The sequence below is a fragment of the Xenopus laevis genome, chromosome 9_10S (assembly GCF_017654675.1).
Source record: "Xenopus laevis strain J_2021 chromosome 9_10S, Xenopus_laevis_v10.1, whole genome shotgun sequence".
In the NCBI taxonomy this organism is placed as follows: Eukaryota; Metazoa; Chordata; class Amphibia; order Anura; family Pipidae; genus Xenopus; species Xenopus laevis.
The window spans coordinates 99,716,220-99,860,398 of record NC_054388.1 but is presented as its reverse complement, the minus strand read 5'-3'; the positions used below and the strand labels follow the sequence as shown (position 1 = coordinate 99,860,398).

At 41.3% G+C, this 144,179-nt stretch overlaps 1 protein-coding gene across 2 annotated transcripts; it reads right to left on the bottom strand.

Moving 5' to 3' along the window:
- Positions 1–23,445: 23,445 nt before the first annotated feature.
- On the bottom strand, positions 23,446–105,562 carry ntn3.S (netrin 3 S homeolog). 2 transcript variants are annotated; one of them, XR_001933440.2, is made up of 10 exons: positions 105,110–105,562; positions 84,737–85,710; positions 61,124–61,312; positions 55,192–55,341; positions 54,074–54,127; positions 40,752–40,826; positions 35,667–36,626; positions 27,786–27,791; positions 26,278–26,281; positions 23,446–23,459 (listed from the first exon to the last, which is right to left on the bottom strand). XR_001933440.2 is itself a non-coding variant. In XM_018239222.2 (7 exons), the coding sequence occupies exons 2-7, from the start codon at positions 85,704–85,706 to the stop codon at positions 36,298–36,300; spliced, it is 1,767 nt and encodes a 588-aa protein (XP_018094711.1). In that variant the 5' UTR covers positions 85,707–85,710; positions 105,110–105,562; the 3' UTR covers positions 34,376–36,297. The 2 variants fall into 2 exon arrangements, 1 of the variants encoding a protein (XP_018094711.1); XM_018239222.2 differs by lacking the exons at positions 23,446–23,459; positions 26,278–26,281; positions 27,786–27,791 and having other exon boundaries at positions 34,376–36,626.
- Positions 105,563–144,179: the final 38,617 nt, after the last annotated feature.

The following is a 144,179-nucleotide window of genomic DNA, read 5'->3' as shown; positions in this document are numbered from 1 at the left end:
TCAGAAAGGACTAATTGCAGCAATTCCTCCTGTCTGTTTTTGAGCACATCCAGCACTACTCTTTGATAAAGGAAATTGCTGCAGTGCCTCCTGTCTGCCTCACCTGAAAACTAGAGAACTGCTCAGAAATAACTATTTGCAGCAATGCATCCTGGCTGTCATTCCTGAACACATCCAGCAGGTAGAAGGAATTGCAGCGGTGTCTCTTGTCTGGCAACACAAGAACAACATTGCTCAGAAAGAAGGAATATCACCAGTTCCTCCTGTTTGTCATCCCTAAACACATCCAGTGCTCTGCTCAAATGAATTGCAGCAGTGTGTCCTGTCTGCTAGATTCTTGCATGAGTCCAATTGGAAGGACACGTGTCCGACCCAGACACGCTGACCCCTAACCTGACCCGCACCCGTCACCCAACATATCCCCATACCCAGAGTCACTACCTGACCCAGATCCTATAAATAAAACTTATCTTTCGTCACCATAAACCGGAAGTGACGTCACTCAGCAGCCTATTCATCTGGAAAGGTCCCTCACGTTTACTGGGTACCCAGATAGGTTACCTGCAGACTATCCCTCATGGTCAGGGAATCAGGGTTTTTCTACATAGGACACAACCGGTTTGCATGGATTCTGCGGGTACCCGACCCGGTGCAAGACTCTACTCTCTGCTACAGATGAACACAGTCAGAGCAGCTCAGAAAGAACTAATTGCAGCAATAGTTTGTCTGCACACCTGAGCACCGCCAGAGCACTACTCAGAAAGAAGGAATTGCAGCAGTGCCTCCAGTCTGTCAACCATGAAAACAGGCTGAACATTGCTTGGAAGAAGGAATTGCAGCAGTGCCTTCGGTATGTCAACCACGAACACAGGCCGAACATTGCTCAGATAAAAGGAATTGCATCAGTGCCTCCTGTCTGTCAACCATGAATACAGGCCGAACATTGCTCCTGTCTGTACACAACAGAAAACCACACCCTTTGACACTCTGGAGAACATATGATATTGAATCATGCTCAGTGAGTCCTACCTAAAGGCATTGGCTCCATTACTCAAGTGTCCCAGGCCAGGCCAAAGAACAGCATGAGCGGATGGGTCCACCTTCGCTGAAGCTACGGTGAGCCTAGGGTGGCTAGACCGTCTACCCTGGGTTCTGCCGTAGCTTCCCCCAGGGTGCAAGTCTTGGCCTGGAGACAAGCCCAGAGGACTATGACACCAATCCAGTGAAAAGAATGCATGAAAAAAGACACACAAGCACAAAAAAAGGTGCTGAAGTGTCAGAGTGTAAAGTACAATGGCATTGAGTGCCTCGCTCTCCCGCTCTCCTAATGGCTGGAGCAAAGGAAGTGAAGCAAGTTTAAGCAAGACGCACAAGTGTATTGTGCAAGACTCAAAAAGCGCCTCCGCTTTCATCAAGCTTAGCTTGAGGGCCTTGACCAGAGGACCAAGTGTTTCTCCATTCTTCACAAAAGATCATGATAACGGATACTTGATCTTAGCCGAAAAGGCCCTGATCTACACTTGATCTTAGTCAAAAGGCCGAGAGGGTATTGCCACACACATAAGAGCAGGCTGAGAAACAGCCCCTCCACTTGAATCCGCTCTCTCTTGTATCTGCACCCTCAGGAGAACAGCAGCCATTAGTGTTAGATCAGCGTTAAGCAAATTTTGGTGTTTTGGTGTCACTTTTTCACCCATGGGAAAATCATGCTACCGGTGATTTTTTACTGTTACATTATTTTAAGGTGCATTTTAATATGCAAACTATTTCCTAAATTTTCATATTAAAATTTGAGAAATATTCTAAATGTTTTTATGTGAATAAAAAGATGAACACCGTGCCCCTTTAACAAAAAATACAGATTTTTCAAGACATTGGGGCAAATTCACTAAGATGCGAAGTTGCGCACAGGGGTAGCGTAAGGTTGCGGAGTTGCGCTAGCGTTGTTTCGCTATATAAAGCGAAGTTGCGCTATCGAAGGCTAATTTGCATACGGCGCGAAATTCAAATTTCAATGGAGGAACACATATCTGCACTACAAATGCCTAGAAAACCTTCAAATCTGCAAATAAAAATTTTATTTTGCCCTACACATGTGCCCACTGTCTAGGTAAGTTGCCATGAGTCAGGAAATGTAGGGGGGAGGAAGGGGAGCCTATCAGCCATCATCTAGAAAACACGCCAGAGTTTTTTGGGACTTAGAAAAAATTTTGACTTTTTTTTAAACAATCCCTATCTACTCTATTGTGCTTCGCCAGGTCTGAGGTGGCGAAGGAAGTCTAGCGTAAAAGGTAGCGTTCGCTACACTGCGCAAGTTAATGAATTTGCGTAGTTTCGTCACTAGCGAAGATTCGCCTGGCGTAAGGTTGCGAAGTAACACTAGCGAAACTACGCCAGCGTTCGTTAGTGAATTTGCGCAGTAGCGAAAATGCCAAATGCTAGCGAATTAACGCTAGCGTTCGGCGCTTCGCGCGTTAGTGAATTTGCCCCATTGGGTCCTGAGGATCTAAAAAGCTCAATCTTCCGAAAGGCGGTATTCACGAACATTTTACTTGGTTTCTGCTGTCTGAAAATTTGCATGCCAATATTCCCCCATTAATTATCAGGCTAATATTAGCTACAGATCATCGCATATGGAAACCATTATGACGTTTAATGTATCAAGGATGTATATGCTATGGCTTAGGCTCTGTTGAGCTGTGGTAATAGCTGCATATATCAAAATAAACTGCACTTCTGTCCACAGATTATACTTTCGTGGTCAGTCCTCAGTGTGAAACAAAATCTGAATGGTTGGCACTTAATCCTGAAGTGAAAAGGGAATGTAAACTCAAAGGTAACACTGAGAGAATATGGAATTCAAAACAACTTTCCAATATATATTCATGAAAATATGTCTGTGGCTTGAAAGGAATTGCTATTGAAAGCAATATCTATCTGACTGTTGTATTCTCTGCACTTTTTGCTCTGACTCCTGAGACAGTTTACCAACTGATTAGCAGCCTGGGGGAGCACTGACGTTTGCTAGACATGAGTGACATGAGTCAAAACTAGGGATGTAGCGAACTGTTCGCGGCGAACTAGTTCGCGCGAACTTCGACTGTTCGCGTCCGCCGAATGTTCGCGAACGTCGCGCGACGTTCGCCAATAGGCGTTCGCGTCAAAAATCGTTCGACCATTCGACCATTCGATCGCTAAAATCGAAGGATTTTCGTTCGAATCGAACGAAAATCGTTCGATCGAACGATTAAAATCCTTCGATCGTTCGAATCGAACGATTTTCGGATGTTCGAAGTTCGCGAACAGTTCGCGAACTGTTCGCATTTTTTGCCGGTGTTCGCGAACACATAAACGGCAGTTCGCTACATCCCTAGTCAAAACCAGAGAACAGCATGGGGTTTTTCTTTTTTACAGACGTTTAGGGGGTTATTTATTAATAACCAAAAACTCGAAAAAATGTACGTTTTTCTGACTATAAAATCAGAATTTTTATGAAAAAAAAAAAAAACCTAGAATTTTTCGTGATTTATTATACCCGAGGATGGAAAAAGTCAGATTCTGAAAATACAACATCTCGGACCTGCCGAGGTTGTATATAAGTCAATGGGCGAAGTACTGAAGATATCCTGATCTGCGCTGAGTATTCATACAACTCAAATTTTCTTAAGATTTTCACGATTTTTTCGAGTTTTTTCCCACAATGGAATTTTTCAGGAAAATGTATTCACAAATAAGGGGAAATAACCTGTGCGGATTTGGTCGAAGTATATTTCAGAAAATAAATTCGGATTTTGATAAATAACCCCTTGGAATTTGTAATAAATGTATGTTGTAAAGTTGCTTAGAATTACATTTTTTTTTCTCATTCAGCAAAATGTTCCGTTTGGTTTTACATTTCTTTTAATGTAACATTCTGCAGGCAATGAAGACATAAAATGCCCTGTACACCAAAAAAAAAAGAGAGGGAACAAATGAACACAAACTCCTTTGGTTGTTTCCATGGATTCTCTACTCTTTTCTCTTATTTTGCAGATATATTCTCCATACTTTCTGCTTTTCTCTTTCCCATGTCTTTTGCTTTCGGCTTGAGCATGTCTCCATTTTGTCATTCTTTTATTTCTTAGCCTTTCTTCCTTTGACACTTGCTTTCCTCTTTAGTCCTTCCCTCTATTTCCCAGAACCCCCCTTGTCTTTTCATTCCCTGCTGACATTTGGTAACAGAGCTGGGTGACAGTCACATTGACATGCTAATACACCCATGAATAGAATGGGAGGGTGTAGGGGAGTGGGATGGTGGCAGCCCCCCCAGTGTGTGGCATGGGGAGTAATATAGCCTGGCAGCACCCCCGTCTCACAAGAGATGCCATTGTGCAAGCCTGGCAGTGAGGAGATGAGTGGCTCAGGGGTGGGCAGCACCTCTGTATCTCTTAGAGACTGAGAAATGAAGATACAAAAAAATGGAACAATTCAGTGCAGGAAGGTCACAGCACCAGCATAAAACATCAGCTCCCATTCATCTTACAAACCCTTCATTAACCTTGTGGCCAACTGCAGTGCTCCCTTGACACGTGAACCTCAGGGGGAACTTGTTATTTGGGAAATCAGTCAGATTTGAATTCTTATGTGACACAAACAAACCATAAAGATAGAACCTGGAGCATCAACACTGTGTTCAGCTTACCCTCCTGGGCTAAATATAATTTTGTGTCCGTGTAGAAATTTGTTGACTTGCCGGCAACTGCTCAGAGATTGATCACTACTAGATACTGTATATTAGTGATCCCCAACAGCGCCGGATTTCTTTTCCGGCTGCCCCTAGGCCGCACGGTCCGACCAGGCGGCCGCGCGGTCCTAGCACCCGCCTTCCCAGCGCGCCGGCGAAAAAACGCCATCACAGCTGGTGTAGTTGAACGGGGACGCGAACATCCCCATAATGCGGCTGGGCGGCATGCCGCCCCTATTTTTTGCCGCCCTAGGCCCGGGCCTATGTGGCCTTGCCGCAAATCCGGGCCTGATCCCCAACCAGTGGCTCACAAGCAACATGTTGCTCATCAACTCCTTGAATTTTGCATCAGAGGCCTCAAAGCAGGAGCTTATTTTTGAATTCCAGGATTGGAGGCAAATTTTGGTTGCATAAAAACAAGGTATACTGCCAAATAGAACCTCCTCTTGGCTGTCAGTCCACATAAGGGCTACCAAATAGCCAATCACAGCCCATATTTAGCATCCCCAGGAACGTTTCATGCTTATGCTGCTCCCAAACTCTTTTTACATTTGAATGTGGCTCACAAATAAAAAAAAAAAGATTAGGGACCCCTGCAGTATATCACGAATGATTGGAACACTTCACAATTAGGAGTGGAGATATGAGCAACATTTGCCATTTGGTGATCTTGTTGGAACAGCAAAAGAAATGTGGCTCCATAGAAACTGCTCCCTGTTATGATAGGCCTCTGCATAATTTGAGGCATAATCATCATATATAATTTATGTGAAAGTATGGAGGTTTGTATTTATGGATGCTGGGTTTTCATTTGGAAGGAATGGAACTTGATGGACTTTGTCTTTTTTTAACCCAATTTAACTATGTAACTATGTTATATCCATCTTTGTAAATTTTCTAAACAAGCACAGAAAACCAGAAAACAATTTACCAACTGCTGTAGGTAACCGCTCTATTGAGCTGTCTTTATCCAGAAATAAGTTATTGGAGATGTATACAGCGGTGTTATAAGAAAGATTATGTTTTAATGAATGCGGTTACTTTATTGCATATTTGAAATGAAAACTGATGTTAAACAAGGAGACTGTGATAATTAAGGGATATGTAATGGTTGCTACACAGTATTTGCTGTCACAACTAGGACAAGTTGTCAGCAGAGTAGATTAAGGCACCATGCGTTTGGGGAAGAGGGTGAAATTATTATTTGGGGAGACAGAACAACAAAAAGATTTCCATTGGAAAACATATATATTAGTATATAGCAATTGTTTTCTTCTTAAACCTTTTTTTATTCTCTTTATGTTTAGGACCACATTGAGCCTAGATGAAAGAAGAAAAAGGGTATGTGGGCAGCTGCCAATCGAAATTGGAGCGGGGGATTTTATACAGAAGTTTTATAGGGTTTCAATATGGTCAGTGACCAAAAGACCCTTCGGAAGAGCAGTTGTAGGTAGACAAAGTGAGAAACAGCAGCTATAACAGCAAGATGATGATCGTAGGGCATGATGGTGACAGCACGGACGAAGTTGCTAGAACATAAAGGTAACAATGACGTCTTATATTTGTGTTGCAAAACCTAAGTGACTGTGAACAATTACTCAGCACAATTCATTGAGGTCTGGGTGGGCGCATGCTGCTAAACACTGAACATGTAGAGGAGTAGTGGCCAGCTAAGATATACAAGCACCCAAAGAATCCTACTAGGCAAAACACAGGATTAGATTATTATAAAGTATAATGTTAAACACAGAATAATGTCAGATGGTAATGCTCTGAATTTTCTTGGCATTTTGTTTTTTGTGCTGGGTCAAAGTTTTGCCATGGCCCAAGAATCCATACCCACCAAGAAGAAACTTCCAGGTCTAGTTAACCGACTGAAAATAAACATCTCATTGGTTGCTGTTATTCACTTGACTGTGGCAAAAGGTTGCCTCTGTTCTTATACAGTATAACCCTCTGGACACCGCTCCACTTGTAATGTGAAAGATCTGCATTCCCGGGCTATTTGTGCATCCATTCACAGGCAGGAGGGAAGGGATAGTAGCCCAGTGGCTACCCTTGAGTGGGCCAGGAGAGATGAGCTTTATGTTTAATCCTGTGTGACCAATCTGTCCTTGTTGCCTCTGCTCTCCGAGGGTACTTTGTTATGTTAATGACAGCTTGCTGAGTGAGAAGTGTGTGTCTAGCTGTGTGCAAGTGTTTTAGTATGTCCTTTTTCCCTTTGTGTATGTTTATGGTACTGGACGTGTCTTGCTGTGTGTGTATATGATTATGTTTGTCCCCTTGTGTCTGTGCGTGTTTGTGCTGCTGTGTGTATCCTGCTGTGTACATAGCATTGCTTTATGTCCTTTACTGCTGAGTGTGTCCTACTGTGTGTTAATGTGTTTGTATGCAGTGGGTGTATACCTAGATTTGTCATTCTCTTACGGTAATGGTACAGGGTACATTTTGTCATATACACTTGATTGATTGAATCCTGTAAGTGTCAGAAAATGCAAGAGAAGGCAATTTCCAGCACTTATGTGATTTATATTTTTTATACCAATTAGGGTTGCAACCTTTTTAAAAAAAAATTACCGGCCACTGATGAGGGTGGTAACGCCGCAACGTAAAAAGGGACGGCACCACGGGTAAATGGGCGGAGTGTGACGTAAAAGGGGCGGGTCCAAGTGCAGCATGATGCAAAAGGGGGCGGGCCCCATCTCGAGAGGGGCAGAAGATGAAGGAGAGGTAAGTTTCTGCCGGAGGGTCAAGGGCTTTTGTTATAGGTATTACAAATTACCGCCAGCTACATTGCCGGTAAATTTGTAATACCGGTAAAATACCGGCCGGGTGGCAACTCTAATACCAATGGAGATTCAAATTTAATTGGCCATACAGGGGCCGATAAAAGCTGCCAACAGACCGAGTCAGCAGCTTATTGGCCCGTGTATGGGGCCCTCTGACGGGCTTCCCCGATCGATATCTGTCCGAAAGTCGGCCAGAAGTCGATTGGACGGGACTAAAAATCCCGTCGGATCTCAGCCGCATCTGTTCGTTGATGCGGTCCTGCGATCCGACCACCCGTTACCCATCATTAGGATCCGATAGTTGGGCCCTAGGGCCCACGATCGGATCAGCCCGATATTGCACACCTCAAGGTGGGCATATCGGTGAGAGATCTGCTCATTTGGCGACATCGGCAAACGAGCGTATCTCTCCTTGTACACTGCAAATAATTCACTCTACTATGTAAAATTGATTTCCTATCCCAACAAGTGTATTTTTTTATACTTTAATATTGGTGTGTTGGTGCAATCTCAGGTCAATATGCCTGGTCATGTGCTTTCAGAAAGAGCCAGTGCTGCACTATCGGGGAATTGCTTTCAGGTAGGCTGTTGTTTCTCTTATGCAATGTAACTGAAGGAGTCAAAGTGGGACATGGATTTTTACTATTGATTGCTGTTCTTACTAGCAATCAATAGTTTTTACTATTGATTGCTGATTGCTGATCTATCCGGCAGCTGTTATCTTGTATTAGGGATCTGCTATTGGATTACTTTCCCATTTTTCTGTTGTTTGGCTGCTGGGGGGGAGGAGGTGATATCACACCAATAATATCGTACAAAACAGCGCTTTGTTCGATATTTGGTGCGTCTGTGGCAGGAGAAGAGCTGAACTAATATCGGCCGAAGACTTGAATATCAGTTGGCTTGTCAATCGGAGGCCTTTGAAGGCACCCGAACATCGGCCACTGTTTGTGCTGAATCGTCAGATACATGTAGAATTCTATTGTTTCTACCTGTATATCTGATAATTCAGCTCTAACCATTAGAAAATGAATAACCTTTCCTGCGACCTATGGTTGTCTGTTGCCACCCTAATTCTTATTCCACATGTTGCCATGTACCATGCATTGTCCAACACGGACAATGTACGGACATCCGATGATATCTTGGTCGGGATACTGAAAATTGTATGAAAATAATAATAAGGTGCTGTTTGGTGAACTTTTCAAAATCTTGAAATGTTCTTGCTTATCCTTGTTTCATCTCACGTCTCAGAAACAATTTGCCTGTGTCGTTTCTAACATTTATTATTGTTCGCGTCAGTTTTCTTGATTCACAAGACATTCCCATAAGCTTTTATTAAATGGATGAACACATTCTCATGAATACTTTAACTTCAATAGATATTACAGTACTATGTAAATGCCTACCATTACTGAGTGATAATTGCTGCAGAAACTCCCCAGATGCTTCTTTTAAAAGTTCCCATAAGCATTGCCTGTCAAAGACTTTCTCAGATGATGGATAATAATAATAAAGATAATTATGTCATACATAGAGATTTTCTTTTTTGGCTCAGTTCTGTGTCCAGGCTACAGGTGCTCCTTGTGGGTGGCAGAATAGCTGGGGACAGGGTGACAAGGCTGGACAGAACGACAGACGTGAAGGGAACCTTCCCATGATTTTCAGCACCGCTTGGAGAGAGACAAGAGGATTTCCTTGATATTAGCTGGTACTGACAGATAGGCGGCTGGTGTAAGTCTGCAGGTGTCTCTCTCTATCCCGCTATGTGTAATTGTGCTGCAGGGGCATACCAACTATTTACCCTTTAGTATATGCAGTTTAGAACAGCTGAATGCAATATTCTGGATACTGGCTCACTCGCCAGATTAAAGATGCTGTTCTTATTTGCTTTAAATTTTGCTATACAAGGGACAATTGTCATTGTTGCTGTTTTGTGGTAGTTAAGCAATTTTAAACGGGTTTCTTTCGTGTTATTTCTTCCCACAGTAGTGTCCAGCTTCTTGATGAGTGAGTAAGTGTGTCATGCAAACGGAAAACTGCTTCCCACAAGCATCTCTGTGTGTTATTAAAGTATAAATTGTATTACTCATGTATCTTAGGCCTGGAATTATAATTAAGCATGCACATTCATTTCCAAACCTCTTATATTAAAACAAACTGTATACACGGTTGTTTGATACTTAACTCTATATTTCCTGATGGGTCAGCAATAAAGTGTGTTTATTTTGGCTAGATCCCTGCTGACGTCAGGGTGACAGCAAAATCAACACCAGTTTTTCAGCTTATAGAGGGTTAAGAGCTCACAGAGGGAGGGTGGGTGGAAGATTTTCATTAGTCTCAATGACCTGCAAATAACTGACAAGCACTAACCCATGACACATGAAATGAAAAACCTGATAGCCTCCCTACCTAAGCAAAATCCACTTGCATCCGGATCGTCTTTGGGCACTGGTATAGGAGATATCTTAAAAGAGTTAACGGAGAGCTGAATAGTGTTGGGTGAATAATAAGGGGATCGCCCAACTCTGCATTATTTTAATTAGGAACTTTGCCTTGTTACGGCCCCAGTGGCACCTGACTGTACGTCTTTATAATTCCATTGGCACTCAGCCATACATTGTTACACTCCTATTGGCTCTTCCTGCATTACTACAGTCCCACTGGCACCAATCTCTACATTTTATATGGTCTCATCTCACCCATTTTGGCATATTCATTTCTAGGTCTGGAGAACCAATAAATTAAATCTAAACCATGTAAAGACTTCAGCCAAGTAGGTCCCAAAATGAAAGAGACAATGAGCAAGGCAAGCTAAGATGGTTCTGAAAAAAACCCCAGAAAGATTCAAAGACACCACTGGAGCAGACAAAATTGTTGTATGAAATATTAAGATAGATCCACACATATCTTATACATATCTCCAGACCCAAGGTCACCAGAAAGAGACACTCTGTGGGACATTCACTAAGATTCGTAGTTGCGCCAGGCGTAACTTCGCTGCACTCCGCCAGGCGTAGTTTCGCCAGCACTCTGCAAATTCACTAAAATCCGAAGTTGCACTCAGGGGTAGCGTAAGGTTGCGAAGTTGCGAGCGAAGTTACGCTAGCGATGGTTAATTTGCAAACGGCGCGAAATTCAAATTTCAATGGAGGAATATGTAGCAGCACTACAAATGGTTGGGAAACCTTCAAAACATCAAATAAAATTTTCATTTTGCCCTACACATGTGCCCACTGTATAGTTAAGTTGCCATGATTCAGGAAATGTAGGGGGGAAGGAGGGGAGCCCCAAAAAATGTTTCGATCGTTTTCAGCCTATCACCCATAATACAGAAAAAACGCGTTTTTTGGGACTTAGAAAAAATTTTAACTTTTTTTTGAAGAAATCCCTATCTACTCTATTGCACTTTGCCTGGTCTGAGGTGGCGAAGGAAGTCTGGCGTAAAAGGTAGCGTTCAGAACAATGCGCGCGTTAGTGAATTTGCGTAGTTACGTCCGTAGCGAATTTACGCCAGCGTTCGTTAGTGAATTTGCGAAGTAACGAAAATGCCTGACGCTAGCGAATTGAAGCTAGCGTTAGGCGCTTCGGCGCTTAGTGAATTTGCCCCTAAAGGTATTGGAAATACCATTCATTAGTATGCACAGTCCATAAGAGTTTTACCCAGTCATCTTGAGCAGTGCCAAGACGCCATTTCTATTTCTAGTGAGACCTTATTTTCTTTTGTCATATTACAAGATGAGCTCCAATCAGATTATAGCCATTTTGTCCAAACATAAAGCTTTATTTCCCTTCTAATCCATTAGTGATTGTGTGAATGGCCAAATTATACACTATCAGTCCACTGGCCTGTAGGCTGATGGGTCTTGATTGGGTTTTGCATGGCTACTTTCACTCTCTCTGAAAACTGCTATGCAACTTGCTGACACATTATGAACTGACGAATTGTCCAGGAGAAGCAGATCTGAGATCTTACTAGACATGCATCAATGAATTTAATTGACGGTACATCCTTCTGCAATCACCAAACATATTATCAAGAAGTTCTGAAATCTTCAAGGTGCCATCTGATAGTTTCCTTTCGAAATTCCAGTTACAAGAACAGAAAATGCATAAAGAAATGAGGAGACACAGCCCCACTGTTGGAATGGAAGAGCTTTGTTAGGGATATCAGATTCGCTGCGTGTAAAAGACCAGCACACTTTCTATACTTAAACTTATTATAAAAGGGATAGTTTAGTCTTTGGTATAACCAGTGAAGTCCAGGTTTCATGCCTGTTGAAGTTTATTGTAACCAGAGAAGGGCCTCCTTCCTTCTCTTAAAAGGTTATTGAACCCTCTTAAACGACAATTAGGACAATTGGGATTCTAATGTTTCTTAGAAGACTGCAAATGTGATGTACTGGGGTGACCAATCCAAAAGACCACTTTCCGATCCACCTTTCATCCATACAATATTAAAAATAATACTTCTTGCTCTTGTACAAATAAATATTTGTCTAGTTTAGCATGGATATCTTTATCACTGATAGTCTCTGTAGAACTATCCTGTTTTTGTGCATTCAATTTAATGCAGAAAGAAAGTGCCAGAAACAAGAGTTGTGGAACATATTATTGATGAGACCCCACAACTAAACAGGTATAGAAGATTCTTATTTCCTACTTTATGTTATAAACACACTATTTTTTAATTTGCCTTGCCAGTGCAGGAGAAACCAGATTTTATGTTGAATTAAAAGATTGAGTTCCTAAATTGTAATTAGGGATGCAACGAATCCACTATTTTGGATTCGGCCGAACCCCCGAATCCTTTGAAAAAGATTCGGCCGAATACCGAACCAAATCCGAATCCTTCACTGGTTATACCAAAGACTGAACTATCACTTTTATAATAAGTTTAAGTATAGAAAGTGTGCTGGTCTTTTACACGCAGCGAATCAGATATCCCTAACAAAGCTCTTCCATTCCAACAGTGGGGCTGTGTCTCCTCATTTCTTTAGCATTTTCTGTTCTTGTAACTGGAATTTCGAAAGGAAGGGGAAAACTATTTTTACTTCCTTGTTTTGTGACAAAAAGTCACGCAATTTCCCTCCCCACCCCTAATTTGCATATGCAAATTAGGGGTTGGATTTGGTTCGGCCAGGCAGAAGGATTCGGCCGAATCCAAATCCTACTGAAGAAGGCCGAATCCTGGCCGAATCCGGAACCGAATTCTGGATTCGGTGCATCCCTAGTAGTAATCAACAAAAACTTGCTCCTGAAATCTTTGTCAAATAAGTTATTGTTTTTTTGGGGCCAAAGAAGTGTTGCATGTGTGTAGAAAGGGAGACAATAATGAACTGACCATTAATCAGATGAAGGTTACCTGTTACAGAAGGTCATGTCCCATATAGTGCATCATTGTACATTACTGGGTAATTAAAGAAACAGTAACAACAAAAAAAACTGTTTTAAAGTAGTTATTTTATTTGCTTTAGAAAGGCTACTATAGTTAATATAAACAAACTGCTGTGTAGCCATGGGGGCAGTCATTCAAGCACAGGATACACAGTAGATAACAGATAAGTACTACTATAGTTAATATAAACAAACTGCTGTGTAACATGGGGGCAGCCATTCAAGCTGAAAAAGGAGAAAAGGCACAGGTTAAGTGGTTTTCAGATGTAATGGAATTCAATGATATTCTGCAGAGTGCATCTGTTATCTGCTATATAACCTGTACTTTGAATGGCTGCCCCCATGGCTACACAGCAGCTTGTTTATATAAACTATAGTACTACTTATCTGTTATCTACTGTGTATCCTGTGCTTGAATGGCTGCCCCCATGGCTACACAGCAGCTTGTTTATATAAACTATAGTAGTACTTATCTGCTATCTACTGTGTATCCTGTGCTTGAATGGCTGCCCCCATGGCTACACAGCAGCTTGTTTATATAAACTATAGTAGTCTTTCTGAAGCAAACACACCAGTTTTATCAGTGCAGGGCAACACAAATTTATATTTTCATTACTTTAAATGAGAACTTAACCCCCTAATGTGAAAAGCCCCATCCACTAGCCTCCATAGTGACCCTTCCCTGCTTCCTCCCCACATAGTGCATTAGTGATTGTGAATGTCACATATCTGAGAAGCGCAGTGGAGCTCAAGGGCACTTTGTTTTTTTTTCACTGAGCTATTTGGTCCTGCATTTGTGCGGAAAAGCTCCGTAAATGGCCAAAGGGAAGGAGGAAAGAAGGAGAAAACCAAAGATGCTGAAGATGGCACCCTTGAGCTCCACTGCGCTAATCTGCACGGATATGTGACATTCACAATTAGGGACACATTTTCACTAATGCACTATGCAGGGAGGGGGCACTATGGATGTTAGTGGATAGGGCTTTTCACAATGGGGGGGTTTCGTTTTCCTTTAAACCGTTTTCATTTGTTGGTGTTACTGTTCCTTTAAACTAATTCTTCTTCTAGATACCTTGTCTCAATGCAAGGGCCTACATTGTTGACTCCATCTCTGCTATTAACATTTATTTTATCTCCACGAAGGGTCTGCTCTGTGGCACTATTTCTGCTGGCTTACACAGGCTTGTCCAGAATATGAGAAGAAACCAGGTGTAGGTTACTTCAACCAATCAGGCCATACTTTGCAGCCTAGCTTGTATGTATATTTTAGGTGATGACTTTTCCTGGCTATGTCTCAGTAGCAGTAAAGGTGGCCATAGACGTAACAATTACAATCTTTCTTGGAAAAGATCTTTTCAAGAAAGATTGTTCTTTTCAAAACATACGTGTAGAGCTGAATCGTCAGATATACAGGTAGATATATAGGTAGAAACAATAGAATTCTACCTGTATCTGATGATTCAGCACTAACAATGGCCGATGTTTAAGTACCTTCAAAGGCATATAATCAAAATTTACCGTCCAGCCCGATCGACGAGCCGACCGATATTCAAGTCTTCTGCCGATATCGGTCAGCTCTTTTCCCACCATACACGCACCAAATATCGAACTAAAATTAGTTTCATACAATATTATCTGTGCGTCTATGGCCACCTTTAGTCATACAAACAGGAGCTGTACTTATTGATTAGGGTACTTAACACATTTCTATAGCATTACCATATCATCATTTCTCTGGGTTTCCATTCATCATGAAACCAAGGGTGCTAAAATTTCCTTAATTCTAATAAATTAGGAAAGGAAGGTCCATTTCTGAACCCACTGTGCAGACATAGGTGCATTGCATATATATATATATATATATATATATATATATATATATATATATATATATATATATATATATCACTGTTCCCTAAATGTCAACAGTATCCCAAGTCTATACAATCGCTAATATTAAATGAACAGGGGACAACAGGTATTAAACTGGCCTCCACTGGGCCCCACAGGTCCTGTAAATCGTGACTATTGGCATTTTACAACAGCCCCTCTGGCATTTGCCAGATTCTACTGCTTGTCAGTCAAGGCAACAAATAACACTATAATTCTATAATACTATAATAGTTAACAATACATAATTCTTTAGCAGCTGAGGGATGGACTCACGGTTTTCTTGGGCATCACTAAAGCACCAGCGTTTCCTTCTGCCCTTAATGGTAGTCATATTGAGCTGTTCAACAAAATGAACTTTGTGGAATACAGCAGAGATGCCAGTAACAACCAAGCCTTTATGCCACACAGCTGCAGAGGTCTATATGTGACCCCTAGTGCATGTTATTGGAGGTCACCTGTGCAATGTATTCTTCTAGACCTTAATATAGATGGCTGCACAATTCTTAGCTCATTTTTACCTTTAATAGTACATGCCAAATATCATGCAATGTATTTGTACACTGTAGGTATGTGGCCATATCACCAAGCTGCCTGCAATATGGTATAGCCAACCCATGTACTTTAAAAACAATAAAAGTCTGCCAATCACGTTAATTCTCTTTTTAACTGTGAGTCCATGTAATAGATGTGGGTTCTACGGAAGAGCACTGGGGCCAGCAAAAAAAAAAAAATTATGGTGAATTATGACTTTTAAAAGTCATAATTATGACTTTAAATCTCATAATTATGACTTTTAAACTCATAATTATGACTTTAAAAAGTCAAAATTATGACTTTTAATCTCATAATTATGACTTTTAAACTCATAATTATGACTTTAAAAAGTCGAAATTATGATTTTTATTCTCATAATTATGACTTTTAAATCTCATAATTATGACTTTAAATCTCATAATTATGACTTTAAAAAGTCGAATTTTTGACATTTAATCTCATAATTATGACTTTTAAACTCATAATTATGACTTTAAAAAGTCGAAATTATGACTTTAAATCTCATAATTATGACTTTTAAATCTCATAATTATGACTTTAAAAAGTCAAAATTATGACTTTAAATCTCATAATTATGACTTTTAAATCTCATAATTATGACTTTAAATCTCATAATTATGACTTTTAAATCTCATAATTATGACTTTTATTCTCATAATTATGACTTTTGCAGTCCTGCTTGCAGCCAAATGCCCTGCCTGTAATGTCCTGTGTAGATGAAAGCTCAGCTGCAAGCAGGACTGCAAAAGTCATAATTATGAGAATAAAAGTCATAATTTCGACTTTTTAAAGTCATAATTATGAGAATAAAAATCATAATTATGAGATTAAAAGTCATAATTTCGACTTTTTAAAGTCATAATTATGAGAATAAAAGTCATAATTATGAGTTTAAAAGTCATAATTATGAGATTTAAAGTCATAATTTCGACTTTTTAAAGTCATAATTATGAGTTTAAAAGTCATAATTATGAGATTTAAAAGTCATAATTATGAGATTTAAAAGTCATAATTATGAGTTTAAAAGTCATAATTATGAGATTTAAAAGTCATAATTATGAGTTTAAAAGTCATAATTATGAGATTAAAAATCATAATTTCGGCTTTTTAAAGACATAATTATGAGTTTAAAAGTCATAATTATGAGATTTAAAGTCATAATTATGACTTTTAAAAGTCATAATTCACCATAATTTTTTTTTTTTGCTGGCCCCAGTGCTCTTCCGTAGGGTTCTGCATCCTCTCTCCCAGCCTTTTCTCTCTCTGGCTCCAGAATCAGCTCATCCATCACTTGCTTCTCTAAATATTATACAGACTTTTCAAACAGCACCAGAGCACTTCCCTGACAATTCTGGCAACAGAAGGGTTAACACCTTAACCCCCAGGCCTTTTGCTGTCTAAAGAGAAATCTTTCGGCAGGGACTTTGTCCCAAACTGCAGACCCCCTCTGGTGCCCAGGGTATCACCCAACCAAAGTGCAGAGGTCAATATTTCCCTGGTGAAAGGTCCTATAGCTTCTATTATGCTGAGTATGGGTGGTATTTTGTTTCTAATCGCCATAAATAATACTATAAAAAATCCCATACACTGTAGAGAAAGATGCAAGGATCAGGGTCTTGCACAACTGCAGAAGCAATCTGCCAGATTTCTACCTTGTAATGTTATTTGGGGGAGGCCTTATTTTCCCATTGGTTCTATAAGGGTATGTAATACAGTTCAATAAAAGGTAAAGAGACCTCTTTGGCTCAGTAATATACTTTCATATGTGTAATACAGGGATCGGATTTGCAAAGTTTGGGAAAATTAACACATGTAATAAAGAGACCAGGGAGCTTTGTATTTCTGTATACGTCCTATGAGACATATATTGCTGGGAATGCTTAGTGCTTGCGAAGGAGAGGCTGTTCAGCGCTGAGGAGCTTTGATAAATATAGATCTGTACTTATCATGGAAGTGCTTTAATATGTCTTTATACGGGGACCTTAGAGAGGGAGAGGTATGGAGCAATGCAGAAAACGTAGGAATTCAAGGAAATGTTTACATTTCATTTTTTAAAAAGGGAACTGAAGCCCTAATGTAAATTTGCAAAGTTATGCTTCTCCAGAGTATAGTTCACAGGACCCCATACTTCAATATTAGCAGGGTCCTTCCCCTCCAAGGGGCCCCCAACAAGTAGAATCCCCCCCCCAAAAAAAACAACTGTAGATATATGACCATTGCAGACAGGGGCGGATTTACATAGCGGGCGCAATTACTTACAAAAGCAGAACTATAGGCGAAAAATTTTCAACATGACTTTTGATGCAGATTAATATTTTGAAAAGAAAATTGTTAGTGTCAGTATCACTTTACGGTTAAACCACAGTAAATATTACGTAGTAGATGGAGGTGAAAAAAAACACTATTTGACCCAGAGGAAGGAAAAACTGTTTATATTGTGCTGAGGGCTCAGGGTAAATGCCCTCTCTGCTCTGCCCTAAGCCCAGCCTTGCCAGCTTGGCATCTGCTCCGTGGGTTTAGGGAGGGTTAAAGGGAATCTGGCTTTGGTGAGTGTTCCGCTGTGTAATGTTTTGATCAGCTAAATGAATGCGTCTCGCCTTGTATAAATATTTCTCCAACGCCTCTGGATCTGTTTCTATATATATAAATGTCTTGTCTCGCACTCTTTTTATCTGTCGTGTTTTCACCCTGACAACTCTCTGTGTCTCTGCTCGCACCTTTCTTGTCTCCCACTTATAAGGAAGCTGTTCTACCGGCCTTATATTCTCATATTCAGCTGCCGAAGGTCATAGCAGATGGTCCGCATTACTAGTTTCTGCCTAATCTTGAGCATATATATATATATATATATATATATATATATATATATATATATATATATATATATATATATATATATATATATATATATATATATATATATATATATATATATATAAAATACACAAAAGCTATGAATATCCTGTAAATTATATCCTTATAAACGGTGAGTTCTGATGTCATCAGTTATAAACGGTGAGTAGTGATGTCATTTCTGTCACATGACTCACTGAAACTTGTGTATTATAATAAATAAAGTACCCCCAGTTGTAAAATATGAGGATATTAGAAGTTACCTCGGAGTTCCATGACCTGTATAAAATCACTCGGCCTTCGGCCTCATGTTTTTATATGGTCATGAAACTCCTCGGTAACTTATAATATCCTTATATTTTACAAGAGGGGGTACTTTATTCACTATAAACAAGATGTGAAGAACTGTTCAAACGCAGTGGGTTGCTGCAAACTTCAGTGCTTTATTTCACACGACATGTTTCGAGCATAGCTCTTTTTCAAGTGTAACATGAGAGAACCCAACTACCACAATTTAAACATGGAGCTCCACCCCTCATTAACAGAAATTGCAACTGGTGATACTACCCAGTGATTCTAACCATTCACATAACCAGTGTGCAACTACACCTCACTCACAACGGTACAAAATGTAAAAACAAGTCTTTTTAAAAACTTTTTTGAAACCAATGTGCAAGTCCCCATCCATTGGTGAATGTAGAATCTGAAATATAAAACCACAAAATTTTTTATAAAAACAAAATGCTGGTACTACTCATAAAGAGTCTACCCTGAGCTAGCAATAGTACTTCTTAGTACATCAAACGATGTCTCAATATCTTAATTATTAAAAGAAAACATTCTTACCCTTAAGTAGAATTTCACATTCATATATATGTAAAAGTATCCATTTTATCTATAAAAGGAGAAAGGTCAGAAAGGTAAGGCTGTATGCATTATTTAAAACACATTATTGCCATTAAAGGAAACTACTGATGTTCCAGTGTTCATTTAACCCTTCTGGATGTAGACTATTCAGTTTTTTGATCCATTTTGCTTCTTCTTGCAGAAGTAATTTAGAAACGTTACCTCCTCTCTGTGGTCTACTACTTTACTCACTATATATATTCACTATATATATATATATATATATATATATATATATATATATATATATATATATATATATATATATATATATATATATATATATATATATATATATAAAATATATATCTCATGGGCTTCTGTGTCATCTGTGCTATGATGAACGACTTCTTTATTACTGCTAACCCACCTACCTTTTACACCCCTGTGTTCCGCGGTAACTGAAGAAATCAAAAATGATCACCCACTTAACCGTCTAAACTCTCTAGTTCTTTGGGCTGGGCCACTATTTACCCCATACTATTTATTAGGACCCTTCCACCAGGGTTGTTAGGTCACTGCCTGTCTTGGCCCTCTGGCTGGTGGCCCTGCCAACTAAAAGTGGTTAGTTATGTATTTATTCAATTAGTAGGTGGCCCCAATTTAAAAAAAAGAAAATTGACATAGAGCATGCTCAATGGTGCCATGTTCCAACCTAGCCATGTCCTGTTCTACCCTAGCCATGCCCCGTTACACCTTAAAATGCCCATGACCAACCCCTGCCCATTCTTAAAACTTAAAAGCCCATCCCATACCAAGTCCTCAAATTTTGCATCAGTCTGGGCCCATGCTGCCATGGAACATCTGACAGCATACCGCCCAACTGTCCCGTTTTTTCACGGGACAGTCAAGATTTTGACATCTCCGCAGTCCCGGATTATTACTGAAATACTTTATTTGGATCTCCTGCACTGAACAGCCAGAAAAAGATACAACGTTTCTAAAACTTAATTAAATAAGAGCCCAGAATACACTTCGATATATTTGTAACAATTTAAGATAAGCAAAGAAACAATTGTAACTATTTAAGATAAACAGGTCTCTTGGCTTGCAGCTTAAAGGGCAATTCACTTTCATTAGCAAACTGTAATAACTATACTATAAACCACAGACATGTGTTCAAACTTACATAACCTGGCAAATTTTGTAAAATGAACATGGTAATTAGGGGGTGTGGCCATAAAATGGGCATGGTCTGAAAAATTCTGCCACACTACACAAGCAAATCTTTTTGTCCCTCTTTCTATTTTCAAAATGTTGGGAGGTATGTGACAGGACTCAAGGGCAAAGCTACTATTATTCCAGCAGGAGCCCAGTCACTTTTAGAATGACTAGAGCTAAAATTATTTAAATATTTTTCAGTCATTTTCTGCTAAATAGTAAAGTCAACTTTCAGCCCTCCAGATTTCTTGAATTAGAGCTCTCAGCAGCCTTTTAACATCTGAAGGGTGTCTGGGTGCTGGTAGCTCTAGATCAGAGACATCCCTAGCTGTACACAACTGCCTTCCCATACTTCTTTAGAAATGCAAGGGAATGCTCCAATGAGTATCATTCTTATCTGCAATTGAAAAGTGCTCAGAAGAGAAGTAGGAACAGACGTTGTTTCTGTGTGTGCATTCGGATATGTGTACTTTAAAGGAGAACTAAAGCTTAACTAAAGAAGTAGCAATAGTTGCTGTACATTATGTTGTGTGCTTCTGTACCAGCCCAAGCAAAGATCTTTGTCTCCAAAGATGCCCCAGTAGCTCCCCATCTTCTTTTCTACTGATTCACTGCAGATGCTCTGTGCTGCTGTCACTTACTGAGCTTAGGGACCGATTCAAAATATACAGTAATTATTACATCACAAAAGCCAGTGCAATTAGCATCAGAATTTAATAATCAGCCCTGTAGCATCAGCTTATATTACAGACCAACCTCATTTTCTGCGGAATAATTAGTGACAAGCCCTAAGCTTAGCTTCTCAACAGCTGTTCAGAGCCCACTGAGCATGTGAGTGTCACAGACACTTTCCAAGATGGTGACCCCCTGTGACAAGTTTGAAGTCCTGGATCATTGCTGCTATTGACAAGTTTTAGGCTGGTGCAATAAAATCAGTATATAAAATATGGCATTTTTGTCTTTATAAAGTTTATAAAGCTTTGAGGCTGGAATTGCAGTGGAAGAGTTTAGGGTAAGGGCACACGGGGAGATTAGTTGCCCCATGGACAAATCGCCTCTTCTTCAGGGCAACAATCTCCCCGAACTGCCTTCCCCTAACTTCCCGCCGGCTATAAAGAAAAATTGCCAGCGTTATGGCGCGGTGCTTCGTTTTCTGAAGTTGCCTCGAGGAAACTTCGGAAAATGAAGTGCCGTGAGTGTCATACCGCTGGCGATTTTTCATTATAGCCAGTGGGAAGGTAGGGGAAGGCAGATTGGGGAGATTGTTGCCCAGAAGAAGAGGCGATTTGTCCATGGGGCGACTAATTCTCTCCAAATCTCCCCGTGTGCCCTTACCCTTACATCCCCTTTAATGTTTGAGATCCATTAGACAGAATTGTTTTCCATCAGGCCCAATTGTTACTTCATAATTGTACATTATTATACCTACTGTAGTTTTACTCATTAGTTCCTCTCATCCATGCCTTTATAGATATTCCTCTGTCTGCTTATCTGTCTGGCTACGTCTAAATTCTTCAGTCATGTCATAGTCTGAACTTTTCACTTCTTCCTTTGCTGATCGTGTTCCAAGACAGTTGTATCCGCATGGGGGTGGATGCAGGGCCAGCCAATCAAAACAGGACATTTAAACGTGGCCAAAGAGAGAGATGAAAAGAGTAACCAATCCCACTGGAGGATACTGAGTAAGGAAAAAAGTCTGTAGGTGAAATAAAAATGGTGTCTACATTATTAACCCTTTGCACTTACGGTAATGTTCTGTATTAGTGATCTGTGCTGACTGTGTAGACTGGAAGGGAACATTTTTTGCTTCTGTGTATTCTGGTGGGGAAAGGTATGTGTGCATATCTATGGATTTGGAGGAGAGTGGGGGGAGTAATGTGTAAATGTGTGTTTAGAAGGGCTAAGAGATACGTGCTGTGATATCTGTATATTAGAAATGGGTGGACTGTAGATATTATTAAAGGGGTTAAGTATTCTTATGCTATAGAATGGCTAATTCTAAGCAACTTTTAAATTGGTCTTCATTATTTTTTTTATAGTTTTTCTAATGAATTGCCTTTTTCTTCTGACTTTTTCAAGTTTTCAAATGGGGGTCACTGACCCCATCTAAAACAAATGCTATGTCAAGCGACTCATGTTGCACTGTTAATACTTTTTATTACTCATCCTTTAATTCAGTCCCTCTCTTCTTCATATTGCAGCCTCTTATTTAAATCAGTGCATGGTTGCTAGGGTAATTTAGACCCTAGCAACCAGATTGCTAAAACTGCAAAATCGGAGATCTGCTGAAGAAAAAGCTAAATAACTCAGAAACCACAAATAATAAAAAAAAGGAAAACCAATTGCAAATTGTCTCATATTATCACTCTCTACATCATTGCAAACTCAAAGGTGAGCAACCCCTTTAATAGGGGAAAGGGTCCTTGATATCTATAAACTGTAACCCCTTTTTGGCCACCCCCCTGTGCCAAAGGTTATACATCATACCATTTCTAGTGATGGGCGAATTTGCGCCGTTTCGCTTCGCCGAAAAATTCGCGAATTTCGCGCGAAATTCGCGAAACGGCGAAAAATTCGCGAAACGGCGCCGGCGTCTCGTTTTTGACGCCGGCGCCCGTTTTTGACACCGGCGCCCGTTTTTCCGACGCCGGCGCCCGTTTTTTGCGCCGGCGTCCGTTTTTCGAAAAAAATTTTTTGACGCCGGCGAATTTTTTGACGCGAATTTTCGCGGGCGATTCGCGAATTAATTCGCTGGCGGCGAAACGCGCAAATTCGCTGCGAATTCGCGCCTGGCGAATAAATTCGCCCATCACTAACCATTTCTTATCAATTACAGGTCCTAAGTTCCCTTTGCTAGGTGAAAGGGTACTGGGAAGACTCTTCTCTGGCAGTGCCTCCACCTAATGGGATCCGGGAATACACCTGCGGGTGGCCCCATTAGGAAAACATTCAATACACACACTTGCTTTATAAAAATATCAACTTTATACAAGGAAGTGCAGATTAAAGGAACAGTAACACCAAAAAATGTAAATGTTTTAAAGTAATGAAAATATCATGTACTGTTGCCCTGCACTGGTAAAACTGATCTTTTTGCTTCAGAAACACTACTATAGTTCATATAAACAAGCTCCTGTCTAGCAATGGTGGAAATTGAAAAACGGCTATATGGCACAGGTTAACTAATGGATAACAGATAACACCATTAGACAGACAGAGCTTATCTGCTATCTGCTGTGTAACTTGAGCTTTTTCTCCTTGGAATGGCTGCCCCCATTGCTACACAGCAGCTTATTTAAATAAACAATAGTAGTTTTTCTTAAGCAAACACAGCAGTTTTACCAGTACAGGGCAACACTGTATTATATTTTCATTATTTTAAAACACTTTTATTTTTTGACATTACTGTTCCTTTAAAGGGGAAATAAACTGTAAAAGTACACATATGCATGTAAAAGTATGACCCACTACCCTGGTGAACCTGTGCCAGACTTATCCTGGTAACTCCCTACCAGGCAAAGTCCCACACTACTCCTTTGGTGACAAAGAGTCTCTGTCCCTTTTCCCAACAAGAGCACAAATGGTCCCAGGTAGTGCTATTTTCCCAAGTACCTTTTTCTCCGGACAAGGTACTGGCTCCCACGTGGCAGGCACACAAACAGCCCGTGACACAATAGAAACTTGCTGGATCATTTCCTCTACTCTCCCCAGGCAGACTCACCCGAGGGCTCACACACAGAGCTGGCAGGCTCACACAAAGCGGAAACAGGTATTCACAGTGATGAGAATCTTTATCTAAGAAAAGCAGCTTTGATGAATCCATAGCTGAACTGTAGCTCCCAGCACTGTCTATTGCGCGAGCATTTCCACATTCAGTTTTGGAACTCAGGAGCTTCAGACCCTCCTGATCGAGCTCCCAGGCATGGGGTCGCCTACCCAAGCCTCTATGTCTTGGCTGCTGAATTCACTCTCTCCTCCAAGAAGTGACATCCAGCAGTAAGACAACAGAAATCTGTAATGGCTGTCTGAGCACATGGCTCTCCCTTTTATAGTAAAGTGCTCTGGCCCCAGCCCTTGGGAACCCCCATAGCTCAGCCATGTGGCTCTTTGTAGGAAATTAACCATTCAGGTCCCTACAATACTGTAGTAGGAGAAGTGTGTGGCTTTATGTGTATTAGGAGGAGAAGGGAAATGGAGGTGAATTGATAGCAATATACAGGTATTGGGAGAAGATAAGAAGTAGATGGTCTGAGTTGTCTGTAAAATAAGAGGATGGATAATGCAGGTGCCTTGATATTGACATGTTGGGAGAAGAGAATTAGGTGAACTAATGTCTCTGTGTATTAGGAGGAAAAGGGTACCTTGACAGAAGTACACACACACAAACACACATATAATTTTTTTTTAGAAAACAAAGAGAAATAGGTGGTCTCTATGTATTAGGAGGAGGGATAAAGCAGGTGCCATGATATCTATAAATTGGGGGAAATTAAGTTTGTAGATTGAGGAACCTGTGTATTAGAAGGAGGGGAGGTGTAAGTGCCACGAAATCCATGTATTGGGAAGAAGAGAGGTAGGTGGTCTGGTATCCTCATGTCTATGTAGTAAAAGGATATGACTAGGTGCTCAGACGGCTGCATATTAGGAGATGATTGCCCTAATGACGTTTAATAGGAGGAGTTAAGTGACTAATGCCGTTGCACATGTGTTGTAACAGAGACCAAGGTGATAATTCTCTAATATCTGTGGCTTTCTTGTGTAATAACCAGAAACTCTACAGTTTCTATCTCTCTGTGCTAATGAAGGACTGTGAACAGTGTCGGACTGGGACACCATGGGCCCACCCATAAACCTTGGACAAGGGGCCCACCAAAAAACCTTAGACCAGGGGCCCACTCTAAGTACTATTATTCTTCCTCTCCTCACTCAACCTCTATTCTTCTAGTCTCTTTTCTTTACATACTATAATTGATTATTCAATCTATTTAGCCTCTTTTTCTCATAGAAATAGGAAATGACCATGAAAAATGTTTAGCAGCATGAGGGCCCACTGACACCTGGGCCCACCGGGACTTTTCCTGGTATCCCGGTGGGCCAGTCCGACACTGACTGTGAATGTTTGGGTTTAGCAGATACATTTGTGCATGCAGTGTTCATGGAAAGAATGGGTTGCATGTTCCACCCCCGGCATCCAATACATGACATGTCGGTGGTGTATTGGCAGCGCGTTAAGAATCCCAGAAATAGAAGGCAAAAAGGATGTAGCTGGATGACTGTGGATTAGCAGAGGATGAGATGTTTGTGTCATGTGCTTGAGTAGAAGGTGAGAGTTATGGAGCCCAAGGAATGAGTGGTACGTGTCAATGATGTCTGGCTGGTATTAAGCAGGAGAGTTATGGGTTGTTTATGCCTGAGAAGAATTAAAATTGAGAGTTTGGTGTCATTAGGGGAAAGGAGAAGTCCCGTCCCTCTCTGGTTTCTGTATAGGATATTTTGTGTATGATAATGAGCGAGACCTCAGTCTGTATTTGGCATAATTTTGAACTGGATCCGGCACCATACCTGCATCTTACTACCTGCCCAATACCAGACTCAAAGCTCTGGGCAAAAACTTATTGCACCTTTAACTTACTGTGTGCAGAAGTGAATTTAATTAACAAAGTGCTAAGTGTATGTTTTATATAATTATATGAAAGGACATATGACCCCCCCCCCCCACGTATATGGTTTCCATACAGAGATATAACGGCTCTGTATATAAAGGAGGGAAGGCAGGCGGGCAGTGGTGAGAGTGGAATATGTTCTCTGTTAATCACCGCTTGGCTTAATTGAAATATAAAATGAAGTGCGGTTCTCCTGTTTCCAGGGAGCTGTCAGACATGCAGGTGTGAGTCCAGGCAGCCTGGGGTTGGCTTGAGGGGGGAGAGAGGGCGGCTCTTTTAACTGGAGTTGGGTTACTGGCAGCAATGAGAAGAACGGGAGGAATCCTGCCTCGGCTACAAGGCTCAATTCTTCCTCTCGGAATGAAAGGCAAGAAAACAGACCGCCCCTGTGCACCTGTCCCTTTGCAATGCTGGCCAGCACAGGAAAGAAACAGGCCAACATTAACCCAGCAGGTGCCAGCACCTCAAGCACAGATCCCACTCTGTACTCTGCATCCTATATATCTCATGCATCTAGGGTTGCCATCTGGCCGGTATTTTACCCGCCTGGCCGGTAAAAACTATGGTTGATCCCAATTTTATTAATAGGAAAAAAGGCTAATTATATCGGAAGCCCAGTATTTTTTTCCAGAAAATGTGGCAACCCTCCGTGCATCCCATGTGCTACAGTGCTACACAATATGTTGGAGCTATATAAATACATGTTAATAATAATAATATGGTCACTTCTACTTCTGACTCCCACAAAGTATTATTGTGACAGTACTTAGAACAAACACTGACATGATGTGCCTAATTAGGGCATTGGACGCCTGCAAGCCAACCCAAAACAACTCTCAGCCTTGGCGTAGATGACAAGTGTATCAGGATTACAACAACATTTAGAGGAGTAAAACCCTAATTGACGTTTTGTTGGTATTGCCCTTTGTGGTCCATCATTTGTTTAGGTTAGCGCCCCATCCCAACTGTGCCTGCCATGATACTAAACCCTAAAGACATTGCTAGTTGTTCTCTTACCTTCAACACTGCAGTGCCCCTGCTAACACAACAACTCAACCCTGGGCTGGGCATTAATACAAACTAAATCAATTTAATTTATATAATACCATAAAAGATATGCCAAAATACCAGCTAAAATAAAGCCCAAATTATTGCACCAGGTTGTAGTTTTCTGACTTTTTGTTCTACCCACCCCCTTTGATGTCCATTATCTCCCCCAACTCATAAATATGAATATATTGTTGTATCAACCATGCTGCCAAAATATACAACTATCGGACCTATGATCCAGATTGCTTCAGATGTTATCTTTCTGTAATTTGGATCCTCATACCTTAAAAAATCATTTAAACATTGATTAAACCCAGGATTGTTTTGCAAGCAATACAAATTAAATATATTTTAGTTAGGACCAAGTACAAGGTACTGTTTTATTATTACAGAGAGAAAAAAAGAATTCATTTTTTTAAAAATGTTAATTATTTGATTAAAATGAAGTCTATAGGAGATGGTCTTTATGTAATATTGGAGCTTTCTGGATAATGGGTTTTCAGATAAACCTGTATAAGCAAATATGTTTTCACCCCAAATCTCACCCTACCTGACCTCCAGGCTAGGCTTTGGGGCAGGGGTCCCTAACCCTTTTTACTCATTAGCAAAAAGAGCTGCAGAGAAACACAAGCAAGCATTTGGCAGACCCTATGGGGACTGACAGCCTACAAGAGACTCTGTTTGGCAGTACATCTGCTTTTTATGCAACCAAAACTTGCCTTCGAGCCTGGAATTCAAAAATAAGCACCTGCTTTGAGGCCACTGGAAGCAACATACAGGGGTTTGGTGAGCAACATGTTACTCACGAGCCACAGCCACACATTGCTTTAGGATATATCTTAGGAGGACAAACATGCATTCAAGTTAAATATCACCCTAGCTGGTCTTCTCATGGTGTATCTAGGAGGAAAAAAAATACTTTGTGCTCAAATCTTACCCTAACTGGCTTTCAAGTTGGTCTTTATGGTGTATCCAGGAGGAAAAAATGCATTCTGCTCAACCATTACTGGCCTTCCAATACCACTGGTCTGGTGAAACCTAGGGGATTTACAATTACAGTTTGTGAAATACTAAGGCTACTGCCAAAAGGTATAAGCACATGGAGTGGATTTTAGCAAAGAGCAGAGTGCACCTGCATTAAAATTAGGGATGTTTTGGGTCCCTTCTCGATTATTTCCTAGTGGATCATGTGCCTCCAATAGAGCTTCCAAGAGGTATGTTTTTAATTGTGCTTGCCATGACCCTAACTGTCCTGCTGACCTCACAGCAAAATCATTTTAGGTAGGGCACCCGTGGGCCACCGTCACCAGCTTTAGAGGGGGGCACAATAGGTGCATTAGCAGCACACACACACTACAACCCTGGTTGTAGCCTCCCCCCTAAAAAGCCAGTCCTCCTTCTGTTAATGATCAAATTAGCAGAACAATTTGACTGTTCCCCATTCCCAATTAATACAGAATATGAACACTCACCAAAGTAAGCAAATGATTTACTTGCAGTAAGAGTCTGTGTTCCCTGATTTTTATGAAGACTTTCGACCTAAGACCTTGAGCTTACAAATTTGTCTTTAGAATAAAAGATTTTTTTTATACAGTGAGAAGTGCCACATATGTTCCCCCCTCCCACTGATCGATAATAATACCTGCATTCCATTCTCCCCCTTCCACCTTGGGTGCCAAAACTGTTCAATAAACAGGTGTGTAGCTGATGATAACGTGATGAATTGTCATCTCATTCCATTTAAATCTGTCCTGGCACCCCGTTTCTTTCTAGTCTTTCTTTCTGCACTCTCTCTCTCTCTCTCTCTCTCTCTCTCTCTCTCTCTCTCTCTCTCTCTCCTCTTTCTCTCTCTCTCACACACATCCAGGTGCCTCTCTCCCTTCACCCCCAGGTTCCCACATGGGAATGTGTAGATCAGAAGCCTGGGAAGCAGTCAATCAAACTCATGAACATGGTAAAGCAGTGACACAGTCAGGTTCCTAACTACAGACCACAGAAGGTGCTGCACACCAGATGCCCTCAATAAATCCTGCAAACATTTAAGCAAGTGGCAAAAACAAATAAACCTATCAGGAGGATTAATAACGCTGATTGCCGAGCATTAAATAGCTCTGCATTGTATAATGGAACACTGCTGCTATAATTCCGCACAGTGTGGCTGGCATTTTTAAGGATTTTATCTGGTTTATAACCCTAGAACAGTCTTTGAGAACATGTAGTTCATTCTCAGGATTCCTGAATTTGTTATGTCTGTGTTTGGCTGCATTTGGAGCCACCAACTCACAGTTCTGATTGGTTGGCAGTTGGTTATTGTTTTATGCAGGATGCTGTTGCCATCATATCTTCGTTTGATGCTATGTCTTTTTCATTTATTTCAATTTTTACTTTTTGATACTTTTTTGAGGATTAAAGGATTAAAGGGCAATGGAAACCAAAAGCCTCAGGAGTGATAATTTTCAGGGGTAAACATGAAGACTATCACTATGTTGTAGGGAGAGTTGCAACCCACTGCCCCTCATATCCTTACCCTCATATCCTTATAAATGACCGCTACAGTCTGAAGCCAACTGGGTGCCAGCAGTGTAAAGCCTCCACTATGTTGGTTGATCTTGGGATGTTATATTAACAAATACCAAACAGGTCAAGCTGGGAGTTTCACCAAGTACAGATTGGGACTGAGGAAGTGTTGGCTGATGCACCTCCTTGACCAATGAAGCCTACTGTGATCTCATGAATTACACGGATGGTCATACAGTTGGGTGTGATATTCATCTATGTGTATTAAAAATTGGTCTAGTTTTGCAGTACTTGACAGTCCTTCTTCTATACTTTGTAGAACAGTTGCAGTCAACAGCTCTTATTTGGCAGAACCTTATATTTCTAACACCGTGGGAGTCAGCGATATCTAAATGCTGGACTTTTGCTTCTCTTTTTTGTTTTGTATATTTTTTTATGAACTTGCCTGACATCAGACACACCTTTGCAATCCAACCCAGGCTTTTATTTATGTGGTGCATTGGATCCAAGTAATGATTAGTGAAGAGCAGTTGTTGTAGAACTTTGGACCTGCTTTGCTTCAGAGCTCTTCTTATCTTAGAAGACGGGAGGACATTCGTGTATCTTCTATTCATCAATAGTTCCAAGAATATATAGAAAGAAAATAAGATATTCACTTCAACTGACACCCTACAAGGGATTTCCGTGGTGTAGAAAAGCATTTTGTGGGCAGAAACACAGTTTGCAAACCAGTGGTTTAGGCAGTCATAAAAAAATAGATATTCTGCTCTTAAACATAGAGGTTGGTTTTTACCACTCCTAATACAGTGGCTTCCAAGACAAGACTCTCACGTCCCTGACCTATGTTATGTAAATAATGTGCACCGAATTGTTTGATGATCCCTATCATTGTTCATTATTGTAACCTTACTCCTCTTTTTACTTGGGTTGTAGTTAGAAAATGCTAGGCATGAAGACCAACCTGTGACTCTCCAGATGTTGTTAAAGTTCAGGATCCAACACCCTTACACAATTTTGGCTTGGAAAGGCTTCTGTTAATTATTTATTGGAAGTGCTGTGTGCATCTCACTTCCAGCAGCCTTGTGAGGTCATAACTTACCTTCCCGATTCTTGGTCATATCTTTCTATCACCTATTCTTCCAGGGTAAAGACTTTCAGTTGTCATCAGACTGCATTTTAAGGATCTACCAGCAGGCCCCCGCCAAGCACAATTCACATGAACTATTCTTATTTCATATCATATCATAGTTCTATATGGTACCTATTACAATTAGCACTTAAATCTTAGACCTTGATGTCTGGTTCTCCATTTGGTCCACAGGAGGCTAGTTTGACACTAGCATGGGGTTCAGGGTAAAGGGGAAAACATGAAAATTGCATTTGACTATTGCATGTGTGATGCATCAAAGCAGCCTTTTGCCTTAAAAGTATTTATTTTAGCCAAGTGAATTAAGGGATTAAATTTAAAATATGAAGGCACAGCTTGTTGTTGGTTTCCTTCTCTGTAATATGGTTCCTACTCTATGCCTTAGATTCAAGATGGGTTCGACAAGGGAACATCACCGTCTCCAGAGGTCATAATCATCATAAATATATTATTTTGTCTTTTATTGCCCAAGTAGAGGCAAACATACTCTTTGGGGCACATTTACTTAGCTCGAGTGAAGGAATGGAATAGAAAATACTTAAAATTATTTTTTTGGCTACTTCGACCATCGAATTGGCTACTTCGACCTTCAACTACGACTTTGACTTCGAATCGAACGATTCAAACTAAAAATCGTTCAACTATTCGACCATTCGATAGTCGAAGTACTGTCTCTTTAAAAAAAACTTCGACCCCCTACTTCGCCACCTTAAACCTACCGAGTATCAATGTTAGCCTATGGGGAAGGTCCCCATAGGCTTTCCTAGGTTTTTTTGATTGAAGGAAAATCGTTCGATCGATGGATTAAAATCCTTCGAATCGCTTGAAACGATTTTTCCGTCGATCCTACGAACGAAGGAAATGCGGTAAATCCTTTGACTACAATATTTGAAGTCGAAGGATTTTACTTCGATGGTCGAATATCGAGGGTTAATTAACCCTCGATATTCGACCCTAAGTAAATGTGCCCCTTTGTCTTATTCCTCTGAATGAATGCAACTATGTATAGAGGGAATGTTTTGTGCATATAGTAATGTCTGCCCTCCTCCTACATATTTTAGGAAAAATCAACAGGATTAAAAAGAAAGGAAAAATAAGCTGTATCCCCCTTTAAACATGCTGGCACTTTGCATAAACATCTGGAAGGCGGTCGTTGTGACATTATTTTCCATGATCAATTACAAAATAATATCTGATGCAGATGGGAAAAAATGAACACAGTGCAACAAACACGTTATTTCAACTTGGCTTGTGGATACTCTGTACAAAAGGAAAAACACACAGTTACGAGGTCAGATAAATCATTTTATTGAAAGTGTTTCCATGTTGGAAAGATGTTTACAAGGCGGGAGCCTGCTCCATCGCCACAAGGAGAAAGGGAAATACAGACAGTGTAAACACAAGGAAAACATCCATTGACTGAAGGACTGAAAGTGGGGCAAAGCTGGCCAGTGTCATGGCTAGGGTTGCCACCTTTTCTGGAAAAGAATACCAGCCTTCCTATATATTTATCTTTTTTCCCTATTAATAACATTGGGATCAACCATCATTTTTACCGGCCAGGCCGGTAAAATACTGGCCAGGTGGCAACCCTAGTCATGGCCTAGAGTAGTGGTGGGAAACGGGCAGTGCCCTAATGGTTGTTGAAGATGCAATAGCATCTAGAAGCCACGTTGTGCTTTCTCTGCACACACGGTGTACTGAATGTGCATGAGAGCAGGGGAACCCACTAAGGCACCTGAGGAAGATGAGGTGGCAATCACATGGAAGCAAGTCATTTTATATTATACACAGGTGTAATACAGAGAGAAGCAAGAGTTTGTGTAGGATCTTCCCACTAAATGGTTGGATATTTTGAGTGGTTCCATAATGCTGAGAGTTAGGGCACAGAAACGATCGGTGTATTTTTATTTGAAGGGGTGTAAAAGCAGACAGCAACCTCTGCACCTAGTGGGTGTCCCAGGAGTATAATGTGGCCCTGTAAGGCGCTTACAAATATTAGAAGAAACAAGGTGCCCCAGAATAAATTGTAAATGACTCACCAAAGAGTAAATGTGGTCTGGGTGCACCAGCCCCCAGACCCCCAGCTTTAGGGAGTGGTACGGCAAAGGTATGAAGAAGAAGCAGGGCCATCCAGCACTTAGACGGATCCACAGGACCAGAGAAAATTAGTTTAAAAGTATATATTTTATTTGTACAAAGTTAAAAAATTTATAATTTGTATCTCCATCTGCCCTACGCATTTCACACCAACTCAGGGCACTTAGTCATGAGAGCCCATGACAAAGTGCCCTGAGTGGGTGCGAAACGCGTAGGTCGGATGGCCCTGCTTCTTCTTCATACCTGTGAGACTCTTGCCATAAGGAGTGTTGGCTAATGAATGATTTGAGTAGCCTGCCCTCTACACTGTTCCGTAAAACAATAGGCACAACAGTACTAGCGGCTTCCAAGTGAGGAAAAAGTATTTAGATGGGCAATGGGGTTCCTGAAAAAGTGCCATTTTAATGTACGTAAACAAATCTTCCTTGAAAAATCTTCCTTGAGGTTTAGGGAGTAGAGCCCTTTAATATTTTTTTGTTGGACCAATAACTGTAGTGTAGAGTTATATATAAACAGGCTGCTCATTTCTGTCTTGCACTGGCTGGCCATATAGAGCCAAGTGAATCAATAACAACATTTTTTTTCCAGTGCTTGAAAATGAGAAAAAGAGAGAGATTTTAATGAGAAACAATTTTTATCCATTGAGATCATAGCACAAAATTCATTGCCAGAATCTTTCCTGCCCAAAACCTGGAGATTAATGAAAAGAAGACTGTGCCCCCTTTAAACTTTTCACGAGCCTCTATCTGCAGTTAAACTACAAGACTCCTGGCTGGTCCGTTCAATAACAACATTTTGGTGGAACAATCCTAAATTCTGCACCCCCAAATGTACAGGGCTTACCAGGAAGTGATGAGAGCATCAGTGGTATCTTAGTAGACTGAGATGTGGCATAAATGTTGGGAGGTATAGGGAATTAAACACAGGGTTTAGTGGGTGAGAAAGCATTCCACAAATGGAGTTAAATCAAAGAAGATTTTTGTATAAATGCCAGAGAGAGGCATGAAATGCGTCAGGTTACCACATGTCATAGAGCAGGATATACATCTGTAACTGATGACTGTTTGTTATTTTATACAACAATAAAGTCTCTTCTTTGATTTTAACTCCCATTTGAGGAATGCTTTTCTCACCCACTAAACGCTGTGAATATGACATTGACTGTAATGGAGACCAATAAGAGGAAATGTCTGTGCAATGTGGAGTAGGTACAATGGAAGAGTGACCGTTTGGACGGGGACATGAGTTTTTATTTTTCATTGATTATAGGGAATTATCCCCTGATGCTGCCAAGAACAGACCTGATAGCATACATACGGGGGAATGTAATAAAAATCGCTAACGGAAAAACTATTCGCAATGCGAAAAGTTATGCCTTTGCGCGAACAAATTTTGCTTTGTGCGAATTTAATATAGCTTTTGCGAGCCCGGAAACTGTTTAGCGACCACTTCCGACAGTGAAAGACCGTTTGCGAATTTTATAGTTTGCGCCAATGCGCAGTCAATGTAATAAAACTTCTTACTGAAAAAGTCGTTATGTTTGCTCCAAAAGATTACGACACCTTCAAGCACTTCTTATGAGTGCGCAATTAAAATTCGCAATGCGCAATTAAAATTCGCAATGCAATAACAGTTTAAGGAACAATATTACATTGCGAGATGTGGATTTTTAGTCTTATTGGTGCAAATTGTTTTGCTCTTTGCAAATTTTATTACATTCCCCTGATAGAGTTTGAGTGGGGCAACTTTCTTTTGCAGAGCCGGAGTGGCCCACCAACAAACCCAATAGGTCCTGTTGGGCCCGACCACCCTGAATCTTTTGGTGGGCATTGCATTGTAGTATGCAGTGGAGGGGTGGCCAGATTGGCAGCAGGGGGCAGGGTGACGTAGTGTGACAGAATTTGACTCTGTAAACTCCAGTCTGACGCTGGTCTCCCAAAAGACCTATACAATTAAAACATCCTGAACAACTGACAGTGTCACTAAGGGGAACAAACTCCACAAAAAGAGGGGCTCCAGTAAGAAACTCCTCTGCCTGCCCCCCCCCCCTTAATGCTTCCTGTGGTTACCCCATGTGTTTATGTCATACATCTCAGTGATTCTGATTTAGAAGGTGTTGTATCAAATGGCAGAGCTCAGAAAAAAAGAAGCCTTTCTGGAAAGTGTCAGGGCTCCAGGTGGTTTGAGGGCATGGTGAGGAGGAGCAGGGATATGGACTAAATTGTTCCTCTTTTTAGTATTCAAATGCTGGGTGGTATGTTATATGCCAGTATCACATGGGACCTAGAGATGGTACTGATGTCATATTGAGCATCATCACCCCATTCTGGACCTGTGTGTGTATTTCAGGTGACATTGATAGGGAACTGAAGAGGGCATAAGTGTAGATATTTTACAAACCAGACATACAGCCCTTCCATGTTCCAAGGCTACTTAATACAAAAAATACTACACAAACCACAAATAATGTTAGTCTCTCCTTCTGCGGCCTAAACTTGCACTACAGAGCACCGCCGCTAAGGACAGTCTTTACTGAAGCAGGTAAAACACCAAAAATGTACATTCTCACGCTATTTCGCATATCTGAACAAATATACACCGTTTCCCTCCTATGGTCCTTTTATTCGTAACTCTGGGGAAAGAGTCATCAAACGCTGTGTTCTTTGGCAGAGATTCCAATTGCTATACAGTACTCTGCAGGTCTTCATAACTAGGGAAAACAAATTGCATCGTTGGGCCGAAGGGCCAGCACAACTCATCGGACGCCCGTGGCAGTCTGTGTGTGATCACATAAAGAACAGAAAATTTTGGGCGTCAAGTGTCCAGATGTATTTTTAAGATGGAATAACACAGGAACAGCTTTTGTACTGAGCTCAACTAAAAATGGCACCGGGTTAGCCTTAGCCTTACACATAGCCTTATGTGTAAAGCTACGTCATATTATTTTCTGTTTCACTAGGAATCCACCGGTAAAGTCATGTAAATATTGCCCTTTAAGGCAGAACAGAAGAGACCTTCTGGCAAAAATCATTGTCTGAGAGAACATGGCTAACGCTTGGCCCTTCCCGTTATGCTCTATTCACATTTCATGTAAAATTTCCAATAAATGTTTATCAAGAGAGCTGCAGACCGCCAAGTCTCGCAAATTCCTGTTATCAGTGCCTAAGAATATAGCACTCTAGCCTTGGTAACTCCAGAAAAACAGAATTCAACCCAAGACATTCTTGAGCTGTTATTGCAGGCTATGGAAGCTGTTCATGTTCAGCAATGTAGGGTCTGGAGTGGTTCTGCAATAAATGAAAACTGGAAAGTAGGAACTGCAATGATCTCACTCTACATTCAATGGGTGAGATTACAGGAGTCATAATCCTTCAAGAAGAAGCCTCATTCCACATGTGTGGATCTCGTCTGGGCTGCAATCTCAGCACCATGGTTATTATAACACCTCTAAAATTGGGTGGTATTAGAAAGTCCACAATCCCAAGAGCAATGACTTATATATATATATACAGAGTTCTGAATGTCTTTAACATAAGTCTTTTTTCATGCTTTGAGACATTTGCCTTTCTTTTCCTTTCGTTGAAGTTTCCTAAGCCGCCTGGTCCAAGCATCCCTCCACTGGATAACCATGCTGTTCTTGTCGGCTGTGAGTCCTGGTCTCTCGCCAGGCCCTTCGCTGCTGCCCATCACTAGGTATCGGCGGCTCAGCATGATTTTGGGACACTTGCAGGACAGGTCTTTCATATGAATCCATAGGAAGTTGTCCCCCCGTTTTATTCTGTCATCTCGGCACTTGTAGACAGACAATATGTTGACCGTGAACTTCGCCCATGAACCAACCATCTCCATCTCCAGCACATTCACCTGGACCACTGTAGGAAAAGAGTAAGTTCATGGAATAAGAAATTAATCACTTGGATGTTTGCACCCACATTTACTCAAGTTCTCTGATTTTGTAATGCAATACAGAAGGCACATTACTATCATACTATAGTGAGGCCTTTTCTGTGAATTTATCCTAAGCTTCATATATTAGCAAACATATGATGGAGACATTAGAGACATTACCTATTTATGGGGTCTTGTTTTCAAGGTCAACCCTGTTTATGCTTAAAGGAGAGGAAAGGCTAAAACTAAGTAAGCTTTATCAGAAAGGTCTATATACAGTAAATACACGAGTAAACCCTCAAAGTAATGCTGCTCTGAGTCCTCTGTCAAAAGAAACACTGCATTTCTTTCCTTCTATTGTGTACACATGGACTTCTCTATCGAACTTCCTGTTTTCAGCATAAACCTCCAGGGTAGGGCTTGAGCATGCTCAGTTTGCTCCTCTCCCTCCCTTTTCTCCCCTCCCTCCTCCCCTCCCTGCTGTAATCTGAGCCCACAGCTACAAGTGAGCAGGGAGTGACTCAGGCAGGAAGTTATATCACACCAAGCTAATATGGCAGCTGCTATCCTAAACAAGCATAAAGAGCTTCTAGAGCTGTTACTCATGTATGCTAAAGCATTCTGCAGAATAAATATAGTGTTATTGCTTGCACTATTTTGGCTAATCTATTGGCAATATACTGCTTTGAAAGCTTTCCTTCTCCTTTAAGGGAAAGTTGAGTTTATCTGTATATCTGAATGTTCACTTGTGTGAGAGAACAGCCTCACCATTCATTGGCTGATCCTACACAGTATGTGACCCATGGGCCAAATGATGGACTGCATATGAGAGGCTATACCTTTGTGCTGCTCTGTTCATTAATGCCAACAACTTGAACAAGGTTTGGACTGGGATTAAAGATAGGCCCTGGTATTACACAGAGGCCAAACCTGCCCTCCTACAGGCAAATAAATAGACTGTTTATGGCATCTTACAGAATCCCTTCTGCCTATGGCTGATCTTCACTTTTACATGCACTGGCCAACATGGTGCATCAGCATATTACATCTGCTATCCACTGAACATAGATATTGCTTGGGATCATGTGGCCAACACACGTGTACTAATTTCTAGGTTGCCTCTGGAAGCTGTTTCATGCATGCTACTGGTAAGAGATACATGTATAGTCGTTGGCACACTTGTATTCGGCAAAAGGAATGTCTAAATAACAAAATGAGCATTTTAATAAGCTAAACATTCTAATTTACTGTTATATGCAGCGAATGTTGTATAAATGCAAATTATTATTCCCAGTCCTGAAATTATATCATTAATAGGGCATTCACCTTACCTAAAACTTCACATCCCCAAAATGAAAACCATCCCTAGTGTGTCTAGACTAAAACTCACAGCTTTAACACTTGCAGTGTGCTGGAAGTTTCACTTGTTTAACATTCTAGTTATTTTCACATTTTCCCTTAGCCCTAGGTGCATATGGAGTAAATAATCCTCTCTCTATTGGTTGTTGGCCACAGAGTCTACTGCAGTGGTCCCCAACCAGTTGCTCGCGAGCAACATGTTGCTCTCCAACCCCTTGGATGTTGCTCCCAGTGGCCTCAAAGCAGGAGCTTATTTTTGAATTCCAGGCTTGGAGGCAAGTTTTGGTTGTAGAAAAACCAGGTGTACCAAACAGAGCCTCCTGTAGGCTACCAGTTCACATAGGGGCTACCAACCAGCCAATCACAGCCCTTATTTGACATCCCCATGGACTTTCTCATGCTTGTGTTGCTCTCCAACTTTTTTTACATTTAAATGTGGCTCACGAGTAAAAAAAGGTTGGGGACCCCTGGTCTACTGCTTTGGCTACCGGAGGTAGAGAGTGAGGTTGTGATATGAGACTGCTACCTCCCACTTCTATTTATCAGCAGGGTTTTTTTTGTCTGGCTGACAGGGACAGCTTGGGGAGGCCTGTTGGAGCCTCTAGTCTCACAGACCATAACGCCCCCTCTATTCTCCACATGCCAAGATTCCCCGCAATACATCACTGAGTTGCTTCCCCTCTGTGCTCAGGATGAATGGTCACCGTGTCACACTGATTAGAGACCATCAGTCTCTGTCCAATGGCAGCACAGCCAGGTGATTATTAGCATTTCATTAGCATACCGTACCCTCCCATAGATATTGGATTTTTTTTTTTAAGGCAATATCCTTTTTAACATTCTTGGCAGAGAGAGAAAAGGAGTGGAATGAAAAGCGAGAGGGAAGAGAGAGAGATACTGTCCCATGAATAAATAGGCAGGAGACTTTTCTCTCAGGACGGAATCCTTTTATAACCAAGAGTCATCTCCCCTCTTGGAGCCTCTTCCAACATCTGAGTTGATGGAGGGTCTATTATGTGGCAATCAATGGCACAGTGTTGGAAAGGGCATGCACAGTCCACATTACGCTATGATCTCTGTGCACTCATGGTGATCGCTGATATGGTGTGACCTTGGCTGTTCTACGTGCGAATATTATTCACTCAAACTCACCTGTGGCCTTAAAGCTTTGTGAAGCTACAGACTGGCAAGTAGCTTAACTGACATATAGGGGCAAATTCATCAAGGGTCGAATATCGACGGTTAATTAACAATATTTGACTGGGAATGAAAATCCTTCGACTTTGAATATCGAAGTTGAAGGATTTTGCGCAAATACTGCGATCGAACGATCGAAGGAATAATCGTTCGATCGAACGATTAAATCCTTCGAATCGAACGATTCGAAGGATTTCAATCCAACGATCGAAGGATTATCCTTCGAATAAAAAAACCTAGCCAAGCCTATGGGGACCTTCCCCATAGGCTAACGTTGGGTTCGGTAGCTTTTAGGTGGCGAACTAGGGGGTCGAAGTTTTTTCTTAAAGAGACAGTACTTTGACTATCGAATGGTTGAATAGTCGAACGATTTTTAGTTCGAATCATTCGATTCGAAGTCGAAGTCGTAGTCGAAGGTCAAAGTAGCCCATTCGACGGTCGAAGTAGCCAAAAAAACACTTCGAAATTCGAAGTTTTTTTACTTCGAATCCTTCACTCGAAGTAAATGAATTGGCCCCCTACTGTAAACCTTCTATTTATGTCACCTTTAAATCAGGTAGCACTCCAACTTTCAATGCTTGCTAGTGAGTTAGCAAGTGGAATGTTTTGGACACTATCCCCTGGAAATCAGGTCCTGGAGATGACATCCCTTTAACCTTGCACTTCCTCGCATCCCCAGTATCAAATATGCAGTAACCTGTGAGCCACATTCAAATGTACAAAGAGCAGGGGAGCAATACAAGCCTGAAAAAAATCCTGGTGGGGCCAAGTAAAGGTTATCATATGTGGATTGGCAACCTACAGGAGGCTCTGTTTGGCCATAAACCTGGTTTTTGCAACCAAAACTTGCCTCCAAGTCAGGAATTGAAAAATAAGCACCTGCTTTGAGGCCACTGGGAGCAACATCCAAGGGGTTGGTGAGCAACATTTTTCTAATGAGCCACTACTTGAAGACCACTGGGCTAGTGCATGCTCATGCCATGGGCTGCGACGGTATAGGGCAGAGTCAGGCAATTGCTAGAAATATGTTGTACTATGAGCCACTGGTTGAAGACCACTGTGCTAGTGAATGCTTAGGTCATGGGCTGCGATGGCATTGAGTGAGGCCAGCCAATTGCTAGAAATATGTTATGCGTCCAACCATAATCCGCCCACTCCCAACTCGTGCCCGACCCGGCAAGATTCCTCTATTTATAGACACGCACCCATCGTGTTTTATCTTTGATATCACAAAGGTGGTGGACGTAACAAACATGCCTATAAAAGCTGACAGAGGAGTAAACAGGTCACAATAAGATTGTGAGCGTGGAGGGTGGAAGTAAGAACTTGACCCAAACCTGCTTGCAACCCACAAACCTTGTTCAGAAGTCAGCCTGACCCGTGGGTTTCGGGCCGGCCTGCACATCACTAGTACCCGTTCATCCCATGATTTTTGACCTGGCCCGAGCAACACAAGCCCTGTCCAGAGGGTGGACCATCTAAAGTACTTGAACTGAAAATGTTTAACAAGCACTACCTTAGATAACCCACTGAAGCACAATTATAATGCTTACCAAAATCTTTCTTGCAGTATTTCTTCAAATTGATCTTGTAGTTTCCCTTGGGAGGCTTACAGTACTGCTCACAATCTAACAAAAGACAACAACAGACATATCAGTGACCATCAAAGAGTGAAGCTTTTCTGAAAAAAAAAATACCGGGCTTCCTATATTCTTGCAGTTTTTCCCTATTAATAACATTGGCATGAAGCATAATTTTTACCAGCCAGACCTCTGCCATTATTGTGTGAGCCTATAAGCACAGTGCATCATACCCTATAACTGTGTTCAACACTAGATCAATATAGCTGTATAAATACTACAGGGCACATGTACATCCAAATTCTGGTTTTAGTTGTGGTCGCGAAAATAAAACATGGAAAGCAATTGAAAAAGGTTTTTTTATTTCTGATGAACAATCTGAAAACAACTGAAAATGTTTGGAAGGTGAACTACCCCTTTAATGAATGTGGTGGTGACTGCAGCTACTGCAACTGCATCTGCAGATGTAGATGTGCACTAACGTGTGCTCGGTCCTTCTTTTCGTTAATTCAAAATAATTGCAAGGTTAATTTAACAGCTGAAATGGAAAATAGGTTTTTCCACTTACTGCTTCTTTCTGGAATCTGCACTAATTGCAAGGAAACATAATGAGCTCCGTATCATTTGTACCACCCCCACAGTCATGTCTGCTTAACAGGAGAAATTACCATTGAGCGTATCACTATACTGGAATGGGAAGTTGGAATGGGTAACTGAGAGGGAGAGTCTGACAAAATATCTTCCTCCCATACTGACATGGAAAAGTCCAGGTAGGGAATGTACATTATACAATAAAATCTTGCCTAATGAAAGAAAAGTTTCCAATTTGCATTCATTACGTGTTTTCAGCGATTTTAAATTCATCCATAAATGAAAACTGCTACACGGATAGCAGAATCTGTCCTATTCTATTGCTAAAGTCGTTCTTTTGAAACAATGTAGCAGAAGCCAGCTTGCTGATGAACAGACTAATGTAGTAGGCAGTCTTCCATGAATGGAGTAGGGTTCATTGATGAGTTCAGCTTGCAAAGTACAATTTCACATTCAAATCGCTATTTTTATAACTTAAAATGCATTCCTAGAGTTGATTGCAGCATTGCTTTGAGGTGAGTCTGCCGCAGTTGCTTCCAGTGTGACAAATAGGAGACAATTTCACTTGCATTTTTCCACAAATCGGGTGCAAGCAGCGCCGGATTTCTTTGCCAGCCACCCCTAGGTCCTAGCGCCCGCCTACACTTCCCCTTCCGAAAGAACGCCGGCGCAGCTGGTGTAATTGAATGGGGACGCACACGTCCCCATAATGCGGCTGGGCGGCATGCCGTCCCTATTTTTTGCCGCCCTAGGCCCGGGCCTATGCGACCGTGCCTGGGTGCAAGTATCTACTTCTAGCATTTGTATTTGGGGGGTTGCAACCTTTCTGTTTCAAAAAAGCTTTTGCCTCACAAGGAAACTTCGGGTGACTTCGGAATACGAAGCTCCGCGCGTGCCATGCCGCAGGCGATTTTTCATTATAGCTGGCGGAAGACATGGGGAAGCCGTTCAGGGAGATTAGTTGCCCCAAAGAAGAGCCAAGGTGACTAAATCTCCCCGAATCGCCAGGTGTGCCCTTACCCTAACTGGGCGCATATCTTTTCTTCAATTGCCTTGGAGCTGCCGCCAGGTCTAGGGTGATGGTACCCCTACAACGTAACTTGAGAGAGCCGGGCCCTCCTACAAAAAAAAATCTTCAGGGGGCCCCATCTCAGAAGCTTAGTCACCAGTGATCTCTCTCCTTTCATTTCCCCTGGTATGGTATCCCCCCTTGCTATCAGGGGCATAACTGCAGGGGTAGCAGAGGGTGCAAATTGGCCAGGGCCCGCACCCCCGCAGGGCCCCCCCGGAAGATCGTGCGCGCTGCAGCCGGCTGGAGTCGGCTGCAGCGGCACAGAAAAATCGCGCACACGAGGATGGGGGCGGGCCCGTCTGCATGGCTCGCACCAGGGCCCGCCCCCACCAAGTTACGTTACTGCTTGCTATACTATCTTTCCTGTGTTTGTATGGCTAGTTACCAGTTCCCACTCCGTTTTCTATTTCTCCATGATATGCAAATAATAGTCCATTTATTTGCTGTCTCCACGCTATAACAAATGATGCCGTAATGAATACCCAGTGGTACGGGGTCCCTGGAAATGTTCTGTAATGCTGGCAGTTATGCATGGAGCGACTGTGTACATTAAGGCTAGATACCTGGAATTCGGCCTCTAGGCAGAATGATCAATTTTTTTGCTTTTTGACATCTCATATACATTTCTGGCTAAACAGAAGGGGTTTTTATAGCTGGCCCAGTTTCACAGTGTGTATATCAGGGTGTGAAGTGCACAGGGAGCAGGAAGCTAAAAGGATGTTCTCCCCCAGCAGCTTCTGGCCACGAGCCAGGGTGAAAAGGCCATCTGTTCTGGGGTGGAGGGTGCTAAGCGTGCCAGGGACCCATGCCAGGGTGACACTGGAAATCCTGTCACATGCCAAGTGAGTGCTGGGCACAGACAGGTAAATCCCGAGGGCCCAGTTCCCTGCTTTGTAAGAAGCTGTGGCTGGATCCCTTAGTATAATGCTGATTAGAATGACCTCACTGAGCGACACAACAGGTTTTAACAGTTGCACTGCCGGAGACGACTGCCGCTGCATAAATATGAATGAGCACTCACTCTCTGTCCTCTAACACTATGGGGCAAATTTACTGACCTCCGAAAATTCACCCTGAAAAAGGAAAAGTTTAGGACTTAGAAAAAAGAAGCACTATCTACTCTATTGCACTTCGCCTGGTCTGAGGTGGCAAAGGCAAGTCTGGCGCAAGAGGTAACGTTCAGTAAAATCCGCATCTTAGTGAATTTGCGTAGTTATGTCCATTCCCCAGAGTGCAAGTTCGCCAGGCGTTAGGGAGCGAAGTACCACTAGAGTCTATCTCCTTCGCTAGCGAACTTACATCGACCATTAGTAAATCGGCAAAGTACCGAAATGACGTCACGCTGGTGAATCTTCGCCCGCGTTAGTCACTTCGCCCTTTAGTAAATTTGCCCCTATATTACTTGGGAATGCACAGCACTGTAACATCATGTCCCATAAGTACAATATCGCTGTATTATCTGGCTATACACAGTAGTATATAAAGTGTACAGTAGTGTATAAGCTGTCTATACATGTCAAGGTTTTGTCTTTCTAATTTCATGACAGTATCTGACCACCTGGCCCTGGGGTAAGGCATAATAGGAGGGGGCAGTTTTCAGTTAACATCTTGCAATCCTATCAGATCACAGTTTTTTCTGTAGATTTTTTTTTTAATAATATAGGAGTGTTCCAGTGTGCCAAATTTTCTCTGCACGGTATTAGAGGATTTTGGGTGTTTAGACCAGTGTATCAGTGTTTTGCCACTGAAAGCAAATCTCGGCTACTGTTACCGTAAACTGTTCTGCGCTCACTTGTGGTTTTATTCACAAGTAGTTACCATTGTAATCACGCACAGTTAACGGCCCATGTAAGCCATTCCTTATGGTGTGTGTATGTATATCTCCCCCAGATGCACCTATGGACAACGCTTCGATGCACAAGTGATTCACATACAAAAGAATACTGATATTTTCAGTAGCATAACTACTATACAGCAGACCCCTGAAGTGGGTTTAAATGAGAACTCACCCCACAATTAAGAAAATCCCCTACCTACTTACTTAGATAGTCCGAAAAATTGCCAAAGAGGACCCAAAGAAATCTGAAGATCCGTAATATGGTGCCCACGAGCTCCGCTGCACTTACTCTGCACTGATAGGTGAGAAATATTTTAGGGACATTTTTCAAGGCTATTTAAGTATGCGTGGGGGACGGGACTATCTAGATGAGTAGGAAGGTGCTTTTCTTAATTGGGGAGTTGAGTTCTCCTTTAAGGGGACACAAATTGCAGGGTCTACTGTATCATAGTTTGCCCTCTCCAGCCAGTTGCTGCCCAATCACATGTTTGCTGTGGACCCTGGCATAGTTGGGGTTAGGAGGCCTGTGAGTGTACCCACCAAAGATTGTATGCCACTGGATGTTGCTATTAGTTGTGTGTGATTATTGCTCTATTAAATAATATATTTATTTTTCCAGTTATACAGTATATCATGAAAGGGCAACTGAACAGTTCTGAAAAGGTCACGCAAGTCAGAGTAGATGCATCTTACTAAGCCTAGTAACAATGACGATTGTGCCAAGTTAAAGGTATGGTCAGGGTCGGAGCTAGGGTAGGTAGCAGAGACACGTGCCTTGGGCACAACTGTGGGGCAAGCAATAGGCAGGGATGGAGGCAAGGGGCCATGTGGAGTGAGTGGCAGGGGAGGGTGGTGTGTGTTCTCAGCAGTGTGGGGGGTAATATGGATTAGTGAGTGGGAGTGAGGTGGGTTTGCCAATCAAGCAAAGAGGCCTTAAGCACTACTTGTGTCAAAAAATTAAAGAAATTGGTGCGCAATGCCAATAATTGTACCATTATTAATCAAAGGAAAAAGTATCCAAAAATAATCAATAAATGGAGAGAGTACTCACAGTCCACCCCAATCCATGGGTGCAAGAATCCAAAACAGCAAAAAGTTGTGAGTTCTCTCCAAAAGTAAAGACCAAAATCATGATAAAAAATCAAATAATTTATTAGGACATACAGATGACCACCTAACGCGTTTTGTGCCTACTGGGGCACTTTTTCATAGACTGAGTAACACTACTTGGCCGGGTTCTGGGTGTAGATGTGTACATGAGCCAGATGAGATGAAAGGACTCATTTATTTGTGTACCACCACAAATGCTGGAACACGATGGGCAGTAATGGGATCCTGTTGAAAGGATGTTGTCCTGCTGTAATTACTTTGCGCCCCCATCTATTCAAGAGCTCCATAGACCTCTTTGTATGACATCATGAGCACAAGGGAACCCTGTACTTACTGTAACGTTCCCTAAGAAGAAAGCTTTGAATCCACCGGCATTCATGCACAAGGAAGTGTTGTGCCAGGGGTTGCCCACATCCTGCCCATGTCAACTCTCTTTGTTCATTCTACGAGTAAAAAACATTGCACCTGGGAGGCCCATCTACACTGAATGGTTTGGAACTTTATTCACAGTGACTAATGCAGTAAAAGTAGCTCAAGCTATGTTTCTGTGCATAGCATGACTATGCCTTATATCTTGCCTTTGTGCTCTCAAAGATTCACCCACTTAATACATTCAACAAGTGTAGCTGCTTTTTAACACCCTTATACTTGATAGTAAAAATGCAAATTAAGTAGGTATTACATGGTAAAGAGACCCACTGTATCAACAGTAATGATGTTTAGAACCTATTCTGCTTTGCCTTCCTAGTAACCTATTTGCCCACAACAATGCTTTATGGTAGAGCTAAAAAGCTTTGCAACAAAACGCTCTCCCATGTCCTACAAGAGTAGTTTATAGGTAATGGTTCTATGCAGAGCAGTCCTGAGGACTTATGTATCAAAGCTTTCATTCACATGGAAATCAAATCGGCTTACAATCCTGTTTCTGTTCTAATATACAGGATCTAAGTATTAACCCACTTCTACTGTACTTCATATACTGTTACTTTTCTAAAATAAAGTCAATCTCTTATTTCCCCCTCTTCGGCGATGCCCTTTTTTGTCTGGGCCCAGATAGGCCCAATGACCTCAATAGTCTACATTGTAACAATAAGGCATATGTGTTTTTTTGGACAGATTTTGGTTGGGCAGGCCCAATGATGGGACTCATACACAGATCCAGTAGGCTACTGACTTGATCTGGAACAGGTCTGGACTGAGATTCAAAATAGGCCCTGTCATTTACTGTAGGCACATAGAGGCTCCAACAGCCCAATAAATAGCGGCAATCTACAGTATATGGAAACTTACAGCAGCCCCTCTGGCATTTGCCAGAATTCACAGATTGCTAGACCAGGCCTGGTCTGAAAGCACTGAGTCCGCAGCTTTACTGGCCTGTGAATGGCCCCTTTAAGCCCTTACCATGACTATGTTGTCCCAAAAAGCTTAAGATAATACCATATTTTGCATATCATGAATTCACTATGGATATTATTCTAGCACTGAGAGTGTTTTTATATCTTTGCGAATGTGGTTATATCCTTGTGCATGCACAGCGTTCTCGCCTCTCCCTGTCCATCTGCTTGTTATTTTACTTTCTGTATGTTATTACATCTTTCTGCTTGTTATTCTATCCTTCTGTGTGTTATTTTACACTCTTTGGGGTAGATTCACGAAAGGACTAATTGTCACCAGCTACCCATTCGCACACACATCGCATCACTTCGCCAGGTGCAAATTCGCTACCACCAAGCTAATTCACTAATATGCGAAGTTGCGCAACGGGCGCCGAACACTGGCGACTTTTCGCTAGCATTACTTCAGCAGTGCGAGAATTTCATAGCGAAGATGCGATAGCGTTCGTTTGTGCCTAGTGAAAATTTGCTAGTGATTGTATATGGCGGGTAATCTAAAGTTCCATCGACGTCTTTATTATAAAGTGCAAATGCTTGAAGTTACCACTTTTTATTACAAATGTCCAGGGAACCTTAATAAAGACAAGAGAGTTAATATAAAGCCCTAAACATGAGCCCACTGTAAAATGAATGTTCCATATGTTAGGAAATGTCTGGAGAAAACCGGTTACCCAAAAAAAGTTTAAGTCAGCCAAAAAAGTTTAAGTCTGGACTTTTGCAGGCAATTCCGCTTCAAAAAAGGAAAAATCGCCAGCGTTTTTGGAACTTTAAAGGAAAACTATACCCCCCAAACAATGTAGGTCTCTATTAAAAGATACTGAGTAAAACAGCTCATGTGTAAAACCTGCTTCATGTAAATGAACCATTATCATAATAATATACTTTTTTAGTAGTATGTGCCATTGGGTAATCATAAATAGAAAATTGCCATTTTAAAAAATAAGGGCCACCCCCTGAGATCGTAGGATTCACTGTGCACACATACAAACCACATGTAAGGTCACATGAGCCAATTAACAGACAGAGTTCTGCCTTTTGCTTCCTCACTTCTTCCTGTTACAGTGAGGGGCCGATTCACTAAGCTCGAGTGAAGGATTCGAATGAAAAATACTTCGAATTTCGAAGTATTTTTTGGGTACTTCGACCATCGAATTGGTTAAATTCGTTCGAATTCGAACGATTCGAAGTAAAAATCGTTCGACTATTCGACCATTCGATAGTCGGAGTACTTTCCCTTTAAAAAAAACTTCGACCCCCTACTTCGGCAGATAAAACCTACCGAAGTCAATGTTAGCCTATGGGGAAGGTCCCCATAGGCTTGCTAAACTTTTTTTGATCGAAGGATTTTCCTTCGATCGTTGGATTAAAATCCTTCGAATCGTTCGATTCGAAGGATTTAATCGTTCGATCGAACGAAAAATCCTTCGATCGATCGAACGAACGTTTAGCGCTAAATCCTTCGACTTCGATATTCGAAGTCGAAGGATTTCAATTCGAGGGTCGAATTTCGAAGTATTTTTAACTTCGAAATTCGACCCTTAGTGAATCTGCCCCTTAGTGTTGTAGTATTTCTGGTCAGGTGATCTCTGAGGCAGCACAGATAGAGTCACGAAATGGTGGTTCAAGGCAAGAGATGTAAAAGGGCAATATTTATGTAAATATATATTCCAGTTTGGTAAGATTCTTTAATATGTCATTCAATTTGATATAAACTATCTGTTGCTTAAGTGTTCATTTTGGGGGTATAGTTTTCCTTTAATGTATTTTCGGCACACAGGATATGATGTAAGTGACAGAAGATTGAGGAAGATGTAGCTTATTTTAAGCAATTCACCTGGTCTGAGGTGGCAAAGTCAACTCTGGGGAAAGAGGTAACGTTCATTAAAATCCGCACTTTACAGAATTTGCAGACCTTTCGCCAGATCGAAAATCCGTCTGATGATAGAGTGCGAACGAACGTTAGCAGCGGTCTCTTTCCCTAGTAAAATGGCAATGGCGCTGTGGATGGTAACGCTGGCGAAAAGTCACTAGCGTTAGCCGCTTCGCTTCATGTGTATACCTCACTGTGTTCCTTCTCTACGACTCAGACTGGCAATGATGACCTCGCTGGCAGCAAATGGGGGCAAATTTTTATGTAACGAAGATATTTGGACCATCAGCAATCTTCACTGTGATCTTTGTTCTGCCAACAGACTGGTGAAAGTGGCTGGATAATATATAAAGCACAACTATAAGGTGCAAAATGTATTCCGGGTGCCAGTCTTTCTTTTCATTCGTTACACTATTTACCCTGGTAAACATTTCCACACAAGCTGAGCAGTTCAAGGCAGGCAATGTCAGGTTGCCTGGTACCTAAGGGGTTACGAGTCTTATTATTTCCGCGGGCAGATTCAGTTTCAGAAAATGAGGGGAGAGTCTTGCAAAAAATGTCAGTGCAAACAGAGCTGAACGGGCCTCCACCCTGACTGCAGGACAGAGAGAGAGGGGGACTGTTTACAAGGGAAGCTTGCAAGCTGTCATTCCACTACAGCACCTGGATTTACAGCAGAGTTTTATACAATCTTTGTGCAAATCCTAAAAGCCTCATATGTTCCCTTTCTCTTTCTGTGTATACATAGAAATATATAATCTATATTACGCTATACAAAGGTAAGTGCTATTAATCAAAGCCGACGTATTCCTCAGTGTTTTAAACTGATTAAAGGGCATGTAAAGGCAAAAAAATAAAATCCCATTTTTACTTTCTTTAATGAAAAAGAAACCTATCTCCAATATACTGTAATTAAAAAATGTGTACAGTTTTTATAAGAAACCTGACTGTATGCAGTGAAATTCTCCCTTCATTTACTGCTGTGGATAGGAATTGTCAGACAGTCCCTAACTGCTTAGCAGGGAAACAATCATACTTATGAACAGCAGGGGGAGCCCCAGCCTTACTTCCCAGCCATGCAGAACTCAAGCAGCTTTGTTTATGATGATCCCTAAGCAGCCCAGACCACACTGAGCATGTGCACAGTCTTAGTCTTGCAAAGATGTTTAACAAAGTTACAAGATGGAGACCCCCTGTAGCCAACTTTGAAAGCATAAATTATTTGTTTAATTAGCCTTGTGGTGCAGTAAGTTCATGTTTATATTTAGTATACAAAATACAGCATTTCTAGCCTTATTCTATTTTAGACTTTACATGCCCTTTAATCAGCAGTCTCTGCTCCAGTGAAGCTAACAATCTAAGGTCCCTTTTCCATTTACACACACTAAGGTCAGTTTTATTAGGAGCCAATTAACCTGCCTGCATGTAAGGGAACCTACACAAGGAGGTCATTTACTTCACCCCAAGGCACAAGTGTTAGAGTGCTAAGGGGCACAAATGCGCTCCTCTTTGCTCTCACTTAAGAAGCCCTTGCATCCTAGGGTAAGCTATGCTCTTATCCTTGACCCTGGATAAAAACAAGCAGGGCAGGCAGTAAGAACAGAGCCACAAAGCTGGCTGCTCCTCCTGCTCCTCCATAACATACTGTATGTGTCTGAATGACACGCAAGTTAGTGGTCTGGAACGGGGAAGGGGATGCCTACATGCTGTACTAACACAGTCAGCACTGTAAATGTGGGGGGCAACCTGCTGGTGTGCAGAAGCCTGCGGCCATTCTTCACCACTTCCTATACAAAATCCAAAAAATGTCCATCTCCCCATTGCAAATGACCCCTACAAACACGTAGTGCCCTGTCTATCCTTTTGTAAATCAGAGCATAGCTGACAACAGTGATATTAAACTGTGTAAGGATTATCGACTGCACTTGAACTCTGCCTACCTTGACCCTGGCCTGCTTATTGACTATGCTTGAACTCCTCTGCCTACCTTGACCCCGGCCTGCCCATCGACTACGCTTGAACTCTGCCTGCCTTGACCCCGGCCTGCTTATCGACTACGCTTGAACGGTTAGTCTTACTGCGGCTAGTTTGCATCTCCTCACATATAGGCTTTAAGAGACGGTAGAAGCCTGACAAACTGGCAGCTCTGCAGCCATTGTGGAAATCCAACTACCAACCAATCTGAACAATGCAACATTTGATTGGCCACTGACTATCACTCTGGTAGGGGAAGGAGGTTATGGGACAACCTGAAGTATCTTCTTTCTGGTGATGAGATTATTTAGGACATGTATCAGACCACCTGACACTCTCATCTCATACTCAACCAAGGCTGGCAGCATGGAGTTCTATCATTTCATCCATTTTTGATCCAAATGTATGATCGTTGGACCATTTTTGGGCATCTTATTATGCAATTTGGCTCAGTGCTGAAAGGAAAACCAAGGCCCATTGACAACCCAGTAGATGTTCTTATGTGTATCCTGGCCGAATTGAGACTAAACCTCTGTGTAAAGTTTATCCAATCAGCCTATGATCTGGATATTGGTTATGGGCACACGGTATCCAGGAAGTTTGGAAACCATCATATTGCTTGACAACCTGTGACTGTAAATGTTGAGATTTTATGAAGGGTTAAGGAAAATAAGGAGTGGTATTGTCCTTAAGAGCCTTGCCAGTAAGGAAATCTGGGTTAATTATCTTGTCAATTACTTGTGACCTTAGGCAAGACTCTTCCCGGGCCCCAGGCAGTGGAAAATATGAATGTGAGTTGAATAAAATGTGTACAGTGCACAATAAAGTCTATATAAAATAGGGGCAAGGAAATGGAAGTTGCAAAACATTTTTACCATTCAAATATAAAATATGGGATTTGGCTTATTTTTCCTCCTATTCATCCCAAGGCTTTTAGTGCAGTTTCCACTATCACCATCAGTTGCTCACAGATCCCAATAAAAGTCCTTTTCTTTCCTTAAAGTGATACCGACACTAAACATTTTCTACATTAAAAGTTACCTATAGGTCATGTTGATCGTTTTTCACTGATAGTTTTGCTTTTGTAAGTAATTGTCAGTTGAAGTTCTTCAACCTGACTGTTTTGCCAACCTGACTGTCCCTTCTTAACCTGTCAGTTAGAGTTTCTAATGCTAACGGGCTACTGTTGCACAAATATGGCAGCCTTCTCATAGAGGAACATGGGGGTAAGAAATGTAATGTAAAAGCATCAGGCAAATACTTTTACGTCAAAATTATAAACAGCAAGATAATGCTATGATAGATAATAAAAAAGGTTATTTTCTGATGTTAGTATCTCTTTAACGCCTTCCCAGTGCACTAACAGTCCCAGAATGCACAGCTAGAAACAGGGGCATTTAAGTTATCGGTCAAGGTAAGAACCCTGCAGGGATGGCATATAGCCTTCTGCAATAAAGCACAGGTAGATTTAAGACCAGAGGGTCTCCCCGTTAATCCCCTAGCCTGGCTGCGGAGCAGAACTAGAGCTACAAAGGGGGTAAGGGGCTGGTTATGGCACATTCTATCCTTTTCTTTTAGAAATTGCAATTGAAGCCACCCACACCACTAATGATGGCCATACACTGAGAGATCCGCTCGTTTAGGGATGTCACCATCTCTCCCCAATATGCCCACCTTGAGGGCACAACAATTGGATCATAATGAAGGGTAACGTGCGGTCGGATCGCGGGACCGTATCAATGAACATATGTGGCCGCGATCCGATGGGATTTTAAGTCCTGTCCGATCAACATCTGGCCGACTTTCGAACAGATATCGATCAGGGAAGCCCGTCGGAGGGCCCCATACATGGGCCAATAAGCTGCCAATTTGGTCTGTCAGCAGCTTTTATTGGCCCATGTATGGTAACATTAACTCAGCTATTTAAATTCTGTAGATTATACCATCCCCTACCACTTTATGTTCCAGCTTGGAATTGCGGTAGTTTCTTCTGGGTGCTACAGCTTTTCAGTAGACTTCCAACATATTATAGCCTTTGACAAGCACAGCCATGGCTTTCTGGTCTTACTATCTTTCCTCCTGGGTGATGTCTCATTTGATCAGGTGCTTCTTCCTGTGCCCAAACATAGGCAATATTTTTGAGACCCTCTGTTCTGTTTTTCCGAACCAGTCATGCATGGTAGTCTAGGTGCCCGATGAATTCAGCACCAGATTTTGTGGGTGGGCGCCCGAGGCCGCGCGGTCCTGTCCCCCGCCCACATACCCCCTTCCATACGAGCGCGCCCCTAATTCTTTGCTGCCCTAGGCCTGGGCCTATGTGGCCTTGCCACAAATCCAGGCCTGGATGAATTAGCACCCAAGGGAGACCTTCATTGCAGTGGGCTTTAGCAGGGGTACTACCTTGCTCATAAGAACGATGCTTAATGCCAATGATATTCATAGGGAAGAAAACTAAAAAGATAAGAAAGCCAGTATCCTTTTGCAGATGGCAACCCAAATAACAGGATAAACCTGCTGTGAAACCAGTTATATAATAGTAAATACATCAGAAGTTTAGTATACTGGCTAGTAAGTAATTTCATTGGCTTCTAGACAGACCGACCCTTTAAATGAAAACTATACCCCCAAAATGAATAGCCAACTGATAGTGTACATCATATTTAGTGGCTTATTAAGGATTCTTACTAAACTGGAATGTATATTTGAGTAAATATTGCACTTTTACATCTCTTATCTTGAGCCCCCATTTTCTGCTGGTCTGTGTGCTGCCTCAGAGATCACCTGACCAGAAATACTGCAGCTCTAACTGTAACAGGAAGAAGTGTGGCAGAAAAAGACAGAGCTTTGTCTGTTAATTGGCTCATATGATCTAACATTTTTGTGTGCACCGTGAATTGTACAATCCCTTAGTACTTCAAATGGCAATTTTCTATTTAGGATTGCCCAATGGCACATACTGCTAGAAGAATATATATTATTGTGAAAATGGTTTGTTTAAATGAAGCAGAGTTTTACATATGAGCTGTTTTATGTGATATACTTGTATAGAGGGTATAGTTTCCTTTTAAATGGCAGTTTCGTTATACAGTGCATTTTGTCCTTTCCTTGGTTTGATGCCCCCTGTTCATAATTACGATGCTAACATTTTTTTTATTTTTAACATTTCTGAAACAAGACAGCTGCCAGTTAACCCCTACTGTCCCAGAACTCTGTCCCCTGCGGCCTGGCATATCCTCTGGCTGGCAGCCTGGAAAGCTCCATGAGCAGCTTCTTTCAGAATGCAAGAATAGGAAAAAAAAACTCCCAGTGTTTTGATGCACACTTTAAACATTTGGCATCCCACATCTTCCTCCCGACACAGTGAACTGGCAGCAAGGGTAATTTTGTTTACATTGGGGTTGATTTCTTGTAGACAGCCCCCCACCCTTAGCATATGGTATAACTTACCAGCTGGCTCCTCTGTGCTAGTGAGAGCAGGGGTAGGGACCATGGCTGGGATTTCTGAGGGTGATAGAAAAGTAAAGAGATTATGTTAAATGCTGAACTTTCCTCCTCAACCAAGCGTGACATGAAATACATTGATGTAGGGGCCGGCACAGACAAGAACGCAGGGTTAAGCAGCAGAGGAAAAGGGTGGGTTGGGAGATGTAGTGTGGTGTGGGGCTGAGTTACACAGAATGGAAAAGGAAAATCAGTCAAACTATAATAAGGGATGGGTAGTAGCATTGTACCAGGCAGTGTGGGATTATCAGGGAATTTTATGCCCCAATTCTTAATAGCTACACTATGATTTCATTCTCTTCATGACACAGTATGCACAAGCTCTATGTTATACGGAGAATAAACAGTGGCAGAAGCATGAGGCACAAGTACAATTTTCAGCAAGGAGTCCATATAAGGGACATCCAACCTTTTGCTCTGCAGTCGTTGCTGACTACAACTCCCACCATCTACCTACAATCAGAAAGACATAGGTTGGTCACTCTTTGAAGCTGGTGGCCCAGGACAAATGCCATGTTTGTCATCCTCCAAAACCTGCATTTTTGCTGAAGATGTCTAGCAGAAGCCATGACCAGTGTAACATGGTATTAGATAGAACTGGGTTTGCCTAGTATAGCATAGTGTTGGGAATGAGGTGGGAATATCCACAATGATGTAGTCCAGAAGAGAGGTGTTGTTCTGTGCAGCAGGGTGATAGAAAAGAGGCCACTTCATATAGTATGGTATTGGATAGTAGAGAGGAAGACTGGGATAGCATGTATTTGGATAGGAAGCCTGGTATAAGTTATTTTAAAGAGACGCAACCCAATATAGCATGGTGTTGGATAGAAGAGAGTCTGTCTGGCATAGCATGGTGTTGGATAGAAGAAAGGAAGTGAAAAATGTTATACAGGGGTAGAAATATTTTACTCTGGAGGGGAGTGTTACATCATACATAACACTAATGGTGATAGAATTAAATAGTGATAACCTTCTAAGGCACAAGGGAGATTATGTGAGCAGAAGACAGTACATAATTACATTAAATAGGTTAAAACAATTTTGAATTAAAAAAAAAAACTTACTGATACAGGGAGCAATAGGAGAACGGCTCTGCTGGTATCCCTTGGAGCATCTATTGCATGTTAGGCCCGTTACTCCATCTTTACAAGGGCACTGACCAGTGGTCTGGTTGCAGGTCTTTCCTGCTGCTCCCACAGGATGGCAGTCACAGGCTAGAAGAAATATTGAATCCATTAGTACAGTTTAATGCTAATCATAAACCACGTTGGCCAACATGAGTTCACAGTGTAACCAAGCTTTCAGCTAAGCCACCAGTGAATCTGACATTGTGTACAAGTTCCAAACGGTTCCCACCTGGGCAACACATGGGACTCGCTAAACGTGATTTCGATATGCTTTATAACTATATAGTCTGTATTGACAGTCTTATAGGTGCTTCCTTTCCTAGCAGATAAATAAAAATAACGGATTCCAGTAGAAATAAAGTCTAACGAAATAACTGCCTTTTGCACAAATCCTGCATGTAGAGAGACATGATGTCTGGTGATTTTAATAGAGTGAGCTCTGATACATCTTCTAGGTCAGGGTTCCCCAACCTTTGTTAGCCGTGAGCCACATTCAAGAATAAAAAACATTTGGGGAGCAACACAAGCATGCAAAAACCTCCTGGCGAGCCAAACAAGGGCTGTGATTGGCTATTTGGTAGCCCCTATGTGGACTGGCAGCCTTCAGGAGGTTCTCTTTTGCAGGTCTCTTGGTTTTTATGCAACCAAAACTTGCCTCCAAACCTGGAATTCAAAAATAAGCTCCTGCCTTGAGGCCACTGGGAGCAACATCCAAAGGGTTGGTGAGCAACATGTTGCTCACGAGCTACTGGTTGGGGATCACTGTTCTAGGTAAAAGGAGCCCCTCTATAAGATATATTGGATCTAACTGTCAATTAATATCTGACACCCAACTGCTGCATGAAGAGAGAATGAAAAGAAACAGATGCTGAGAGAGGAATAGTGATTATTTCAGAAATGCTACAGAATTTTTAATTCATTGTATTTAGAAAACTTTTTATTTCAGTATGCTGAAGGTTATATTAAATTTTCATTTTCGCCATAGTTCCCCTTTAAGGCAAAAATGCATTTACAGGTTGGTAGATAGGCATAGGAAGGCTCATTTTGATAGACTGACATAAAGCAGTCTGACTTGCAGCCTATCGTTCATCTGAGAGCACTGTATCATTGGCCTATATTGACAAATAGGACTGGGAATAGGGTATTCGCTCAATCGCAGGCCAGTTTCACTTATGGAAACACCCTGAGGTTTTCACAAATGAGTGCCATAGCCAATATTGATTCATATCGCTGCCCCTATAGGGCCCCAAAGAACTTGTTCTCTTGTGACAATCACACAAACAATGAAAAGCTACATGAAAGTTGCACATCTGGAATGGTTATGTGTTCGAAACGCCTGTGAACGTGGAAAAAAAGGTACATTAAAGTGTAATTGACAGGGAATCTAAATGAGGCACATGAGGAAGATTTGTACAGACACACATTGTCGGTTAGGTTAATGAAATTACAGGTTATCGTATGCAAAACTATAATTTTGTGTTAGATACAGTAAATAAAGCTGAGGTTCTTAATGGATACCTTTCTCTCACATTGTGCAAGGCTTAACCTATAATTGGGTGATAAGAAAACTATTGTTTGCTCTATCTTTAATGTAAAAGGGAAAGTTTATTTATCATTGATTTCCTTTAATAATCTATGAATAATAAACCGTTTATTTTAACTTGGATTAGCACGGTAAACTCAATGTAAACCCTACTTTTAGTTCTAAGTCCCTTTGTGCTACAATAATTCAATCAACCTCCCCATCTTCAACAAACAATATTATATGAATCATCTAATCATCCTTTTATAGTTTCAACAATATCTAGAAAAGCTCCCAAACTCACTATTATTGGCCCATCTCTTACTCGTTTCTTGACCTAATAAATAACAAATTGTTTCCCATCAAGTTAAGTTACATTGTCTTGTTTTCATTGGTGTTTCAGGACCCCCTGCAATCACAAGGTCTTCTGCAGAGAAATTAGACCAATGGATAGCACATTTGTCTTGCAGCAGTGGGGTCCTGAGTTCAGTTGCAGCCCTGCCACTAACTGCAAGGAGTTTGTACAATGCAAAAAAGAAAGTGCAAAAAAGTCGCTCTCTTAAATACGGCGATGAAAGGGGACGCAAGTCGGGGCTGGAGTGGGTGGAGTCAGGGCACTGAGTGGGTGGGGCAGGAAGTTTGTGGGAGGATGGGGATCGGAGTGAGCTAGGCCCCTCTAGTTATGCCACTGAGGAGGCATGTAGGCATCCACCCACTTACCACCTAAATTGCACGTTATTTTGACGCACAAGTGGTGCCTGAGCAACAGGTGGTGCCTCCTGATGTCCCACATGGTTCCTTGTGGCAGATTTTCAATCCAGTATGAGAAGCAGAGAGCTAAATGAACACTATGGGGTGTGCTGTTGCGCTCTTTAGTGCTCTAGCCCTTGGATGATGTAAACAACCCCTTTTATATTCTATTCATGTCTGTGTTTCCCCACTCCAAAAAACAAAAGGCTATTGGTTAAATGGATTGTGTCATGGTATTTATGGTGTAGTTTATTTCTAAATTACACTGTTTACACTGCAAATAATTCACTCTACAATATAAAATGTAATTCCTGAACCAGCAAGTGTATTTTTTGTTGTTGTTGTAATATTGGTGTGTAGGCGCCATCTCAGGTCATTTTGCCTGGTCATGTGCTTTCAGAAAGAGCCTGCACTTTAGGATGGAACTGCTTTCTGGCAGGCTGTTGTTTCTCCTACTCCCAGTCCCAATGTAACTGCATGTGTCTCAGTGGGACCTGGATTTTACTATTGAGTGCTGTTCTTAGATCTCACCAGGCAGCTGTTATCTTGTGTTAGGGAGCTGTTATCTGGTTACCTTCCCATTGTTCTTTTGTTTGGCTGCTGGGGGGAAAGTGAGGGGGTGATATCACTCCAACTTGGAGTACAGCAGTAAAGAGTGACTGAAGTTTATCAGAGCTTATGTTTATGATTGGGGGCAGCTGGGAAATTGACAATATATTTAGCCCCATGACAGATTTCAAAATTAAATATAAAAAAATCTGTTTGCTCTTTTAAGAAATGGATTTCAGTGCAGAATTCTGCTGGAGTAGCACTATTAACTGATGCGTTTTGACAGTATCCCTTTTAGGGATGCACCGAATCCAGGATTCGGTTCGGGATTCGGCCAGGATTCGGCCTTTTTCAGCAGGATTCGGATTCGGCCGAATCCTTCTACCCGGCCGAACCGAATCTGACTCCTAATTTGCATATGCAAATTAGGGGCGGGGAGGGAAATTGCGTGACTTTTTGTCAGAGAACAAGGAAGTAAAAAATGTTTTCCCCTTCCCGCCCCTAATTTGCATATGCAAATTAGGGTTCGGATTCGGTTCGGTATTCGGCCGAATCTTTCATGAAGGATTCGGGGGTTCGGCCGAATCCAAAAAAGCGGATTCGGTGCATCCCTAATCCCTTTAAGGTCAATTGGCTCCTGATAAACTGACTCTACTTTTTAATTTCAATTGTAAGCTCCATTGGGCCAGAGCTCCTGCGATGTTGCATAATTGTGTTGGTACTATATAAATAAGAGATAATAAATAAATAATAAAAGAGTTGATGTCTACACAGTGGTGTGGTTCCCTTTCTTGGCACCCTGCGTGCTTGTGTGCGTTGTTGTAGTTTCACACTAGGAGAAGCTCAACAGCGAGGTGAGCACCAGCAACAAATGAGAGAGTGCTAAGGGCACACTTTGTAAAAGAAAGTTTTGCAATGCAGTAAATGTCCCTCTAAACAGCTGTTCATAAACCCTCTCACACCAGCTACCTCAGCTGCAGCTGTTTATAAGGCAGAGTTGTATTTTCCGTGTGAAAAATGGGAGGAATTTAACCCAAATGGGGAAACTCACAGCTGGTAGAGTCATTTAGCCAATGGCAAACTGGAAAAGGATTGGCGGAGCGGGGGGAGGGGTACCCGTTAGGGCTCATTAGGAGAAACTAATTGCCACCTTGATATTGGACTGCAAAAAAAAAAAAAACTGAGAAAGCTATGAACAAGGGGAAATTCTTTCCAGGATTTATTTTAATGGTAACGGTGGAAAAATAATGTGTTAGGAAGTGAAGGGAAAATGTAAAGGAGCAGGAGGTGGGAGAAGAGCAGTCAGAGCTCTCTTGGGGTTCAGGATTGTATTGGGGGGATATAAATTTTGTAAGCACTAATATATCCAAGAATTAACTATTTATAAGGTAGATATTTTTGGGTTAAAAGAAGAAATAGAAGTAGGACGGCAGTTGGGACTGCATTTCTGCGGGTAGGTCTCTCTCCACCAGAGAACCTAAAACCCAGGATCCACTCTCAACAAATCAAGAGTATGTGTTAATTAACTGACACGGGTCACTGCTCGAGAGGAAAAAAAAGTAGGACAATTTTGGGCACAAAAAGAAATACAGGACATTTTTGTTTCTTCTTAAAGAGGTGGTTCACTTTCAAGTTAACTTTTAGTATGTTGTATAATGGCTTATTCTCAGCAAATTTTCAATTGGCCTTCATTTATTCTTTTTTTATAGCTTTTGAATTGCTTCTTTTCTTGCAACTCTTTCTTGCTTTCAAATGGGGCTAAAAATGTATCGTTATTGCAATTTTTATTTCTCACATTTCTATTCAGGACTTCTGTTAATATTCCAGTTTCTTATTTAAATAAGTGATTGGTTGCTAGAGTATTTGGGCCCTAGCAACCATATATACTGGAGAGCTGCTGAATAAAAAGCTAAAAAAAAACACACAATAAAAAATTAAAACCGACTGTGCATTGTTTTGCATATAGCTCTCCGCATCATACTTAGGGCTCTTACACACGGCCATTTTTGCCTGCGCTCCCCTGCATTGCACTTTCTTTCATTCAGCCGCAGGGGAGCGCAGGAGTAGACACACGCAATTATTCTGAAGGATGCTTTACTCACATAGACGTATGTATGCGCCGAACGCAGGTGAAATGCAACATGCTGCGTCCCACCTGCATTTGCCGCTTACATGCGTCTGTAAGAGTACAGCCCCCTTCATATGCTGAACAGAAGAAAGCGCAATGCAGGGGAGCACAGGCAAAAACGCCCGTGAGCTCTAAAAGTTAATTTAAAGGTGAGCCACCCCTTTTAGCAAGTAATGCTTTATGATGGCAATACACTGGCTGAGCCCATACCGTATCTGACTAGTGATGGGCGAATCTGTCCCGTTTCGCTGAAAAATTAGCTAAAATGAGAAAAAAATAGTGAAACGGAGCATAATTCTCAAAGCGCATTGAAGTCAATGGGTGTCAGGGCCGGAACTAGGGGTAGACAGAGTAGGCACGTGCCTAGGGCCGACTCTATGTAGTTCTCGTGCTTTGTGCGCTTCTGCGTATGCGAGCACAAATTCGCGCATGCGCACACGCACACTAAATAGGCGCTGCGACTGTCGGGCCTGCCTAGGGCGCCTGCCCAGCATGGCCCAGCACTGATGGGTGACAACATTTTTTTTAACGCGTGACAATTTTTCTCACTCCAAATGCATTAAAGGCAATGAACGTTTATTCTTATGGCGACTTTTTGGTCCTAATGCAAAGTCAATGGGTGTTTTTTACTTATGGCGACTTTTTTTGCCATAATGCATTAAAGTCAATGTAAAGGAGTTCCTTATTCCAAGCTGACATGCACGTTATCCTTATCTGCGGATGCACCATGCACAGGCCAATATGGTGCTCCAGCAGATTACATTTTGGAACATGTCTGACAAATAGGCCAAAATCCATGGTACATACAAATAGTGTGGGAATCATACACGTACCTGAAAATCATTAGTAACAATTTTATCAGTACATTGATAGCCAACATTGATCTTTATGTTTTTTTGGCTAGCTAAACACCGTCTCACCTTTGCAAACCCTGCGGTCAGTGATGGCCCGGCTAACATCTCTATAGAAGCCCTCTTTGCAGTAATGGCAGTGGCGCCCGGCTGTGTTATGGCGACAGTTCAAGCAGACGCCTCCGCTCTTCCTCCCGGATAACTTGTAGAGTTCCATGTTGAAGCGGCAGCGCCGGGCATGCAGATTGCAGGTGCAGGCTGTAGAGAGAAGGACAGAATATAGTCAGAAAGAGACCTGAGATCCTCCACACACATCAGATCCGTGCATTATTTAGCCCTATCACTAGAAGGCTTTATAACATCACAATCGATTTCTTTTCTTATACAATCTTTTCTTCATTTTTTTCTCTTTAAGTTGATTTGTCTGAGAGCCAACCCTGTCAAAATTGTCCTCGGCAAAAAAACGTTATTTAAGTAATGTGCTTTGACTTTGGCAGAGGCATAAAAAAAAGCCAAGGTTACAGAAACACATGCTAAAAAACACAAGATGTTCTTATATAAAGGACCTATTGTAACATGTGCAGAGATTTATGGGAAATGTTCCAGATCCCGATAAAATATAAGATCTATGTGTTTCAGGAGCCAAATGGATGATTTTGCCACCTACTCTGCCCTAGACTGAGCGGCCATTGAATTCCAGCTCTCGGTTTGGAGCTGAAGTTCACCCAGCAGGCCTGGACAGGGTGGTGAATAGGGCATCTTCTAAATGGTAGATGGGCTTTAGAATATAGTAGGGTGATTACAACGTTATCCACAGGCTATGTATGCTTACCTCTCAACATTTTAGAAATAGAACAAAGGACAACAAAGGGCACAATTCCTAATTACCATGTCCATTTTACAAAATTGGGCATTGAAAGTTTGAACACATTGCTGTAGTTTTTATGTATTATAACAGTTTTGCTAATGAAGGTGAGCTTTGAGTCTAAAGGTGGCCATGGACGTAGAGATCCGCTTGTTTGGCAATATCAGCAAATGAGCAGATCTCTCCCCAATATGCCCACATTGAAGGGCCCAATGTTTGGATCCGATATGGGCGGTCAGATCGCTGGGCTGCATAGAGGCACAGATGCGGCCGCGATCCGACAGGATTTTTTAACCTGCCCGATCCAGATCGATTGGGGAAGCCCATCGGATGGCCCCACACAGGGGCTAATAAGCTGCCGACTCTGAGGCAAATTCACTAACCGGGCGAAAATTCGCCAGCGATGGCTTTGCAACACTTCGTCAGGAGTAAATTTGCCTGGACAAAGCTAATTCACGGAGATCCGAAGTTGCGCACAGGGTACCGAAAACTGGCAAAATCACGCCAGCGAAATTAAACTCAGCAGTTCGAAGTTATGCTAGCGTTGGCTAATTAGCATACGGCGTGCAGTTAAAGTACAATGGCTGTATATGCTGCAGCAAATACATTACACTACACAAGGCCAGGGAACTTTATAGAGTTGTTATAATGCCCTACACATGTGCCCACAGTATAGTTTAGGTGCCATATGTTATCAAATGTAGGGGGGAAGGAGGGTACCCCCAAAAAAATTTACGATCTTTTCAGTCTATCACCCTTGGGACTTTTTTTTTGAGGAACTCCTATCTACTCTATTGCACTTCGCCTGGTCTGAGGTGGCGAAGGCAAGTCTGGCGCAAGAGGTAACGGTCAGTAAAATCAAAAACATAGTGAATTTGCATAGTAACGCTCTTTCCCCAGACCGAAAATTTGCCTGGTGTTAGAGTGCGAAGTTGCGTCAGAGTCTATCTACTTGGCAAAATTACGCCAGCAGAATTATGCCAGCTACCGGTAGTAAATCGGAGAAGTGCCGAAATGACATCACGCTGGCGAATTTTTGCCAGCGTTAGCCATTTGGCCTTTAGTAAATTTCCCCCTCTGTCTGTCTGCACCTTTATCAGCTTATGTATGGGGGCCTTTAGTTCTCCCAAGATACCTGCTTATATTAAATTGTTACAAAAAAATCTAAGTATCTATTCTGGGCTCTCTGCCAAAAACCAATTAAGTTAGCAGGTTGAACTATCAAAATTGGGAATGTCCCGCAAAAAACGGGACAGTTTGACAATATGTATGCCTTTAAGGGTAGGACTCCACGGGCGATTTCCGTGCGATCCGAAGCGCAGGTGTCACTACGGATGCGACAGAAATAAGGTAAGTAATAGCATTGTCACAGCGTTGATCCAACACGACTGTTGGATGCAGACACAGCGTGCAGCACGGCAACACCATCCGACAATGCTATTATTACTCACCTTATACAGATCTCATCCGATGTGACGCCTGCGTTTTTGCAAACTGGGGTGCAGTAAGTAAACAACCCCTTATGTCTTCAGAGCCGAACCCTAGTTTCGGGAATGAACTCCTATTACTACAGTACACAAAAAAGGCCAAAATTAGCCAAAAAAACCCCAAACTTTTCTGTTTGACAACAGGTTTATTGGATACAAGATCCTTGATTATTTTTATACAGTTTCCATGTAAGAAGGCCCCTGGTTATAGACTCTATTACAGCCAATTAGTCAGTATATTGTTCTACACATACAACCTTAGAGACTGTATATTTATATTTCAGACTGTGCTTGACAATGGAGTCAGCTCAGTTACACTTGCAACAGCTGTGACCCTTGTTGCTATACGTTTCCAAAGAGAAGGGGAGTCAGAAGCCTCATTCTATCCACTGCGTATATATATAAAAATGTATATATATATATGTGTTTGTCTGTCAGTGTATATGTGTCAGTGTGTTTGGCACAATCCACCTGTGTTTGTGTGTACTTGTCTATGTCTGTCTGTTTGAATATCTGTTCTGCCTGTGTGACTGTGGAGAGAGGAATGTGTGCATACATATACATGTTTCCCTTTATGTGTTTATACACTGACAGAGCTGAACAAGCTGTGTGTCTGCACTAAAGTGTGTATATACTGTATACAGAGTGAGTGTGTGCCTGGAACATTCCCAGTGGCTGTGCCATGAACATTTCGGTCTTTCTGCCTTCGTTTATTTATACGATTCAGCTATTCATTTGGGAACTGATCTTGCCCCTTTTACATGCGGGATTTGTTCCTCTCTCTGTCTTAAGATGAATCACCTTTTCATTTTGGCAGTTTCAGCGTGAACAATGTGTTTTTGGGTGGGACTGAACATTCGCTTATTGAACAAAAAAAAAAAAACCCCAGAAATGACAGCCCTAATCTAAGTACGATGCTTCAGCCAAGGTGACAACATGGAAACTAGAGCACAACATTCTGCTACACAATAAGCACTGCTACAATACAACACACACACATATTTGTTTCATGTTACATTTAGGTGGAGTCCAGTTGGAGAACCGAATGGGGGGGTCAATATAATTCTTAGGTTTTGCATGTGATACCAAGCAGAACCTGTTTAACTACACTTTGCCTTCCCATTGCGTTAAAAGTGGATATGTATCCAATTACACCTGTCCAAACAGATTCTTGCTTTCTTCCCATGAATAGGATAATGTTACTACCCCTATCTTTTTTTTTTTCTCAGCCCATGTTACTGGACAGTTTCATTAAATGTATACAGGTATGGCATCCATTATCCAGAAAGTTCCAGATTATGGAAAAGCCATGTCTCATAGACTCCATTTTATCCAAATAATCCAAATATTTAAAAATGTATTTAAATATTAATTTATAAATGTTTTTAATATTAATAATAAATGTTTTTTTATGTAATAATAAAACAGTACTTTGTACTTGATCCAAACTATTAAATTAAATGAATCCTTTTCGGTAGCTGTACCAGCCTATTGGGTTTGTTTAATCTTTGTATGATTTTCTAGTAGACTTAAGGTATGAAGATCCAGATTACAGAAATATCTGTTATCCGGAAAGCCAAAGGTCCTGAGCATTCTGGATATTAATGTAATGTATCATTTAATGATGTACATATTATTTACACCAGGACATCTTTCCAGATCCAGATCTTTTATCTTTTATCATTATGTGTAACCTTGCGCTTATAGTGCACACTATAAACCATGAGCAGGAAATGTTGTATGCAAACTCATAAATGAAGGGATGTAAAATGGGGGTTCTACTGTAAATATATATATATATATATATATATATCTATCTATCTATCTATCTATCTATCTATCTATCTATATATCTATATATATATATATATATATATATATATATATATATATATACACATAGATATATATATAGATATATATACTGTATACAGAGATGTCAACCCACCATTTTTTGGGGATGTGAGGGTTCTAGTCAGGCTTCATTACAAACTGTCATACCAATAGTTATGCCCACAACTCTGCCCAGGGAGAGTGGGCTTATTCTGCAGGACACTGGGAACTGGGAGTCAAAAAAATAGGTAACGTTTGGGAGAGTAGACCAGGGCTATCATCAGGAATCATGGGGCCCCATACTATTAGCAGGGCCTTCCCCTCAGAGTCTTTAATATATCATCCCATTAGTCAGTTTGTCCCTTTCAACTAGTAGAATGGAGTCCCATTAATGTAGGTTCATGTCCCTGATCCACTCCAGCCACACCTATTATGCTGAAACCAATTTAAAAAACTCCCCATCAAGCCCACTCCTTCTGTACACTCTTGCTTTTCTTAGGGGCCCACCCTACACAGGCCCTGACTGGAGTACCCCCTGATAGCTGCCTTTAAGTTGACATGTCTACACGCTACAAAAGCACCAGAGAATCTCCGTAGTGGGACTAGGCTTTTCTCATTCCCATCATAAGGCTATACAACCAATGTCGAACTGGGGTATTCAGGGCCCAACATGGTCATCGCTTCAAAGCCCCAACTCTCCATATGCTGAGGCCCTCCATCCCCATAAAGATCCTCTGCCTCCCCACCGTGGCCTCTGCAAACTGATCTCCCACAGCCCCAATGTTTTCTCCCATTGCTCAGCTGGCATAGCTTGACCCTGTATTATACTTACTACAACTAAAGTCAGATGGGCCCTCAATATCAGAAGTTCTAGTGGCCCCTAAGGGGGCCAGTTTGACAATGGAGTCAGTCAGCTCAGTTACACTTGCAACAGCTGTGACCCTTGTCCAAAAAGAAAGGGAGTTGGCAAGAAAGCATAAGGGTTAAATAATTCTTGCCCTTTACATGAAGATTACTGGCTTATTTGCAAAATCTGGGCATGTGTATAAAAATGCAATTAGCAGGGCTGCACTAATTTAAAACTTCAATACCATTAAATGAAACAGGATCAATGTGCAATTACCATAGCCCTAATGATTGCATATTTCTGATGGTCTGTTCTCCCTAACTCTGCATAGGGGACCCATTAGTATCCGTTAAAAATAGCTTTTCCCTACAATTATAGAATAAAGAGCGCAGGCGAAACCTTTTTCTAATTCCTTAATGTGCTTTTTAGAAACATGGGTCTCGCAAACGCTCGCTGTGATTTATGCTTTTCATAACAACAGGGGAGAGCGCTCTTCCTGGCCAGAGAATTGAAAATATAGAAGTGCACGTTGGGATTGCAGAACTGATTTAAGACTTTGACTTAAGTCATAAGAAAGAAAATGAATGAACTATTTTTTCCGGATAATAAATCACAGTGGCTTCACTCGCTAGGGGTAAAAAAAAAAAAAAAATATATATATATATATATATATATATAAATATATATATATATATATATATATATATATATATATATATATATATATATATATATATATATATATCTGTGTGAATAAAACCTTGGTTTTAAAAAAAAGTGAATTAAATAGCATCATTGAATGTAATGTTGGTGTTAGAATACAAATGAATTTACTGATATCATCAAAGTGGGATTTTTTCCACCAAACTCCGGAATATTTTATGTGCCTGCAATAAGTGTTAGGCCTATGTCCTGACTTTTCCTTGGAAAAGTGACTTTGACAAATTGCTGGGCGTCACAACCCATTAAAATAAATGGAAATCACAAGTTTCTTATACTGTGTTGTGACTATCTCGCCCCTACAAAAGACAAGTAGTCTTTTTATGAGACTGCAGAATACTAGAAATATGAATTTCATTGCCTTCCCTGGGTGTTTCATCACATTGTTATATTATGTAAGTTTGAATAGTTTTGTTTAACCCCTTACAAGTCAAGTGCCACACTGCAGATTATTTTTGAAAATATTGTGTTCAATTTAGGGATGCACCAAATCCACTATTTTGGATTCAGCGAACCCCTGAATCCTTCACAAAAGATTCGGCTGAATCCTAATTTTTTACTTCCTTTTTTTGTGACCAAAAGTCACGCGATTTCCCTCCCCGCCCCTAATTTTCATATGTAAATTTGGTTCGGCTGGGCAGAAGGATTTGGCCGAATCAGCATCATGCCAAATCCCGAACTGAATCCTGGATTCGGTGAATCCCTAGTTTAATTTCCTTTTCAGTTACTGGACAAGCAGTCGGCCGGCGGTTTTTAAATCTGACCTTTTGTGCAATCCTGCATCTGTAACAAGGATTTATTAATTTGAGATAGTGTTTATTCCATGATTGGAGTTTTATGTTGTGTAAAAAAATTGATCACAATTATTTTCGGATCTCTCGTTTTTCTAGATTCATCAATTAAAAATAACCCTTAAAACCTGAATTTAAAAACTGGGCAACTTCTGTAAAAGTCGATAGAACGGTATTTTCGAATTTCAAGCTATTTTTGAGTTTTTCAAAAAATGTTTACGTTTTGCGGATTCATTGAAAATGAATAGTAGAATGCTGTTCATGTGATCACGTTTTTACGATTTAAGTTAAATGGGTTGTGTACCTTTGAGTTAACTTTTAGGGACTGATTCACTAAGGGTCGAATATCGAGGGTTAATTAACCCTCGATATTCGACTGTTAATTGAAATCCTTCGACTTCGAATATCGAAGTCGAAGGATTTAGCGCAGATATTACGATCGTACGATCGAAGGATTATTCCTTCGATCAAACGATAAAATCCTTCGATTCGAAGGATTTAAATCCAACGATCGAAGGAATATCCTTCAATCAAAAAAAGTTATCCAAGCCTATGGGGACCTTCCCCATAGGCTAACATTGACTTTGGTAGCTTTTAGATGGCGAACTAGGGGGTCGAAGTTTTTTTTAAAGAGACAGTACTTCGACTAACGAATGGTCGAATAGTCGAACGATTTTTACTTCGAATCCTTCGATTCGAAGTCGTAGTCGAAGGTCGAAGTAGCCCATTCGATGGTCGAAGTAGCCCAAACAAAACATCGAAATTCGAAGTTTATTTACTTCGAATCCTTCACTCGAAGTTAATGAATCGGCCCCTTAGTATGATGTAGAGAGAGATATTCTGAGATTATCTGCAATTGGTTTTCATTTTTTATTATTTGTGTTTTTTGAGTTATTTTGCTTTTTATTCAGCGGCTCTCCAGTTTGCAATTTCAGCAATATGGTTGCTGGGGTCCAAATCACCCTAGAAACCATGCATTGATTTGAATTAGGGACTGGAACATGAATAGTTGAGGGTCTGAATAGAAAGGTGAGTAATAAAAAGTACCCGGAGACTGTTTAGCGACCAATATCGACAGTGGAAGACCGTTTGCGAATTTTATCGTTTGCGCCAATGCGCAGTGAATGTAATAAAACTTCTCACTGAAAAAGTCGTTATGTTTGCTCCAAACGATTACGACACCTTCCAGCACTTCTTAAGAGTGCGCAATTAAAATTCGCAATGCGCAATTAAAATTCGCAGGGCAATAACAGTTTAAGGAACAATATTACATTTTGAGATGTGGATTTTTATTCTTATTGGTGCGAATAGCTTTTTTCTTTGCGACTTTAATTACATTCCCCCCTTAATGTTAACTTACAGGTGAACCAGCCCTTTAATTCATTTTTTTCTAATGTCACAGTAGTAAAATGTTGAAATATACAAACACTAGAATGTAAGGTAAAAAATCACCCACCAATAACAATAAGTTTATTCCTGAATACCATGACATTTTGAAAAAGTATTAGTGATGAACGAATCTTCCCCATTTCACGGATAAAAAATTGTTGAGATGTCAAAGCTTAGTTTAAAAATTGCATTGAAGTCAATGGATCTTTTTTTCTCATGACAAATGTCATGAAAAAAAACACATGAGGACATTTTTTCCTTTTGCGAAACATAAATCAGGCATAAAAATGCGCTCATATCTGATAAATATCTTTCTATCAAAGCTGGGATAAGGCAAAACTTTTTATCTGAAAGACTGAAACATAGCTTAAGGGGCACATTTACTTAGCTCGAGTGAAGGAATAGAATAAAAAATACTTCGAATTTCGAAGTATTTTTTTGGCTACTTCGACCATCGAATTGGCTACTTTGACCTTCGACTACGACTTTGAATCGAGCGATTCGAACTAAAAATCGTTCGACTATTCGACCATTCGATAGTCGAAGTACTGTCTCTTTAAAAAAAATTCGACCACCTACTTCGCCACCTAAAACCTACCGAGCATCAATTTTAGCCTATGGGGAAGGTCCCCTAGGCTTTCTAGCCAATTTTTGATAGAAGGAAAATCGTTTGATCGATGGATTAAAATCCTTCGATTCGTTCGAATAGCGCTAAATCCTTCAACTTCGATATTCGAAGTTGAAGGATTTAACTTCGACGGTCGAATATCGAAGGTTAATTAACCCTCGATATTCGACCCTAAGTAAATGTGCCCCTACGCGTTGTGAAGGTGATACCTTAAGGGTGGTGACACACGCTAAGATTCCGGGGAGATTAGTCGCCCAGCGACAAATCTCCTCTTCTTCAGGTGTATAACATCCCCGAAATGCTAGAATTTAAATCGCCTCATAAGGAAACTTTGGGCGTCAACGGAAAACAAAGCAATCGGAGTGCCATCCCGCCGGCGATTTACATTCTAGCCAACGGGAAGGCATTTCTGGGAGATCAGTCGCCCGAAGAAGTGGAGATTTGTCGCTGGGCGACTAATCTCCCCGGAATCTTACCATGTCACCACCCTTATTGGCTAAAAAAGATGATAATCACTGCAAACTTTCAAAACATTTCAGTTGCTTTTTCAAACCTGATTATCACATCACTAGTCTTAAGTGCCCGTAACAGTAAGCTGACCCCCCAAAATCCGTCTTTTTTTTGAAAGTACTCAAATCTAAACTGGCTAAAGATGTTTTTCTACTTCAAAGTGCCAAACTGCAAATCTAATGTGAATTTGTGTTTGACCCCCATGGCTTTAGACAGAAAGCCATAGACGTCATAAAAATACATTTCATGAACAGTTTTTTTTACCCAATATGTATATGATTACCAAAGAATGTGGACCCATTGGGAGGCCCACAGAGCAGAGTAAACCATCAGGAATTCTCAGATGGTTTTTTTTTGCCAGTCCAGTTGCATTACGGTTTTTTTTGTCAATAGGGTATTTTTAAACAATATTCAGATAAAAACCCAGATTAAAGTGATACAAACATATTCTAGATTTATGCAGTAGGGTGTCTGTACGACTTTAGAAACCTCTTTACTACTAATTATACTTTTAAGATGAAACCCAAGCCTTCTCCTAGACTCCCTGGAACATCCATGTACACAGTAGGGGGCATTTATCGATTCCCCAGATGCAGGTTGAAGACAACTAACGGGAAGATTTATCAAAGCTCGAATTTATGTGAATTTTTTCTTTTTTACTGCAATAAATTTGAATATAACTCACAACTCGAATGGGAGGTTATTTAAAAAACATTTTTTGGGGCCCATTTACTTAGCTCAGGTGAAGGAATAGAATAAAAAAAACTTGTTTTTGTTGGCTACTTTGACCACCGAATTGGCTACTTTGACCTTCTACTACGACTTCGACTTCGAATCGAATGATTCGAACTTAAAATCGTTCGACTATTTGACCATTCGATAGTCGAAGTACTGTCTCTTTAAAAAAAACCTTGACCCCCTACTTCGCCACCTAAAACCTACCAAAGTGCAATGTTAGCTAATGGGGAAGGTCCCCATAGGCTTTCTAATGTTTTTTAGGTCGTAGAAAAATCGTTCAATCTATTTGCAGTAAATCCTTCGACTTCGATATTTGAAGTCGAAGGATCTACATTCGGCAGTCGAATATCAAGGGTTAATTAACCCTTGAAATTCGACCATAAGTAAATTTGCCCCTTGTCTAACATTCAATCAAAAAGTTTCGACCTGAAAATTCAAATCAAATTCGTATTGAATTCAAACTGAGTTTTCCCAATGAAAAACATGACGGTCAGAATTTCAATTAACGTAATCAAACGGTTCAACGGACCTCTGCCATTGACTTGTAAATGAACTCGGCAGGTTTTAGGTGGCGAATATTCAAATTAGAACTGTTTCCATGGTCGAGGTGTGATGAGTCTCACATTCAAATTGATATTCGAAATTTGAATGTGTGAATTTTGACACCAAAAAAAAATCGAATTTACTATTTGACCCTTAATAAATCTGCCCCTAAGTGTGGAAAATCGCTTCCCAAATCACTTGTGTTGGGTGTCTGGCTTTGCTCTGCATCTTGTGATGGATAAAAAAAATTGAGCATGAGATGCAGAGTGCAACACTGGCGGACACAAGACGGGCAGATGCCTTTCCCTGCCTGCCCACATGAATTACAGCACTGCCCAATGCAGGTATAATATCAAAGTCCGCATTTATCTCAATATTTTCTGAAAAAACGCTGCACAGGTTTTTTTTGCCTTATTTATTATAAAATGTATTATTTTTATGATATATTTCTATTATATTTATTATATTATTTATTATATTTATTATTATTACACTTTCCCGAAAAAAAATTTTATAGGGAAAAAAATGAAAAAATCTTTAAAAATGTGAATTTTTCAGATTTTTCACCCAAAAACTCAGATTTTTGCCCAAAAACCCCTAAATCTTCAGATTGCACGAAACCCAGTGCAGATCAAAAAAACTCCCACTGATTTATATGCAACCTCGGCAGGTCTAAAATGCCGGATTTTCGGATTCAGACTTTTTCCATCCTCTGGGTATAATAAATTCTGAAAAATTTGTGTTTTTTTTTACTATCAGTTCAAACAGGCTTTATGAACCATAAAAAGAACACACCATTACCCTGCAGAGCCATGAGTTGTGAATTCATCTGTGGATATACTATTCATTTGCATTTGAATTCAAGGGCAAGTAAAGTCCCAAGTCCCTTAGCAATTTTGTTCCACGTAGAACCTCTTCCAGGTGCCTCTCACCAGGTGGACACATACTGATAAGCCATTGTGCTTATTTTCTGAAACAATGCTGCACAGTTTTTTTCGCCTTATTTATTAAAAAATGTATTATTTTTATTATATAATTATATATTTATATTTTATTTATTATTTATTATATTTATTATTATTACACTTTTCCGAACATTTTGTTTATGGGGAAAAAAAATGAAAAAATCGTGAAAAATACCAATCGTACACATTTTTCAGATTTTCGCCCAAAAACCCCAAAATCTTCAGATTATTGCACGAAACCCAGCGCAGATCTTTGGAACATCTCCCACTGACTTGCAACCTCGGCAGGTCTAAGCTGCTGGATTTTTGTATTCTGACTTTTTACATCCTCGGGGTATAATAAATTCTGAAAAATTTGTGTTTTTTTTTACTATAAATATAGATTTTATACTAAAAAACATACATTTTTGGATTTTTGGCATTTGCAGTTTAGTAAATAACTCCCTAAATGTATAATAGAATAGAATAGCTATTTTTAAACTAAAATTGATGTTTATAACGTATTAGTAATCACTATAAGGGGCAGATTTATCAAGGGTCGAATTTCGAAGCTGAAAATACTTCGAAATTCGACCATCGAATTTAAATACTTCGAATTCGAATATCGAATTCAAAGTTTTTTCAACAAATTTGGCAATCGATTGATCAAATTAAAATCGAACGATTCGAAGGATTTCAGCGATCGATCGAAGGATTTTAATTCGATGTGTAAAGACTTTTGTAGAAAGTCCCCATAGGCTAACATAGCACTTTGGCAGGTTTAATTTGGCCTACTATTGAAGTCGAAGTTTTTTTAAAGAGACAGTACTTTGATTATCGAATATTCGAATATTCAAACTATTTTACTTCAAATCAAATTTGAAGTAAATTCGAAGTCGTAGTATCCTATTCGATGGTCGAAGTATCCAAAAAATGACTTTGAATTTCGAATTTTTTTACTTCGAAAATTCCCTCTAATTCACTGACCCTTGATAAATCTGCTCCTAAGTATTGGAATCAAATTTACAGTCCAGTAATTGATTCTGTTCAATGTTGCCCTCGTTAGTTACTATTTTGTATAAATAGATTTATTTCTGGAATCTAAGATTTAATTTTCAGTGGAATCAAAAGCATCACTGTGACGAAGCCTAAACAAGCCAGCAGCCCACTTACTGGTCCTGACCCGTAAGTTTGGAAGCCCTTTATCTAAATATAATGGTGAGGAGGCAGGATAAACAGACACATGTGCACAAGTAGAAAGAAGTCTGGCAGCAGGTTTGTAAAATCTGTATTCCAGATGCTGGGTGTTCTCACTACCCCACAGAGCCAGGTGCAGGGAGGTCAGAATGCAAACAAAATTAAAGCCGTCGGAAGAATGGAAAAAAGGCATATTTTAGTGGGAAGGAGGGGTTATGTGGGGAAAAACATGGCTGAAGAATAGATTGTCAGCTCTAGAGTAAAGTTGTGATACAACACTGCATTATAAACCATTGTGATACAGCCCTTATTGTAACTGCCCAACCCTGTTTAAGTCATTTCCAATTTTTTTTACAGCTGCTGGGGGCCTGATGGATTCATACGCCACATGTGCATTATTAAATTCAGCAGCAAGAGCCCGAGCCTCCCCCCTCAACCGAACCTCCACCTACACAGGCCATCTCCACCTCTTACTTTTTTTAAAGGGTATAATGAAAACAAGATTTTCTTTCGGCTGATTCCCCCCCCCCCTCCGCCCCTTTTTTTTGTTTTTTCTTTTTGAACCCCCTCGACTAAGGTGCGAGTTTTTCCAGACATGCTGTGAAATTCATTAACGTGTCAGAGAAATAATTTAGCATCGCGAGCAAGGATCACGTTATTAAGGGGAGAGAGAGGCGGAGAGGGCATCCTGTCCATTTCTGAAGTCCATGGAGGACACAGGAAAATTGCGATGATGCCCAGGCGCCCGTGACTAAATGAAGTGGAAGCACATTCACAGGCATGCATACACCCGGGCCCAAAGAGACATGCTAAAGTAATTACTACTGCATATTGCTGGTACTGGGTGGTCTCCTTGTTCCCGAAATACACGGGGGCATGAGTTTTAAGGCACAAACGGAGCAGATCATGAGCAAAGCATTTTCACTGCAAGTATCAAAGTAAAAAAAAAAAATACGCATCCTTTTGAAATCTATAGGATTTTTACTTGACACATGTTGCAGGTGGTTTGCCCACATTTTTTTAATTTTAAATTCCCCCCACATTCCCAGAAAGCGAGGGGGGGGGTGTCAAACTCATCTGGTGGGACAAAGTCGTTACAGAGCAATTTCAAACAGGCTTTATGAACCATAAAACGCACACACCATTACCAGGCAGAGCCAGACAGAACAGCTGTGAATTCATCTGTGGATATACTAGTAATTTGCATTTGAATTCAAGGGCAAGTTAAGACCCAAGTCCCTTAGAATTTTTGTTCCAGGTAGAACCCAGGGGCGTAACTCCCGGGGCAGCAGGGGTGCAAATGGGCCAGGGCCCGCACCCCCACAGGGCCCCCCCGGAACATTGTGCACGCTGCAGCCGGCTGGAGTCGGCTGCAGGCGCAGAGAAAAATCGCGCAGACGAGGGTGGGGGCGGGCCCGTCTGCACGGCCCGCACCAGGGCCCACCCCCACCAAGTTACGTTACTGGTAGAACCTCTTCCATGTTCCTCTCACCAGGTGGACATGTATTGATAAGTGCTTGTGCGCTGGGCTGCAATGATCTGGGTAATTTTTACTTCTAAGACGCTAGAGCAGAGGTCCCCAACCTTTTTTTTAACCTATGAGCCACATTCAAATGTAAAAAGAGTTGGGGAGCAACACAAGCATGAAACAATTCCATGGAGTTGCCAAATAAGGGCTGTGATTGGCTATTTGGTTGCCCTTATTTGGGCTGGCAGCCTATAGGAGGCTCTTCTTGGCAATACACCTTGTTTTTATGCAACTAAGAATTGTTTCCAAGCCTGGAATTCAAAAATAAGCAACTGCTTTGAGGCCACTGAAAGCAACATCCAAGGGGTTGGTGAGCAACATGTTGCTCATGAGCCACTGGTTGGGGATCACTGCACTAGAGCTTGGTCACTTTGGTCCCCCTCTCACCTCCTCTCTTGGATGAGTGGGGTCCACCAATCCATTAAGGTGAAAAGTTTCATATTGCTGTGCTAGCCTAGTAAATCAGTAGTTGAGGTTTTAATAAAATAAAAAGACTTTATTAGGACATACAAGAAGCCTAACGTGGTTCGTGTCTAAATGGGCACTTACTCATAGGCTGCCCATTTAGGCACGAAACGCGTTAGGCTACTTGTATGTCTTAATAAAATCTTTTTATTTTATTAAAACCTGAGCTACTGATTTACTAGCAAATGGACCTCACCCCACTTAAAATTCTACAGATTGAAAAATTGCCAGACAGGGGCTGTCCCGGTGAGGAACCATTTATTATGATTTTTCTTTTTCCTTCTTATTTTTGATTGATAACTTTTTCGTTCAAGCACAGAGGCATACACCACTACTTGTATATTTACCTGCTGTTCTCTCCTACTCTCGCAAATATATGTGCCCTACTGAGTGCTATTGTACTACCCCTGCACTAGTGCTCTCAGAGTCAAGGTTCTCATCTTGCCTTACGGTACAAATGGTCCTGGTACTAGGAACACTCACCCTTGGGAAGAAAAAAGAAAAAGAGTCAAACAGTGAGAATGAACCTTGAAGATAAGCTTTAGGAGAACCTGACATGCATCTTTCAACGCATAGGGTTGCTATCCATGTGCACATCTTGTGGTCTGGCCCCCTAACAGAAACTCACATTTTCCTATTGGGCCCAATATAAGGGGACTATTTAAGACCCCTTGCATTCAGTGATTGAGGATCCCGGCAAATGACAGGATCCCCTACAGTTATATAGACTCTATCCCGAAGGCTGCCCAAGTACTGAAATCAGAAATTTTAGATTCAGTCAAATCACAAACACAATACAAGTTATTTTATGAAGTGGTCCTGTCGGTGATGTTCAAGAGAAGGACCGGGGAGTTGGATAACACTGGGACATTGGGAACACTTTGCTTTATGATTTAGGCACAAGTGCTCATAAACTCCTAAGAGGCCATGAATTATTCTATTATTTGTGGGATGTTTCTTCCTCTTTCTATATTTCCTGCACAAGTTTGAGAGAAATGATGAATTTTAAGCGACTGTGCTGAACCACCAACACTGCTTCAATTGAACGTTCCTCTAGTCTAAAGGGGTGACCTCTGGTGCTGTGATCCTTTTTATGGCAAACAAGGTCCACTGCTATTTCTCTATGATGTCCTCTAATGTACTTGTAAAGTCAGGTTCGGACTGGGGGGCCCGGGGCCCACAAGGACTACTGTCCAGGGCCCCCGTCTGACCCCCCGCCCTCCTACTGTTACGCGCCTGTGTGAAGGCACCTCTCTGCACTCCTGTGTGGTGGTGTCTGTATGAATGGTGCCACGCACATGCGCAGATGGCGATGCGCAGCGCCTAAAAGAACTTTTATTTTTAGAATGCGATCAGGAGAGGGGTCTGACCCATTAAGGGTCGGGCCCACCGGGTTTTTTCGGGTGTCCTGCCGGGCCAGTCCGACCCTGTGCAAAGTGTAATCCTGACCCCTCGCAAGTGTTTTTTTTCCAGAGAAAACAACCCCAACCTTGACAGTCTACCCTCATAATTTAAGTCTTCCCTCCCTCTAACCAATTTAGTTGCACTTAGTCTCTGCACTCTCTCCAGCTCATTTATATCCCTCTTAAGGACTGGAGTCCAAAACTGTTCTATTCAAGGTAAGAACAACAGTAAGGGTAAGACTACATGGACGATTTTGGAGCGATCCGACTCACTGCGCAAAAACAATTGGATGCGATGGAAATAAGGTAAGTGAATGCATTGTCGGATGGTGTTGCAGCGTTGATCCGACGCAACACGACTGCTTGAACGCTCCAAAATCGTCCTATAGTCCTACCCTTAAATAGACAAATGCTAAAGATATAAAAACTCTGTAATTATGGAACACAAATTTAATCAAAAGTTCTTGACACTGCCACCAAAATAAAACACAGACCATGACCATAAGGCTAATTTTGAATGCAAGTCCAAAGTGCTATAATGGATGCAAAATTGAGCAAGCACTTGCATATATAAATGCTCCTTTGCATTTGTAGATAAGGTTATTCCCGTGTCATACCTCCCAACTGTCCCGTTTTTAGAGGGACAGTCCCTCTTTTGACAGCTCAACCTGCAGTCCCTCGTTTGTACTGGAAAGTCCCGTTTTTCTTTGCACTGAACAGCCAGAAAAAGAAACAAAGTTTCTTACTTAATTGGCTTTTGGCAGAGAGCCCAGAACAGCCACAGCAGAAGATAAGATCATTTTGTAACAATTTCGAGATAAGCAAATAAGTAATTGTAACAATATAAGATAACAGGTCTCTTGGGAAAAGTTAGACTCACACCTTAAAGGGCAATTCACCTTCATTAGCAAAACTGTAATAACTAGAGAAAAAAACCACAGAAATATGTTCAAACTTTCATAACCTGACAAATTTTGTAAAATGAACATGGTAAATAGGGGGTGTGGTCACAAAAATGAGCGTGGTCAAAAAAATTTCAACGCATGGCAACTTTTTTTCACTCTTTTTATTTCCAAAATGTTGGGAGGTATGCTGTGTAACAGATCCCAGATTAATTCTAAGTGCAGTCACCATCGTCAGCTTTGTCCTTGTCATGATTTGCTACTGTCTGTCACACTTGCCTGGGCTAGAAGCTGCAAAGGCCAATTAACTGTACCTCCCCATGCAGACAATTATGTTTTTGAACCATGTTACACTTGCCAGAAGGTGGCCAGTCAATTGCAGAGGTTTAACCCAGTCACTGGCCGTAGTGTGGGATGTGGGAAGCAGAAGGTTATTATTATTTTTATCCCAAGCTACTAATTATGCTACTTACTGTATTATAACCAGCCAGCATTCTACACAGAGTTTAACCTGCACAAAGTCCTTTCCCTGTAGAGCTTGCCATCTACATTTGTTGACTGAAGTGCATTGAGTCTAAACAAATTGGCGCACTACTGGCAAAAATTATACTCAAAATTATATACAGTACATACTGTTTACTATATATATAGTTAAACATTTACAGTATATCTATAACTGTCAAGTTTTAAAGGGATACTGTCATTCCTTGACTTTATTGATCAGTGCTCTGTGTGTTAATGTAAAGTAGAGGCAGCAATTAGCTGTGGCCCCAGTTGGTGTTGGGTATGAATAAGTATTCCCAACAGCTAATTAAACTTTCTGAAAGTCAGGGCTATAATGCATGGCACTATTTGCTGACTTCTTTTGTGTGTCGCCTTCACCTTTTAGTTTTTGCTTGTGGATTTGAGCTATTAATTGTAAGGGCTCCCAGATAGCATAATAGGTTATTACTTCATAATAAGGTATTGCTTTTGATAGGGTATTGCTTGTGATAGGGTATTGCTTGTGATAGGGTATTGATTGTGCCACCTACATTAGAGAGCTGGGGGCTCAGCAGTGCAGCTTTTTGCAATGTTACAGAACAACTAAATAGCTTAGCTGCGGCTTAAAAGCTCTTTGCTTTTTCACTATAGCTCCTGAGTTAAGGGAAAGTGCACCATGGTCTTATTACGCAGTCTACTGGGGGACTTGATTTTAAATGCACTACAAACTTAAAATGCTAATAGTGTCGGAAGGTAATTTTTACAGGTATATGTTTGTTGGCTGAGGCTTAAAAGCTCCTGCTTTCTTACTAGAGTTCCTGAGCTAAGGGTAAGTGCACACTGGTCTTACTACTCCGTCACACTATTTGCTGGGGGACTTGATTTTAAATGAACTACATACTTAGAATGCTCACAAATAGTTTAGGACTCAGGTACAATGAGGGGCCCTGACGTGGCACATGAGCTTACATATTTTGGCCAAAGTGTGGTAATAACACCTCATTTTTTGTAATATTTATTTTTAAAGGCAAACTGTACGCTGGCAATTTTTGTCTCTGTTTACAAACTAGATCACAATACATCTGCCTCTTCTTGTTGATTACAGAGTAATATCAGGAAGCATCTAATTTGCAGTTAAATGTTAGATAACAGCACGATGAGCCTAATAGGGTTGACACCTGTCCAGCCCGCCATCTTATACCTGGTGTAGTCTGGCTGTATATTGTCTGTCCAGATCTCTGAATCACGGACAACAAACTTTTTGGCTGGTGTCACATATTGATTTTTATTGCTTAGTGCTTCTGCCCCTTGTTTACACTGGCCAAAAGACACAGTATACATTAAGCATTCCACACCAAAATCCCCTGCATGTGTATGATCACAGGTGGATGCCATGTCTGTCAATGCATTGTAAAGACAGGGCAATGGGCAGCAGATTATATTTAAACCAGTGTTGGGCTGGTGGGACACCAGTAGAAATAATATAATGAAACTTGAAAGGGGGTCTCCAATCAGTGGAGTTATTACTCACCAAGTTTAGGAAATGGCCCACGTGTACCACCCTGAGCCCTCAGCATAGGAATTGGACCAATCGAAAAGTATTGTTGAGCAGGCACTCAAATAAAGGCCCCCATACACGGGCAAATAAAAGCTGTTGACAGACAGAGTCGGCAGCTTATTGGCCGTGTTTGGTGTCATTCAACGGGCTTTCCTGATCGATATTTTGGCCAGATCTCGATCAGGCAGGTTAAAAAATCCTGTTGGATCACGGGCGCATCTGTGCGTTTATGCGGTTCCCGGTTCAACCACCAATATCGGATGCATTATGATTCGATCATTGGGCCCTAGGGCCCACGATCGGATAAGCCCAATATCACCCACTTCAATGTGGGCATATCGGGGAGAGATCCGCTCATTTGGCAACATCGCCAAACGAGCGGATCTCTATGTCTATGGCCATCTTTAGGAAATCTTCCACCAGGTTGTTACAGCAAAGTAAAATATTTATTGTGTCCACAGCCATACGTGTTTTATGTCTTCAAAAACGTAGTCATAGGCCTAGGCATCTCCACCATGGTCCCCTTACTGGCAAAGGTGGCAACCCTAGCTGGAAAGCAGAATTCTTACTGATGACTACTCTTGCATTCGTTTTTAAAGGAGACCTGAACCCAACCATAAAATTGTCCAACTGGTTCTCTATAGATAGAAGCTGACGACAAAAAACTGAATGAGAATTCTACTGACCAAAAACTTAGAGGAAACAAAGGAATTCACCAATTTTCTTTACTCTAAAAGTGAATAAGAAATAAAACTTTGCATCTGTATTCTTTTTTTTCAATGAGATCTGACTACAATAAAGCTTTAGAAAACGTTTTTATTGGCACAGTCGTCTTTACCATCTATAATTGTTGCCAATTAACTACAAATATTAAAGAAATAAACTTTGTTTTCCTTTAATAGTTTTTTTTCCTTTTCTTGTGCAGAAGCTAAAGCACAACCATAAACAGCTTCCAAGCTCTTTATAGTCACGCAGGTGTAGAATTTCCTGATATTGGCACAGGATCGTTCCATTCTGGCCACTGGCTGATGCTGCTAGATGCCTCCCACACAGATGGTTTCTTTCTCTTGAGCAGGGATGTGGGGTGAGAGACTCTGTGCAAAAGGACCTCCCGCCGAGACCAGAAAGGATTCCTTTAATTGGTGCTAATTAGAGCATCTGTTCTCAAAGGCAGATGAGGTGCCATTGTTAAAAATTTACCAAGTGAGCTGGAGGGGGGGTACAGGTGGGCAGCCGAGAATTATTGAGGCAGGAGAGAAAGGCTGCACAGCGAGGAAGTGATACAGAGTTACAAAAAGCGAGAATTTATTGAAAAGGGAAGAATGGTCTGAGACTACAGCAAAGGGCAGAGATGGGGAGTAAGGGAGGTGGTCTCTGGAAAGGTGCCTAAAAATGTGGGGGTGATGGAAGAATAATGTCAAGGAGGGGTTGGTATTGAATAGGGGTCATTTATCAATACCAAGGGGCAGATTTACAAAGCTTGAGTGAATAATTCGAATGGAAAAAAATTTGAATTTTGAAATATTTTTTTGGGTACTTCGACCATCGAATTGGTCAAATTAGATCGAATTCGATCGAATCGAGTGATTCGAACGATTCGAAGTAAAAATCCTCCGAATTCAATATTCGAATTCGAAGGATTTTACTTAGAGGGTCGAAATTCGACCCTTGATAAATCTGCCCCTAAATTTGCACGACAACCTGCAATCCATGGCAAACAATTAAAATTTTTGCATTCTTAAAACCGGATGAAAAACAGTGGGGCACATTTATAAACAGTGGGCAAATTTGCACCATTGCAGTAACCTATAGCAACCAATCAGATGTTTGCTTTCAGTCTTCAACCTGCAGCTGACTGAAAAAAGCTAATCACTGATTGGTTGTTATTGGTTACTGCCCAGGTGCAAATTTGCTCAGTGTTTATAAATGAGCTCCAGTGAACACTGATTGGTTTCTATGGCTTACTGCCCCGGTGCAAATTCAACTGTTGGATAAATGTATTTAAAAGGTGGGCATAATCTTTTCATATATCAATATGTGATTACTAACACATACCAAGAACTGTAGTCCTGCAACACTATAAAACTTTTTCAAGTTCTCAAGAATCCTCCCCGTGGTACATACGCTCTGGTCTTTGTTCTTGGTTCATATGATCAACAGAACCAATAAGAATGATCTTGAATCTGTAATTAAGTTTGCAATTCCTACTTTGTAGGGCTAGCTTTATCTCTCCTTTAACTATGGAATAAAGGAGCAAATGCTGGGTAGAGCAACACTGCTATGGAAATAATGCACCCTGTTTGATTTGCTTTCTTGGTGATTGGGTCCAGAAATAAAGCTAAACTTTAAAGATGACCATATATTAAAGGGGACTGCTCCGGAGGATCTTTAACTGATATGGACTGATACAATTGTTAAGCCCTATGATCTATTGATCAGATCACAATGATGGATATACAAGCTGCTGGAGCCGATGCTGTCCTTGCTCCAATGGGACTTTTAAACCTGTCTGATTTTGGCCACATATTGGTCATGGAGTCCCATCAGGGGGCCCCATACAAGGGTCAATAGGATGCCATCTCGGCCTGTATTTTTTTAAATTGCATCCATAGATCTACAATTCGTGTCACCTATTACATTTAGCACTGTCTACATCTAATTCTTGTGAGAGCAGACCCTTGATGTTCCCTGGAGGACTCTAGGAAACCTAATCTGACACAGTTTCATGGAGACACCAGCCTTCTAATGGTTTCTTTCTCTTGAGCAGTGATGTGGGGTGACAGACTCTGTGCAAAAGGACCTCCCTCCAAGACCAGAAAGGATTCCTTTAATTGGTGCTAATTAGAGAATCTGTCCTCAAAGGCAGATGCCATACACGGGGCGATAAAAACTGCCGACAGACCGTGTCGGCAGCTTATTAGCTCATGTGTGGGGCCATCCGACGGGCTTCCACCATCGATATCTAGCCAAAAGCCAGGCAGATCTCGATCAGACAGTTTCGGATTCATTATGATCAGATCGTTGGGCCACTTCAATGTAGGCATATCAAGGAGAGATCCGCTCGTTTGGTGACATTGCCAAACGAGCAGATCTCAACGTCTATGGCCACCTTTAGGCTTTCTTAATCGATTGGCCATCAAGGGACCAGGGAGCTGGTGAAACAGACCAATTAACTGTGTCAACTGTTAACCTCCATGTTTACAGGGTCTGTTGTATGTTAGTAATGCCATTAAATGTGGGAAAGCAAAATTAAATGGAATACATACATTCTCTTAAATGTCCAAGGGATGGATGCACTGTATGGCTAAAGCCAAGCTTTTATACATTCTCTGATCAGGATCAAGCCCACAGTGAGCCACACTGGGATGACTTTTCCACAGTCATATGTAGTATATTTCATTTGGGGGCCTCAGCCTGTAAAATCATTCACTGTTCACCACAGTCCTATAAAATCCTATAACGGAGCTGAGTGTTTATATATTAGCTTGTTATGATAACTAGAGTGTGAGCTCTAATTTCACTCTCTATATGACAGATTGTTGGAGTCTATTTGTAATTCCTGCCCGCAAATGAATGCAAGCTATAGACTAAACTGTTGCTTTATTAGAACGTGATAATAGAAATGGCATTTTGCAAGCCTATTACTTTTGCATTTTGTGTGTGTGTGTGAATCAGTGTGTGCTAATGTGCTGAAATGGTCACACAGATATGCATACCCCCAAACAATTCCCCTTATTTTTTACTGAAATGTGATCCATTGGCATGTAGAGTATGGAATCTATACGGGGTCTATCATCAGAAACTTTTCATGCAAGGAATTACTTTATATTTGTCTTCCAACGATAAGAACATATAAGTCATAATATAATGTGACCATAGAGCCGTCCTATTCTACGTATATTACGTGACATCTGCATATTGTGCAAAGTATTTGTTTTTGTTTTTATAATTAGATTTGCTGTTTTATTGAGGTTTAACAGGGTGTTATAACATTAATTCAATGAATAGGACTTGTGCTAAGCATACTTTTTGCCTAATCTTTTAATTAAGAAAAATCTTTATTTTGCACTGAACAAGACAAAATCGTAAATTAAAATTGCACTTCCAGTCCAGTGAGAAGCCATCTGTGTAAACAAATCCATTCCTTCCCTCAGTTAAAGCCTGTGTTAAGAGAATGTCTGAGTGAAGGCAAGTAGTTTTGCAACTCCCAAGGGTGAAATAGCTTTTTATGAAGAATACATTGTATTGTATACAAATTGTATATTGTGCTACAAGTATCTCATTCTCTGCACTGCATTCTTCAAGAGACCAAACATTGCTACAGGGTCGGACTGTAGTGACGTGTGTGTCCAGATTTACCTAACGCGCCCTCGCCCAACCCGCACCTGGCCCGACCCAGCTTGGACGGGGCAGCTGCAAATATATAAATGGAGGAGCCAGAAGTGTTAGATTAGGTGAAGACTTGATGCAGCGCAAACTCGACAGACCCATATGTCCCGTGGGTTTTGGGACGAAAATCACTATAGACTGGGCCTGTGTGACACTGGGAACAAACGAAATGGGCCCCCTGCCCTTGTGGGTCCCACCAGCCCAGACCCAATATTATCGATGTCCGACCTCCCTCCCAACCCCCGTTCACTAGCAGGAAAATAATATGCACAGGGGTATATGGAGGCCCCTGAAGCAGCTGGCCCCTCCACTCCGACCTTGCATTGCAACACTTATATTTAAATAAGTTCACTAAAACTGTTCATTTCATATCTTAAAGACATTTAAGCAATTGAACACAAGTATTAAATACAGTTAGTAACTCCTTAAGCATGTGGTTTGAATATGAGATGGCAGACTTACCCATACATTCATTGGCCTCTCGTGCAGTGGCTCTCTGCCATGGACGGTCATAATGAAAGGGTTTACAGCGATCACACTCTGGGCCCTCTGTGTTGTGTTTACAATCACAGATCAAGCGACCCTCCTTATCCTTGCCACAGCGGGATGCATGCCCATTGCATTTGCACCTGCCCCCAACTTGGAACTCTCCCACTGAGTAGTAGAAACCTGGGCCTTCATCTCTTGCCTCAGAGTCCTTGTTTCCCAGAAGGTGAGGACGGCTAAAAAACACACGAATATCTGTGGCAGTCAGCCAGTCCTGCAGAACAGGGCTGTTGTCAAGGTCTTGGGAAGAAGGTCGTCCATCTAATGTACTGAAGGCTATTAGTCCACCAGTCAGAGGATAAAGTTCTGTTTGTCCATCTGTGCACAAAGCCTCTTGCTCATTTTGTTTGGTAACACTTGCACGGCTAGTTCTGCCATACACTTTACGACACTGTGATGAGTAATACTGATATGGGACCCAGCTTTTCCCATAATCCATGGACTTGAAAATGGCCACAGATTCAGGACGGGGAGAGCAGAACTGAAGGCTGACATAGGTTACCTCAAATTTCTTTCCCAACGAGAGGGTGAGACTGACGTTCGTAGAAGAGTGACGAGGGAAGGTCTCCGATCTCCAGCAGGTCATGTTCCCAGCCGTGTTAAGGTCAGTGAGGTAAGAGGCTGGGTGTGATTTCCGAGGATCTGTAGCATCACAGTGGCGAGTTGCCGGACGTCCACAGGTACTGGAGGATTGGACTTCTTTGTTAAATGCTGCATTGACAAATTCTGGCACACAGCGTCGGGGAAGGCCATGCTCATCATAGCAGGGGTCTGGAATAGAGTGCGGTTGCTGCTGCCCAGAGAAAGGAGAAGATGTGGAGTGAGGGAGCATGGGAAAAAATGACACAAGAAGGAACAGATGAGGCATCTCCCGTAGGTAAAACATATCCCTGAAACAGAACAGAAGGAAATACAGATTACTGAAAGACATGTAATATGGCATAGGCATATGGTAGTTGAGGTTAAATAAACAAGCCCTGTCAATGTTTTATGTAAACCTTTAATAAACCCAATTGGCCAGTTTTGCTTCCAATAAGGAGTATTTATATCTTAGTTTGAATCGAGTTCAAGGTACTGTTGTAAATTGTTTTAAAAAAATTGGATTATTTGGATTAAATGGAGTCTATGGGAGCTGGCCTTTACATAATTTAGAACTTCCTGAATAACAGGTCTCCGGGTAACCATAAAACAGTACCTTGTACTTGATTCCAGCTAAGATATTAATACTCCTTACTGCAGGTAAACCACTCTTTGGTTTATTTAATGTTTTTGATAGACTTAAGGGCAGAGACACACGTTCCGATTCAGAGAGATTAGTTGCCCGGCAACTTCGGGCGACTTCAGAAAATGAAGCACTCCGAGTGCCATCCCATTGGTGATTTACATTCTAGCTGGCGGGAAGGCAGGGGAGGCAGTTCGGGGAGATTAGTCACCTCAAAGAAGGGGAGATTTGTCCAGTTAGGTAACTAGAGGGGGCGGCCCTGGCGTGGGACGTGCAGCCTGGCTCCTAGCCCCCCTCCGTACGCCCGGATCTCTACCTGAGTCAGTGGCGCGCGAGCTGCCGGGGGGCCCTGAAGGGATGCGGGCCCTGAAGGGATGCGGGCCCTGGCTCAATCGCACCCCTGCTCCCCCGGTAGTTACGCTACTGGATTTGTCGCTGGGCGACTAATCTCCCCGAATCTGAGTGTGTTTCTCTGCCCTAAAGTATGGCGATTCAAATTACCGAAAGGCCCCTTATACTTGTATTAGGCAAAGTTGGAATAACAACTCTGCTTTTGCAACTGCTGCCTGACACTGAGCACTGTTGCAGAATGACTTACTAACACTTCCATCATGGATTCCCACAAATACAGCCGATTTAACTTATACACTGGAAAAACTGGAAATATTTCCTTCTCTGCTTTGACCAATTTCTCAACATGAACGTTCATAAATAGACAACTATATCTGATGTTGGAGCTGCTGCCTGACATGGAGCACTGATGCGAAGTCTGTGGTCTACTAACACTTTTCCATCGCAGATTCCCATAAATACAGGCCATTTCGTTTATATGCCGGTTCCTCGTTTTTACTACCTAAGTGTATAACTTTACCTACATCACACTCCATCTCCCATTTACTTGCTGACTTCTCCAGCTTATCCAAAAGCTCTCTTTAATGAAAGGAACATGTTCATCTGTATTTATTACCTTACATGACTTGGTATCATCTACAAAAAAAAATCCATTACTTTCCAGACCTACTTCAAGATAGTTAATACATTTAAATACAACTGGGTCCAGAACTGAAACCCTGTGGTACACCACTTGCAATTTTAGTCCAACTTGAAAATAATCCACTTACAAGAACTCTTTACTCTCTGGCTTTCAGCCAGTTCTCCATGTACATATATCTTTTTTTCTCTCCGCGCCATATTTCTTTATTTAATTTCCTATGGGGAACAGTATCAGAACAGGCTCAGGACTTGGCTATTTAGTTGTATTTTCAAAACACTGCTAAAGTTTCTTAAACGTCTTGAGGCAAAAGTCAAGCGATTCTGGTGCATAGCATCTGCTTGATATTCAGTGAAGAAAAACCCTTTTGGAAGAAATAACCTTCAACAACATTGCTCTGCTTTCTATCAAAATGTATATGCATGGTTATATGATGAAACATCTTATATATGAAATAGATGGAGGTGGAATAAAAGAGATGTGCATCAATAAAGTTGTACCCAGGAACATATGGCTCAAATAGAGAAATAAGTCACCTAAAACATGACAGCTTTTTCTGTATTGCACCTCATTTATGAATGTCTTGGTGGCCTAAAATGTTTCTCCGTCTTGGTGTAGATATGGGCCTAAAGTTTGCATACATGGCATCCTAGTGGCTCCCTTATCATTTACTCTGTACAGGGGTTCGTGAAGCATAGGCTTGGGGAGCTCTTCTCTCAGTATATTTGCATTCTGTAGAGCAATTACTCACTATAAGTAATGATGGCAAATAGACAAGGCTATTTGTGTGTGTGTAGAATCTAATGTCTATATCAGCAGCTTGATTGTCTACAACCCCCCAACTGCCCCATGGACACAATGGCACAGATGGGGCATGAACCTGGCTGAAATACTTTGCTGGTAAAGGTGGATTTCAGCCCCAAAACTGTCTTCTGTTTGTCACAGCTTGAAAAGTTTACAGTTCAGGGATGTTTCTTTAGGTCTGGGATGTGCCAATATATATATACATATATATGGGACTTGTTATCTAGAATGCTCGGGACCTTAAGCTTTTTGGATAATGGATCTTTCCATAATTTGTATCTTCATACCTTAAAGGAGATGGAAACCCCCTGAGCGCAAAAACCCTCCCCCCTCCCCTGTGTTGCCCACCCTCCCTCCTCCCCCCTGCAAAAAACGCCGGTCAAAGCAGGAAGAAGATCGCTTGAGAGAAGATGGCGTCTGTGAACTCCTTGGACTGGATCTGCGCAGAGGTGTAAGTAACAAGTTAGGGGCATTTGCCCAGCGGGACAGGTAGGCCAGGGGGGAGGAGGGGGAGCAACACAGGGGAGGGGGGAGGGTTTCCAGTGGGTTTCCTTCTCCTTTAAGTCTACTAGAAAATAATTTGAACATGAAATAAACCCAAGAGGCTGGTTTTGCCTCCAATAAGGATTAACAGTGTCGTAACTATAGAGGATGCAGACCCCGTAGTCACCTGGGGGCCCAGGGAACAGGGGGGCCCAGACTGTGAGGTCTGATCCTGAGTAGTTAATAAAAAAAACCCTCCTCCCAGGCCTCTCTCTCTCTCTCTTACGGTCGAGGAAGGGGGAAGCAAGTCTGGCTGGATTTGGTGGAGTTGGGGCGGGGCGTTGGCAGGGCAGAGGCGGGAGGTGGGCAGGGCAGAGGCAGGACAGGAAGTGGGTGGGAGCATGGGGACTGGAGTGCGCCGGGCTCCTCTGAAGATTTTTTTGCAGGAGTGTCCGGCACACTCTAGTTACACCACTGAGGATTCATTATATCTTAGTTGGGATCAAGTACAAGGTACTCTTTTATTATTACAGAGAAAAAGGGAATCGTTTTTAAAAACTTTAATTATTTGGATAAAATGGAGTCTATGGGAAGCAACCTTTTTGCAATTTGGAGCTTTCTGGGTAATGGGTTTCCGGGTTAACGGATCCCATACCTGTGTGTGTATATATTATTTATATATATTAGGGATGCACCACTGAATCCAGGATTAGGTTCGGGATTCGGCCAGGATTGGGCCCTTTTCAGCAGGATTGGGGTTCTAATTCTAAATTCATATGCAAATTATGGGTGGGGAGGGAAATTGCATGACTTTTTGTCACCAAACAAGGAAGTAAAAACAATGTTTTCCCCCTTCCCACACCTAATTTGCATATGCAAATTAGGATTTGGTTCGGTGTCCGGCCAAATCTTTCGCGAAGGATTCTGGGGGTTCGGCCAAATCCAAAATAGTGGATTCGGTGCATCCTAATATATATATATATATATATATATATATATATATATATATATATATATATATATATATATATATATATATATATATATATATATATATATAAATAAAACTTGATAGATATATGTAATTAATAAATGTTATATATTAATAAATGTTATTAAGTGAAATGTATAAGAGTTTAAACAGAGCAATGCAGGTTAATAGCCCATTTGTAGAGACATTTTTAGTTGTTTATTGTTATTAAGGTATACCAAAACACTTTTAACATTCCTGCCGTGCATCCCATTATCCAAAATCATTTTTCTTGTTAGTATTTTATTCCTAGCCCAATAAAATAAAGGAGCACTTTAGGAGATTGGCTTCTATGTATTGATAAAAGCAAGCAATAAAGCTGGGTTCAATTTAATTGTTATTCTTGTTCTTAACCAGTAGCGTCACTAGAGGGGGGCGGGCCCTGGTGTGTGACGCGCAGCCGGGCCCCGCCCCCCTCCGTACGGCCGCATTTGTCAGTGGCGCGTGAGCTGCCAGGGGGCCCTGAGGGGGTGCGGGCCCTGGCCCGCTCGCACCCCCTGCTCCCCCGGTAGTTCCACTACTGTTCTTAACCCCTATTGTTTATTTTAAGGCCCTCTTCTAATATTCCATCACAATACACAAAACCCATGAATATCTTGTAAATTATAATCTTATAAACGGTGACTAGTGATGTCATCAGTTATAAACGGTGATGTCATCTGCTATAAACGGTGAGTAGTGATGACTCACTAAAACTTGTTTATTATACGAAATAAAGAAACTCTTGTTGGAAAATATGAGGATATTAGAAGTAAACTCCGAGTTCCATGACCTGAATAAAAGCATTCGGCTTTCGGCCTTGTACTTTTATAAGGTCATGGAACTCCTCTGTATCTTATAATATCCTTATATTTTACAATAGGGGGTACTTTATTCACTATATAACTGTTGGCAGGTTGATGGGGTAATTGTTTTTAAGCAACCTGGCAAGTTTGGAACCTGAAAGTTGCCGAAAAATATGTAAATATTCTATAAACTAATGAAGACTAACTGTAAACTTAGTCTTAGAAGAATATGGTTGTCTTCCTCACAATGATTTATAATGTAATGACCCCTTGAAACTTTGCACGCTACTAAATCATGGGCCCACAAGTTTTATATATCTGCCTTTAAAAAAAAAAAAAGGGTTAAAAACACCAGACGTCTCTCTCTTTCTCTCTCTCTTTCTCATTTGAAAGTGCATAGTTGAAAAGTTGCCCAGCCGAGATAAAAAAAAAACAACAGTCAAAATACTTCTAGTACAAAATGTAGCCATACACAGGCATACTATATGCACTTAATCTGTGTTGGCAACACTTACCAACTGTGGTCCCTCTGATCCCACCATTGTTTGTCAAATTATTGTAAAACCCCCTGTTTGTTATAAATGAATGGAAATTGCTGTGTAACTGGTGCTAAATAAATAAATGAAGTCACTAGAACACGTGGAGGCCTATTTATCAACAGTTACATTTTAGTGGATTTAGAGATTTTGCAATCACAACTAAACTAATTTAATCTAAAACCACGAATGCCATGGAATTTATTAAAAGATCCGAACTGCAAAAAGTCACAGAAAAGTGGTGAAAACCGCAAGTTTTACAACTTGTCGCACAATAACTAAGGCTTTTTCGTATTGTCGCACAAAAACTAGGGATGCACCGAATCCACTATTTTGGATTCGGCCGAACCCCCGAATCCTTCTCTAAAGATTCAGCCGAATACTGAACCGAATCTGAATCCTAATTTGCATATGTAAATTAGGGGTGAGAAAGGGAAACATTTTTTACTTCCTTATTTTGTGACAAAAAGTCACGCCATTTCCCTCCCCGTCCCTAATTTGCATATGAAAATTGAGATTCGGATTCGGTTCGGCCGGGCAGAAGGATACGAATCCTGCTGAAAAAGGCAGAATCCTGGCCGAATCCCGAACCGAATACTGGATTCGGTGCATCCCTAGCAAAAACTCCTGAAAATCTCTAAAACCGCAAATCAAAGAAATTTCTTCTAGTTTTAAAAGGGACATCTGCGACTTCTACATGATTTCGACAGGTTTTTGGTGGATTTTTTTTAAAATTTGGAATTGTAGCAGTTTTGTTGCATAATAAATCCCGGAAAAGTGGCACTTTTTTGGACTTTTGGAGATACATTTATCAAAGGTCGAATTTCAAATTTCGAATAAACTCCCATGAACTCGAAATCAATCAACCAACCAAATGTATTAAAAAAAACGGAATTTGTAAAACCCGGGTGAATAGGATCGACCCGAAAACTAGAATCGAATTCGATTCAACTTTTAAAAACTATATTTGAGTTTTTTATCAGAAAAAAAACTTGAATGTCAGGAAGGCTGCAAACAACTCCAAATTGGTTCCTGGATGTCTCCCATTGACTAAAACAGCAATTCAGCAGGTTTTAGGTGGCGAATAGTCAAATTTGAGTTCTTAAAGGGCCAGAGTATGATAAATCTCGAAAATCTAATTAGAATTTTTTAAAAAACTCGAATCTAATTTGAACAATTCCCTAGTCAAATTTGACGTTTTTGGCCATAAAAAAAAATTCAAAAATTCGAAATCGAAGTTTCAACCCTTGATAAATCTGCCCGTTGGTTTCAAGAAGGCTGATTAGTATATGTTGCAGTTTAATAAATTGGCCTCATAACAATGTCTTTTTTTAGGGCCACCTTGAAGAGTACAGGTGGAAGTCCTGTCAGGGTCCTGGCTTCGGTGAGGGTGTCAGATAGATGCACCAGTCTAGATTTATAGGAGGTTATCCAGGAGTGAGTGGGATGTATGTGGCAAAATGGCAACTAGTGCAGCCACCAGGGGGCAGTGTATGGGGGTGACTCCCAATACTGCCGCCACTATCTAGAAATCTCTGCTCTCCATCCATCAATTGGAGGATAGCAGTGGTAAAACATGGCAAGATTATGGGAAATTAGGTTACGTTTCATCACATACAATTATAGGTACAGAAATGTAAGTTTGAAACGTATAACTACTTACTGGCTGAGACACTATATACATATAAACAGTCTCACATTCAATTGTTTCCCCTTGGTCATATCTTTCCTCTCTTAGCATCTAGCTGATCTAGAATTGGGTGAAAAAAAAGATATAGGGGCCCATTCATTAAGTTCGAGTGAAGGAATAGAAGAAAAAATACTTTGAATTTCAAAGTGCTTTTTTGGCTACTTCGACCTTCGACTACGACTTCGAACGATTCAAACTAAAAATCGAACATTCGATAGTCGAAGTACTGTCTCTTTAAGAAAAAACTTCGACCCCCTAGTTCGCCACCTAAAAGCTACCGAACTCAATGTTAGCCTATGGGGAAGGTCCCCATAGGCTTGGCTAACTTTTTTTGGTCGAAGGATAATCCTTCGATCGTTGGATTAAAATCCTTCGAATCGGTCGATCATTCGATCAAAGTATTTGCGCAAAATCCTTTGACTTCGATATTCGAAGTCGAAGGATTTTCATTCCCCAGTCGAATATCGAGGGTTAATTAACCCTCGATATTCGACCCTTGATGCATTTGCCCCCCTGAAAATTAAAAACAAAAAACAGTTTTGACTTGGGTTGGGACCCATCTGGTAAATCACCTGCTAGAACCAAGGCTTGTACTAGACATTTTCACAAAGATTTCTTTTTAAAGAGACTCACCACGTAAAAAAGGAGGCTCAGGTGCTCTGCCCCAAACCTTCAGCATAAGGGAGTGGACATCACCGTATTGTTTGTATTGTAGGCACTCAAAGAGCAATCCTCCAGGCAGTAGTAGTAAAAACAGGTCTTTATTGAAGACTTACGCGTTTCGTGTTCTCACAACACTTAATCATAGCCTATGATTAAGTGTTGTGAGAACACAAAACGCATAAGGCTGTAATCCACACTTGTACTACAATAAAGACCTGTTTTTACTACTACTACCTGGAGGATTGCTCTTTGAGCGCCTACCCTGCACAATACAGTGATGTCTTAGACATTTATCATCAATTGACTGTGTAATTCCCCATCTGACCTACTGTGTCTTAAAAGCCCTCCACCCTTACTCAAACCGCATGCAACTCCCCAACCATTGTGATCAGGGCCATCAGCTATGATTCTCAGCATGTGGAGTGACACTGGTTTAGATTTTAGATAAAAAGCATGCTTCACAACATTAAATAATGGGGTAGCCCTTGGATTATCCCTCTGCCTAGGGTGCTTGTCAAACTTTACTGCTTTGACTTGGCGGTCCAACCTCAGCAGGCTCCCATTATCTCATAATGAGATTACAGATATAGGGAAAACACAGATATGGAAGCCTTTCAATTCCAAGAGTATTAAAGCAAAATTTAAAAAAGTTTTCACCCCGGATCTTTCCACAATTTACCTTCAAACTGGGCTTTCAGGTGTATGTAGTAGAAGAAATGGGCATTCTCCTCAAATCCAACCCCCAGGGGGCTAATCCCTTACGTTGGGAACCATTAATTATAGGGATGCACCAAACCAACTATTTTGGATTCGGCCAAACCCCCTAATCCTTTGCAAAAGATTCAACCGAATATTGAACTGAATCAGAATCCTTATATGCAAATTAGTGGTGAGAAGGGGAAAACCTTTTATATTTCCTTGTTTTGTGACAAAAAGTCACATTATTTGCATATGCAAATTAGGAATCAGATTTGGTTTGGCCTGGCAGGAGGATTCAGCCGAATCCGAATCCTGCTGAAAATGGCTGAATCCGAATCCTGCTGAAAAAGGCCGAATCCTGGCTGAACCGAATCCTGGATTCGGCGCATCCCTAATTAATGATAAACCATTGATAATATTTCAACATCCCTCAGACTATCAATTAAAAAAAAAAATGAATATAATAACTGGATTCACACTGGGCCCTCTTCAGCACCTTAGATACTCCCAGTAAAGGGGGGTGGGTGTCACACCGCACATTATTTATTGTTCCATCATGTTTGCCTTGTTTAACCTGTTGTTGTTTTTGCTAAGGTCATGTACCCAAGGAGCTAGGCATTAGTTTGAGAGTCATAATTGAAGAATCTGAGAAGTAAGAAAATACCTGAATAGCACCCCCATCCCAAACATCTAATCTCGGCATCAGTCATCTTTAAAGGGGTTGTTCGCCTTTAAATTAACTTTTCGTATAATATAGACATTGATATGCTAAGACAATTTGTAATTGTTTTTCATTTTTTAATTTTTATGTTTTTTTTCAGTTATGTAGCTTTTGTTATGCAACTCTCCCGTTTTGAATTTTGGCCGCTATTGGGTTGTCAGGGTCTAATTTACTTTAGCAACCCAGCAGTGGGTTGAACGAGAGACATATGAATAGAAGAGAGACTGAATAAGGAATAAAAACTAACTCTATCAGAGGCGTAACTAGAAATTATTGGGCTCTACAGCTAATTTTAGGGCCCCAAAATGTCCAGAGGTTCATCTGTTTGCAGGCTCGGACTTGGGGGCCCGGGGGCCCACTGGGACTTCTGTCCAGGGCTGCTGTCCAGGGCCCCCCTCTGGACCCCCTAATGCGACGCCGCACATGCGCGGCACCGCAAATTGTTTTTGTAGGGCCAGGAGATTGGGAGAGGGGGTCTGGCCCAGAGAGTTGGGGCCCATCGGGTTTTTTCCCGGTGTCACGCCGGTCCAGTCTGACCCTGTCTGTACGTATATTGAAATTATATATATATATATATTGTAAGATCACAGAGCAATAGTTTTTTGACAGCTGGGGTCAGTGACCCCCATTTGAAAGCTAGAAAGAAGTAGCAGAGGAAGGCAAATAATGAAAAAAACTGTAAAAAAGAAACAATGATGACAATTGCAAAATTGCTAGGAATAGGGCATTCTACAACATATTAAAATGTACTATAAAGGTGAACCACACCTCTGATACATTACTAATATAACTATGATCTCCAAATGAAATAGCTGACGTAAGCGTGATGTATTTTCCAGTGAAGCAGCAAGCAAAGATGGGTACATGACTGATCCGGCAGATTCACTTAGTGGGATGGTTGTGTTTTTAGTGGTTTGTTACAGTGTTGGAAACCAGCACATGGAAAACCACAAACCAGCATGGAACCAGATCTGAAAAGGAAGGCGTCATTTACAACGTATAATGATTCTTTGTTCGGTGTTTGATGCTCCACTGGCCTTAATCCTGTCTTCAAGGGGATCTGTTGGATCACTGATAAAGTGCCCAGTCCCACAGATTTTCCCGTAACCATAAATCTGTCTGATTTCTGCCAATTCATGCAGAAAAAATTGAAAGATTTAAATCATACCGTCTCAGCTGTCAGATCAGCATGGAAAAAGAAAAAGAGGCTAGAAATGACCCAGAGACGCAGAAGAGAAATGTACATTAGTGAGTGTGTGAAAGAGAAGCAGACGGAGCTTGAGAGAAAGTGCTGGCGCAGCTCTCAACCTGTCTGTTTCCAAACACAAAGCAGCCGCCTTTTAGTTCAAGCCAAACCCACAGCAGTCCCTTCCCACAAAGCCACACACTTCCAGTCCGGTAAAGAGCCGTGTGTGTGTTTCCATGTCAGTGATACATCCTCCACACACGGGCAACTGGCCATACCCAGGGCCATTGCAATGACTGTCCAGCTGTGCCTTGATAGGGTGACCCATAGACTGTTAAAGGAGAACCAAATTTTAAAAATGAATGTGGCTAAAAATGCAATCCTTTTATACTGAACTTATTGCACCAGCCTAAAGTTTCAGCTTGTCAATAGCAGCAATAACCCGGGACTTCAAACTTGTCACAGGGCGTCACCATCTTGGAAAGTGTCTGTGACACTCACATGCTCAGTGGGCTCTGAGCAGCTGTTGAGAAGCTAAGTTTAGGGCTCGTCACTAATTATCCAGCAGAAAATGAGCTTCCCCTGTAATATAAGCTGATGCTACAGGTTTGCTGATTATTAAATTCTGATGCTAATTGCACTGGTTTCTGTGCTGCCATGTAGTAATTATCTGTATTAATTACTAATCAGCCTTATATTGTGCCATTTCTATTCTATGTGTACTGTATATTGTGAGTGGGTCCCTAAGCTCAGTAAGTGACAGCAGCACAGAGCATGTGCAGTGAATCAGCAGAAAAGAAGATGGGGAGCTACTGGGGCATCTTTGGAGACACAGATCTTTACTGCTAAAGGGCTGTGGTTGCCTTGGGCTGGTACAGAAGCACAAAACATAATGTACAACATTTCTAGCTACTTCTTCAGTTAAGCTTTAGTTCTATTTAAAGGGGGTTATAGCTAGCATCTAAGGTTCAACATCAAGTTCAAATGAAATGCTTTGCACATTCTCTCGCTTAAAACCTGACATACGAAACGGTAAGTTCTGATGTCATCAGTTATAAATGGTGAGTTCTGATGTAATTTCAGTCACATGACTCACTGAAACTTGTGTATTATAATAAATAAAGTACCCCCCTGAAAATATGAGAATATTAGAAGTCACCTCAGAGTTCCATGCCCTGTATAAGAACACTCGGCCTTCTGCCTCTTGTTTTTATATGGTCATGAAACTCCTCGGTAACTTCTAATATCCTTATATTTTACAAGAGGGGGTACTTTATTCACGATATATATATATATATATATATATATATATATATATATATATATATACACACACCCTAGGTTGTCCCCCTAATGCTGCCACCTAATTAATAGGCACACCCTTGGGTGCTTATATTGAAAATATTGTCCTGAGCTGCTTTGCATATACAGGTATTGGACCTGTTATCCAGAATGCTCAGAACCTGGGGCTCTACGGATAATGGATCTTTCCATAATATGGATCTTCATTTTCATTGTCTACTTGAAAATCATGTAAACATTAAATAAACTCAATAGACTGGTTCTGCTTCCAATAAGGACCAATTACATTTTAGTTAAGATCACATACAAGGAAATACTTTTGTAAAAATGTGGATTATTTGGATAAATTGGAGTCAATGGGAGACGGCCTTTGAGTAAAGGTGGCCATACACTATAAGATCAGCTCGTTTGGTAAGGTCGCCAAACGAGCGGATCTTAACCCATTATGCCCACTAACGGCTGGGCGCTATCGGATTACAATACTACGAATGGGCTCCGACGGGTCCCAGGACCGCATCAACTAGCTGAAAAGGTCCTGGATCATACAAAAACTCAAACTTGACTGATCGATATCTGTCCGATTTTTGGCCTGATATAGATCGGGAGGACCCGTCGGGAGCCCCCACACATGGGCAGATAAGATGCCAATTCGGTCTAAAGAACCGATATCGGCAGCTTTAATCTGCCCGTGTATGACCACTTTAAATCGGAGGTTTCTAGATTACAGCTTTCTGGATCAAAACAGAGCCAGGCCAAAAAGTATTTGCACCCAAAGCAATTCTACTTGTCTGGTGCCCTGAACCCAACTCCCCCATGACAAGGCAACTGCTGGATCCTGTTCTGCACGCCGCAACCCAGCTTAGTCTACACCCCACTTAAGTGACACATTTTTTCATGTGTGGACAGAAGAGCATACACTCTAAAAGCTTTTGCTGATACTAAACCATAATTGTAATACATAGATTTAAATGTCCACCAGAACCCAGGCAGTCTATGGTATCTACAAAATGGCTTAAGGCAATGTTTTCCTTTCTTTTCATGTGAAAATGATGTTACTATATGTCATATATATTAGGATTAGCATATGCCGCCTGTAGTGCCATTCCTCATCCATTGCAGCTTTTTGTAGTAATCAGGGCCATTCTAAACCTCTAAGCCATTGTGACACTCTCAGATACAGAATCTATGAGCAGGCAGTGGGGCAGATCAGGAGGACCCGTTCCCCATGTATTATCATGTATATAATATCTATGACTTGTCTACACTTGCCGCTAGCCCTGGTTTGCATTAGCACCGCAGCCTGAAACTTCCATTGAATGTGGCAGAGAGCTTTTGGGGGATTCCAGAGACCCAGCTAATAATGGCTCGTGTGTTTGCTCTGATAGGAAGTCATTGCAAGCATTTTATCCAAGATATCTGCTTGTGGGATTTCTGGGGACATACATGTGTTTTCTGTTTCATTGTTTTTTTAAGAGAAAATGGTTGTTTGTTAGGGATTCCTTTTTCTGTCTGTAATCTTTTTCCATCTGGTTGATATTTTGTTAGGTATCACCGCTGAGATGAAATGACAGCCCTGGTACATTATTATTCTCTGAAACCCTAAAAAAATATATTTTCTTTTCTTGAGTAAAAGGCATTGTTCTGTCTAAGTAACTTTACAACATATTAAAGGGCACCTGTTGGGTAAAAATGTTATCCCCAACCAAAGGTGCGGGCTAACAGAGCCCTTATTCCTGTTGGGGATAACAGTTGTTTTTTTTAAAACCGGCACCAGGAGGGAGCTCCCGTGCGAGCAGCCATGTCCGGTCATTCGCGTGCGCATAATGAAAAGCTGCCCCCAATTATGTGCATGTGTGTGAAGTCACATGCGTGTTATGCCCTTAATACCCATCCAAGGCATTTCTGGCAGACTCATCAGGAAATCACATACATACATTAAAGGTGGCCATAGACGTTACAATTAGGATCTTTCCTGGAAAGATTGTTCGTTTCAATATGCAAGTGTAGAGCTGAATCGTTGGATATACAGGTAGAAACAATAGAATTTTACCGTATCTGATGATTCAGCAATAACAATGGCCGATGTTGGGGCGCCTTCAAAGGCCCAATCAATAATTTCCGGCCAGCCCGATTGACGAGCCGACCAATATCTAAAGGTGGCCATACACGGGCCGATAAAAGCTGCCGACAGACCAAGTCGGCAGCTTATTGGCCCGTGTATGGGGGCCCCCGACGGGCTTCCCCGATCAAGATCTGGCCGAAAGTCGGCCAGATCTCGATCGGATGGGATCAAAAATCCCGTCGGATCGCGGGCGCATCTGTTCGTTGATGCGGCCCCGCGATCCGACCGCCCATTTGCGAACGCTAGGATCCGATCGTGGGGCCCTTGGGCCCACGATCGGATCAGCCCGATATTGCCCACCTCAAGGTGGGCATATCGGAGGGAGATCCGCTCGTTTGGCGACATCGCCAAACGAGCGGATCTATCCATGTATGGCCACCTTAAGTCTTCTGCCAATATCGGTTGCCTCATCTCCCGCCATACATACCGAATATCATACGAAAATTAGTTTCTTATGATATTATCAGTGGATCTATCGACTTTAAGAATATCCTTTATAGACAGCTTGGGAATGTATAGCAGGGGACCTTCGCATTGTGGCCCTGGACAGATAGGCTACATTATGCTGGAAATGAACAACACAGAGTAGCATGAGGTCCTACAATATGTTTTATCCTGACCATGTTTATTTTTAACTAACAATGCATGCAGTTACATCAGGTGGCCAGGGCTTTCCATGCAATTTTCGGCGTTCCTAAATACATTGTATTTCTCTTTTTATCCAACTTGGAAGCAATTTGACACCTTGGCTTTCTAGAAGAATCGCATTAGACAGCAGGTAACAATCATCTGGCTTTAGCTAGCCATACGCAACCTTCAGCCCTCCAGCTGTTATTGAACTACAGTTCCCATCATTGCTTAATAGACTCTGACTTGTCATGAAAGCCTGACAAGTCACATGTCTCTGATATGTAGTTCCACATTGCTCAGCCCTTGCTTTCAGTGAATGCTTTACCACCTCTGCTGGGAAACAGTTAAATTCTATTGCACTATTTCTTCTAAATCATCCTTTTTAAAAATGTACAGGTATGTGATCCGTTATCCAGAAACCCATTATCCAGAAAGCTCCAAATTACAGAAAGGCCATCTCCTATATACTCTATCTATTTTATCCAAATAACCCAAATTTTTAACAATTATTCCCTTTTTCTCTGTAATAATAAAACAGTACCTTGTGAGTTTATTTAATGTTTACATGATTTTCTAGTAGACTTAAGGTATGAAGATCCAGATTATGGAAAACTCCAGGTCCCGAGCATTCTGGATAATAGGTCCCATACCTGTACTTCAACACGAATTATTGTTTCTGCATTAACTTATTCTACCATTATGTCTAGTTTTTTTCTAATCAACAGCATTTCCTTTATTAGTTAAACGTTATAACCCCCCACATGTTCCTGCAAGTGGTACATTTTAGGGCACGTGTATAGTGATGGGCGAATTTTCGCGTGTAGTTTTTGACGCCGGCCCCCGTTTTTGACGCCGGCGAATTTTTTCCGTGAATTTTTGCAGGCATTTCACGAATTTATTCGCTGGCGGCAAATCGCGCAATTTTGCCGCGAATTCACGCCTGGCGAATAAATTCGCCCATCACTACACGTGTAACATACAGCACAGGATTTTGCTAATTTCATGATGACGTTACACTGACTAGTCAAGAAAATAAATAAATAGCATTCTTGCCAAGTCAAAAAAGAGTATTCTCACTTTTTAAATGTTCAAACACTGAGCAAATGCTTTGCTAATTTGTAATGATAATTTGACAACATAGTCTCATTACAGTTAATGAAGGGCTGTTTAAATTTACCTGGACAGAGCTAACAGTGCTGCAGCTGGCACATATATATCAATAAAAATACTGTATGCAGATAAATAAGTCTCTCTGTGCAATATATATATATACTTGATGGAAACAAGTGCAAATTAACCCCTCTCATTAAAATGGAATATTTACCCTTTAAGGGCAGAGACACACGGTCAGAATTGGGAGATCAGTCGCCTGGCAACAAATCTCCCCAAACTTCATTCCCCTGCCTTCCCACCGGCTAGAAGGAAAATCACAGGGGCGAGATGACACTCGGAGCACTTTGTTTTCCGAAGTCACCCGAACTTGCCTTACGAGGAAACTATTGCCAACTTCAAAAAACTAAGAGCTCCCAGTGCCAATCGGCCGGCGATTTTCATTCTAGCCGGCGGGAAGGCAGGGGAATGCAGTTTGGGGAGATTAGTTGCCCCAAAGAAGACGAGATTTGTCGCTGGGCGACTAATCTCCACGAATCTGACCATCTCTGCCTTAAAGCAACTTTATTTTTCTGTAACAAGCAACCTGGGTAAAAATCAAAGGGATTCAACTGTAAAAGCACCAGCTGATAATATAAAGGGTAGGGATGTAGCGAACTGCCGTTTTGGTGTTCGCGAACGCCGGCAAAAAATGCGAACGTTCGCGAACAGTTCGCGAACTTCAAACACCCGCTAAAATCGTTCGATTCGAACGATCGAAGGATTTTAATCGTTCGATCGAACGATTTTCATTCGAATCGAACGATCGAAGCATTCGATCAAATGCTTATCATTCGATCGAATGCTTACAATCGTTCGAACGAATGGAAATCGTTCGATTTTTAGCGGTCGAAGGAATTCGAATGGTCGAATGGTCGAACGATTTGTATTCGAATCGAACGCGAACGCAAAATGCGAACGTCGCGCGACGTTCGCGAACATTCGGCGGACGCGAACGGACAAGTTCGCCGGCGAACAGTTCGCTACATCCCTAATAAAGGGGTCATTCATGGTTACAGCACTTGATTTAGGTGCACTGATGTGAATTTGGAGCTATGCTCTGATGAAGATTTCCCACAAGTCAGCTGAAAGCGTGGGGTATTGGTATTACATTTAGGGAAACAGGAATATTGGTTTTGCCTTATTTTGCTGAATTTCCAGTTGTATTTTAAAGATGAATTTTCTTTCTTTTCCTGGAATGAAATAAAAAAATAAACCTTCGCCATGATATTCGAAGTAACAGATAAATGAACCCTGCAGCTTTCATCGAGGGCTGTTTCTGGAACCTAGTTACTGATGAGCAGCGCCCCCTAATGGACTCGTCTGACGTTAACGCTGGTACAACATTTCTTTAATCTATGTTAATCCATATTATAATTCTATCTATGTAATCTTATTTATTCATCATCTATACAACAGAATAGATTTGGTCCTGTCCAGATAAATATCTGAATATATAAATGATTTGTACATGACAAATTTTGCAGTGTATTGCATAGTCACTGTTAACTTAGCCTTATAGACTCCCTTTCTGACTACTTTACACCGTTAATATATTTTTAATCTCATAATCAGTCTGAAGAAGAGATAAAGGGACGGCCTACCCACTGGCTAAATATTGGGTTTCATTTCTGTCTAGAACATCCCTCTATTGCCCTCTATGTAAAACTGAAGTGACAAAAACAGATTTGGGCTTGTCAACAAATCCCTTAATTAATAATAAATAAGAAATTAATATGTTTAAGGAAACTTCCTGCAAAACTGAGATAATAGAATACCATAGTTGCCAATTATATCCGCTGACATGTTATGGTGGTGCCCCGATTTTGTCGGTGATCCATTCAGCTAATATGATAGTGTGACTTTAGGGGCAGAGATAGACGTGGAGATTCGGGTAGATTTAGCAGCCTGGCGACTAATCGCTTCTTCTACGGGCGACTAATCTCCCCGAAAAGCCTTCTCGCCGGCTAGAATCTAAATCGCCGGCGGGATGGCACTCGGATCGATTCGTCCGAAGTTGCCCGAAACTTCAAGCGACTTCAGAAAACAAAGCGCTCTGAATGCCGTCCGACCCGCGATTTAGATTCTAGCCAGTGGGAAGGCTTTTCAGGGAGATTAGCCGCCCGAAGAAGAGATTAGTCTCCGGGCGACTAAATCTCCCCGAATCTTTTTGTGTGCCCTTACCCTAGCCCTTGCTATTCACAATATGCATTTAGCCCTTGGAATGAGAGCAAAGATGTTTGCTTTGGAAAGGAAATGGACAGTCCACTTTCCACTGGAAAGTGATAATTCTTTATCTTTTTATTGTCATTCATTATGTAGATTCAATTAACCCCCATTCACTGGTGTTTAAATTCTATTCATGGTAGGCCCATCCAAAACAATACATTTCTCACGAATATAATTTTAACCCTCGTTAATAAAGCCTATTACCTTATTAATCTGGTGTTAACTGACCCAGTCAAAGTGGGGGGGACAGAAAGAGCATTGATTTGGAAATGACTGTTGTTGAACACTTGAAGACTCCATTCCCTGCAAATGGCAACGGCTGCACATCCCAGTGCAACACCAGTAATCCATCTCCAGCTTGACCATTGGCTAGTACTGTTACAAATCTTTTATATTACGTATGGTATCTGTTATCTGGAAACCTATTATCCAAAACTCTGAAATCCAGGAAGGCCATTACTTATAGTAATTATTATATTTCTGTATCTGTAATAATAGGATAGTAGCATGTACAGGTATGGGAATCCTTTATCCGGAAGCCCTTTATCCAGAGAGCCCTAAATAACGGAATGGCTGTCTTCCATAGATTCCACTTTAATGAAATAATCTTTTTCTCTGCAATAATAAATCAGTACATGTATGGGACCTGTTATCCAGAATGCTCGGGACCTGGGGTTTTCCGGATAACGGATCTTTCCATAATTTGGGTCTTCATGCCTTAAGTCTACTAGAAATTCATGTAAACATTAAATAAACCCAATAGGCTGGTTTTGCTTCCAATAAGGATTAATTATATCTTAATTGGGATCAAGTACAAGCTACTGTTTTATTATTACAGAGAAAAAGGGAATAATTGTTAAAAATGTGGGTTATTTGGATAAAATAGAGTATAAAGGAGATGGCCTTTCTGTAATTTGGAGCTTTCTGGATAACGGGTTTCCGGATAAGGGATCCTATACCTGTACCAGATACTTGATCCAAACTAAGATATCATTAATCCTTATTGAAAGCCGAACCAGCCTATTGGGTTTATTTAATGTTTAAATGATTTCCTAAATATGAAGATATAAATTATTTGGAAAACCCCAGATCCTGAGCATTCTGAATAATGGGCCCCATACCTGTGCTTGATGGTAACAAAACTGCATAAATCCACACTGGTGCCAAAACAATCCTATAAGGTTTTTAAATATTTAACATTGTTTCAGTAGCATAAAGATATAAAAAGGACCCCAAGCATTTCAGATAATAGATCCCATACTTGTAAAATGCGCAGGGCAAATTGTATATAGGTTTCTAGTGAACCCCCGCAATATTGTCTGTATTCTCCCTAGATCTAGAAATTCTTCATCCCACTGTCTTTTCTAAAACGTCCAAACTGGGTTTATCTCCCTTCAGTTGGCAAATAAACTCAAATCATAGAAATAGCTGTACAGTTTAACAGGTTGTGCCCAGGGAATGTTCAGCGATATATATAATACGTACAACACTTGCAGTTGGATTCAATCACAAACTATGAAGGCCGGTCAATGCAATTGTTTTTATTTTAAATTTGATAAAATGATTCAACCCACAAAAAAAAAGAAAAATCCATTTTCAGCCGTAAAGAAAAAGTCCCTCTCTTTTCTAGACATGGAAACAGTTGACAGAGATCATTTCTGCAAGTATTATTAACTCTCCCAATGATCTGCAGTGCATTATAGCAATAATCGTTATGGGAGGGGGAAATTAAAACAAATCAATAAATAAAAAGAATTTGTGCTAGAAATTTGGGAAAAGCTATGATAGTTAAACGGCTGAAATTAATTGGATGGCAACAATGTACTGTATTTGCATTGAGACTATACAACCGGTGATCTGAGCATTAGAAGAACTCCGAATTTAAGGAACATTCAGTATGTACAGACATATATTCACAATTTTGCTACCATTCCCGAATTAGTTGAACTGATAAACCTTAATGCCGATACAGTGTTTCTCTAACTTACCGGTAAGTGGGAAAATTTTTACATGTCAGCCAAGGGACAGAATTTATTTATGGACTTACAGTTAGAAGACAGGTACTCCTCTTACTCTTCAATCCTCCGTTCCAGCTCAGGGGTATTATCCGGGGTAGTATAAGGGAACATCCAATAGGTTTGCAATGCTGTTATCCTGCAATATGTCACTGAAAAGTTGCTTTTTTTCCCTTTATAACTGCCTGCAAATGTCCCTGCTATTATAGTGCAACCAGAGGCACAGGAAAATGTGAGCTGGAGAAAAGGGGAGGAAAAAAAAAATCAGAAAAAAGGGGTGAAAATAGAGGAATGATGAGAATATAGTAAAGGGCAAGCAGGGAGAAAATAAGGTGCTGAGAGTTAATTAAAGGAACAGCGGGTAAAAGAGAGAGAGAGAGATCTCAAGTAAGGGCTAAAAGGGTCACCCTGGTAGATGCTGAGTTATGCAGAGCAGCCTGAGATGTGTTACATAGCTCTGTGCTTCCTCTGCTCTACCACTTCAAGGCATTACACTTTTCTTTAGTTATCCCTCCCCCCTCCCACCCTGAAGTATCACTCCTTCCGAGGCTCGACGGTGTGAAAGGAGGGGGGTCCCCAGCAAGTGTGTGAGTGTGCTTCAGATATTCACCGCCAAGGAGAAAAATAGGGGAGAGCTATGATTCCATAGGAAAGGCAACCATTAAATAGGGATGGTGCAGATGACTGCAACCTGCTTTGAAATATGTTTTTCTCTGGCATGTCACCTGCCAGCGGGGTGGGTGCAACTAGGTGAATCTATTTTATTGCACTCAGCTCTAACACAAAGATAGCATGACGGGCAGGAAACCCCAAACTTTTTTACCCGCGAATGTAAAACAAGTTGGGGAGCAACACAAGCATGAAAAAGTCCCTTGGGGTGCCAAATAAGGGATGTGATTTGCTTTTTGCTAGCCCTTATGTGGACTGGCAGCCTACAGGAGGCTCTACTTGGCACTATATACAGGTATGGGATCTGTTATCCGTTATCCGGAAACCCGTTATCCAGAAAGTTCCGAATTACAGAAAGGCTGTCTCCCATAGACTCCATTATAATGAAAATTTCCTTTTTTCTCTGTAATAATAAAACAGTAGCTTGCACTTGATCCCAACTAAGATATAATTAATCCTTATTGGAAGCAAAACCAGCCTATTGGGTTGATTTAATGTCTACATGATTTTCTAGTAGACTTAATGTATGAAGATCCAAATTACTGAAAGACCCGTTATCCGGAAAGCCCCAGGTCCTGAGCATTCTAGATAATAGGTCCCATACCTGTACTATATATCTGCAATTAAGATTAGCTTCCAAGCCTGGAATTCAAAAATAAGCCCCTGCTTTGAGGACACCGAGAGCAACATCCAAGGGGTTGGAGAGCAACATGTTACTCACAAGCTACTGGTTGGGGATCACTGGCTTAGGGTATGCTGCACTGGTAGTGACATATGTCACTCTTCGCCAGGTGCAAATTCTCTATCACTACGCTAATTCACTAATATGCGTAGTTGAGTCTCGGCAGCCGAACACTGGTAAAGTTTCGCTAGCGTAAATTCATCAGCGCGAGAATTTTATATTGATCTTTCGCTAACGTTCTTTTCTGCCTATCGAAACTTCATTAGTACTCTTACGCTTAGGTCAATTTGAATAGGGCGGGCCACTTCTTACAGGTATGGGACCTGTTATACAGAATGTTTGGGACCTGGGGTTTTCCAGATGAGGGATCTTTCTGTAATTTGGATCTTCTTACCTTAAGTCTACCAAAAAATCCTGTAAACATTAAATAAAACCAATAGGCTGGTTCTGCTTCCAATAAGGATTAATTATATCTTAGTTGGGATCAAGTAGAATGTACTGTTTTATTATTACAGAGAAAAAGGAAATCATTTAAAAAAATTTGGATTATTTGATTATAATGGAGTCTACGGGAGACAGACTTTCCGTAATTCGGAGCTTTCTGGATAACGGGTTTCCAGATAACGGACCCAATACCTGTATTAAAAATGTCCAAGAAAGCAAAATAGACAAAAGAGATCCTCTAATGCTCTAAACATGAGCCCACCCTAAAACAAATCGGACATGCCCCTCAAATGGTAAAGAAAAATGCAAAAATACAATTTTTTAATAGCTATAACTTTTAAAGACAATTCCGCTTTAAAATATGAAAAAACGCTAGCGTTTTTTAAATAATTTTTATGACTTTCCGGCATACAGGATATGATGTCCCTAACAGAAGAATGAGGAGGATGTAGCTTCATTTTATCAGTTCACCAGGTCTAATGTGGGGAAGGAAGCTCTGGCGAAAGAGGTAACGTTCTGTATTTGCATTTTAGTGAATTTGGGGAGTAACGAACATTCACCTGAGCGAAAATTCACCTGGTGATAGGGCGCGAAACTACGCTAGCGATGGTTTCTTCGAATTGTTCTCTACACCTGTAAATTGGCGATGTTCCTGCAGATGGGATTTCAGGTGAATTTTCGCTAGCGACGGCCACTTCGCCCTTTAGTAAATCTGGCCCAATATATCTTTATAGATTACTGTGTGAGCAGAACATCCACCCTGTGTATATTTACCTTTTCACATGCAGAACTGAGCTTCTGTGGAGCCAGGGGTGTAACTACAGAGGAAGCAGACCCTGTGGTCGAGGGGGGGGGGGGCTAGGAGTGTATAGAGCCCAGTGGGGCCCTAATTATTGCACAATTTCAATACATCTCGGTAGATATGGTCAATTTACCGAAGTTTTGGGGCCCCAAGTTGAATTTGCTGTGGAACCCAATTTCATTTAGTTACACCACTGTATAGAACAGGGCCGTCTAGTGGTATAAAAAAACATTGTGGTGCATCTGGGAAGTTGTGAGTGTGTCTAGTTAAAGTAATTGCATCCAGTCTTCTCTAACATAGTAAATCCTACACCACAATCTTTTTGGACTGTATTCTATACCTTCAAGCCGGCTACCAATAGGCTGAAGCCTATAATTGTGAATAACCCAACACCATTCACCAGTGATAAACATTTCTAGGTGTATTTGGTAGGAAACTACTGAATCTTGGATCAAGCCAATCCTTGGTCTTCTGCCAAGTTGAATACGAACCCCAAATGCAAGCGCCTTTCAGGGGCTGCTGCCGTCCCCCCTCCCGCTTTGCGCTTCTTACTTTTAGCATCGGAGCGGGTCGAGGAGGGGCTATTGCGCTCGCTGCACTAGAAGAGCCGAATTTCCTTTTTAAACAACAGAAATTTGGCAGAGGCGACTTTTGCCGCCCCTTATTACTAATCTTACTATTCAGGCCACTCCGATTCATATTCCAGTCTCTAATTCAAATCCATGGTCGCTAAGGCATTTTGAACCCTAGCAATCAGATTGCTGATGGTGGAAACTGGAGAGCTGCTGAATAAAAAGCTAAATAACTCAAAAACCACAAATAATAAAAAATGAAACCCAATTGCAAATGGTCTCTGAATATCACTCTCTACACCATACTGAAAATTAATTTAAAAGTAAACAACCCCTTTAAAGCAGTGGTCTCCAAACTGTGGAGAAAGAAGGCCAAAAGCAGCAGATTGGGTTTGGGCAGCCTAAAGGCCAGTTAGGGTGGGATAAAGGGGTTTTTGCAATTGTAGATATTCGTGGAAGCCCAGCTTTAAAGGTATGATGAGATTTAAGGGGGGGGCAAGTATTTGCTGCCATAAATCTTCTTCAAGATCTGATTTAAATAGCAAAGCTTGTACAGGTATGGGACCTGTTATCCAGAATGCTCGGGACCTGGGGCTTTCCGGATAACAGATCTTTCCATAATTTGGATCTTCGTACCTTAAGTCCACTAGAAAATCATGTAAACATAAAATAAACCCAATAGGCTGGTTTTGCTTCCAATAATGATTAATTATATCTTAGTTTGGATCAACTACAAGGTACTGCTTTATTATTACAGAGAAAAAAAGTAAATCACTTTTAAAAAATTGGTTTATTTGGATAAAATGGAGTCGATGGGAGACAACCATTACTTAATTCGGAGCTTTCTGGATAACAGGCTTCCGGATAACGGATCCAATACCTGCATCTGTAAGGCCTTGACCTAATGTTGGAAGCTTGAACCCAAAAAAGTCTGCGGTTAACCATGTGGATTCCCTTCTGTAATACACATATATATCTATATGCGACTGGGATGTCTTCCCCCATGCTAGAGGAAACTGATTGTGTGACTGTGAATCCTGTGAATACACTTATGTAGAGTCCTTTGTACAAGGTGCTAATGGGCTTTTTTCCCCTCTTTCTACACTGTCCTATTGGAGAAGGATTTCCATAATTAAACAAGGAATTAGTAACAATTAGCTTGGTGTTTGCAGGTCAAGAAGAAAGCGAGTTGCCAGCAGCTTATACACGGGGGGGAGTCGGAGAAATGTACATTTGCATCTTCAGGACTATATCTTCAGCTTTATTCTGACAACTGAGAATTTTTGTGCTGGTTCCTTTTGTTCCGTGGGCACAGTTCCATGTCGTGGGTTGGGCAACGGACAATGTTATTGTAAACTGTGCCTTAGCAGTGCATTAGTCTGATTTTGCACCAAAACTATGTCATAATGCATCTCCCAGGCCTGAGCTGAAAGGTGAAAAAAAAAAAAAGTAGACTTTTTGGATCATTTTCACAGCGTGGTCCTAGTGCTGAAAAACGATTTTTTTTTTTTAAAAGGGGCCTTGGTATTTTTTTTTCTAGCGCAAAAACTGTTTTGTGATAAAAAGAAAAGAAAAAAGAAGCCAGATGTGAGCATTTTATTGGAAATTTAAAGAATGTGTTTGGAGAAAGAACTTATGAAACATGCTGCCCTCATTCAAACAAACATAGAGGGGATTGTGTCACGGTGTAACCCACATAGGTCCGGCCGAAAAAAAAACCCAAGTATTTCATTCCTTCAGGACGTGCCAGGGCAGGGACTCAAACTGGGGACAGTGTTGCAAAAAAACAAAAAAGTCAAATAAATAATTTTATTCTTGTGAATGCTGATCTGTCCCCCTGCTTCTTCCTCCATTCACTACTCCCTTCACCATTTCTAGGAAGCTTTAGTGCTCCAATTCTGCTTCCAGGACAGTTTGTATGGGCGACTCAATGATTTAATGGTGTGGATGTGCTCATGGCTGGGAAAAGCCGTGTCTGCAGATCTCTCTAGTCCACCCCTGAACACACACACGTTGTGAAACTAGATGATGCATGGGAGACTATATATCTATATAATGATCACATAGCTAATCAATATATTACCATTATATTTTATGTGCCTTTCACTGTTCTGACACTCTGGGAATGAGGTCATTGCTGCACTTTATGGAATAAGACAGACCTGTAATCCCCGTCGTTGTCATAAAATTTGTGGAACTAAATGTGCTTTTGATTTCGGACAAATGAGCGGATCTCTACGTCTATGGCCTCATTTAGTTAATTCTCAAACGGGGGAATGTAATAAAAATCGCTAACGGAAAAACTATTCGCAATGCGAAAAGTTATGCCTTTGCGCGAACAAATTTTGCTTTGTGCGAATTTAATATAGCTTTTGCGAGCCTGGAAACTGTTTAGCGACCACTTCCGACAGTGAAAGACCGTTTGCGAATTTTATAGTTTGCGCCAATGCGCAGTCAATGTAATAAATCTTCTTACTAAAAAAGTCAATCAGTAGAATCAGTTACTGAAAAAGTCGTTTGCTTGCTCCAAAAGATTACGACACCTTCAAGCACTTCTTATGAGTGCGCAATTAAAATTCGCAATGCGCAATGAAAATTCGCAATGCAATAACAGTTTAAGGAACAATATTACATTGCGAGATGTGGATTTTTAGTCTTATTGGTGCGAATTGTTTTGCTCTTTGCGACTTTTATTACATTCCCCTGAAAGAGTCTTAAGGTGGCCATAGACACAAAGATCCGCTAGTTTGGCGACTGTGCTTATCGGATCCGATTACGATGCGCAATGTGCTCCGGCGGGATCAGTCGGGTCAAAATCAAATCTGTCCGATCGATCAAACGATCTTCGCCAGACGAAAGATGTTGGCACTCTCCACACACGAACAGAAAATCGTACGAATCCTCGATTCGTACGATAGGATCTGTGCGTCTATGGCCAGCTTTAGTTAAAAAGATCTTTGTGACATAAATCCAGCCAAGCAGTTTTGTGACCATTTGGCCACTGATTTCCTACAGTCAGTCATTAAATGTATTTGTTAGAGCCGCCAGTATGGCAGCTCCTGAACCAGGGGCGTAACTACAGAGGAAGCAGACCCTGAGGCTGCAGGAGGGCCCAGGAGGTACATGGGCCCCATGACACCCTACTTATTATTTATAAAATGAATAATAAATAAATACTAACAAGGGTAGTGGTTGGTGATGTAGTTGCATCTCTGGTGGTTGCCACTTGCTATTTGTGTGCTTAGGGCATGGACACACGTGGATTTTTGCATCATTTTTAAAAAACACTGAAATAGGCTTTGTGGTTTCCAACGATTGCACAGGACGCTAGTGTATTTATGTGGCAGTCAACTTTTTTAAAAACCATGGCACGGACTGTGTCCCAAAAATCCACATGTGTGTCCATGCCCTTAGAGTATTCAAACCTAGACTATCACTGGGCCCTATACTATTATTAAGTTTGCATGGCCTTTTCCCCCAGCATATAATTAACCTGCAGTCATGGCTAGAGGCCCTGCAAACAGATGAATGGGGCTCCAATGGAAAAAACACCCATGCCTGCACAACCCACACCCTTGACCCACCCAGACATACTAAAACCATGCCCACAATCCAGCCAAACCCCACCCACTCTCCCACAAGTCCCGCCTCTTTGCAACCCTCTCTGCCTTGGGCCCCTGACTGAAGCTTCTTGCTGTCAGCCCTGACTCATCTTTTGCATATGTTTTACATATTGGAGTTGGAACTTTCTTATAGACCATATCAAAAGCGCTATAATGTGATCAGAATTTATTCTAGTGTTCATGTGATGTTCATGGAGCATGGTTTTGTAGAGGCAAGCAATATACAGTATCTTCTCCTCTTCACACCAGCAGCTTATTTATATAAACAATAGTAGTGTTTCTGAACACACCAATTTTACCAGTGCAGGGCAACACTGCATTATATTTTTATTACTTTACAACACATTTTTTGATGCTACTGTTCCTTTATTATGGCTTGTATTTCTTCAAGTGCCTTAATACACATCTATGCTAATATGTCATGTTTAATGAATATAAACCAAACTGTGCTCATCGGTATATTTATGCCTTTAAGCTTCTCTTATTCCATCTTTCTCTTGTCACAATTGCTAGATAGCCATCGCACAAATGGGGTTCAGATATGGTGATATCACAATGGCACACCCTGCATGTACTTATGCTTCCTGCATTACAGCTCTGTGACTACTGCAAGGTAAGGATGGCTGAGCCATTTCCTTCAGACAATTGAGATTTGTTATGTATTTGTGTTGTACACGGAGAAGAAGGGGGCTTTCTAATTTATCCCTAATGAAGAGAAGCAAATGTCACGGGTGTGTGCACAGTGGGCAACCAGAAGATTTATTTTAGATGGGAGAGTTTGAGGTTATTACAGAAAAAAGTAGGTTTCTGTGGTATTTGGGTATGGCTTAGAAGGTATGTGCTACTGAAATCTGTGTATAGTAAGGGGTGCATATTCCACATTCTTGTACATGCTGCAGCACAGGACCATATCAGATTTAGGGTCAGGGCACACAGGCAGATTCGGGGAGATTAGTTGCCCAGTGACAAATCCCCTCTTCTTCGGCTAATCTCCCCAAACTGCCTCCCCACCAGCTAAAATGTAAATCGCCAGCGGGATGGCACTCGGCATGATTCGTTTTCCGAAGTCACCCGAAGTTTCCTCGCCAGGCGACTAATCTCTTTAAATCTGCCTGTGTCCTCTGACCCTTAAAGGGATTCTATCATGATTTTTATGATGTAGTTGTATTTTTAAATTATACATTTTACACTGCAAATTATTCGCTTTATTAAAATTTAATTCCTGGACAAGCAAGTTTTTTTTATTTCTAATATTGGTGTGTAGGTGCATCTAAGGTTATTTTGCCTGGTCATGTGCTTTCAGAAAGAGCCAGCACTTTAGGATGGAACTGCTTTCTGGCAGGCTGTTGTTTCTCCTACTCAATGTAACTGAATGTGTCTCAGTGGGACCTGGATTTTACTATTGAGTGCTGTTCTTTTATCTACCAGGCAGCTGTTATCTTATGTTAGGGAGCTGCTTGCTGGTTACCTTCCCATTGTTCTGTTGTTAGGCTGCTGGTGGGGAAAGGGAGGGGGTGATATCACTCCAACTTGCAGTACAGCAGTAAAGAGTGACTGAAGTTTATCAGAGCACAAGTCACATGACTGGGGGCAGCTGGGAAACTGACAATATGTCTAGCCCCATGTCAGATTTCAAAATTGAATATAAAAAAATCTGTTTGCTCTTTTGAGAAACGGATTTCAGTACAGAATTTTGCTGGAGCAGCACTATTAACTGATGCATTTTGAAACATTTTTTTTTTACCATGACAGTATCCCTTTAAGCATGGATCCCAAGACAAAATAGTCACACATTCCCCCCCCCCATACAATTAATTTATTTGAACAACGTTCATCATGCGGGAGAGTAGTATTACAGCATGTCACTATTTACAGTTCTACCCTGTGTTGTTTGGTCTGCTACTTTAATACCAAGCAAATGGAAAAGCTCATTAGTGAAAGGGTGGCACACATTGCTCAGCAAGCCGGCCTTGTTTGGATAACACAACCTGGCCACCTGTACTGATCTGAAGGCCTACATTGTATGCGTCCCCCCAGAGGATTCTGGGAACCGCATTCATTTCTGTGCCGTACTGAGTAAACAGAACCTCATCTTCAACTTAATATGTTCCTATACTTCCTATATACTTGTTGTTCAACTCATTAGGAAAGCTCGTATGTCCATAGCCGCCTTCAGGGCCCAGAACCTGACACTTTTTCCGATGCCGGTGACAGGTGTGATGAGACTGACACTTAGCTCTTTGAAAGGTTTTTAAATATGTAGCGTCATCTTGTGTGGTCGGGCATGAGTCAGAGGTATCTAAAATTAGGAATCTCCTTTCAGAGGCAGCCCTCAGCATTTTCCTGCAACTACTGTAATCCGTGCGAGGGTGATGTGTAAATGCAGGGGGCGAGGAGGCCCGGTGGGGACATAAATCACCCTCTCCAACAGCATACAAATCAAAGACTCTCCTCATAGCAGTCATTTGGGAAAGCTGCCTCGAGTCCATATGATTTATGTCATAGTCACCAAGCAAGACGAGCTCTGTAATGTTCATAAAAGCCCTTCTTACTTTCTAGAAGCTTGACCAGATCATGAAACAATAAAGTATATGGAAAAGACAATCATCCCTGTGACTTTTAGACCAGAGTCTGTATAGTTCAACGCAGATTCCAGTGAGTTGTGTTGACGCCAAATCTGTCAGTTAAACTTCCACGAAAAGGTGGGTTTTTCTGGAAGTATTTGGAGTTCAAGAGGCTACAGCAGAGGCCAACCATTCCTGGCACATTGCGGGGCTTCTTGTAAGGAAGGGTGGGTGGAATGTTTGAAATAGTGAGGCACTGCAAGATCAGGCATTAAGGCAGGCATCCAGGATTGATATTCGATGACAGGTTTTGCATATTGTTGTGTATGGAGTGAGGTACAGTTGTATATCTTGGAATATTGGTGGTTTCTCCGTTGTATTGGGTTGTACTTGGCCAGATTGTTGATGGAATGAATAGGACTTGAGTCCCACCCTTACTCTGCTTGTTCCATAGAGTGGAAGGAATATAAAGAAAAGCACATACTGAATCAGATGAATGGAGAACAGAACTGTATAAAACTGAACATGTTTAGAGGGTAATACAGGTACGGGACCTGTTATCCAGAATGCCCACGGCCTGCAGTTTTTCTTAGGATAGTGATTTCCATAATTTCGATCTCCATTTCTTATGTTTGCTAAAAATAATCTAAACGTGAATAAACCCAGTGGGCTGGTTTTGCCTTCAGTAAGGATTAATTATATCTTAGCTGAGGTCAAGTACAAGGTTCCACACCTCCCAACATTTTGGAAATAAAAAGAGGGACAAAAAAGTTGGCACATTTACCGTGGTGATTTTTTGACCACTCCCATTTTTGTGGACACACCCGCTAATTACCATGTCCATTTTACAAAATTTGGTAGGTTATGAAAGTTTGAATATATTTTTTTTGTTATTACAGTTTTGCTAATGAAGGTGAATTGCCCTTAAGGGTCAGGCCACACAAGCAGATTCGGGGAGATAAGTCGTCCCAGCGACAAATCTCATCTTCTTCTTCTTTCTTTTTCTGGCTGTTAATTGCAGAGAAAAAAGAGTTACTGCGGGTTGAGCTGTCAAAAGAGGGACTGTCCCTCTAAAACCGGGACATTTGGGAAGTACGAGGTACTGTTTTATTATTATTACAAGAAAGAGGAAATCATTAAAAAAAACATTAGATTATAATGGAGTCTATGTGGCCATCCTGAAATTTGGGGGTTTATGGATAATCAGCCCTTCTCCTGCCTGCAGATACAGTCGTGTTGGCTTGGGTGCAGGCACCTGCGGCTGATTTAGGCAAAGGAACGCGTGGTATAAAATGAGAAACAACATTATGATCGGCCCCATGATTTGTTTACAAGTAGACTTATGAACTAGGTTGGAATGGCCTAGTTTTCTTGCCCAATGAGTGTTTGAAAAGCTATACAGCACCATCTGCTGGTTAAAATATGGACATACGGCAGATTAGCTAAACACATTGCAACAAATATATTGCCTGGTTACATTTTGTGACCCTCTATATTTTCTGAGTCCTGAATATATTGATTTGTACCCTCCAAATAGGAGACACAGTGATGGACGGCACAGCAAGTAATTTGAACCAATAATATCTACGAAAAGTAACACTTTGTAACTTTGCAACAAGCAGAAAAAAATAATAATCGGCAATAAATAGGGAAAAATAATAGAGAATGGGTACAATAGCTTCCTATGACCACTAGGTTATTTTACTATCACAGGATTGGAATTTTATCCAGATTGGTTGGGCCTGGGCCTGGTTGCTAGGGTATTTCAAACCCTAGGAATAGATATCTGCTGAAATTGCAAACTGGAGAGCTGCTGAACAAAGGGCCAAATAATTTAAAAAAAAAACACAGAAAATAAAAAAGTGAAGACTCATTGCAAATAGTTTCAGAATATCTAGTTCTACATCATATTAAAAGTTAATTTTAAGGTGAACATGGTGGTGAATGGGATCCGCAAGGAAAAATATACTGGACTTCATTGCAAATCATAATACTATGACTATGTGCCAGCATGGTTTTATGCATAATAGATCTTGCCAATCTTGGAAACGAATTTCCTTTTATGAGAAGGTGAGCAGGGACCTAGATTCTGGGATGGCAGTGGATGTGATTTACTTAGACTTTGCTAAAGCATTTGATACAGTGCCACACAAAAGGTTACTGGTTAAATTAAGGAATGTTGGCCTGGAACATAGTATTTGTACCTGGATAGAGAACTGGCTAAAAGATAGATTATAAAGAGTGGTGGTAAATGGAACATTTTCTAATTGGATCAGTGTTAGTGGAGTACCGCAGGGCTCTGTACTTGGTCCTTTCCTTTTCAACTTGTTTATTAATGACCTGGAGGTGGGCATTGAAAGTACTGTTTCTATTTTTGCAGATGAGACTAAATTGTGCAGAACTATAGGTTCCATGCAGGATGCTGCCACTTTGCAGAGTGATTTGACTAAGTTGGAAAACTGGGCAGCAAACTGGAAAATGAGGTTCAATGTTGATAAATGCAGGTTATGCACTTTGGCAAAAATAATATAAATGCAAGTTATACACTAAATGGCAGTGTGTTGGGAGTTTCCTTAAATGAGAAGGATCTTGGGGTCTTTGTAGATAACAAGTTGTCTAATTCTGGGCAGTGTCATTCTGTGGCTACTAAAGCAAATAAAGTTCTGTCTTGTATAAAAAAGGACATTAACTCAAGGGATGAAAACATAATTATGTCTCTTTATAGGTCCCTGGTGAGGCCTCATCTGGAGTATGCAGTGCAGTTTTGGACTCCAGTCCTTAAGAGGGATATAAATGAGCTGGAGAGAGTGCAGAGACTAAGTGCAACTAAACTGGTTAGAGGGATGGAAGACTTAAATTATGAGGGGAGACTGTCAAGGTTGGGGTTGTTTTCTCTGGGAAAAAAGACAATTGAGAAGGGACATGATTACACTTATAGACCAATAGCAGGGGACCTTTTTACCAGAGGCCTTCCCTTTAGACTAGAAGAAAAGAACATTCATTTGAAGCAACGTAGGGGGTTCTTCACAGTCAGGACAGTGAGGTTGTGGAATGCACTGCCGGGTGATGTTGTGATGGCTGATTCAGTTAATGTCTTTGGATGATTTCTTGGACAGACATACTATCCAAGGCTATTTTGATCTTAGGATCTATAGTTAGTGTATGAGTATATATAGTTTATGTAAGTATATGGAGGGGTCAATGTGTTTATGTATGGATACTGGGTTTTCATTTGGAGGGGTTGAACTTGATGAACTTTGGTCTTTTTTTAACCCGATTTAACTATGTAACTATGTAACACAAGGTACAAATGAGGGCAAACCATGCATTGTTTATTGCTTCCTCCAGCATGATTGTAGGACATGCCCCTGAAATGTGGCACTATATGCAATAAACATGGCAGGGTTTGCCTGCATTTACACCATGTGTTTCATGTCACTAGTGACATCATGGCTGACCCCAAACAAGTCCAAGAGAATGAGGATGGGGTTATCCCAAGTGGAGAACTGTCCTCAGCTCTGAATGTGCCTACAACTGTGTGCCTTTAACCATAATGTTGGGTTTGATGGTGCAATGTCAGAACACATAATGACCCATTTCTTTAACTTCTCTTGTGCAATTTCCTAAGTGAATCACCCTTGATATTTGCCAGGCCCTTGGAAAGAAGGGCTTAGCACACCTGTGTTGACTTTCCTCCTTTGTCATGGGTTTTATCACCTGCAAAGTGTCCACTTCAACTGCCATGATAAAAAGATCCAAGGGAATGTGTTTATCTAGCTTTCATCTGATCCCTCCTGGGGAAAGCTTAAAAAGATTTGGTAGGGGTCCCTTGAAAAAAGCCCATTTTTCTCTGAAAGGTGTAAATAGCGCTTTGTGTATCTATAATTTTAATCTGTATCATTGTCCAAAACATCTGACAAAATTAGCAGAAGGTGTAAATGGCTACCGCCAGCATTATTCTGTGTGTTGGGAAACCAGATGAGTGGTCAGAGCACCTGTGTACAGCTCCGGTGGCCTGTGCTTTGGGTGGAGGCATTGTGCTGCACAATCAGCTTTGTGTCTTTTGTCAGTCATTTGTTTGACATATCCCATACTTTCCTTCAATCCCTTCCTTTTCCATCAGCATTTTCTTTGCTTAGCAAACTCTGTGTAAGGTTAATTCAAGGAACAGTTCAGTGTAAAATTAAAACTGGGTAAATAGATAGGCTGTGCAAAATCAAAAATGTTTCTAATATAATTAGTTATCCAAAAATGTAATATATTAAGGCTGGAGTGACTGGATGTCTCACATAATAGCCAGAACACTACTTCCTGCTTTTCAGCTCTCTAACTCTGAGTTAGTCCGTGACATTAAGGAATGGAACATAAATATTCAGAGAGTTTGCAATTGATCATCAGCATTCAGCTCAGATTCAAAAGCAACAGTTATGACCCATGTGGCTCCCCTTCAAGTCACTGATTGGTTACTGCCTGGTATCCAATCAGTGGAAACCAAGTGAGCTGCAAAGCAGTCACTCTAGTCTTTATACATTACATTTTTGGCCAATTTGGCACCAGGTGCGATATTAGCCTAAAATGTCCTCTAATTGAGTTAAACGTTATGGTGTGGCATTTGTTGCCCTTAAATCTACAGTGTGAATTCCACTTTGTTTGATAGTCGCCTGTAGGGAGATGCACGCTGCATAAACCCCTAGGTCTGCTCCCTTTTGGGCTGCATATTGAGTGAATAAATGCAAAGCGAGCAAGGATTTAATACTCAAAAAAAAAAAACATATCCTTTTCTGCAAAGCTGCAGCATGAAACCAGACAGTTTATTTTGGAAACTGTCAGAAAATATCTTTCTTTCTTTGCTCCGCACTTGTTAATGCTGTGCTCATCTGTCTCGTCACCTCTGCTGCTCTCTGTCCAGCCACCCAAAGTCTGTCTGTCACTTTTCTCCCCCCATCGCTCTCTGTCTTCCCACTTCTTTCCCACTCCACCTCTCTCTCTGGGTCTTTGTCCATCTCTCTCTTTCTCCTCTTTCCCCCTAAGACCCTTTCTACAGACGCGCTCTCATACACATAAGGCGTGTTGTTTTAAATGGGTCTCGGCCCAGATCAGACTAGGGAGTGCCAGGAAACAGAGAGAAAACTCTGCCTTCTCTCCCTGTGCCTTCCACACATACATACACAGTACAGGCCGGCTCTGGTTACAGCGAGGGGGCAACTCCATCTGGAAGGGCACCAGTGACTGAGGAATGTCTCTTTCAACCCTTTCAGTGCCAAAGGGCACTCAGTGCATGCACAGAATGGCTTGGCTTCTTGCTTGACATCTGCACTTGATTCCATGTGTATAGTTATTTATATCTGACAGCACACAGGAAAACAGCTAAAAAGCATACATAGATACACTAAGTCACTGTCTTTTTAAAACCCCAACTTCTGTTTCAGTGCTTTGTTAGCAGAGTCATGCAGGCATTACACACCAGTAACTTTCACTTTTAAGCTGTATGAAGTTTGCACAGTATAAAGGTGGCCATACACGGGCCGATAAAAGCTGCAGACAGACAGAGTCGGCAGCTTATTGGCCCGTGTATGGGGGCCCCCGACGGGCTTCCCCGATCGAGATCTGCCCGAAAGTCGGCCAGATCTCGATCGGATGGGACTAAAAATCTTGTCGGATCGCGGCCGCATCTGTTCGTTGATGCGGTCCCACAATCTGACCGCCCGTTCCCGTTCGTTAGGATCCGATCGTAGGACCCTTGCGGTGGGCCTATCGGAGAGAGATCCGCTCGTTTGGCGACATCTCCAAACGAGCGGATCTCTCCGTGTATGGCCACCTTAAGTCTGGGCACAGTGACATCTACAGGCCATTTGTACAAACACCACAATATTGAATGTAAAACACCAGCAACATTGTACTAACAAATATATATAAAATAGCCATAATTCACTATGGGGAATCCACCAAACGCATGGCAGCCAGTTAGTGTTTAACTTTTTTCAGGCAGCTGCAAATAAGACAGGGAAAGCCAAATCTGATTGGCTGCTGCCCAGGTTCAAAATCCTCCAGTATAATTTTTTGTTTTTGCAGCATAACCAGGGACATTAATAGAGCAGATCCAGTGGCTGTTGAGGGGCCCCATGTGTATAGGGAACACAGCAATAGGCTCCGCTTTAACCCTTTCTCTGCCAATTAGCAAGAAAGTTAAAAGAATGCAAAAACCTTATGATGTTATCACCTACCATACATGAATGGAAACGTTTGTTGTTGTTCCTAGATGGACCACTAGTAGTTAAAGGGTTACTGAACTTTAATGGTGGAAATCGGGACTGTGGTTTAGCACTGCCAGTATCATAAATGTGAAACTTGAACACCCCCTGCTGTTTTGCCATGGTAGTGGCCAGAAAAAAATGTCAGAAGCGAATGCTTTTCCTTCTTTCATCAGTAAAATAAATGTAAAATTGCAAACGCTTAATTTGAGTGAGTGGGTTTATGTCCCCCATTAAATCGGAATGGCCTACTGGGGATGTACTGGGTACATTTCACTGAAGATTTATATTTAATAAACAGTTGTTGATAAATAGGCAGGTATACTTTTAGATTGTAAGCTCTTTTTTGCAGGGCCATCTTTACTTCTTCTATCAGTCATTGGTTGCTGTTTGTGTGTGTAAATCTATATGTTCAGTACATCCACCTGTTTATTGTATTGTGCTGTGCAGTGGCGCCGGGACCTCTGCAAAAAAATCTGCCTGGTGCACTCTGATCTCCATCCTCCCGCCCATTTCCTGTCCTGCCTTTGCCCTACCCACATCCTGCCTCAGCCCCACCTACTCCCCGCCCCAACTCCACCCACCCTGCTCAACTTGCATCCCCCCTTCTTTGCTGCTGGTAAGGGTCAGGGCACACGCACAGATTCGGGGAGATTAGTTGCCCGGCGACAAATCTCCACCTCTTGTAAAGGGAGACTAATCGCTCTGAACTGTTTCACCGGCGGAATGGCACTCGGACCTATTCGTTTTTCGAGGTCACCCAAAGTTTCATCGTGCATCAACTGGATGGACTAATAGTGGAACCAGGGCAACTACACAGCTGCCAAGATGTACCACTCCTGACCCCTTATAGTACATTGTTACTGTAGGGATAGACACTTTGACACAATGGGGGTTATTTAATAAAACTGGGCACATTTGCCCATGGACAGTTACCCGTAGCAACCAATCAGTGGGCTTTTTAAAACCAGCTGCAGGTAGAACAATGAATGCAACAATTTGATTGGTTGGCATGTTTTATTGCCCATGGGCATATTTACCCAGTGTTGATAAATGATCCCCACTGTGTTTTATTTGGGGTTTTTTGTTTTAACACTAGGGATGCACCTAATCCACTATTTGGGATTCAGCCGAATCCCCAAATCCTTCATAAAAGATTTGACTGAACAAATTCCTAATTTGCATATGCAAATTAGGGACAGGAAGGTGACAAAATAATACATGATTTCCCTTCCCTCCCCTTATTTGCATAAGCAAATTAGGATTCGGTTCGGCCAGACATAATGATTAGGCTGATTCCAAATCATGCTGAAAAAGGATGAATCCCAAAACGAACCCTGGATTCGGTGCATCTCTATTTTAAACATCTAGGTATGGACCTGGTGTCCAGAAGCCCATGATCCAGAAAGGCCATCTCTCTTAGACTCCATTTGAATCAAATAATTCAAATTTTTAAGCATTATATCCTTTTCTCTGCAATAATAAAACAGTAGCTTGTACTTTATCCCAACTAAGATATAATTAATCCTTATTGGAAGCAAAAACAGCCTATTGGGTTTAATAACTGTTTGAAGATCCAAATTACGGGAAGATCCATTATGCAGGAAAACCTCAGGTCCGAAGCATTCTGGATAACAGGTCCCATTCCTGTATATAAATAGGTTTAGTTTAAGGGAAGACATTCAAATTAAAATAAACTTTCAGGATGTCAGAAAGGGAAATTCTACATTCAGTTTTATTGCTTAGAGTCTCTGCTTCTCTGCAGCCTGGAACTGCCATTGGTTACAGTTACACTTTAGGGCTGGATCTGCTCCATATTGTACTGCAGTGAGGAACCATGTGAAAGTCAGGAACAAAAGCTTTGCTTGTAGCCTTCTGGCAACAGAACTACACCTACATGATTAAAGTATTGGGATGTGCTGAATCAGTAGGGATTCACCAAACCCAATATCTCGGTATTCAGGTATTATTTTATAAAGCAATAATGGGTCAAAAAGAAAAATGAAATAGTAAATTTCTTGTTAGTGCGACAAAAGGTTTTTAAGATTTTAAAGATTCAGATTTAATGGCCAAATCCAAATCCTGCTCAAAAAGGCTGAATCCCAAACTGAATGCTGGATTTGGTGCATCCCTTTTCAGTGTAGAGTAAAACTGGCCATACATTTTAAAATCTAATCCTTTGGCGACCCTCATAAGGGGTCAAATCAGGGGCCAATGATTTTTTATTTTGCAGGGATACAAGGACCACATCTCCTGATGGGATTGTGAAACCTGCACAACACATACCAGCTTGGACAGACAGACTTTCCTGGGGCCTTTGGTGGGAGTCAGCAGTGACTATTGCACTTTTAGGCACATGTCTGTTCTCCCTAGTCCTAATTCCAGCCCTGATACTCTGTACTAATATATAGTACTTTGGAGCACTAATGCAGAAGAGCTCAGCAGATTAGTTCAAGGAGCCCTCTGCTGGCGAAAAAAAAATAACTAGTATCCATAACCCTTATCCAAACCAGACAGCACACCCACCAACATTTGATCATCAAAAAAGTAGAACATTTTGGGTCTGTAATCCATCCCAGCCATGCCTAGTTATATTCCAGCCAAAAAAGGATGATGTAACTAGTATTCCCACCCACTTTTCATAAATTTCCACCCTTATTGTATTGGGTTGGATGATTTAAGCCTGTCTTATCTAAATCATGTACCATGTAAGAGCATGCGATGAGACCCATTGCAAGCAACATTTCTAAATCATTTTTTATTGCTGTATTTTTTTTTAAATATTAGCCTTTGTTGTGACTGACCCCAGCAACCAAACACTTCATTTTCCCATCTTGACTTTTTCAATGTATATTGAAATGCTTAGATTCTTCACTACCCTACAAAAATCCAGCAGGTGTCAGTATTGCACTACCACAGAGCTCACAGGAATATATTAAGGCATTAAATGATTGCATTTTCCATCTCTATTTTAATTCAGTGACAAATGCGCAAGCAAGACAGAAGATGAACAGTATTTTGGGTAAGAAGCAACAATTGCCAACATGTAGATAATTTGTTTAATAATCTTTATTTCAAGTAGAGTAGTAAAGGGGAGTTACTCAGTGTACAATACCTTAATCTTGTACTAGTGGGGGTTCTAGGTATTTCTTTTATTAAGGGAATGCCTGTGTATATTCTGTACTGGTGGGACTTCAGGCCAGGATTGGATTCTGGCAAATGCCAGAGGGGCTGCTGAAAGATGCTATAGACCAGGGATCCCCAACCTTTTCTACCTATGATCAACAATCAGATGTAAATAGAGTTGGGGAGCAACACAAGCATGAAAAATGTTCCTGGAGGTACTAAAGTGCTGCGATTGACCATTTAGTAGCCTCCATGAAGACTGGCAGTCTACAGGAGACTCTGTTTGGCAGTACACCTGGTTTCAATGGAACCAAAACTTGCCTCCAAGCCTGAAATTCAAAAATAAGCAGCTGCTTTGAGGCCGTGGGAGCAACATCCAAGGGGTTGGAGAGCAACATGTTACTCACGAGCTACTGGTTGGGGATTACTGCTATAGACAGTCACTATTTATTGGGCCAGTGGGGGGCTGTCTGGGCCTCTGTGTACTTCAATTGACAGGGCCTATTTGACTCCTAATCCAGACCTGTGGAGGTTCCTGGGTGTATCTAGTTCTAGTGGTGTTTCCTGGGTATATCTTGTACTAGTAGGGTGCCTGGGTGTATCTTGTACTAGTGGGGATTCCTGGGTATATCTTGAACTATTAGGGTGTACTAGTAGGATGCCTGGGTATCTCTTGTTCTAGTGGGGGTTCCAGGATATATCTTGTACTAGTAGGGTGCCTGTGTATCCTTTTGTCCATACCAGACTCCAAAAAATTACTCAGTGGAGTAACTAACAACTACTGGCAGATGCAGCAAACACATTGTAGGGTGTTGTTGGGAATAAGAGACTTTTCATGAAACTGAACTGAACCCTCTATATGCCTCATGGGCCCCTCAGTAGTCTCAGAGTCGGTTTCCTCTTCAGATGCCCAGTTAAGCCCATTCCCTTGAGTCAGTTCCTTCCCCAGCTTTTGTGTGAGTTGGTAGGACTGATGCCTTTGGACTCAGGACCCCGTTGGCTTCTAATAAGCAATACATGCACTGATCTCCTCTTAGTCTTTTATAGGAAAGATCAATCATAAGTCATTTAATGGAAATAGAAAGAAATGACTTCAATCTTAGATATAAAATAGTCCCATTTATTAATATGGCCTTTTGTTTTGCACTTTGTCCTGCAGGTGCACTTATAAACGGATCAGAAACAGTTAGGCATCATTCTGCTCTATCCATTTATTGGACTATGGCAGGCATTAAGTACAGGGCTTTCTTGCACCCAATAGCATTTACCTTGGGCTCGGCTTAACTGCAGAGAATGGCCCCTGAGGGGACCCTAGGAGCAGGCAGAGCTCAAATGCTCACAAAGTTTGCAGGGCTCATTTTAGAGGGAAATCCCAAAAGGATCCTTATGAAACTTAGGACATACATAGAGCCTGTGCTACTATGTATCCCCCCACCAGTGGTGTAACTAGATGTTACTGGGCCCCACAGCAAATTTATTTTAGGGTCCCAAAATATCCAGAGGTTAAGTTTTACCAATATACATTGAAATTGCTTATTAGGTAGGGCCTCATGGGGCCCCTATACCTCCTGGGCCCCCCTGCAGCCACAGTGTCTGCTTCCTCTATAGATATGCCCCTGCCCCCCACTCTCAGGGGGGTACCCCTTGAATCATTGCTTTCATAGGACTGTCCCATGGATAGCACTAGAGATGGAGTCTGCTACGTACGCTATGGAAGTCGCCTATGCTATGGCAGAATGAAGGATAGGGAATGACTTATGGGGCAGGGGTTAGATGTTATTAGCAGAAGAATGAGTATGAGTTACAGGCCAGTTACAGGCCAGACAGTGATACTCGCATCTGTTTCCATTAGCTTAGAGATCTGTATCAGAGGCATCTGCCTGTTCTGAGAAGTGACACCGATCAACGTAATCAAATACGAACTGCTGGTTCCAAGGCAGGACATACACTGACTTGTCTCTCTCTTATCAGCACTTGCTTATGCTTATATTGATATATAGTGAATAAATTACTCCCTCTTGTAAATTATAAGGATATTATAAATTACCAAGGAGTTTCATGACCATATAAAAACACAAGGCCGAAGGCCGAGTGTTATTATACAGGTCATGGAACTCCAAGGTAACTTCTAATATCCTCATATTTTGCAAAAGGGGGTACTTTATTTATTATAATACACAAATTTCAGTGAGTCATGTGACAGAAATGACATCAGAACTCACCGTTTATAACCGATGACATCAGAACTCACCGTTTATAAGGATATAATTTACAGGATATTTATGGCTTTTGTGTATTATATATATATAATACAGCATTCACACATGGTATTTACCCCACTGTAGGATTTTGAGCCCTCAATTAACAGCAGAGTGTGACAGTGCTAATTAGGATAATTAATAGAGATAATTATAAAGGGGATATTTTGGGGACTGTGTTATCTTTTTAACACCTTTTTATCCTGTAATCATCCATATCTGGGTCCCACCCCGGACGTACAACTCCCAGCACCCCCCACAAAAGTCAGGTTTATGAATTCCCCTTATTTACAGGCAGGGGACGGCAGCCTGAGTTTGTGGACAGGGAATGTCAGTTATCAAGTCGTCACTATGTCAGTGTTGAAGGTAAGGGATGTTTGGTATCCAGAGCCCGTGGCCATGAGTATTCTGGGAACTAATTATAGAAGAAACGGATTCACTGGTATAGCCTGAGTGTTACGGAGATGTAGTAGCTATTTACGTGGCTCTATTTTGAAGGTATCATAAGTGTGCACGGGGGTGGGATGCTTGTAACTCTTTTATGTATCACCTCCCAACTGTCCCGTTTTTAGAGGGACAGTCCCTCTTTTGACAGCTCAACCCGCAGTCCCTCATTTGTACTGGAAAGTCCTGATCTTCTCTGCACTGAACAGCCAGAAAAAGAAACAATGTTTCTAACTTATTTGGCTTTTGCCCACAACTGCAGATAAGATACTTGTAACCATTTCGAGATAAGCAAATAAGTAATTGTAACAATATAAGACTGGTCTCTTGGGAGAAGTTAGACTCACAGCTTAAAGGGCAATTCACCTTCATTAGCAAAACTGTAATAGCTGAAAAAACCAGAGAAATACAGGTATGTTCAATCTTTCATGACCTGCCAAATTTTGGAAAATGAACATGGTAATTAGGGGGTGTGGCCTCATAAATGGGGGTGTGGTCAGAAAATGTCGCCTCTGCAACTTTTTTGTCCCTCTTTTTATTTTCAAAATGTTGGGAGGTATGTGTATACCTAAAACAAATTAGCTATTTATTTTTGTAATGAGTTAGGCAATTGGAGTATGCCGGGCAAGTCCCATGAATATTTCTGTGACCCCCGTAACATCTCTGCATAAAACCCACCTTCTCAGGCCTTGACAATCTATTAATTGCAGTGGCCTAACTACCTATACAGCAGACCCCATGGTCATTGGGGGCCCTGGGGGTCTATCCCCTCTTGTACCTTTGAAATAGCGGTGCTGTGAAAGGCGGGATGTACAGAGGGAGGCCTGGAGATGAGGGACTGTTTGCACTGGGTCCCCTCAGTAGATTTCAGTAGAGTCCATGAGCCCAAGTTACGTCACAATAGAGGGGCATAGTTTGGCCACAGATTTAATTCAAATAGATTGTTATTGTCTCAGACTAATGGGATACAGTGGTGCTTAGGGTAGGACTCCACCAGCGTTTTTGTCGCGATCTGAAGCGCTACGACTTGACGCATGTGACAAAAATAGGGTAAGTAATAGAATTGTCGTATGGTGTCGCAGCGTTGATCCGACGCGACACAACTGTCGGATGCAGAAGCAGCGTGCAGTGTGTGCCTCCGACAGTCGTGTCGCATCGGATCAACGCTTCAACAATTCTATTACTCAACTTATTTTTGTTGCATGTCGCATGCGTTTTGTCAAAGCGCGTCGGATCCATTTTTGCTTTTACCTATAGCAACCACTTGGCAATTAGCTTGTCTACTAAGTAAAGAAATGGAGCAAAGACCAGATTGGTTGCTATGGGTAACCGCACTGGTGCAATTTGGCATGTTTACAAAGCATCCCTCAAATACCCCCCACCAACAAAAGCTCAAATTGATTATTCAGGTCAAAGCCCACCTGTCATTTGGATTCGGAGACTGTCGGTTTCCATTAACAGGGAGCATGGATGGGGACCAGCAGTCAAGTAGCAGCTTCATTATAGTCCCAACATTCTGATGCCATATATCAGCGTACTGTAGATGTTCCCTGTAGTGGGTGTAGGGTATAGTTGTCCTTATACATCTAGCCATGTGTGACTTATATTTCATTAAAGGGGTTCTTCACCTTTGACCTTTAACTTTTAGTATAAAGTAAAAAGGGATATTCTGAGAAAACGTGTTTTCATTTTGCATTATTTGTGGATTTTGAGTTATTTAGCTTTTTATTCTGCAACGCTCCAGTTTGCCATCGCAGCAAACTGGTTGCTAGGGTCCAAATTACCCTAGCAACCATGCACTGATTTGAATAAGAGACTGGAATATGAATACGAGAGGGGCTGAGTAGAAAGAGGAGGAATAAAATAGTAGCGGTATCAATAAATTTGTAGCATTCTAGAGCATTTGTCTTTAAGGTGGGGTCAGTGACCCCCGTTTGAAAGCTGGAAAGAGTCAGAAGAAGGTGGCAAAAAATTCAAAAACTATAAAATAAAAAATGGAGGATAGTACTTAGAATTAGCAAATATATAACACACGGAAAGGTGAGCCAACCCTTTAAAGTTCAAAGCTTTCAAGCTGCTGAATGTTCATTTTCTTACAAGATTGTAGTTTTTTTATTAGCTAACCAAATATCAGGGAGGTGTCATCATATGGGGTCTGAACAATGAATTTAGGTCCCCGGCACACCCTGCTTGTAATTGGAACATTGTAAGAAACTGTCTCCTTTTATCTCTCGCGGACACTGCAGTTATACACAATATCCCTCAAGCACAAGCCATAGACTAGGACTTGCCAGCAGGTGGCGATATTGTACTGCCAATAAATCTGAAATATAAGGCTGCCTGCACCTACTAATATCCATTCATTAAATGATGTTTGAACCAATTAAACAGTTATAATACCTCTACAGATTAAAGCTATATAGGGTTCAAGCTATATATTCTTGTATGTATTTAATGGATAGTGTAATTTGTCATTTTCTTTATCCAGTTATACTGGTGCAGTATTCTTTGAAAAATATTCTATCGTATAAAAGCTGGGTGTCTTTAGCAGTCTTTCCATAGATATCTACATTAAAAGAGACACATTTCCACTTATAAATGTTGCTCTTAAAGGTTCTTACCTCGCCTTAGGGTTGAAATGGCACTGATCGCCAGTTGGAGACAGCTTCATATAAGCCTATTAGTAATTGCCCCAACAGGCACAAAACGCGTTGGGTTGTTTTTCTTTATGTCCTAATCAATGATTTTGTACATTTAACTTTTCATTTAGATTTTTTGAGGGATCTCAAGCCAGTTGGAGACAGCTTCATAGAAGCCTAGAAGTAATTGCCCCAACAGGCACAAAACGCGTTGTCATTTTTCTTTATGTCCTAATCAATGATTTTGTACATTTAAAGGAGTGGTTTACCTTTATGAGGCAGCTTTTAGCATGTTATAGAATGGCCAATTCTAAGCAACTTTTCAATTGGTTCTCATTATTTTTTTTTTATATCTATAAAGTTATTTGCCTTATTCTTCTGACTCTTTGGAGCTTTCATATGGGCGTTCGCTGACTCCTTCTAAAAAAACCGAATGCTCTGTAAGGCTTCAAATATATTGTTATTGTTACTTTTTATTACTCATCTTTCTATTCAGGCCTCTCCTATTCATATTCCAGTCTCTTATTCAAATCAGTGCATGGTTGCTAGGGTAACTTGGACCCTAGCTACCATATTGCTTAAAATGCAAATTGAAGAGCTGCTGAATAAAAAGCTAAATAACTCAAAAACCTTAAATAATAAGAAACGAAAACCAATTGCAAATTGTCTCAGAATATCATTCTCTACATCATACCTAAAATTATCTTTATTTATTAATTACTATTCTCAAAATATTCTTCAATTTTTCAGAGCTTCATATTTCCTTTTTGGGCTTCCTCTGAATCACAAATGTATGAGTCTTCTGAGAAAATGAGTGATCAATAATCTCCCCCATATATCCAGTAGGCATGGGGTACACAAGAATAGCCATTGGTTGCCTAGTTCTGACCAGGGAGAGTTCATATGATACCTAACCCCTGATATCAGTGACCCTGGTGTGTAACTGTGGAAGGGATTATAGATAGTGATGGATAGATAGAGATGGGCGAATTTCGCCCGTGAAATGGCGAAAATTAGTGAATCTCGAAAATTGACGCCGCGTCAATTTGGACAAGTGTCCGAAAAGTGGCTTGCATCAATTTTGGCGCCTGTGTTAAAGTCAATCGGCATCCGAATAGTGTTGACACGCGGCGATTTTGGGCGAACGACTTTTTGGACGCCCGGTCAAAATCTTTTGACGCCTGCGAATTTTCAGGGGAGTTTTGCCAATGTATTCGCCGGCGGTGAAACACAGAAATTTGCTGCAAATTCGAGCAAGGCGAATTTATTCGCCCATCACTAATTATAGATTGTAAGCTCCACTAAGGCATGCATCATTCACCAATATCTGCAACGCTCTGTTTACAGAACTATCTAACCAAGGCAGAACACAAAGATTCAGTAGAAAAAAATGCATTCAGCAGGACTTAATTCTGAAATAATTCTGAAATATATTTCTAGGTCCAAGGAATATATTGTTTATTGGGTTGAATGACTATCAGCATAGCCATCCAAAAATAACAGGAACTCAAAGCCAAAGCGATTATCAATTAGGAACATCGATTTCCTGAGCTCCCAGCGAGGCAGGAGCCAATGACATCACCCAGAAATCTGAGAACAGATGTCTTCAAACTTCCCGAATTCCTTGAGTGAAGAAGGCATGACTTCACCCAGCAAGCAGCACCCATGCGCCATACACACATCTGGGCACCACAGCCTGCGGCATGCGAGGAATGAAGCCCAGTGACACGTGGGTCATGTGAATGGTGTAAAATAACTTCGGTAATATTGTTGATAAATATTTTTTTCCAGGAAAAGAAGAGGAAATGGCTCACAGCCTTTAGAAGAAAACAAAGTCATGTTTTGTGACTCGGACGTATGGGATGTAGCAAGCAGTTGTGCACAGGGACAGTTGAGGGTTTATGGTAAATTCTCATCAGAATACTCACAGCTTGTTGTTAGTGATGGGCGAATTTGTGCCGTTTCGCTTCACCGAAAAATTTGCGAATTTCGCTTGAAATTTGCGAAACGGTGAAAAATTCGCGAAACGGCGCCGGCGTCTCGTTTTTGACGCCGGTGAATTTTTTCCATTACATTTTCGCGGGCGTTTCGCAAATTTATTCGCTGGCGGCGAATCACGCAAATTCGCCGCGAATTCGCGCCTGGCGAATAAATTCACCCATCACTACTTGTTGTTACATTTAAGCTGCCCATGTACACCTTATATATTTTGTACAAATTTTCTGGTGTGTATATGATCGATCATAAGATCTGGGACTGAGGTTCTTTGACAATCTAATCTACACATGCAACATATCTGCCACTGAATGGAGCATCGGCATATGAGGAAATAAAAAGATCCTATTTAATTCTTGCTGTTCTGATCATTTGGGCAAAAAGGACAGAACAATAGAGAGGCTGCTAGAACTTACAGGGTGATGGCAGTGGACAGTCAATGCCAGTAATGTATCACAGTAACACAACATCACGTTGCCTTGATTCGTCCTTTTCGAGATCATGAAAGAAGAAGAAGTTACATATCACTATATTTCTAGGTCCCTCAACACTAGTGAGGTCTCCTTGTTACAACCATAATTGGAACCATAGCTCTACTTCTAAAACCAAGTGCTTGAACATTAGATGACAGAGTTTTAAAGTAGAAGGATAGGTTAAAATTAAGTAAGCTTTATCAGAAAGGTCTATATAAACACACCAGTAAACCCTCAAAGTAATGCTGCTCTGAGTCCTCTGTCAAAAGAAACACTGCATTTCTGTCCTACTATTGTGTATTCATGGACTTCTGTATCAGACTTCCTGTTTTCATCTTAAGCCTCCAGGGCTAGGGCTTGAGCATGCTCAGTTTGCTCCTCTTCCTCCCCTTTCCCCTTCCCTTCTCCTCTCCCTGCTGTAATCTGAGCCCAGAGCTATGAGTGAGAAGGGAGAGACTCAGGCAGGAAGTGATGTCACACCAAGCTAATATGGCAGCTGCTATCCTAAACAAACAGAGAGCTTCTACAGCTATTTACTCAGGTATGGTAAACATTCTACAGAATAAATATAGTGTTCTAGCTTGCACTATTGTGATTAATCTATTGACAATAAACTGCCTTGGTAGCTTTTCTTCTTCTTTAAGAGATCTTCACATGTTCCCCTCAAGAACAAATGCCACCACATTACACGGCTGCTGTAAGGCTGGGAATTGCAGTCAAACTGGAGGGCCACAGGCTGAAGACTAGCAAGTTATGCAGTGAAAGGCACTCTCTGGTACTTTTCGGAGAGTAATCATATTTCATGTTCATAAAGTCAGCCAATGCGAGAGAAAGACATACCCGGCAGGTTACAGGATGTGGCTTGGGATGTATTGAATGGCGACTGCTAATCCCTGGAAAATTAATTTTCTTCTGTCCTTTTCCTTGTAATGCTTTGCTATCAGAGAACAGCCTCAGTGTTTTGTCTCTAAGGCATATTTAATTGTGCTCTGTGTTTTAGAGAAAGCACTGATGAGCTTTTTGGGAGACTGTTCTTTCCTGAATCATAAACCCAGTTCATCCTGACCAGGTATGTCTAACAATTTGCCATTAGTTGATTTATAATACCCAAAAGGGATGGTGGGTGTTTTGTTTTTGACATACCTGCTGTTTAAATGGGTCGGCACGATAACATTCTGGTTTGAAACAGCATAATTGGAGCACTGACGATCATTAGAAGTAGTGATGGGTGAATAAATTTGTCAGGCATGGATTTGCAGCGAATTTCCACGTTTCACCACCCGCAAATTGCAGAAAGCACCTTGAAAGGTGGGTAGAACACTTCCAAGAATTGCTGAATGGGGAGGATGGTAGGTCAGGCCTGGATGCAGATGAAGACCTTGAAGAGGACCCGGAGGTCAAAGTATCAGAGCCCAGTTTGGAAAAGATCAGGGGAGCCATTTGTGAGATGAAGAATAATAAGGTACAGGGAGAGGAGGCAATCACAGCGGAGCTTCTAAAGTATGGGGAAGAGAGGCTACATTAGACACTCCATGAGCTCATTTTTAGGATCTGGAGAGATGAGATGATGCCTAAAGAATGGGAAGTGCCACGTGTGTGCCCAATACTCAAGAAGTGATCAAAGCTGGTGTGCAATAACTATAGGGGTATATTGTTGCTAAATGTGGGATACAAAGAGTTCACCAAGACCCTGCCCAAGAGGCTGGAGCTGTTAGCAAAGGAGATTATTTTAGATTACCAGTCTGGTTTTTGTCAAGGCAGATCTACCACTGTCCATAATTTCTCCATTTGCTGTATCTTGGAAACGTGCTACAAGTATAACATCACGGTGCATCAGCTGTTCATTGATTATAAACAGACCCATAACAGCGTGCATGGCAGATATCTGCTTGAGACTCTGGCCTCACTTGGAATCCCTTGAAAATATTGCTGGCTAGTCTGGATGACATTTTGAGACATTCAAAGCAAGGTCAAGGTGCAGGATGGAGTGTCCTGGAGTTCCAAGTCAGTAGAGGCCTGAGACTTGCATCCTGTTCAACTTCACCTTGGAGAGAGGAGTGAGTAGTGGGATCCCAGATTACAGAGCGGAACGAGACCCACTTAGAAATTAAGAGCAGAATTAGTGTAGGCAACAGATGCTACTTCAGCCTTCAGAACCTGTCAAAGCTTGTGAAATGGAAAATCATCAGGCCCATGGTTGCCTACGGGAGTTAGGCCTGGGTGAGGATGACACGAGATGAGCACCTGCTCATAACTGGAAATGTAAGATGTTGAGGAGAATATGTGGGTCTATCCAGTTTCTGGGAGAGTGACGAATCCACACCAATGCAGAGCTGTATGCCTTCTACGTGGACTCCTGCATAATCTCTATCAGCAGAAGACTCCACTTAACCAGCAATCTGCAACATCTGGGAGAGGTGCGAGCCCCGAGTAAGGTCTACTGTCAAAGGCTCGACTGAAGAATGTGCCTAGGGTATTTCACAAATCTCTTATCATGTCCATCAGAATGATCTTGCTTTGGAATATGGCTAATGGCACACAGAAGAATGGGGTTGCAGGAAGACACTATGGGACTGACAAGAGTCTACAGAAGATCTACTGAATATATAAAGGACGGTAGTGTTATAGGAAGGCCTCAAGACTTTATTTAGATTACTATTTTCTCAACATGGTATACATTCAATAAGTGGTTTGTGTCATCACCAGCTTCAACACAACATTCAGTAGATCTTCTGTAGACTCTTCCCATAGTCCCATAGTGTCTTCCTGCAACCCCATTATTCTGTGTGCCATTAGCCGTATTCCAAAGCAAGATCATTTTGATGGACATGATAAGATTTGTGAAGTACCCTTGGCCCTCAGAATGCACGACTGCTAATGCTCCTGAGAATGTGTGGTACCTTTTGGATACTTGGGTTGGTTGATGCTTAGTATCAGACCCAAGTCTAGTAACCCATAGTAACCATTCAACACTTGGATGGATAAAGCAGAATATTACTCTGCTATATAAATTCATAATAACAGGGGCTATAATGATTCTTAAAGGTTAGTACTTGTTCCTCACCAATGGAAATAAAGCCAATTTGAGACTGAGCAGTTTTCTTATTACAGTACCTGCAGCCACATGTTTGCTTAGACTGACAGCTTAAAAGCAGCTGATTTACCAACGCAGTGCAAGGTGCAAAATATCAATTTGGTATGCTTCCCCTATGCAATTGCAGCATTTCCCCCCCAGAATTCCAGCATGACTGAGCACATCTACAGAATAGTTTTGGTAATTTTTGTGCTGCTTGTGGTGTTTGAATGACGTCACTTCCAGCAAGGGGAGCTTCATAGTGTCTAATTCACTTGCTGCAAACTGCCGTAAATCTGCTATGGGAACCCAGCAGGCCCAAACTGACAGTAAATCCAGGGTTCCCATACATTAATGCATGCACACAATGCATTAGAGCAGCAGGGGTGTCTTGGCACTTGCTAGTGGTTGGGAACGAGCGTGTAAATGTGCTGGCAACTTTTTTTTGTATAGGATCATGGCGAGCTCAATTCTTGTGCTTTTATAAGTAAACAAGCCCTCTTTTCTTTCTTACCTTTCACCTTCACTTTTTTTTTACTGTTTCTTCCATTTTCTTCCAGCTTCATTCAGAATACCATGGTGAATGGGGTTAAATTTCTGGTGCTGTTCGGGGAGTGACCTGCCTAGTCTAAAGTAGCATTATACACCGGCGCTTTACCAATCTGTCTGTGTTATTAGCAAAGAAAGCGGATCTTTTATACAGAGGCATTTTATCAATTCCCCCTGGCGTTCAGGCTGCAGTAAATATCCCGATCGGGAACTAACAGCATTCATAGCCGCACTGAGCTACACACAGCTTATGAATAGTAATTTGTTTACAGCAGTTGCCAGTTAAAATTTCTAGCAGAATGCTTGTTTTTTTTTATTTGCCTTGTCTTAACTAATAGAAGCCCTGTGTGCATGTGTGTGTGTATATATATATATAGAAAAGTACCTGCACTTTAACCCTCTCAGTTCGTAGTGGGTGCCCGGTCAAACGGTATTATGCAACTTTTCAAGATGGACCAGCACTGGAGTGCTGGTCCATCTTGAAAAGTTATATATATATATATATATATATATATATATATATATATATATATATATATATATAAATTGCTCAATGGAACTCAAAATCAAAAGTGCAATAATAAAAATTCTCTTTAACCATTTCAGGGCCCTGCAACATTCTGGTTATAGCACAGTGGACCCACCCCTCTTTACACTGGGATGCCCATCAAGGTGCGTACTATATAACAAAAAATCAATGATTTTTTTGTCGCTAATTATGAGATCTGTTAATATCATAAAAGTCAGTATTACAGCGAGCCAGCGGGTATAACACTATGAAAACTCCATGAGTTATAACTGCAGAATAGACCTACTTCTATCCATCAGATGTTTCATTATAACTCACAAAGGCTGTAACGAGGGTTGGGAAGCCCTTGGGAATCCAACCTTTTAGCCAGGGCCCTTAGCTGAAGAAATGTGGAGGGATGTAGGAAAGTGTGGGTCATTCAGTCATAGTACAAAGAATTTTTAGGAATTCCAATAAATATTCACCCCACATCTCACACACCATAACTGGCCTTCAGTCTAGGCTTTCGGTTATATCTAGTAGAGCAAATGTCCATTCTTCTTAATTTTTACCCTAACTAACCTTTTGGCTGAACCCCTCTGCCAATGTTTTAATCCTCCCCAGGGAGGCCAGCCCAACAGTTTATGAAACATTGCTCTACAGCATTGATCCCCAACCAGTGGCTCTCATGCTGCCCATCAACCCCTTTTCTGTTGCTTCCAGTGGTCTCAATGTAGTAGCATATTTTTGAATTCCTGGCTTGGAGGCAAGTTTTGGTTGCATAAAAACCAGGTGTTCTGCCAAAGTGAGCCTCCTGTAGTCTGGCATTCCATATAGGGACTACCAAATAGCCAATCACAGCCCATATTTGGCATCCCCAGGGACTTTTTTCATTTGTGTATTGCTCCCCAACTCTTTTCACAAATGGATCTGGCTCATGGGTGAATAAGCTTGGGGACCCCTGCTCTACACAATACCAAAGTAAGCAGAAATAATTCTACCATCTAACTCTGATCTTCTACTCTTCTCCTCCATGATATCATGTTCTTTCAGCAATCTTTTTTTTATTATTTTGTATTTTATTGCTTTTGCATTTAGACAATGACTGATTGCCCATAATTTATATCAGTCCCTGCCCCATGGAGCTTACAGTCTAAGGTTCCTATCACATTCACACACAATAGGGTTAGATTCATGATGAACTAAGTAACCTGCCTGAAGTGTGGGGAATCCAGAGTACCCAAAGGAAACCCACTCAGAACCTTGAGGCACACACTCAGATATATAACCTAAATATACAGTTGATTGCATTTTGATGCATTTTGTGTGAAGTTATACCAATACCCAGCTGTACGGAGAGACACATATCCCAAATAACTAATGCCATTCTCCTAGTCAACCACCTTCTTACATTACTAGCACAGTTCCCTTCTCAGTCCCTCATATCCAGTTGGGCACAGGTCACCGATATGTTTAGGATGACTATACTGTAGCTGATACTCTTGGTGTATGAGTGATTGTCCCGTACACTTAATCCATAGATACCACAAAGGGTGGCCATGTTTCTGATGACCGACTTTCTATTGTTTCCCGTGTTTGGACTGACAACAAGAATAATCAGAAAAGCAGAAATCGAGGATGATTTTATGTTGAACTTCACTTCTTCATCTGCCAATGAACCAACCAAGTCTCATGATATAGACATTTATGGAAAAGGTTAGTACCTCAGATATAAAGCTTGATCTTGTAAGGATACTCAAGATCATTTATCAACACTGGACAAAGTTGTCCATAGGCAGTAAACCATACCAACCAATCAGTGATTGGCTTTTTTAAGCCAGCTGCAGGTAGAACAATGAATGCAACAATTTGATTGGTTAGCACGGGTTACTGCCAATGGGCCAATGCCCAGTGTTGATAAATTATATTGAGTTTCTATTGGGCGACTGTAAGGGCCCGAGGGCTCAGTAGTAGTGCGGACCAAGGAGGAGGCAGGTAGTCGCCGAGTTCGTAGTACAGAAGGATCAGGCAAGAGAATAGTCGTGGTTCAGACAAAAGGTTCAGTCCAGGCAGCAAAGGGTCAATCCGAATAACAGGCAATCAGGAAATCAGGCAATAATATCACACCCAGGAATTCACGAAGATAAACCTATACTTGGGCAAGGTCTGTAATGTCCAAGGGGTTTAAATAGGCAGAATTGGCGCCAAAGTTTGGGCGCAATGACGTCATGACGCTGACGCCGGCGTCAAGACGCTGGCGTCAAGACGCTGACGCACGTTCCGACGCCGGCGACCATTCTGTCGCCGGCGACCAATCGGCGGGCAAGGAGAAGCTGACGTCATCATGCTGCGACCGGCAGGATCCACATGGGGAAGCAAGGAGTCGCCATCTTGGACGCCGCCATCTTGGACGCCGTGGCCATCTTGGAGGTGAGAAACTTCTTTCTTTCTATACTTCTATACTTTCTGTATATAAAACTATTATTGTTTAATTCTGGGGGGGATCAAAATGACTGCTTTTTTTTCTTACCTAGAAAATAGCATTGTGGCTGTATTAATGCAGCTTTTAGATTTCATTTTTGATATCATCTCCAAAAATGAAAAAAAAAAAAGAATAAAAAGCAGCAGTCACTTGTGTGCGTATCAGAGGGGAACACATGCACCTTTTTGTACAGCACAGAAAAGAATTCCAAAAACTCACTGAAGCAACTGTCCCTTTAAGAGTCTAATCCCCCCCCTCCATCTAACAGCTTCATCAGTCGGCTAAGTGGCGCCTACCATTTAGAAGGGAGCTTCTCAGTCCCCTGATATTTGAAGTGTGGAAAGCCAGGTCCTCTCTCGCCTGGCAACCTGCCCTGATTTTTTTTAAAAATTTTTAAAGAAGAAGAAACCTCTCTTTCAATGCACACGAATACAGGAGGATAGAGACACAATACAATGAATCATATATTCCCCCCCCCCAAGCCCTTCATTGGCTTTTCCCTCCCTCCCTCCAGGCCTTCCACTGAGTGGCAGCAACTCAAAAAGCACTCACCCATGCAACACCTTCTTGTATTCGATTAATGTGTTTTTATGGTGACTTGTTTAAATGTTGTCATTGATTCCCGGTTTGGCTGTAGACTCGTCAAGCAGAGCGGCTTCTGCATGGATCCGTGTTCTTCCTGAAAAGTTCAGTGTGATAAAATGGTATATTATTATCTTCCACAATTACATACATTAGATGGTGTCAAGAAGGAGTTGGATGGCCTCTTGGCAAGTCAGAAAATACAGGGTCGCTGTAATTAAAAAGAACTAAATTAAAATTCTAATTATCGCTTCCCCTATCCTGGGGTTGGCCCTGCTATCTGCTCATGAAAATTCAGCCGCCATGATATTCTGTTTGTCTTACGATCCTCTGAATTCAGCAGCAATGACCAACCAGGAGCAGGGTCAAATTTATATATAGGCAGTATTGGGCACTTGTTATAAAAAAGAGGAGGGAAGAAGTGGAAATCTAGTATTGATTTTTGTCCAGGTGCTCAAGCCCCAGACCTTCAGCTTGGGGAGGCAGGTTTGAATATTTCTGTTCAGTTCTAGGCTGGCACAAACCAGGCTTTACTCCAATATTTGATGCAGATAAAAAGTAGTTTATTTAACAAAAAGAACCATCTCAAAGGGTAGCCTTATGCGTTTCGTGCCTTGTGGGCACTTCATAGGCTGAAAGTATTCTGTACAGGCAGTGATATTTAAATGAAAACAGACCAATCAAAAACTTTGCTTTGGACAGCCAATCAGACAGGTTGGTACAAATAGAATTGGACTGTCCAGAGATACAAGGTTATACATGAAGTACAAACACTAAAATATTAAGATTACATATTACTACATATTAGAGATATTCTTATAGTTAAATAATTGTATACAAATAGTATTTCAGTTAAGGTGACAGTTTTAATGTTTTCAAAGTTTTTAAAGTTTTTAGAAGCAAAATAGCACACATTACATTCTAATTTAATTCCTGATGGTTGTCTAGTTCCTAAAGGGCCCATTCCTTGGGCAGTAGCAATAAAAAAATCCACCTTTAGAGATTTTGGTGAAATGTGATGGTGACGTGCAGTATGGAAACTCTACTTAGATTCCCAAAGGGGTGACATCAGGATTGTGTTCCTAGGGCGGCATGGACCTAAGATACAGCTAGGGTCGCCACCTGGTGATGGTTGATCAGAATGGTATTAATAGGGAAAAAAGATAAATATATAGGAAGGCCAGTATTTTTTTCCAGAAAAGGTGGCAACCCTAGATACAGCCCTGACCAGGAGCATACACAGTGGAAGCAAATAACAGTATAAGGGGTAATTTGTACAAGTACAAGAGTACACGCTTAGTGCTCATTCATTCTTCCCCTGGTCTGGCTGTGCCATGCACCTTGCATTTGATAAAAGAATCTGCAGCATCATGGGGTGCAGACTAGTCTTCCCTTTACTACTTGCAGGGACTGGGGGGCATGGGGCCCACAATTTCAGGGCCCCCCACAGGACACCCCCCCGCTCTGCAATGTGCGTGTGTGCATGTGCACGTTAGTGCGCAGTGTAGGTTTGTGTGGCTGCGACGGTGTGGCCGTGATGGGCCCAAAAGAAGGAGGAAGAGAACCAGCGCAGGGTGCGGATCTGGCCGGTGGGGCCCTCCGGGTCTCTTCCCGGTCGGCATAGTCTGACTCTATCTACCTGTCATAGGGCATATGGTAAGTACAAGGCCCCACTGCTGCCTGCATCCTCTACCACTCCCTAACTTGTGCACCTGCAAGTTAGGGGCAAGGAGGAGGGATGCCTTGATGGCCTGCAGCAATATGACCCCTGTTTTTTTTCCAAACTCTGCATTTCCAAGATTGGTTTGGGGAGCAGAATTGTCTTAGAACTTGTTCTTTGCCTTGGTCGGGGGGTATCCTGATTAAAATTTTATTTTATGTTCTCCTTTATTTTCTTAGTAAGGAATTCCCCACTCCCTTGACAAATTGGAGGCTTTAGACAGGCTTTTCTTGCCTTCCTCTGGATCAGCTAGCAGTTATATATTACTTAGACAAAAGGGTTAGACTTGGTGGAGTTGGTGGACCTTGGTCATTTTCCTACCTCATTTACTATGTTACTGTGTTACATTTTCAAGATTCTGAGTGCAAACAAAGCAGCTCATATCAGACCGTGGTGAGATAGGTAATAATGAAATATTGGAACAAAAGAGAGGGTACACTGGGAACTTTGTATATAATTATTAATTGTGCCACTGAATTACATTCATATTTGTCTTCTGCCTACCTAGACATCGCCAAAAGAGCGGATCTCTCCGTGTATGGCCACCTTAACTCTGTTGCTGTTTAACCAAAAATACCATCTACAGTTAATATACCTATATATATATATATTACTACTTACTCACACGGGCACAGCTAATAATAAATCTGACCACCAACAAATAATATCTGGGTGCTTTGTATTCCACAATAAAACAAATAAATATGACTTTTGCGATTGTTGCGTGTCTTTTTATTTTGACGTGCGAAACACGCAGATATTTCCGCTGGCAGCAAAACCCGGAAGTTCCCTGCGAATCTGTAAAGGGCCAGAATTTTCGCTCATCACTAATTGTAAGCTCCATGGAACATGTATATTAAAACACTGCAGAATATGTCAGTGCCATATAAATAAAGGCTAATAATAATGCTGTGGGATGCAAGTAATTGGTCATGGTAAACTGACATCTTGCCATACAGACACATTTCCTTCTGGATTTAGTTCCTGCCACAAGGAAAGCCCATTCTATTTTTTTTCGTGCTGTAGCAAAGTGATATTAGCTACGGTCACATACAGCTGACGTACAGAACTGAACTTAAGCCTCTCTGTATCCAAGCACAGTGCAAGTGATTCGATATGTTAAAGTGCACCCTAAATTCCCCGTGCCTTCTCCAGCCCTTTGCCTTTGGTTTGTATGAGAGCACAGAGCCTTAGTTGGTTGTGTTCAATGGCACATATAGATATATATGTATTATTTAAAATCATAAAAATAAATAAATATATTAACAAATCGTATGGGCTGGTTTATGCAATATCTTTGTATAGAGCCCTGCAATGTCCAGGGGTATAGTTTCCCTTTAAATAAAGAAAGAATAATAGAATAACCCAAGAGCAGGACTGGTGTATTTGTTAAATATTACATTTCTGTGCACCGTGCTTGTGCTTCATCTCCATTCAAGTTCCCTTCATTCCAAACGTTATCAATTTGACTTGGCATCAGTAGCCTTTAAGCCCCATAAAATGTAATGAAAGACAGTGGTAACATTGGACGGGACAGTAATTTCTACTTTATTGTGCATGCCAGGCCCCAATTAGTGCATATTCTTTCAGGATACATATATCCCAGATGTTTTGGCCATTTAGACATAGCGTGTTGTTTGGTGGTGGTGCCAGCGATATTCAACACCTCAAGGGCACAGCAACCATATCATGTAACCCCCCTACTCATTTTTATAGGTTACATTGGAAGTGCAATAATGCACATGAAATAGCCTTTCTGATTCTTTTGCATTCGGTTACTTTAGGCAAGTATATGCTTCCTGCAAAAGCTGCATGTGTGCATATTACTTTATATACTATATGTGAACAAGCTTGCTTGATATATTCTATGTACACAGAGGTAAAAAAACAAATACAGAAATATGGTGGAACATATGGGGAGCCATTTATGATATTTGCAAAGAAACTAGGCTCCAGGGTTGTATTTAGTTCCAGTGCTGTCTTAGGCTCCTTTTTTTGTTAGTCAGGGGTGTGTGCAGTCAGTCCTGCTGCTGTACTGTGTGTACTGTAGTGTTGGTGGTTTGCGTTTTTTTAAATATAAAATATAAGCATCTAATGGCCGACCCCTTAACGCAGTGATCCCCAACCAGTAGCTCGTGAGCAACATGTTGCTCCCCAACCCCATGGATGTTGCTCCCAGTGGCCACAAAGCAGCTGCTTATTTTTGAATTCCTGGCTTGGAGGCAAGTTTTGGTTGCATATAAACCTGGTGTACTGCCAAACAGAGACTATTGTAGGCTGCCAATCCACATAGGGGCTACCAATAGCCAATCACAGCCCTTATGTGGCAGTGCACCCCCAGGAGCTTATGCTTGTGCTGCTCCCCAACTCTTTTTACATCTGAATGTTGCTCACGGGTGAAAAAGGTTGGGGACCACTGCCTTAACGCTACCACCTCAGGCATTTGCCCTCATGTTCCTGTATGGTAAATATAACCCTTCTACACACCCCCTTAATGCAGAGATCCCCCACCAGTAGCTTGCAAGCAACATTTGCTCACCAAACCCTTGGATGTTGCTCCCAGTGGCCTCAAATCAGGTGATTATTTTTGAATTTTAAGGTTCGGGGCAAGTTTTGGTTGAATAATAACAGACGTGCTGCAGAGCCTCTGGCAACAGAATCTGTCAGAACCTCCTTTAAACTATTTTTAATCTACATAGGGGATATGCAAGTTTTATTCGCATAAAAAACAAATGTACTACCAAACAGAGCCTCTTATATGCTGCCAGTCCACATAGGGGCTACCAAATAGTCAATCACAGCGAGCCCTTATTTGGCTCCTCCAGGAACCGATTTCATGCTTGTGTTTCTTTTCAAATTTGAATGTGGTTCATGGATAAAAAAAAGGGGGGGACCCCTGCTTTAGATACAAGTACTCTAAATCTATCTGTCCACTGTGGGCACCCTAGATCTACCACAACATTCAACATGGCAGTAGCTTCAGGGTTCTCCAGTTCGAGCCAGGAGTTGGGATGGATTCAACGTTGCAGAGCAGAACTGTGCTATAGTACAAGGAGCAACTTTGGGCACAAGTAACTTTAATGAATGGTGTAAATTTGGGTCCTGAGCTGTGCTCATAAATGAGTCCTAATGTTAACTAATATACAGGCATCAGGGTGCCAAGCTTTCACTGCCTCCGTATATATGTAGGCATCAGGGCAAGTAGACATAATACATAACCATCAGGGTTGTACCTTTCTCCTCTACTAATACACAGACTTCAAGGCACCTTCTACTTCCCTCCTTCTTATAGAAAGAAATGTTAGCACCTATATCTCCAATCCTCCAATTCCCCAGGTACTTTACTCTCTCTTCTCATATATATAAAGTATAGGCACCAGTGCAATGATTGGCTGTTTTTTATCCTAGTAACCGTGATTGAAATAAATACATCCAACAAGTTTGTTCTTTTGTCCAAGCAAAATCTACTCACCTGCTAGTTGATCATTTGGTTAGCACAGACAAGGGGCATAGCCAAAAAATGTTTATACTGTCCCTTGTGTTCATGGGGGGACCCCATATAAAAAACTTGTATGGGGCCCCAAAGTTTCTGATGGTGGCCCTGCACTGACCTGAGGTTATCTACCTTTCCCCTTCTTTAATACAC

Bases quoted from the DNA above. Each gene is read 5' to 3' on its own strand.
- ntn3.S (XM_018239222.2), bottom strand. From the start codon at position 85,706: ATGTTTTACCTACGGGAGATGCCTCATCTGTTCCTTCTTGTGTCATTT. The intron at 61,313-84,736 runs GTAAGTCTGCCA...TTCTCTCTACAG, and splicing joins AGAGGCCAATGAATGTATGG to CCTGCACCTGCAATCTGCAT. The intron at 54,128-55,191 runs GTAAGTTTTTTT...TATCACCCTCAG, and splicing joins TCCTATTGCTCCCTGTATCA to AAATCCCAGCCATGGTCCCT.